At 35.1% G+C, this 144,179-nt stretch overlaps 9 protein-coding genes across 11 annotated transcripts; 4 read left to right on the top strand and 5 right to left on the bottom strand.

The window, feature by feature from the left end:
• The first annotated feature begins 4,498 nt into the window (after nt 1-4,498).
• On the top strand, nt 4,499-10,960 carry axed (BTB/POZ domain-containing protein axundead). The gene is made up of 6 exons (XM_018541690.1): nt 4,499-4,541; nt 5,809-6,017; nt 8,057-8,229; nt 9,672-9,937; nt 10,075-10,469; nt 10,719-10,960. Exons 1-6 carry the CDS (start codon nt 4,499-4,501, stop codon nt 10,938-10,940), a joined length of 1,308 nt encoding a protein of 435 aa, XP_018397192.1. The 3' UTR covers nt 10,941-10,960.
• A 2,012-nt stretch (nt 10,961-12,972) lies between these two features.
• On the bottom strand, nt 12,973-15,281 carry LOC108775471 (poly(ADP-ribose) glycohydrolase ARH3). The gene is made up of 6 exons (XM_018541852.1): nt 15,098-15,281; nt 14,630-14,787; nt 13,860-14,081; nt 13,649-13,758; nt 13,352-13,580; nt 12,973-13,199 (listed from the first exon to the last, which is right to left on the bottom strand). The coding sequence occupies exons 1-6, from the start codon at nt 15,258-15,260 to the stop codon at nt 13,020-13,022; spliced, it is 1,062 nt and encodes a 353-aa protein (XP_018397354.1). The 5' UTR covers nt 15,261-15,281; the 3' UTR covers nt 12,973-13,019.
• Nucleotides 15,282-23,505: 8,224 nt separating this feature from the next.
• Nucleotides 23,506-69,877, top strand: LOC108775407 (Kv channel-interacting protein 1). Its single transcript, XM_018541764.1, has 5 exons — nt 23,506-23,670; nt 64,887-64,956; nt 65,029-65,099; nt 68,433-68,705; nt 69,804-69,877. The coding sequence occupies exons 1-5, from the start codon at nt 23,506-23,508 to the stop codon at nt 69,849-69,851; spliced, it is 627 nt and encodes a 208-aa protein (XP_018397266.1). The 3' UTR covers nt 69,852-69,877.
• On the bottom strand, nt 48,395-64,614 carry LOC108775406 (T-complex-associated testis-expressed protein 1). Its single transcript, XM_018541763.1, has 11 exons — nt 64,558-64,614; nt 64,391-64,458; nt 63,812-64,084; nt 61,968-62,159; nt 56,007-56,174; nt 55,787-55,925; nt 54,913-55,150; nt 52,658-52,813; nt 52,226-52,340; nt 49,333-49,508; nt 48,395-48,458 (listed from the first exon to the last, which is right to left on the bottom strand). The coding sequence occupies exons 2-11, from the start codon at nt 64,435-64,437 to the stop codon at nt 48,397-48,399; spliced, it is 1,566 nt and encodes a 521-aa protein (XP_018397265.1). The 5' UTR covers nt 64,438-64,458; nt 64,558-64,614; the 3' UTR covers nt 48,395-48,396.
• A 9,289-nt stretch (nt 69,878-79,166) lies between the features above and the next one.
• On the bottom strand, nt 79,167-86,490 carry LKRSDH (lysine ketoglutarate reductase/saccharopine dehydrogenase). Its single transcript, XM_018541769.1, has 10 exons — nt 86,395-86,490; nt 85,543-86,025; nt 84,152-84,377; nt 83,119-83,446; nt 82,210-82,573; nt 81,566-81,888; nt 80,926-81,175; nt 80,552-80,815; nt 80,082-80,463; nt 79,167-79,291 (listed from the first exon to the last, which is right to left on the bottom strand). The coding sequence occupies exons 1-10, from the start codon at nt 86,488-86,490 to the stop codon at nt 79,176-79,178; spliced, it is 2,832 nt and encodes a 943-aa protein (XP_018397271.1). The 3' UTR covers nt 79,167-79,175.
• Nucleotides 86,491-87,251: 761 nt separating this feature from the next.
• Nucleotides 87,252-89,793, bottom strand: TfIIFalpha (transcription factor IIFalpha). The gene is made up of 7 exons (XM_018541801.1): nt 89,658-89,793; nt 89,467-89,513; nt 89,007-89,378; nt 88,623-88,942; nt 88,166-88,452; nt 87,646-87,989; nt 87,252-87,549 (listed from the first exon to the last, which is right to left on the bottom strand). Exons 1-7 carry the CDS (start codon nt 89,679-89,681, stop codon nt 87,336-87,338), a joined length of 1,608 nt encoding a protein of 535 aa, XP_018397303.1. The 5' UTR covers nt 89,682-89,793; the 3' UTR covers nt 87,252-87,335.
• Nucleotides 89,794-90,323: 530 nt separating this feature from the next.
• Afg3l2 (AFG3 like matrix AAA peptidase subunit 2) lies at nt 90,324-95,839 on the top strand. 2 transcript variants are annotated; one of them, XM_018541735.1, is made up of 14 exons: nt 90,324-90,341; nt 90,429-90,876; nt 91,367-91,490; nt 91,576-91,894; nt 91,998-92,091; nt 92,185-92,350; nt 92,463-92,598; nt 92,685-92,803; nt 92,983-93,258; nt 93,333-93,560; nt 93,662-93,888; nt 93,957-94,133; nt 94,291-94,509; nt 95,487-95,839. In XM_018541735.1, the coding sequence occupies exons 2-14, from the start codon at nt 90,790-90,792 to the stop codon at nt 95,757-95,759; spliced, it is 2,445 nt and encodes an 814-aa protein (XP_018397237.1). In that variant the 5' UTR covers nt 90,324-90,341; nt 90,429-90,789; the 3' UTR covers nt 95,760-95,839. The 2 variants fall into 2 exon arrangements, with proteins under 2 accessions (XP_018397237.1, XP_018397236.1); XM_018541734.1 differs by lacking the exon at nt 90,324-90,341 and having other exon boundaries at nt 90,353-90,876.
• Nucleotides 95,840-107,391: 11,552 nt separating this feature from the next.
• Nucleotides 107,392-112,378, bottom strand: LOC108775486 (zinc finger protein 768). The gene is made up of 5 exons (XM_018541868.1): nt 112,222-112,378; nt 108,776-109,814; nt 108,363-108,664; nt 107,709-108,186; nt 107,392-107,422 (listed from the first exon to the last, which is right to left on the bottom strand). The coding sequence occupies exons 1-4, from the start codon at nt 112,376-112,378 to the stop codon at nt 107,759-107,761; spliced, it is 1,926 nt and encodes a 641-aa protein (XP_018397370.1). The 3' UTR covers nt 107,392-107,422; nt 107,709-107,758.
• Nucleotides 112,379-132,119: 19,741 nt separating this feature from the next.
• scrt (scratch) lies at nt 132,120-142,227 on the top strand. Of its 2 annotated transcripts, XM_018541939.1 has the most exons (4): nt 132,120-132,580; nt 135,782-135,838; nt 139,879-140,674; nt 141,349-142,227. In XM_018541939.1, the coding sequence occupies exons 1-4, from the start codon at nt 132,247-132,249 to the stop codon at nt 141,992-141,994; spliced, it is 1,833 nt and encodes a 610-aa protein (XP_018397441.1). In that variant the 5' UTR covers nt 132,120-132,246; the 3' UTR covers nt 141,995-142,227. The 2 variants fall into 2 exon arrangements, with proteins under 2 accessions (XP_018397441.1, XP_018397442.1); XM_018541940.1 differs by lacking the exon at nt 135,782-135,838.
• Nucleotides 142,228-144,179: the final 1,952 nt, after the last annotated feature.

The following is a 144,179-nucleotide window of genomic DNA, read 5'->3' as shown; positions in this document are numbered from 1 at the left end:
TTAATGAAATTTAACGTTAGTGAAATCCAAATTCCCGTATTTTCAATACAATTGAAAAGCTATACATCAGAACACGATTTCTGATAGGTTGAAATCTTATTAAGTATTGTTACTTCCTGTTCTGTTCAATCATGCGTTAGATTTAACATCATAAATTTAAGTTTATTACATTCTTACATTTAGAATAAATCTTTACCTCTGATTATGTAACACATGATGTGCCATAACATCTATTTAGCGCCAAACTGATGTGCTTGATTACACATTTTATCCTAGATTAAAAAATTTTTCATTTAGGTAAAACATTCCTTTTCCAATAAATAAACATTATTATTCCTATATCGGTCCTGTTTTATGATAGATCAAAGAATAATAGCATCGGAAATCTTTTCTATGGGTGTATACCTATTTCTCATATTTTTGCATGACTGCAACGCGACCTTGCGATTTCGATTCTTCAAATGGATTCATTCACGCGGCCGTTCTGAATATCATTAGTGTCTTCCTGTATCGTTGAGAGATCACTCGATCACGAAACGTTTAACACACAGCAATTATTCATTCGTACCACGGCGATGTCTCGACTATTAACACCTTTCAATTCCCTGAATGATCGAGAATGCGCATATCCGCGTTCCTTGTGACAACGGAATCGTCCTAACCGGAAATTTACGAGTGCGAAATAGAGTATAAAAGAGCGTGCTTGTTCTCGTAATTAAGTCGTCATATATATATCATACACATATATATATATATATATAAATGACATTGGCATTGATCCTGTCGATGTTAATTTCAAAAAAGAAGGAAGAATTGTTCTGGTGGTGTTCGATCGAGTTGAAAATTCACGTGCTATTGTTTGGAAGTTTTTAATAACAATTTTAATAATAAAGCTCAGCGACAGCGAGCATTGTTATTAAATTCTGAAATAAACAATTTGCAAGAAGCTAGATATTATACAAAAAAGCTGGTCGATTTGTTCGTTAACCTTATTACCAAGAAGGCACGATCTCGACAAATGTCTACATTAATACTGTATTCTTCAATACTATAGATTCGAGTTTCGGAACGAATAAACAACTCCGGTACCGTCCTCCAATTCCTGCGACCCATACAGCTTCGAAGTATTGATAAGACCCCTCTTTATTTCGTGGAGCTCAGCATTCCTTTCGTTTTTAAAGTGGTCCCTCTCGCTCGATCAATGTTTATAAACAATCGTAGGTGTAGCCGATGAAACGCTAGCACACGCTTTACATTAACCATTTCCTCTGCAAAGATCTGACAATGAGTCATTTATGATGGAAGCAAGAGACCGATTGATTTTGTCAGTGTAGTAAGATTTCTCGCTCCGAAAGGGTTGTTCTCCGAACTTTTCGCCAAGTATTTGCGACCTATTTCACTCGTGATAAATAGTAGTGAATCAATATAGTGATATTGATAATTGCAGCTTAATCAAAACAAAAAAAATTCAAAAGGATTTTTATTTATCATCATAAATGTGTGTGTTATATACGTATAGTCTGAACTGGAATAAATGAAAAATACTATAAATTGTTAAAATAACTTTTAAAAGATATAAGTATCGATTCTTTAACTTTTTCAATTTATGCTGATTCTTTAATAAATCGTGTTATAATGTTCAATTTTTTTATATAATATAGTTGAAGTACTAAACTCTTGACGTGTACTAAATTCTAGGGTAGATTAACGATGAAATGAGAAAGTAAAAAATGTTGAAAAGTGTAACTTTTAAAGTATAAAAAACACTTATTGAGAGATATAAGAATCGAAGACGCTTCTTTAACTAACTGCGTATAAATATTATCATAGACTTCTCCAAAAAATAAGATTATAATGGTTTAAAACGATTGTAACAGTAACAAAAAAGTACTAACAATAAGTCAACAATTATATTCTGGAAAGATATTTACATGTATAAATTTATATACAAATTTAAAAGTAAACACAACATTATCTTGTTTGGTGAAAATGCAATTTTTGATTTACTATCGTATGTTTCATACTATTTCATTAAGAAGATATTCACATAGTTTTAATATTGTATTCAAATTATATTTGTAGATATTTGTGATTTTGGATGATTCCTGGTGAAGCACCCCAAATTTTTGGTAATTTACGATACCTTAGCCGATTGTTCTATCTTTTGGTAAAGTTTACCTGTTAGATAAATCTGGCAATTCTCGCACGTGATTGGGTAATCTTGCTATTTACTTAACAGTAGTTTTACAAAACTATGTCAACCCAACTTAAAAAATATAATTTCGAAAAAGAAATGCGTTAAAAGTTTCAAATACATTACAATTGCAATATAAAAGTTTCTCAATCGATGATTTTATAAACATCTATATCTTCGTTATTTGGACAAATATCGGTAAAATCATTTAGATATTTATTTTGAAATTCTATAAATATTTAAAATATATTTCTAAAAAAATCAATTTTTTTGAAATTGTTAGACTAGAACACTCTTAATTGCTAAAAGATAATGATTAGTTACTTATTTAAAGTATCGTGGTTTTAATTAACTTAAAATAAATAATTCATAATTCTTGTGTTTGAAATGTCGTTCTATTGTTGCAGAAGTGTATAGTGTCATATATGATTTTACATATAAATTTTGACGACTTTCTCATTGACGAGTCCTTGTTTTCAACTTTATGATTTGTCCATTGATTAGTAAGTAACTGATGGTCAATAAAATCTTCGTTAACAAGCGAAAAAGAGTCTATAGTGATCCAATAGTCAAAATATAAATTATGATGTCATGTTAGAAAATAAGGGATTTTAACACTGAGCATCTTATCGTCATTAACGTACAAATTCAAAATTGTTACTACCCGTAATTATGTTACGTTGATAATTAATTGTTAGTATATTTAAAAGCTAAAGAAGGACCCCTGTAAGTTCGAAAAAACGTATTTTGTTTAGTGCAACTTGATAATACATCTTTTAATTGACATCTGAAATATAGTAGCTCGATTATGTATTGACCGTTAATTTAATTTAATTTATTTATTACTTTGCATAATACAAGCGATATCATACAAATAATTATTATCTTTCAATATTACATTAGCTAATATTAAATTTCAGTAAGGGTATATTTATATTATAAGCATTAAAGCGCGGTTTAATATTTGAAATTTAAATATACATATTTTACTATTTTGATATTTAATGATTGCTCATCTATCAGCGTTTTTATTTTCTTTTATTTTCATTCAAATTCAATGTTATATTAAATTTTCTGATTGAGAATAGTCGATAATGTTATTATTAGAATACAATCAAATTCGAAAAATTTTTGTGTCACTTTTCTTGCGGAAGTGCAATATGTTTTAGATACAAAAAATTATCTGTATTATATATTTATAATCTAAAAAAATATAATACGTTCCTATCAATGCAAATGATGAGATTTATAAAATTAAAATTTACGAATTAAGCAATAAATTTTGTTACTTATGCATACTTCATACATTCATATAATGTATAATATATCTCTTAATTTAAATAACACCAAACAGAGACGCGTCTCTCATACAGCCTTTGTCAAGTTTAGAGTTACAGCTAGTTGCGTATACGAGTTGTTATCAAACGTTCTTCACTGTTTTGTCAATATAGAGTGTGGCATCTCGTTCGTGTTAATAATGATCGTCACTCATATTGGTGTCGATGTCATTTATACACCGTGCATCTTCCATGTTATAGAAGGACATTAGTATACGATCCTTCGTAAACTTTGTGCTTGTATTTCTGATCCGATAATTTTATTCGTTAGTTTTTCATTGGTACAATATAAACGTGCCGATATGTAAGTATATCAGAAAAATTAATCGTCGTTAAAAAAATCATGTTTACAAAATTATCATTCGAAATTTAATTTAAAACTATTTAAAGATGGGTATACGTAGATATTTTCGAGAGTTTCGTTAATTCTCAAAAATGACTTATCGTTACGCATGACATATACAAGCTTTAACAAACTGAATAGCTTTATTTGAGTACTTAAAAACAAGCTCTCAGTGATGTCCCATCCAAATGTAGTATATTAGAATTGATTGCAAGGATTGTGATGTATTCTATGTGGGCCTAACAGACCGAATACTTAAAACAAGAATTAACAAGCATAAGAATCACATATATAAATTAGAATACAGCACAATATTCGGTAATCACAGAACACAGAATTACTACACAGAACTAGAATTATCGCATGATTTTGACTGGGATAATATAAACATTTTTGATAAGGAAAGTTTTTTTAAAGAAACAACGATATCAGAAATGATTTTTATACTCAAACAAAAAAATGGTTTGAATGTAAAAAAAAAAATAACATGGAACTTTTAGATCTTTTATATACTTCTTTTATTTTTAAGACTTGATGCTTTCCCCTCTTCATTAGCATCTATTCATTAGTGTTCTCTCGTATTATTGTTCAACATATATTTCTCATTTTATCTGTGACAAGTGTATGAGTAACGTCACAATAACGAATGTCCACCCACGATTTACATGTAAGTACTTCAATTGTATGTAAAGTTTTCTATTTTAGTTTTACAAACTTTAATTTATTGTGTTATCGCTTTAGTAAATCTGGTAATTTAATGGACATTATTTGGATTACCTCGTTGATTCAATACTTAATGTTTTATATCATTTCGAATTGTTATGACCAATCTTTACGCGACGAGTAAACGATTTTAATTTGTACACTACTATCAACTTATTTGACACATTCCAATTAATGTAGAAATTGTTAACTTAATTATTGAGGAGAAACTCACCTTAACCGTGAATCGAAATGTTTAATTCAATTTTTATAACTTAACGATTACACAACAATATCCAGTGTCTTAAAGATTTTTTATTTCATTTGAAATTTATTAATTTCTTATTAATATTGGCTTAATAAATATATTTTCTCATTTTCTTATCAACATTCCATGAAACATTAATCTTAGCGCAATCTCAGCGTTTAATTAATTCTCATTATAAAAAACTGCAACGTCCATTATTCTTTTGTTATTACAAAAAATAATAACATAGAGTAACTCTTTCTTTCCCCGCATAAAACTAGAACACGTTTTATATGCGCTATCTACACTAAAAAAATCAATAGCTAATTGAAGTAAAGTCCTATCTCCCGCAAATACTGCCAAACCCTTGTGTAAATTAGATACTGTGTGTCTCGTAACATTGGCACGGCAGTCGATGTAAAGTAAACAGTAATGATTGGTAAAACGTACAAAAAATCGAATCCAACGAAACTGGCTTAAGATAATGCTTCTATGAATCACGGACAGTGTTATTGGAAAAAAAGCATTCCCATAAAAAATGCAACGTGATTCACTGTTCGCGGTATTGATAAAGAGTAGATTTCTGAAAAATGCGGGACGGCAGTATAGGTGAAGTCCCTATGCTTCAAAATAATAACTTTATTAAGAGTTCTAGATTATTTGAAACAAAAGGAAAGATTCTTTATATAGTTTTTAAAAACATTTCCGTTTATATATATATAATGACACTAAAAGTAAATTTTAAAGAATAGGGATGCTAACTTTGTACCCAAAATTAACATCGAATAGCTCTGAATAATAATTACTCGATGTCTTTGGACAAGTACTAGAGCACTTAATATTCATAATTTTTTATATTCTTTTTTAAGAAAATAAAAAACTTTTAAATATGATATTATAAGTACTCTATAGTACTCGTCAAGAAATTGCAATAACTAAATTTTCTTTACGCGTTTTCTATGTCTAAATATAGTTTTATTTATAGGCGGCAACTCACAATTTTTTCGCATCCAAACTAAGAATTGGCGAGGAAAATCTCAAGGACTGCAGAGCAAAATTTATTCCAGAATCTTGATTTCACCGTTGACAACGAAGACTTCACACAAGAACCTCGCAGATATGTCTCGAGTCCCCCTTATGGCACCTGAAAGTGGTTTACAAGTCACAGAGGGTCAAAATTTCGTGATGCTTGAGGTACGTTCTAAACGTAAATACCAATTTTTTTTAGAGTTGTGTAAATATAATTTTTAATATAAATTGTATACAAGATGTTTTTATTTAATAACGATTAATTAGGCATTTAAGTGTTTGGAAATAAAATGAACTCTGTAATACAAACAAAAAAGTACGTTTATATTATACTTTTGTTATTATACATTTGAAACTTGGTTAGATAACGTGAGTAGGAAAGTGCGTTTGGAAAGAGCTTCGTGTATTTTTAATGTTTTTAGGACAATAAGTTAAATATTGTAGATAAGAGTAACGAAATTATATAATTGTAGTAAAAATTAAAAGACAAAGGTAAGAAACAAAATCTAAAAAGAAATTAATTAAAGAGAATATAAAATAAAAAAAAAGTCAATAAGATAAAAATTTAAAATTTACAATTAATTAAATAATAAATAAGATAAAATTAAAAAATATTAAAAGATAAGATATGAGAGAGAGAGAGAGAGAGAGAGTAGAGAGAGAGAGAGAGAGAGAGAGAGAGAGAGAATGTGTGTGTGTGTGTGTGTATGTGTGTGACATTTAAGAGAAAAGAAATAATGGGGGAGCAGAGAGGAAATTTAATATACACTTAATTTATAAATAATTGTAAAAGGTACGTGAAGTGAAGATAGACTTGAAAGCTTAAATGTATTTTCACTTTACTTGCTTTTTACGACTATTATCTGGAAGGAGAGGGGATAAGGATAATTTCGGCCTATTTTTACAATTATTTTATAACGATCTTATTATTTTGTTTTATCTACGTTCTTTTTATTTACAAATGGCATGTAAGAAAAACTTTCAACTTTTCCTTCTCCTGATCTAATATAACCGCGACTAATCGCGAAAGAAGAGTAAAAATCAAGATAAGAAGAGAAGCACTGATTAACATGTGAAATAAAGAAGATAGAGGAAAGGAAAGATATCGAAAAATGGAAGGACGGAGAGAAGAAATACAATAAAGAAAATTGGGGAAGGTTTAAACAGTACCATGTACGGAGAAATGGTTAAATGAAAGAAAACAATGGGCAAAGGAGCATAAGGTAAAGCAGAATAAAATATGAGAAAAGGAAGCAGAAAAATTACAGAAGATGAAAAATTCAGTAATCTAAGTTTTTACGGTCACAAATGAAGAAACAGCATTCTTTATACACTAAATCTGATTGTTTTAATTTCCGTTGGAGTTTTCCCTTTCAAATAAAGGAATTTTGTTGTAGCATGATACTGCAATTTCTCCACTTTAGAAGACTGGCAAAAACAAACTAATCGCTAAAATGATATCAAACTGAACTTTTTGTGTTTCGTTCATCTATTGGACAAGTATTGAAATTTAACGGAAATCTGACTCTTTCTTGGTCAGGTCAGAAACTTTTCAGTCTACCGTATATCGAGGAGAGCAATAAAGAAAAAAGGCTGAATGAAAATTGAAGATTGTGCATAGATAACAAATAGGACTTTAGCCGCGAGATATAAGTATAATTAAAGTTAGAAAATTCATAGAAATAGAAGAAAGAGGATCAAAATTGTAAGGAAAGGATATCTAGAATAAAAAAAAGTATATATAGAGGAGAGATAAGTAGAGTATATTGAAAGTAGATAAGATAGGAATAAACGAGAAAGTGTTGTATGTACGCCGAGATTGGTATATATTGGGGATTAGATTTAAAAATAGACAGTATAGAGAGAGAATGTGTGAATGTGTGGGAATAAAGAAAGAATTGTGTGTATCCCTGTCTTGATTTGTAGATGCTGATGGAAATAAGAGTTCTTTTTCTATTATATTTTTGAATTGCGATATATAATAAGTCTTATTTTATTAATATAAACTGTATTATGTTCTATATTTTAATTATCCTTTTTAAAATTAAAGTCATAAAAATATAGAATTATCTTTCTTCATACAAAATTTTAGTACTACATAATCAAGCTTTAGTACGTGCTAAGATAAAATTGATTTGAAATTACATACTGTTATATTCGCACATACAAATGTACTATAGTAATAATTGTAACAAATTATGTAGGCTGGATTACCTGGTGATTCGTGGACGTACTGTGTCGAAAGGGGACGATTGGCCAAAAGGTCAGAATGGTTTCGGGCAATGCTTACTGGTCCGTTCGCTCCTCCATTGACGGATTCACCGCCGTTATTGCGATTGGAACACGTTGATAAACGAGCATTCGATCACCTTCTCACGTAAGTATTAAAACTCTACAAATTTTCTTCTCATTTCAAGAAAATAATCTTTCGAGAAAGTACGGAAACCGAGAAATATACCCGATACAATTTTTTACATAAGAATTTATATACTATAAATATATAAGATAAATATTACACCAGTTAGTAGATATGACTCAATTCATTGGCTAAAGCGGTATAAAATTTTAAATATTAAGTTTTTAATGTGTGTGTGTGATATGTATGACTCAGTAAATTTTTGTAAATTGATAGATTATTTTGGATAGACAATTAAAGAAAAAACATATTTTTGGTAGTTTTCATTATTGTTTATGTGTATAATTTTAATGCTATCTCTTACTTTGGTTCAATAGCTTTTAATCTATTTCCTAATGTACCAAAACAGAATGTCTTATTTATCCTTATTATCATTTTCTTATTTCTTACTTTTTTAACTATTATCATATTTTCTTAGTTTCTTTCCATTTGCCTTATATCTTTCTCATGTTTACCTTATAAAATAAAATAGTCATCCGAAACCAAGGTCGGTATTTACAGTCGATTCTTATATTTGAAATATATAAGAGTAGTTAATTTTTTAATATTTGATTTGGATATTTGTCTTAAGTACAGTTTTAAAATGTCACAAGCTCCACAAATATTGCCTGCCATATCTCATTGTTCTATTGAATGAGGTATTCCTCATTGTCATTCGACGCACAACAAAAAAAACAACGTATGATATGAGCAGCTTTAAAACAAGAAAGATTTTGAACCCACAATTTTAAGAATAATTAAAATAAATTAAATTAATAGAGTATATTTCTGAAACACAACTGAACTATCATAGTAACATCACAAATTAAATTACTTAGCAATTTAATAATTTAATACTCTAATTGGCATTGTTTTAAGAAATCTTAATATATTGAAAATCTGTAAATAAATTTATTCATTAAATCTTATACATTTCGACAGAACTCGCCAAGAACTGTCTAGAATTCCTATCAGAACTACTCGGTACTCCCAAAAAATTTTTGATTAAAAATTTTTTTCCAAGTCCCACGTTGGAAAATTTTTTGAGAGTACCGAGTAGTTCTGAGTAGCGTTTCTTATAGTTCTCGACGAGTTCTATCGAAAACTGTAAGGTGAAAAAGCGATTGGACCAACGGTTTGCAAGATACAGCGACATTTGTCGGAAGATCAACAATTCTTAGAGTGAGTGTATCTCGGAAACCGTTGGTCCAATCGCTTTGAGCCCTGATACTTGCCGAGGTAATATTTTTCGTAATAACGTTTTAAAATATTTATACGAATATGAATTGTAAAATATTTTTTATCGAATATGGTTGTTCAAAAGTAAAATTCCGAAAATGTTCTAAATATTAGAATCACAGAGATAGAGAATTATCTTTTTTGAACTTCATATTTTGTTTCTATTAGTTCATTTTGTTGCATAGATATCTTCATGACAAGCCCGTCAATTTTATATCGGTATCAACGTCCAGAGCCACGCTCGATGCAGCTCATCAGTACCTTTGTCCTGGACTCGCGCGACTCGCCGTAACATATCTTGAGAGGCATCTCACACCTTCGACCGTGCTCGAGATTTATCAGGGTCTTGGACTCTACGCGAACGATCTGCGAGAAGATGATTCCAGTTTTGACAGATCGTCAAATTCACCGTCGACACCATTATCGCCCGGAGACGATGCCAGTGTAATAGGTGCGTCATTGATCTCTTTGGCAACAGTTTCGCGGCTGTAGATGAATAAAAATAGCATGATTATAGTATTAGAATATTTGGTAATAACGGTACGGAGAAATTAATAATGATTTATAATAGATTCGTCCACATTGCAGCTGCTGTGTGCACCGATCTTCTGCTCAAGTGCTTGTACGTAATCGATTCGAATCCAGTCAAGGTGCTACGTCAGGAACAATTTGAGGAGCTTAGTGCTCGGGAAGTCGCCCAGTTAGCACGTCGCGACACTTTGAATATCACTAGCGAGTCCATCCTCTTTAACGCGTTAGATAGATGGGCCGCAGCCGAATGTAGAAGACAAGGCGTCGAGCCCCTGCCAGTCAACAAGAGAGCCGCGCTCTCGGATGACATCTGCTTCAGCGTGCGGTATCTTCTTATGAACGATCGAGAATTCGTCAGTGGCCCCATGGCGAGCGGTATCCTGACTAACGAGGAATGCGTCCACATCGTTTCTAAAATACTCAGACATCCCGAGGATCCGAAAAATGAGAACGTAAGCATGCGCGTTCTAAAATCGAGAATTTCTTCGCTATTCTATCTGTCTAAAGCTATTATGTAAAGATATCAATCAATTACGTGTAAAGAGTAAATTTCATTATTTAATTTAATTTATTTTATATGCCTGTTGTTGTATTTCGTGTTTTATTTCACGTCCAATTAATTTTGCATTTAATAATAATAATATTGATCGTAGAAGATATAATGAAGCTTATAATAGAAACTTTCCTTTAAACATTTACAGATTCGGAGCAGCGCTCTAGACATCCATCCGTTTAGGTTGTCCAATGCGCCTAGGGTCGCATATAAACATGAGAATCAGGACTGCAACTTGTTAAGGCCGGGTAAAAAGGAACGACAGGACAATCGGAAAAATAGAAGAAGAGAGTGTGCTAGTCAAGGACATAGGGCGTGCGCTAGAATAGGAAATTGCCTCGTACGAATTCTAGCTTGCGTGTTTGATTAAACAGTGCACTATAGAATCATAATCGCAAAACTTCCAAATTTTCATTGAAAAAGATTCGGTTGTCTTTCTATCGTTTTGTTTTTCGGTTACAAATTCCGTTCAAGAAATCGAAATATAAAATAATACGTATTTAAATGCGATATAAAAGCATGAAGGACATTTAATGATCGACTTAGAAATAACGATACACACGCGTTCGATTACGATCAAGTCAAAAGATATTCAGTATAACTGCATAATTTAAATATTATAGAATTTATAAATTGTAGATATTTACTACTCCTTAATATTTTTTATGAATGCGAAAAGACACAAGTAATTTCTATCATTGCCGGAATATTAAGCGTATCATGCAGTCGCGTCAGCTAGTTGAAATCTATACACATAGATAATATTTTTGAAGATAACAGAGACTGAAGTACTGAAAGGGGGAAGTTTTTTAATATTTTTAGAGGGTATATTTACATCTCCGGCGGACTTTTTATCGGCAAGACGTTATTTTAAAATAATGAAGAAATCGCGCATGAAAATTGAGAACATGTTTTATGCCACTTCCATTAATATTATGAAAATTTTGACGTTTTGTTATATATACATATACTTGGGAAGATATTTTATCTTCTTGTTTGCAATTTTGCGCAAGATCTGTTGCTACTACAACAGTAGGCTTTCGCTACAGTCGATAGACGAAGTCACGACTTTCGCTGTTTTGAGATTATGCATTTTTCAATATATTTTACACATTTTAAACAGAAACAAAACTTTAAAATATTTATCTGATTGACGGAAAAAAAAACTTTATTTATACGCATATAAATTGTTAATGGTCCAACTAAAACGTACCTTCTTCATAAGCGCCTTTCCCAAACATTTTTTACAATTTAAATGTTCGAGAGTATTATCTATGTTATTCTCTAAATGTGAGACTATTGAGTGTTATTATGACGTCTTCGTTGTGTTCATATTTGCTGTTCAGAGTATATTATATCTTTAAATTAATTATTTGTATTCTGCATAGTACGTAGAGCTGCAGCTGAGAATCTGAGAGTTGTTTAAGGATATATAATTATTTTATAAGTATATTATTATTTTATAAGTCGGATCAAGAGAATTATCAAGTATTTATATATCTCCAATTGATTTTTGAGAATTTTATCTTTCTTATTTGTCTAGAATCTCTTTTTGAGAATATCTAAATGTCTATCTGTTTCGCAATGAATAGAAATATGATTGTAAGTTAGATACTTTAGGGAAAAAGTTTCTGAAATTATTATATGTGCGGTAAAAAGGTGACGTTATTGAAAAAATAGGAATTGTTTTAATTGATGAACTATTGATAAATTTTTATTTTAGCTTCGTATAAGAGACATCGTTTATAATATCGTTGCCATATACAATCATTGTTTTTAATCGGATTATTGACGTATGTATAACAACCTTCGATAGAGTTACAGACTGATCATGCGGCCATACTTATATTTAAAATCTCTGTGATTGATGAGAGAATGAAACCAATTGAAATGAAACAATTCAAGCGGTTTCCGATACGTCTCTCCCCTCCCCATTATTTACTTACGATATAATATTATTTTCTATTTTTATTGTAAGTCTAATTCAAGTGCGATTATATAAATAATGTAAGTTCAACTTTGCAGCGAACGGTAGTATTACGGAAAATTATGAGTACTAGTCATACAGATTTATTTTCCAAATAACTCAGTTATCAGATGTATTCTTTATTTCTTATATATATTATAAAAAATAAAATGAAATAACGTAGATGAAAGATAATGTGAAATACATAAAGTAACAAAATATAAAATAGTAAAATGTGTTGTAATTATAAATTGATATTTAGTATAAAATATATCATCTATGTAGTAAATTGTTGGATGAAACTCATAAAGAAGCAATGTTAATAAAATAAAAAGAATATTGAGTACACAACTTCTGCATTAATAAAATTGTTAATAATTAATTATAGTTGTTAATAATTTGTATATCAAAAAGCCATTTTAATCAAAATTTCCCCACGATTTTTCATATAATATTTATACATACTTTTTAAATATGTATTATTTATTTATTTATCTCACTGGATGTTGCTATATCCAGCAGTTTATCGGCCATTTCTTGAAATCGTTCCCATTCTTCACAATGCGATAAGAGCAATGGGCTGAAATTTTCACAGCCATAAAAAGCACCTGCTATTGCACCGGCCATACTAGCAATCGTATCTGTATCGCCCCCCAAAGAGATCTATAAAATAGCGATAAAGAGACATGATTATATGTAAACGCCATTATTTAAATATTTTACCTATATCTATAAAATCGATAATAATTATTTGATCTTTTATACAAGTTCCGCTTTGAAACTTATCATATAATAACTCAAAAATTAACACTTACGGCATACTGAATTACTCTTCTGAGAGGATTATCAGTTCGTATCTTTTTTATGCGTCTCTGTGCTCTCAAAAAGCAGAAAATTGCGGTGGGAACCGATTCTAATGCTGCGACATTAACACCCAATTCTTCAGCTACCCGTTGTTCATTATTAGACACAATAGTGTCAAGATCATCCCCATCCTCAGAAAGTAGATTCTTTACTATGTTTAGTCGCTCTTTATACAGTTTGCTATGATTTATACGCTATAATTGATATTTGTTTAAATGTAATAATATGTTTCATAATATTAAATGTACCTTGCATCGTCTTCGATCTTATCCATTTTATTCACAAGATCGTCAACAAAATTTAAAACGTTTAATTCTTCGCTGGGATTTAAACGTAAACTTTGTTGAATTGCTATAGCCTGTGATAATAATAGATTTTTATAACAGATATCTATCAATAAAAATATATGTATACATATAGATATGTATTATATATATTCTTATTGATAAAATTAATTACTTGTAAAATAGCACCATTTATCCCTAATTTGTGTGTATGTGTAATTTCCGTTGCTTCTTTTACATAATGTAAAAGTTTATCATAATTGTTGTAGGAAAATAATGCAACAGGTGCAATTCGCATTGCACCGCCGTTACCATAAGAACCTGAACCGTCAAATAAATTCTTTGCTGGAATTTTTACATTTGTTTCCTCGACACATTTCTTCCATTCTTTAAGTACCTATATATACATTATATATGTATAGTTGATTATTATAAATTATTATTTATCACAAATTATAATTATATAAACCATTTATAATTATAAAAACAAGAAAATTATAAAAATATCTTGTAATATATGCAAGCTTTGTGCTACGTTATTTATAAGAAATCTAACTTTTTTTTTTAATATCGGGAAAAAACTTAAGTTATTGCTATGCCTGAAAAAATAGTTCTGACGATAAATGTGCATTTGTGTCTTCGAAAGCATCACTTTTCAGAACTGTGTATACAATTTACACAAAATTTTAATAACTTTAACATTTTGGTTTGCAAGACACTTGATCAACGCATGATTCTGAGCAATGTTTCATACAATATAACTATCTATAATAGACATCCTTAGGACGTCTTTTAGGACGTTCTTTGGAGAACTGTGCAAGACTTATGTAAGACGTTGCGCAATAGCATTTGATACTATTTGTTCATAATTAAACCATCCTTGAATATTAGATAATTATTAATTAATATATTAGTACATATAATTGTATTAGTAAAAAAACTAACAGTTACAGTACCAGCTCCATAACGACGATCAGGCTGTTCATGATAACTTTTTGCAAATCGCTTGGCTAAATCAACAATATCCAGCTCTTGTTTCTCAATCAATGATTCAGCTAAAGAACGTGTCATTGCCGAATCATCTGTATACTCCATAACAGGCTCTACACAATTAAGTTCTCTGTATGAAAAATTGTAGCTTACTTTATATAAAAAATAAAAAATGTGAGACATGTAGGAAGTTCAAGAAATATTTCCCGATTTTTATATTTAAAAATAAAAAAAACAAGTTTTAGTACATATTATATGTATGTACCATATATATATATACTGATCAAATTAACATACTGGACCTTACAAACAAATGTGTTATTAAAGGCAGGGGTCAAATTAGTTAACATGAAATTCAAATTGAAATTATTACGTCACATGCAAGTTGGCTTTATTACAAATTATAGATTTTTGTGATCTAACCTCTGAACTCTATATCCCACAATTGATTCAACCGTCGCTGCAAATAGCTTTTTTTTTGAGCTGATACAGTCTTTAAGCCTTCGTACGGACTCCCAAGACAATCGCCGACCAAAACTCCTAACATCGTACCGCGAAATTTACTTTTCAATAATACCGGATCCATCCTTAATTTTACGTGATTTTATTTATGTTTACGTGAAAAGTGAAAATCTAATCAGTGTTACCAACCTATTGCTATATAAAATATTTTACCCTAGATTAAATTTAAAATTCCCCCAGGTTTTTCTAGATTTTAATTTTCATAGAAAATAAAGGTAAACATCAATATGGGCACATATATATATATTTCAAAGCGTCTCCGAAGAAAATTTTATATAATTCACATAACATATTATATTATGTAAAATAAAATCTTCCTCGGAGATGATGTTTCGAAATACAGTCTATATATATTTATTTTATCTAAAAATTTTAATAAAATTAAAAATATACAATAAGTAAATAAATTATATTTTGTAATTTTTATTGTTAAAATAATTGTGTAGTTTCATGTATTTCTATATTTTATATAAATTTTATTCAAGAAAATTTTCTTTATTAAATAGTTTGATAATTCATAGACTATGCAGTAATTATAATGATGAAAATTTATTCCTTCTCCTCCACAAAAAAACATCAGCACTTTTATATATTCCCCAGATTTCTCTGCGCAAATTAAAAACCTCCTAAAGTTGGAAGAAAAAGTCTTCACGTTGGCAACACTGCCTTTGAAGCGCATGCTCGGAATCCGGGAAATATGGTATGTATGTACACACATACACATATATATACATTTATCTCTATCATATATTCCCCCCCATGTATATCCTATATATATTAGAAACTCGCCGATTTTATAATACAAAAATTGTATAAATAAATAATTATTTATACTATTAAATGGTTAATTAAGCATGATTGATTTTATATATGTGTTATGAATAATTTAATAATATATAAAATCTGTAAATTTCTGTATTAAAGATTATTATAAAGCTTAGACAATGAAAAAGTTAGATGTTGGAAGACATTGGGCGTTTTCTAGTAAAATCATAACAGCCTTGTTATTTGTTAACATTAAACAAGGATAAAATAATTACTGCTGTCTTTACCGAAAAACGCCCATTAATGCAACTGTATAAGTGTATATATGTATGTCAATATAAATTCAATTAAACAAACATAATTACTTTGCCTCTGCTGGAGATTCTGAAAGGTTTCATCGACAGACTTTAATTATTTGATACAGAATTAACCGCGTGGAACATTTGTATAATCATGATTTTTTGCTAATAAGATGTTGTGCACGTTCACTCGGCCGGAAACAAGCTGTATTAATCGATCCAACATTAAAGTCACGCTTGAGTTTAATAGAGAAACGATGGTCGGTCGAGCCACCGATGTAATCTCCTGTTAATTAATTACGTGAACTAATTCCTAGGATCTACTGCAATGAAGATAAGGCAAGTGGTACTCTTAATTTGTTCTTTCGTGATTTATGAATTACTTAAAGGTCATCTGTTGCACGGAACTTTCTTTTAAGTTTACTACATTTATGTTGGAAAAATATGACTTCAATTTATCTCACGCTCTAGTTTAGCAAAACACAATAACACCGTAAATTGCTGTGACGAAGAATTAAAAACAATATGGTCGTTAAATTCATATACATTTTCATTCGTAATTTCCTTGAATACGAGAAATTCTTGATGAGTTTTACAAAATGTTATAAACGTAAACAATTAATGTGGATATCATATTAAAAAGTACACAATTTACGTGCAATTATAACGTAATTTCTACGTGAATTAAGGCCATGCACGTGGTACACGGAAAAACTAGACTACATTCCAAAACTCCTCTCGGAGGAACATTTTATTTGATGTAATTTAGTTACGTGTGTAATATCTTTTCAGTAAAATTTTCTCAGAGAGGACGTTTTGAAATATAGCTATAAGCAATAAAACGTAATAGCAATAAGCCCGGATCTGTAACAGGTTTTTAAGCTTTATACCATAAGAAATAAACGAATCATAATATGTGTTTTCCAATTGATGACACAAATCGACACAAGTGTCGTTCTATCTTTGTCAATCTCCAAATGTCAAGAAAGATAGAACGATACTTGTGTCGACTTGTGTCATCAATTAGAAAGCACCCAAAGATTCTCCTCGCATTCGACTGTAATTAGTCAATTTCTTGCTTTCGACTTAAGGCTTAAAATAACACCTATTATAGATTCTGGCAAAAGCAATTAAGGGCGTTTTTTCGACAGCGAATCAGAAGATGAAGATAGCCTCTCTGGTTGTATAACGAAAAAAACGCCTTAAATTCAACATGTTAAAATTTGTATTGTTTATACGTTTTATGGCTTTTATGACCTTATGGTCTCTACTGTGATTGGCCAATTAGCTTTCCGCTCGCGTTTTATTGCTCAAGTTATTTTTTGTTAATGTAATTATTGTATTTGTAAAATTCACTTTTACAAATGCATAATTATTTGGATAATATATGCGTCACAGCTGCTAATAATGTTAATAGCGTGGATTTTGTATTCCTGTTCACCATCATGCAGTTATATCTTATCGACGTACATTTACATGTGTACGAATTTCTCAAATCTTGATTAACGAATCTTTTCGCGCGCTCGCAGTACGTACTGTTTATCGAAATTAATGCTTTCCGTCACGCTATACGTTCACGTGATTACGTCATATTTGCGTGACGGAATTAAGTCCACTAATTTCCGCGGAAGGTTTATATACCCCGTCCTAAGCAGTTTTCGCGTTATCCGTCCATTACCTTGTATCTTCATCGTTAATCTCAGCGAGGATACTCCAGCAATTAACACGTCCTGTATGTAACACGCGTGAAGAATACTTGCACGCGTCGTAAGTATCGAGTGTGTCCTTCGAGTAACTATAAGGGTGGTTTTGCCGGCACGGGCACGTCAAAGGGATCGTCGGCGGCGGCACTTGGCGGCACTCAGCCGCGGTGATTCGGCGTGCCGCCGCTTTACGATTGGTCGGGGCGGCTGGCCAATCAGCGGTCGCGTCGTTTACTAGGCGCGCTCTACCCGGGCAGCCAGTGTACCGCCGGTCGCGTACCTGTTCGGATTGCTTCCGTTTCGTTGTTGCGCTCGTGGAAGCTCCTCAACCCTTCGTGGGTGGATCGGCAGTGCCTCGCGAGATATCGAGATATTCGTTCTTTTCATTCGATTTTTCTCCGTCCTTTTCTTCCTTTCTCTCTCTCTCTTTTTTTTTGTATCGGATAATGATTGGTCCATGTCGATGTTGAGGACCGGCGCGACGATACGAAGCGCGACGAGATCATGTTATGGAGATCGGCGAGTTGACGTCCTCGTGTCTCGTCGCCGCGCTGCCTCCCCGCTCGACGGTGGGAGGGTCGTCAACCGTCGCCGCCGCCGTCGTCGCCGCCGCCGCCGCCACCACTGTCGCCGTCGACGCGATCTTCTCGCGCGAAGCAAACGAGGAGATCCATGATAGGATAGGCGCGCGTGTATTTCCACCTTTTTTCCCCCCTTTTCCTGCGCCCCGTAATAAGTCGCGATTGAAAGTCGCCGGCGAATCTCACTGTAGTTCATTAACGCCGATTGCAGTTCTGTACCGCTACATCCTGCGTTAACAGGTGACAATTCTCAAATACGTAATCTCTATTTTTGACTTGACTTAGGCGACGCGAGGGATGCTCTGTACTTTCAGATTGCGTTTAATTTCCGAGACATATATAATGGGTGTAATAATGGCCTTAAGAAATTAATCAATCACAGTCGAATGTGGGACGTACAATCCACTATGATTAGTCAGTTTCTTAGGGCTTACTAACACCTATTGTGTTTCGGGACGTAAGAGCTGTCGGTTCAGATCATGTCTTAAATCTGATTTTATTTAATTGTGCGATGATAGTCTCTCTAAAAGTTTTGGAGTAAATAATGTGATTCTCTAAAGAGTGAAATTTCACTCTTAAAAGTTAACAATTGAACCACTCTTTTTTTTTCAATACTGGTTCAATTGTCACTCATTAGAATTATATTCCACTCCAAAGATTTTAGAATGATAGTACATGGAAAACGAATTTGGTAATAAATTTTAAATCGTGTTTCATGTATATAAGTACTCCATGTCAAATGAGAAATTTCTCAGGTAACATGTCATTATGTTTCATAGCGAACACTTGCACCTTCCACGTTCATTAGTGGGATACCTAATTGTTTGATTCTGAGCGTGACAAAGAATATATCGGGTCGACAGGTTTTCTAAAGCAAATCTCTTTTGTCTGCAGGCAGCTCGCTGTTGCATTATAATAATAATGTGGTGCGCACTTGATGTCGAAATAAAAAATCTGAAGAGACTTGGGGAAATCTCGGAAAAATTCTTTATGTAATTGAAAACTTCATGACTTACAATCGATTAATCAATCAATATATAATTATACGAAATAATAATTTAAAAACCGATCTCAACAGATTGCATTTCGTAAAAAAATTAATAAAAAGAAAAGATTTGTATCAAAATTTTACAAGATTGAAATTTTTGCATTCAAATTGAAATAGTCAATTACAAGAAAATTTTACCTAAAGCTCTATAATCGCAAATCGTGGACCTGTTATTGCTTGGCGAATTGTCAATCCTAATTATTTACATTTTTCTCGTACGTTTTAGTCTCTTAATAAGGGATGTTTAGCGTTGAATTTTAATCGAAACATCAATTCGCATTTCTTTTTATGTAAGCAATTATTGTTTAAACAAATATGAAAATATGGAATTATCAACGTGTTGATACACATTTGATTAATTATTAATGAAATATAAAACTGCAACAATAGCTTAATTATTAAAAAAAAAAGAAAAACGAAATAATTTGAGTAATACAATGTATTCATCGAAATAATTGAGATCGTATTGCGGTGCAAAAAGCAAAAAACGTAACGTACAATAATTGTAACGCTCCTAAAGTCGTAATCACTACAAGTTGCTTTAGGTTGGTTTAGGCTGTTCTACAATAAAGTTGTAAACCGTAAGCTGTAAGAAACTGGCCACTGACAGTTGAATATGAACAAAAAATCGACTGTGATTGGTTAATTTCTTAGGATTTGCGGCTTGCGACCCTATTGTATTATAGAACAAGCCTTATCCGTCACTGGTCACTAGGTCACCGATTGATGCTTCTATTTTAGCTTCTATTTTAGCCAATTGCAGCTAGTCCGTACTTGCTACATTTGATTGACTTATTGACTTAAAATAGAACTTACAACTGGTAACCGTAATGCTTGATCTATATCCTTTAATTTTAATGTGCACTCTTTGATTTTATTTCTTTGAAATGCTAATTTACATAAATGACCATTGTAATACTTGCTGCATCATTAAGCATGGGTCGACGGAGAGCGTATTTATATACCTACCTTATGATATGCCTGTTGACCCCGTATCGTTTCATTATTTTTATATTTATATATACTTATATACATGACAATCACGATATAAATATTTTGACATTAATCTTTAACATTTTCCATAAATCCGCGTCCGTTAATGCTGGCAAAAGCGGTATGTTATAGAAAAGTTATTGTATCTTAAACTTCAGAGCGGTTTTGTCAGAGGCCATTATACGTGACGACGATCCGTCTTATCGTTGGTTCTTTTTAATATATTGACCGTATTATTTGCTATTGCACAATCGTATTACTTTATATATTTTAAATAACGTAAAAAAATATAGCATTAAAATAAAATAATGATATACAATAAGATTGAATAAAAATAAGCCGGAAAGATAACTATTTTCTATAATGATCTAATGATTTATAATTGAGAAAAAGTTATGAAAATAAAAAATTGCTAAGCTCTGATCTAATTTAATAATTAAATGGAATAAAAGTAAGCCAAAAAGATAACAATTTTCTATAACAAGCCAATGATTTATAATAGAAAAATTGTTTTTATATTAAAATAAAAAATTACTCAGCTCTAATCTAATCTAATAATTAAGTATCAAAAATTAAATAATTTAATAATTAAATATGAACAATATTTGAATTTCAAAGTTCAAAAATAAAAGTTTCTCTTTCCATCGTATCTTGATCTTCTTTCATATCTAGAAAAAACAGAGAAGTCTAATAGATTTCTTGTATCATATTTCTGTGCTCTTTCACATCTGTCATGATGTTTCTTTTAGTTTTTATTAATAAATTTCGAGCAACCCCACCCAGAATCGATCTCGAAGTTTTGGCACAGTAACCTTTCGCGAATTCCAAGTCATCGATTTTTATGCGAGCAATATTCACTCGTCTTATACTGGGCTATTTTTACGACCCTCGCAGAATGACCCCGAAATCTAGATCTAAGACGCAGCTTCAGTTTTATGTCCGTGTCTTACTGATAATGATTAATAGCGTATATGCATGCTACTATCAAACGGGAACGGCTTTATCCTGAAAAATTTCGAACTCTAAGATGGGCGAGAGCACATAGTCTTGCATAACGCATAACTAACTTAATGCATAAGAAAATGAATTACTCAGTCTCTTTTATTTCCTTTTTTTCCATGAAATAAAAGACTCTGAGTTGATTTTCTTATGTTTTATACATTATACGTTATGCAAAGGTTTGTATTCCGACCTTAAACCTCGAATCGCATAGGTATATGTAACTCGTATCAGACTTGCTTTGTTCCCACGCGAGTCCGTTTTTGTTTATTTATTAGCACTATTCTTTTACGTAGAATCTGCCAAATCCCGAAAAATCTGTATATAATGCCGCATCAATACAAATATAAATACAAATTCCACACGACGCCGAAATTATTGAAAGTGACAATTAATTACAAACTCGCTTAATTGCCAAACATTAAGATAAAAGTTATAGTAATGGTAACAAAAAATGAATATTATTCCACAAGTGATTAATTTTCTTGCAGTTTTGTTAAAATAGCAAAATAAAATATTTTTTTGTTATAGACTTATAGAGGAACAAAATTCGGTAAACTTTTTTATTTAATAATAACACAATTTTATTTGGTTATTTAAATTTGATAAAAATTAATATAAAATTGGAGGTTGCAATTACAAAAGAAATTTTTATTTTATAATTTCAACAAAATAATCTATTATCGTGTATATAGAACGAGGAGTGTTTCGCTAAGCTGTCAGAAATGTTGGTCTTCTCGTAAAAGAGATTCGATGTTTACCTGCGTAAAGCGGGGATAATTCGAATGAATGATCAGTTTTTTTTGTGTATTTTTCGCCACACCATAGCCAATCATGGTGACAGCCATTTTTTCAAAGCGATTCATAGGTAATCAATCGACCTAATATTCTTGTTAAATTAGGGAAGTTCAAAAACTCTATTTTAATTAATATTTTTATTTGTTGTTAAAAAATTGCAAAAGGATAAAGTTGTTGCTCTGTAAGTTTTTTTTAAAAACAATACTCATTAAAAGAAGATCAGTGCAACAATATGTATGATAAAGCAATAAAATTGTACTTTGTTACTGTTGACGTATCCAAGTTTCGAATTTGTTACTTGAGAAATGAGTAAATAACAACGAAAAACTTTTCAGTATCCAGGCTGCTGCAAGAGTAAAATACCACAAATTTATTGCTCAAATTTGATACAGAGACATTATCTATAAATAATTCTGAAAGTAAAGACAATACTATAGTATCAAATTTAAGCATACAAAATACATTTTTTACTGATACTTTATCGCCTGTACACTGAATGTTTGGTATGAATAACCAAAGTTTGGACGCAAAAACTACAATATTTATTGATACAAAACTATTTTGTATGATGTTTACATGTTCAGAGATCTTTTATAGTTAAAAATCGAACATTTTATTATCGGAACGAAACAATTGTCGGATATTCGCACATCGTAATGTCCGTTCAGTTGTAAAGACGGAACTAATTATCCGATCGGAGGGAACATTGATATAATCGATAAGCGCGCCGTATGTAATTATATAGAATGTTAAAAATATCACGCTTTATTTTGCATTACACCCTGCTCGTTACCAACTGAACGCATTTGTAAGCATTCGCGCGCGGTTTTCGTTCACACGAAGCCGTGAAAGTGTGATCATGTGGGAAATATTTTGCAGTTCTCCGCTCGAAAAAGAAAGTTCCGCGCTTCCACCGATAGACGCGAGATCTCGAGGGGAAGAAGTCGAGCGAGACGCGGCGGGGGCATATCGATAGAGGAAACGCATACGATGAGACGTATGATGAGGGGGAACGTGCCGGCGGTGGTGTAACCTCGCGGGTCACTGGACATAAAAAGAGCAGAGGGAAGAGACAAGTTGTCGTGGGCTTTCGACAATTTAAGCGGCGGCAGAATCAAAGGTCATGGCAACGCCGCCGGACTCCCCGGGACCGGAAGAGGCGTTCTTCGACTTCGAGAGCACGAGGGCGAGGCAACAGACCACCAGACCGGTACCTATAGAGGAACTTCTGCGACAGACGAAGTTTTCCCGCCAGGAGATTCGAGTCATGTACCGAGGCTTCAAGCAGGTACGTCCCTCTTGACCTATCAGGCACCATCGATCCCTCTTGGGGATCTCTTGAATTGGCAAACGCGAAATTATGCAGGGGGCAAAAGCATTTTTATACCGTCCGTATTCATCGCAATTTTTATCGCACGTTCGTTGTAATATGCAAATAAGTTTTATCGCACTTCTCTTCTGCATAGCGCTATTAATTTATTTTCATCACTGAGCTTGCAACGATTTCCCTCTTGGTATATACGAGATTTTCTTCAATTTATTCGAAATTGTTTCATTGGCACTTGCACAGTAGTTTTGCATTTTTTATTTACGATTGAAAATTTTAGTTGTAACACCTGACTCGCAAATCCCAAAGGCAAAAATGTCAAAGAGAGAAAGATTTCCTGATGATAATTTATTTAGAATGTTTCAAAAGTTATTAATTTCACACTTTGTACCTTTTATTAAATATATCTTTGAATATTTAACGTAATGGAATTTGTCGAATGTCATGTTTTATCGCGAAAAACGAAAGTATAATAATCAAGGATGATCAATCATATCTATTACCTCAACGTTGAATTATGCCAAAGGCAAGATTTCCGAACATCGTTTTGTTCGTTATTGCAAGATTGCAGCAACGGTCGGTAGCTGATATAGCATAGTTCGTATTAGTATTTTTAACTCCTTCTTTATTAAAGATAGTCTCGCAAAGTATTGATTATTCATGGGCATCCCACAGAAATTGTGTTAACGCGGTTACGTAAATGAATTGATTAAAGCGCTGTTGGACTCAATCATTAATAAAAAGCATTTTTTTTCCAATCGATTTGCTGCGTTATCATCAAGCATTTGGTTAACCTTAACTATTTGTGATAAACGAATTTTACATCAAAATTGTTACGTGTATTATACAGTAATATGTATACCCAGACAGTACAGAATATTTATAATAAATATTCATTATATTCACATTTTTTGAAATAAAATATATTTTATACATATTTTATAAAACTTAATTTGAAATATTAAAATATATATTAAATATTTCATGTAATATATTTATGACAAAATATAAAGAAATATTTTTAATAAGTATTTTTTATTTAGATTATAATGTCTTATTAAATATTTTCATAGCATTTACTATTACATTTACAATAATTCATATTTATATTAATATTTCATATTTATAATCTATGCAATCTAAGACCACCAAAATATTTAAAATACATCTTATAAATATTTACAAATATTTTGTAAACATTTTATAAATATGATATTGTTTGGGTATTATATAAACATTTTATTATAATATTTAAAATAAATCTGATATTTGTGAGACAAAAGAGCCCGAAAGTCAATTAACATAGGATTATAGGAATAATCAAACACAATTTGTGTGGATAAAATATGAATAAATACGCCGATTTATATTGAGTTTTCACGTAATTTCTATAGTAATGCGTAAAGGTAAGACAATGCAGCAACGAAGTATAAATTGCGTTAGTAACGTGGTAAATGATTGTAGGGTATAATACGTTTATAAGACGTTTATATCGACCTAGAAAACTTTCGGATGCGTGTCCTATTGTAAGAAAGAGTATAGTAGTAGGAACTACTTGCATAAGGTGTATCAGAAAAATGATAAAAACTTGGCACCAGACAAATACGTTTGTTACAGCCAAAAATGAGTTTGGCTCGTTTTCCAATCACAGTTTTGTGACTAAATTTTATACTGCTCGCGTCTATTTTCATCACAATAAATATACGCGATAGAGGTTTCCAATGAATTTTAACAGAAGCTATGCGATGGTATCCTTTGTAATATTGGATTACGAGCTGTTAAATGAACGTAATATTCATATTAAGTTCCTGATAACAATTTATTTGTGCGTAGATAACTGTCTTTTTTAAAATCAAATCTTTAAAACTTATATTCTTTTTCTCTTTTTTCATTATATTTTTCTCTTATTGTATTTTTGTTTTTCAGTGTTTCAAAGGAATTTATTTCCAGAGTACTAAATAAATGATTTCTCTCTCCCTCTTTTAGTTTAAGAAATAAATTGGATATTATTTACAATGAAAATATTAACATGTCGATTACGTGTATATTTCTTAATATTTTCAAATGAGTGCACTAAAAGGTAAAATATTCAAATGTGTGTTATCGGAAAAACGGCAAATACCTGCGATAATCATCCCGGAACATAATTACATACGCGATGCTACTTACTCTGCTGTTCATTCATACCAAAGTAGTACCATGTCGATATTGGATCTATGGGCTCGTTATACGTTCGCGCTTTGCGATGCATAATTTTTCGCTGGCGCACGGTTCGATGAAACTCAAAGCCGTACACGCTTCGGAATTCTGTGCGGCCCGTTACTTTCACGATTTTCGTAAAATATTCACCAGTGAGCGATCGCCAGCGAGTTGCGGCGATGTGACGGTCAGTGCGGTAGTCAGCCCGACGTTGAGCCGCCCGCGCCGATGTGCGGTCTCTCCAAGAGAGATAACGTAAATATCTGCAAGTTCTTGCGGTTGTTTTGTACAATATGTTCTTGAAAAGACGTATATTGTCAGCAAAATTATGTTTAACTATGTCATAGTGACAACTTGTCTATGACATAGTTAAACAGCCGTTTACAGCTGATGTCTTAATGAGAATTTAAGAAATAAAAGTTGAAAAAGGATCCTCTTACATACAGTAACAGTGAATTTGTAACAAGGCTCTAAGAGTCAAAACGTAGTTCGCAGTGCGTATAAATATGTAATAACAACATAAAACGTTCGTTTATTAAACATATAATAACGTTCAAATGAGGGTACCGTACAGAACGAACGTGTCGACTCCACTTTAGATCCAATATTTAACATATAAAAAGTTAATAATTTACTATAAATTTCCATCCTTATATTCTACGGTCATATATAGTTTTAAGGGTAAAAATTATTGCGTTTATCGGTAAACGAATTTAGAATCGCCTTAAGTATGATTCTCCCCAGTCATTTAGCTTTATAGGCCTTCTACAATAAACCATAAGTCATAAATCAGAAGTCAGAAACTAAAAATTGACGACTGTGATTAGTCTAGCTCATGACTTATAATTTATGGCCTATGGCTTATTGTAGAAGGCCTATTAGGGTCACACTAAAAGCTTTAAGCAGTGAAACGTAAGCAGTAAGCGAATTGACCAATCACAATAGAGTCCGTAAGGCCATAACATAAACAGTAGCGAATCCAACATGTTGATTTCCTAACTGCTTAAGTTTTAAGTCTGAAGTTTTATGTGCCATTACGGCATAGAACAAGGTTGATCGCAAACCGTAAGTTGTACGAATAAATCAACCAATCATAGTCAATCATTTTTTTCATATTCAACTGCGATTGGTGAATTTCTTACTGCTTACAATCCTAATGTAGAACAAGCACAAAAGATCTCGGCGTACGTAACGTGCTGCATACATAGCATTGCACGATGTTATATATGCTGCATTGGGCGCTAATGTATGCACCTACGTTCAATCATAGCACCTTTTGCCCTTAATATTAAAAGCGGAGATTAAGCGAACACGCAAGCACGTATTAGAGAAAGTAGCCCGCTGCAGAATTTAAGGTTATTCACTCCGGGCAGGGTGGTTCAATTTACCTAGTGGGACGTGGACGAGCTGTCCGGACACTAACTAATTCAGTAGCCGCTTACACAATGACTCGCGTATCGTCGTAACACGAAGGGTGCTATAGAATAGCATAAGCGCGAACTAAGCCGTCCCTCGGCGCTTTTTCACGGCCGCCCCCGTATTTCTTCTTCGCGATCGCGCTTTTAACGGTATCGCACGCGGGACCGCCCCGAATAAAATTGAGAAATGCGTTCCGTGCATTTCTCGCTCTCACGGGTACAAGGACGAAGGGCAACCACACGGTGTTCGCTATATCTGATGCATTTCATCGTTCGATTCTTCCCGAGAATAGGAGGGTTGGAAAAAGAGTGCAAGGACAATCGCGTTCTCGAAACAATGTGCCTCTTGTAATTATTGTCAGCTCACAATAGACGGCGATAGGGCGAACTTTTGAATAACGAGAGGAAGATCGGCATCGGAACAGCATCTCTCCATAGCCCGATATCGCATGCTATTGTGTAACAGATGTATGCATTGTCAGATCAACGAGTGTGAGAGATGCACTCCTGCTTTTTTTGTTGGTTGTGTGTCTTGGGATAATGTAGAGATCCTTTAACAGGAATCTGAATACGAATCGTAGTTTTGTGTATATCTATGCAGAGTAGTTCTAACAAATCACACGAGAGAGAAGGGCATATATTTACTATTTCTTTCTTTTTCTCATTCTGTTCTTTATTATCTTTTATCTATTTTCCTCTCTTTCTCTCTCTCTCTCTCTCATATTGCCATCAAATGTCTAATCAACTCTCCAAATATCATATTTTTTTCGCGCATATCATATAGTTTTGTCTACATCATCTCAATGCTACTGCTTAGGGAAAGGTGAATAATCCAATCGCTCAGTTTATTGTTTTAACTATTATTAGATTATAAAAACATTGAAAGATGAAAAAAAAAAAGAGAAATTACATCACTTATATCAGGTTTTTCTTCTGTTGCTGAACTAGTGTACACTTTTGGAACTTAAAGTGAGATAGGTATATGTTTGATAGAGGGTTATTTGTCAAGAGCGAGAAAAACAGTTCTAGTAAAGTTTAGTGCAGGAATAGACCATTTAATATAAATCAAAAGATATGTTGTCACTGTCAGTTTTTGTAAATGTATCATAACGATTACTTCAAGGTGGAAATTTTATCTAGAAGGTTTTCTTTAGAATCTTTAGATCATAGAAATATGTTATTAGACTATTGAGTCACTTATATGTACCTTTAATGTGATCAAGTGTCGGTTGTCTCGTACGTATTTTCTGTCATAGAAAAGAAAATGTACTTTCCGCGATGTACGTGATCGACATATTCTTTTCTACTCGGATATACACGAATTCAGATTGTCGATATCAAGAGGGATATCGAAGAAAAGAAAGTTGGATTTAACAAGATTAATTACTTGATTTGTCTATCAAATAAAAAGATCTGCATGAGAAAATGAAGGATAAAGAACTTGGATATACACTATAATAATAAGAGCACATATAATTACGATGTAATTTGTCTTGATTCTCGAGGGACTGTGTAGACCTAAGCTAGTCGCACAGGTGGTATCGAACGAACAATACGATCCAATGGAGCCCATTTCATACGCAACCGCAATTATCATGCGGCACTTGCGTATAAGGATGGATCGTTAAGGTATGCACGAGACGTGTTGAATTATCACGTGCTTACAAAGGCGCAAACACGTATTACATATAGCTTTGGGGATTGAAACTAATCCCTCGTCAGCTCACGGGTTACCTAAATTCTCGATCTAACCGATGGGAGCGGGCTGCATTATCAAATCGAACTGCACCTGACCTTCGAGATATCTGTGTCAATTCCCTGTCGCATGATTACTCTGATAATGGAACAAATGAGAAACAATACTATATAATTTCGAACCATATCCACAAACAGATGTGTGTTGAAATTAATGAATTAATAATTTATATACAACGCTTTTATACCTCATTCCACTCTTTTGTGGAATCACAATAAAAAAAACGGTCGATAAACTTGGAAGTCATTTTTCTTGTCCGAATAAACATTATCATTTTCTTTTTGTGATTTTTAAACGTTCGATATTGTTATTTGACAATAAAATAGTTACGATATTATTATGTAATTGGTTGTTTAAAATTAATATTCAACCAGAGATGTTTGTGCATCTACAATTTGTTAGTAAAAAAATTAAGATAAACTTGGATGATTTACGTTTCCAGCGACGATTTGTGCTGCGCATCTATCATGGTTGTTAATCGCGCGAATTAGTATCTATCGCATGGAGATAACTCGTAAATTATGGACTACAGCGTATTTGCGGATAATGGATTTTGCGGATAATGGATCGAAGCCGCGCGTGTATACGTGGAAATTCGTGCTCCCGCCAACGAGAACGAGAATGTCAGAAATGTGCGTGTCGCGGCATGACGTTCACAATCGCTTTATGCTAATGCGACTTGTAGTCGCCGCGTATCTTGAAAATTGTTCGCCTCGTATTAACGTCTAGCGGAAATTACGCGGCTTAACCAAGTTATGTGCGATCCTATCTTCTCATTTCGCGCCATTAAAATGATCGCATGTGACAATTTCTGCATTGCCGCGCCTGGTTTTAAAATGATACGCCTTCCGCATATTTTACTCGAGTCGATAGTCATATTTGTTCTCGAAAACGTCCTTGCGCGTTGTTTACATTGATCGATCGCGTACGCGAATTCATGGGACATTTTGTTTAAGAGCGTAAAAAATTTATAGTCATTATAAAATTGGATTAATGCATTCTTTGAAAAATGTGATCAAGTGCTTGTGTAGAGATAATTTTGCGAGATTTTTTAATTACACGAAGATACTTAAGTAATGGGATTTTTGTAAGTTAAATTTGAAGAGGTAAGCAAATTGAGATTTTTTAATCTTTCGATTATTGTGTGCAGATTTAACAAAAATGCAATTCGATGCATAAAATGCTTGATCGTGGAAATACTTAATCTAAAATTAAAAGTATGCAACAAGAATTGTTGTCATCAAGTCTTAGTTAAAAGAAATCAAAAGTTTGTGATACGAACGTTCTTTTCCAATCAAGCTTTACCCGAACAGAAATCGATAGTAGATTCTTCGAATTGCATTGTCGGTTGATATAAATTAATTTCCGGCGGATGTCTTTTCCACATGTGGATGTTCGCCGCATTTCCGAGATGTAACGAGAAATTAGGGCCTTTATTCATTCGGCTAGCAGTAATTTTCCCGGTAAATCGCCGTAGCTCACACTCAATTATCTGCATCCGTGCAAATCCTATTTCTCCGCTAATCTGTTTTCCCTCCCAGCCTGGATAGTCAAACAGGCGTGTAATAGTTGACGGCACGGCTTGGCGTCCTTTCTCAAGCTAAGAAGCGAGAAACGTTCGTCATTATACTGATGACATACGACGTTAAACACTTATTCGTTTATACGTGAACCTCGTGTAACGAGGCAGTTGTCTCTTCGTGGCGATCCAAACGTTTAACTTGTTGATAAACGTCGGATCTTAATTGATTAGCAATATTGATTTGTGTGACAATATACAATATATACAATATATACATAGATGTATGTACGTGCGTGTGTGGGGCAACATAGAGTAGTTTTGATGTAAACGCCTATAATATTATATATACTTCAAACACTCTATTTAAATGAGACCATTTAATAATTAAATGGCAAATACGTTGCTTGAATAAGATAGTAGAATAAATTACTATTTTATCACCTTGAAAATCTCTATATGGATTTCTTTCTAATAAAACTTATTTTTCCAAATTTAGTCTAATTAAAGGGAAAAAAAATTTCAAAGTTAAATTAGAGCTATACTTAGATGCCTATGTGGGCGCAGAGCTGGGCGTATATTTGAAATATTTTTATTAGAAAAAACGGTATTTGTATTAAGACAATTCTAACTTGTATTTTGTATTTCGTATTTTAAATGTACTAAGATTATAATTGCGATCTTATTATTTAAATTACGAAATAAATAAAACTTTTAATCTTTCGATTTTAAATTCATTACAAAATATGTGATACTTTCGTGTACAAATCGCTGTATTTTATCTTATTTTCACAATACTGTAATTATCTAACTTCTGATTGTGAGAGGAAAACACTACGAAATAATCTGCTAGATTTAGCATTGTAGAGTGCCGAAAAAAATGGGGTTACATGTACGCGGCTTCAGACAATATTCCCTTGTTACTATCGGAGGCGATTAAGTTACAATAGGATGGAAATTAGCGTGCAACACGCAGGCCAAGTGTTAGGCACGAAATGCGTGATGCTGGAACGTTTAGCGGCACATTATTCTCCCGTGAACGTGCATCACATTTCGGGTATACCACAATCTAAACAGGTGGTCGGTCTTTTCCGAGCCAGGCCGCTTTATTACTCTCGAGATTTCTCTCTCGAGCCTGGATTTATTAAACTCGAGTAAGAAGAGAGGGAGAACGATAATCCTGTACGAGAGTGGAATTTTACGTCATGAACTGTTATATTACGGTATCGACCAACCGATTCTTTTTAGAACAATTTAGAGTATACAAGGTCCGCGTTATTGCGGTAGTATATACATATAATATACCAAAGGCCGGAAAACGTAAAATTTGTCGAATTATCAGAAATCCTGAAATATAAGAAAAGTCGATTCGGCTTACGCAAAGTTATTACGTTTGTGTTTCATTTATTACTTGGCAAATTTTGTTGTAAAAAATGTTTTCGGGTATGTTAAGTTAGCATCCCAACTCAGGAGTTCTGATTAGAGTTCCCACTTCCTTTTGACGAGACGAAGAGTTCCCTATAGTTAATAACAAGAGTTCCGCTCAATAAACATTTTTTTACATTTTTTAAAAATCTCGAAATTCGATAAAAAGTTAGCACCCCATTTTTAAAAAATGTAAAAAAAATGTTTATTGAGCGGAACTCTTGTTATTAACTATAGGGAACTCTTCGTCTCGTCAAAAGGAAGTGGGAACTCTAATCAGAACTGCTGAGTGCTATAGTTGGGGTGCTAACTTAACATACCCAATATTTTCAACAAAGCGAATAACAATATATTTTTCTGTTATTTTTTAATGTTTTGATTTATTGAAATATTTTCTAATTTTCTTCTTGTGCATTGTCGTATTTAATGAAAAATTTAACTTAAATCAAAACTATGTTATTTATAATATACAATGTTTATTTATTCAGAAAAAGTGAATAACGCGTATCCAAAATAAATAAATATTATGGGAAATAAATAAAAATAAGCTTCATGTATGAATATAAATCTATAAATATAATATTAAACGAAGTGTTAATAATATTTGTGTGTGCGAAATCGACTGGAATTTCTGATAACAAATTCAAAGAACATGGAAGAAGCGTAAAACGCGCCCCTGTATCCATTAGGTACTGTGTCATTTCAGAAGAACTGATGAAAAGAGGCTCTAACAAGGACTGCAGCATGAAAATGGCGCTCCAGATAAGAATCTGTCTGTAGAATTCACTAGTCTTTCTCTCTCTCTTTCTAGTTCTTTTAGTTTCTCTCATGCGCTCTACAAAGCGCTCTCCATTCCGTATAAACTTTTCATCCTTCCTTTTCCCCTTTTAGGATCCTTTTATTCTTGAAAGCAAAGAATTTTACATTCTATGTAATGTAACGTGCACAAAGTTCAGATATTATTTTCATTCAACATACGATTAGCAAATTTCTCCAATTGCTGATATTTTTTTGCACAATTATTATATATGAATAAATTATACCATATTAATATTATTAACACTAATTACTATATTAATAATAGAATTACTCTGCGTAATCAAATTTTTGAAATGTACATAACCCAAGATAATTTTAACAAGTAAAATTATTACATTTAACGTTCGCGTATAATAACATCAATTAAACTTTTGCAATTAACCTTAAGTTTCTGCGGTATATCTTTTCGCAAATTAAAGCTATAGTAAAAGTGACTACGAACATTGTGTTGCTATTCTCTATCTTCAGCAGGGTGTTAATCAAACTATTCTTGATGACAATGCATAATATCCGCGGATATTCATGAGAATATGTATAGAATATAAAGCTATATACATATATTTATGTATGAATTTCACGCGGAAGTTTATCCTTTAAATATTCCGATTGGTATAAACTTATGTTAGCTCGTCGATTTATCTTCGTTTAAGGGGTTAATAAGTGGCTTTACAGTAAACCGAGGTCGACACTTTATTCCCTTATGTAATAGTCCCGCTACTTTCATTCTCAAGGATAAAATTTCGTCTTTTTGCACGCTGTCACGGCCACTACCGTCTCTTTCGCTATCCTTTGTCGTTTTTAGTTCGTAACTCGCGCCGACCTGACGCTTTCATGTTCTGACAACCTGTATTTGGCAAATACAAATCTTCGTGCTGACAATTGTTACGTGCACGCCAACCGAAAACAAACACCGCGTTCCATTCACACCTCCCGCAATTTTCCCTTTCGCAAGCTCTAACATTGTACGTAGCAAAAATAACAGTTTTTCAAACATTTTTTATTAATAATTTTTTTATGAATAACGAGCGATGGTTAAATTCTGTCGGAGGTCGCTTAGCATTATGACTTTGATATGTCAAGATCAAGGTCATCGAAGTGGGAAACTTGGAACTATTATCGTCTGCACAATGGTTTTGTTTTCAAGACCCTTAGAAAGTTCATTCGCTCGGCTAAGCAAATTTCTCGAATGCCTTCGTTATCGCAAGAATACCGATTCATACGTCAAGTGATTCGTGTGAACTGAGCGTCCCTTCATGGTCCATTTTTTAAAAACAATGAATAGCGATGTAAGCTGTATTAGATCGACCAAGAGATTCGTTTTTATTAACGCGGGAGTGAAAAATGACTCATTAAGCAGAGACTTTCGCGAATCCGCATCGGATTCCACAAATAGCAGAGAAATTTACGAGCATAATATTTCTTTTCCCGACTCGCATAGTTATTTCCCGCAAATCAGTAGTAGCAGACATTCGTGAATTATGTCAAGTATAAGAACTCTTAATGGATATCACATGAATACTGAAATTACAATGTGCGTGAAGTTAGCACCGCCATTTTGAAAAAAATAAATAAATAAAATTTGTGCTGAATTGTGCTAGATTTGTGCTACATTATGCCGCAAGAATTAATGACATAACTCAAAAAACAAAGCGTTAAATTGAAAAAAACGTTTCTTTCACCAGCACCGCCATTTTGTTTAATCGGCAAAATAAACATTGTGCTGAGTTGTTCTCGATTTGTGCTACGGTAGCACAACTCAGATATACAGTATCGATCACATGGAAATACAAACCCGATTTATGGGCAAAAAACCGAACACGGAGGGAAAAACTGTTTTTAGTCATAACTTTTGGTGTTATGAAAGAACGGCTGAAATCTTTGCGGCACAATGTAGCACAAATCGAGCACAACTCAGTACAATGTTTATTTTGCCGATTAAACAAAATGGCGGTGCTGGCGAAAAAAACGTTTTTTTCAATTTAACGCTTTGTTTTTAAATTATGTCATTAATTCTTGCGGCACAATGTAGCACAAATCTAGCACAATTCAGCACAAATTTTATTATTTTTTTTTTAAATGGCGGTGCTAACTTCACGCACATGAAGTTACAAGAATAGTTCAGAAGTACATAACGAAATGTCGCTTCTATTTATTGTACGCAAAAAGAACATGAAATCTTATAGATTCATATAAGAACAATCGAAACTAAAACAACTTTATCTTTTTCTTTTAAGTTTAAAATCGATAAAAATAATTGCCACTTGGTCGGTATTTATAACATAGAGAAAATTAATCAGCTTAAAAAAATGTCTTTTTTATTTTTATGTATATAGATAATAATTCTATTTTTATATATATATATATATATTTATATATTTCGCTGAATCATATTACAATGATTTATCTATCTATCGATATTCTATCTTGCACAAATACAAGGATAAAGAGATATGCTGTAAATAACGGGGAACAGTTGCAGAAGGCAAATATTCAGTTTCATGAGCGCAATTAATAAAATACATACACAAGCCACAATAACAAGCCATACGTCATCGCTCGTACAACATTTTCGTAAAGTACGGAAAGTCCGATAACCGGAAATTCTCCAGGCATGAATATTAATAGATAATTATATAACATCGCACCACACACATACGTACCACTTATACACATGCTGTATGTATGTAAATGAGAAAGATATAGTAACGACTGGAGCGTATAGTTATTCATATTTATTGTCGGTTAATGAACAGTAGGATAAACGTTACAAATCAATCTGAACACGATAATGAAAATATTTTATACATATACTAATAGACAATAGAGTATTTGACGGATAATGCAGTAATATCTAGAATATGTGCTACTTTGGTATCGTAAAATTTTGAGAGAACAATTGAGAAATCAGACACGTGTAGAAAAAATGTATTTTCTACATATATAACGGGGTGGTAGATATTAGGCACTTTAAACAATTTTAAGGAGTTGTTATTTCTTACACGAAAGCCGAAAAATTACTTTACACATGAAGAAGAATAATTTCATCCTTTAAAACCGCTTTTGAGCCCTGACATTTTTTAAATTTGTCTCTACATAATTTATGTGTATATAAAGTTTCGTCAAAATAAGCCGAGTGGTTTTTGAAATTTTTGGAAGAAACAAAATTTTTCCTTTTATTTCAACCCTGTATCTTTAAAACTAATAGTGAATTCAATTGGACGTATAAAACTGTTGTACATAAATTGATATAAAGATATATGTTTATTATAACATATATAAACCGATTAAATCAGAAAGTACTCAATACACTTTGTTATACTGTTAGGTAAAAAGTATCGTATAATTCAGAATATCTGCTGCATTTCACTTTTACATTGAGATTATAATGAATCAGTATATAAATGTGTCCAATCAAATTGGCTATAATCCGTTTCGGACATAAAAAGTTTTTGTTTTGAATTTATGAGAAATTGCCTCTTAAAATCTTTTAGAGTGTCTACTTATTGTTATTATCCACCCTGTATAACAGCTCTTCCGCATGGATTCGTTGCGATGTTATTTTAAGCTCCATGTGTGTACAATGCGCGCATTAAACAACATTTCGCAGCGATGTTACAACACAATATACGATCACCGTACATATTTCATTCGTCAGTGCTTGTCTCGTTGATTCAACTTTTATCGTGGATTATCTTTCAAGTAGATGTCGTTGAGAATTGCATTTTAATGCGCAGTTCATAAAGAACTTTATTAATCATCGCGTATTATTTATTTCTTGTATCAAGATGAAATTTATACAATTTTCAACATGATTAACAGAATGAAAAAGAGTCAAGGAAGACGTTAAATAATAGCATATTAGTTACTACCGCCATTAATCGCGAGTTTTGCGAGTAAATCCTTTTTTTTTTCCACATATAAATGTGCTTTTAGTCTCGTTCGTTATTTCTACGGATTAAGGCGGAATGTATAATTTAGAGGCATTTCGGATTAGCATCCATTTTTCTTATCCGGACTAATGGAGTGATTTTATCGGGGACCGAGATAGCATATTGCATGACCCGGAAAGAGAGCCAGATAAAAAGTAGAAAAATGAATTCATGTATAAAATTATTACTAAAAGCTTTAGATCTGATATCTGTTGAAATTAAGTTAGATATAATAATTTGATTTTAGATGCGTGCGGAATATAACAGTTCGTATAATATTGTCAAACTGACTCAATATACATAACGATGCGAGCGAAACGTTCCTATAAAAACGAATGAAAAGAATGTTTGCAATAATATCTGCGTTTGGCTTGCTTTTTTATTTCGTTTATTTTTGACGTAGTTCAAAGAGCCAGTTTAGTATTTTATTTGAAAAACTTTAATTTAAACGCTTCGCGTGAGGGGAAGAGGAAAGGAGAGAGGGGAGGCGAGAAAGAGAATTTATATTCCATTATAACAAGCGACAATTGCTTGATAATTCGATCTCTTAACAACTCACACTTATAAAATAGCTATAAAGTTATTCACGCTCTTTTACAAGTGCAAATCTTAATTTTCTTTGACGGGCTCTTCAATGAATTCAGTATCGATTTCACTTTAGCGAAAAAACAAAAAAAAAACGAGATAGATTATTTATCATTTCCACTTTTATTTTAAATGCATTGTGCCTAAATTAAATAGATAAATATTAAATAAGAATTTTGTTGAGTTCCTATGTGTAGAGATTAATTAAAAAAATGTAATCCGCCATTCACATGAAATCTTGATATCTGCGGAGAAATGTTCTTCGATTACTTATATGATTATCTGATTTATCGGTTACTTTGAAGCCACGACGGAATCGTCCACCGTCACGAATACTTGTATATTTCTAAAGCGATCCGACTGTTTTCCACGCACCACGACGGGAAAAAAAGTACGTTGCGAAATTTCCTTTTGTGCTGCCAGTCGCATTATTTCCTTTGCATACCTCGTGTCTGACCACGGCGCAATTTCCGCGATTTATCAGAGCGGGAAGAAGAACGACGCATCTATCGAGATAGGTTTCCAGTTACGCCCATATACCCACCCTCTTTCTCCCCGCTTCTCTCGTCTATCCCTTTTACTACTGATAACGTTCCGATCAGACGTTATCGCGCCTCGTCACGAGGACCGATCGACTTTAATGACTCGAACAGTCAGTGCAAGGAAGCCTCGGATTTACGAGATTGCCTGGCGCTTTGGCAATCATGTTGTAATGCTTTTATGAAGGATTAGAGTCGGTGGCGGCATGCTGGCGGGACTATCCCTATTTCGCACCTAACCCAGATACCGAAATGCCACGCGGCATCCCTCGGTGTATAGCCTCGATTCACGCCGGGATTTACGACGTGTTCCGTTTGTAAAACAGTCACCCGCATGAAACTCGTGTTTTATCGGTTCTTCGTACACGCATCTGCATATACATGTGTATGTATACATATCGTATATATGCGCGATACTAGCAGACAAAGTCAATCGCGATTCTCGATAAGACGCCCCCCCCCCCCCCCCCCCCCCGAGATAGGAAGAAGAATTTTCGCGTTTGGAATAATTTCCGCAGGAATGTCGAACGCGTACAATTTCGGTATGCAATCCTTTACAGAATCAAGGAACGTTACGCGGAATATTTTACATTTCAACATCTCATAGTTTGTGTAACGGGAAATCAATGCCGCGGTAGAGAGTGCTCGGAATCACGCAAGAATCTCGTTTTATTTAATACCATCAGTTCCGTTGTTTCACGTGCTTTAATCTACGTAACGCGAAAGGAATCTCCACGTGATTACTTACTTCCGGCAAAATGGATAAGCATAGCTTTGGTGAAAACCTGACGCGCGGTGCATAAAGTTTCGCACATGGCTTGGCACAGTTTACGCATTTTGCCTCATCTTACCTCGCAACCTCATAAATGTAGTTTTAATGGTTGATGTTATTCATCCAACGTTCGTGATATTTTTCGTTCTTCCTCTCGCTCGTATAGGAGGAAGAAGGACACAAAAAGTATGCTTTAGGGGATGCACATCAGGGCGGCAGTTATTTGCATTCATCAGCTATTCGCGTCGTTTCCCTAGAACAGTAAAAGTCGCGCGGTCGTTACACATCGCGTTACAACGAGCGCGCTGACAGGATGAAAAAGAACGATCAAAAAATCGCGGTTATGTTTGCCTCTGCTATAAATGTAATCGGCTTGCGTGCGCCAAGGTTGTCGTGATGGATGGCTTTTTGATGAACGTCCAAGCTGACAGGGGGAAAAACAATTCTCGTCGCGACTGCGTATATTCATCGGGGCGATCCACACCGTTGCGTTGGCGCGAATAATTTTCGCCCAAGGGTGATTTTAATTACGCGGCAGATTCGGCTCGACCGGAATAATGAGGTACGATCGAAGGGCGGGATATAAAAGTCACTTGCGGATACAATGGAAACGAAGATTTATCGGGATTTTTTTTTTATACATATGAACTTGCGACTGCGGTCGATTCGCTGTTTAGATTCAAATCTCATTGAGTGACATGCGCAATATCGTGCCTTTTTCTGCTTTATCGCACAAAAATGTGAAACTTCAATTTATATTCGTTGCTGATAACTTTTTTCTAGTAAATCGTGAGTCACTCCGTATAGTTACATATCTCTACAGAAATACAGAGCTCTATATGTAGTACTTAAAAATAACACTATTTAAATTTTAAATGTATTATTTTTATTTAATTAATAATTATTATTTTTAACGCTACATACTTTTAATAACTTTTTTGTTATATTTTGTTCGCGCGCGCTTTTTATCCTTAATTCTCATTATTCTTTTTTACGTATGCATGCTAATGTTTTTTTTTTTTTTTTTTTTTTTTTTTTAATTTCTGTTGTGTTTGAGTACTCGAGAAATATTATAAGCAAACTGTTGCCTCCTCTTTAGCAAAGCATTGTTCGCAGTTGTTTTAGGTATATACACCGCGAACTGACATTTTCTTTACGGTCTGCCGCTTTATTCAGATTGCAAACGGTTTCTGTACGACCTACTGCTATTTCTACGTATTTACATTTTACGTTTAATGGAAAAAATAGAGTAGCATTTATAACCTGTACCTTGATATTATTGAGGTTGCGTTTTTTTTTACAATAAAAATTCATACTACAGAGAAATACTTTCAATTTGATTGCAATTGTTTATAGAAATTTGTTGCTTATAGGAATTATTCGACAAGCTTGCAGTTACATTCATTATCACTGCATTTAAACGCAATTGGATTTATTATTGGTTTCAATATAATTAGATCGAATCATTTCATTAATTGCTTTATGCACGTGTGTCGTTGACCGTCGTTAAATTAAATTTCCACATTTTGTCGTGTAGTATCGATAGTTACAGAGTAAACATTCGGCGTAGCTAACAACTAAAAGTGACCTAAAGTACTAAGCTAATGTACACAAGCCGTGCGCATGCTTTGTACAAAAGTTAAACTCGATTCTATTATAGATAGAAATTTAACGAATATTTTGGATGATGAATAAATGGAAAAAAAATACAAAAAAGTAATTAAACCTCATAGGACCGTACATGTGAGAATATAACCTATAGGAAATAAATGCCTTAAACAATTAAGTTACAATAGTCAATAATACGGTAATCTAAAATAATTAGCAAAAATTATTATAAATATATCGTATTTTATATTAAATATTGTATATATTAAACACAAATGATGATTAGTAATTAGTAACGTATTGTTGATTAAATATGTTGCTTTGTGTGATTGGCACGCGTATTATTATTATTTATTTCTTTATTTGCAATCGCTGTTTGAGAGTTTCTGTTTGTATTTCACTCAATACGTCTCATTATAGTAATGATAATTCGTAAAGGATATTGATAGAATTAATAATTAGAGTGAATCATTTTTAATAATTAACAAGTAAAATATAAGGACGATTTCCATTTATTAGCCTAATTAACCATGTAAGTAATGAATGTCGTCCATGTTTACGGTAACTCTGGCTTGTAGCACGGAATGCCGGAATAAACGTTGAGTGCCCAAGGGTGTTCTTGTCAACGTCTGTTTTCGATCCGATGAGTCGAGCGAGGCGAAAGGGGACAAGGGAGAAAGCGGCAGGATACACTCGATATACCGCCCTTCACTAGGGGGGGGGGGGGGGGGGGGGGTCCGTCGAAAACAAAGACCGAGAATAACAAAGTCAAGGAGGGAAGAAATGAAGAAGAAAGGGGAGAAATGTAGAAGAAAAATTAATGTTAAACAAGAAGACAAAGGAGACTGTAGAGATTGTAGCAGCAAAGGGTCATCGGAAGGTAGTCAGGGGTGAGAGAGAGAGAAAGAGAGAACGGTAGAAGGTATTCCTGACGCGAGAGTGATGAATAGAAAGAGCGAGAGAAGAGAAAGATGGCCGTAGAGATAGGGGGCAAGATCAGTACAGGAGAGGAAGAAGCAAAGAAAGAGACAGAGTGAGAAAGAGAGAGAGAGAGAGAGAAAAAGGAGGAAGGGAGGAAGAGAAAGAGAGAGAGAGAGAGGAAGGGTAGATGCTGAGCTGTATCGATCCCTCCTCTCCTCCGTTCGTGACGTCACTGACGTACCCCACTAGCGACGCGGCGGTGTGATGATACGCTTGTCCTTCGATCACAGACGATAGACAACTTCAACCGTTCATTCAGCTGAAGCTTCGCCTGTGATATTTATTTAGGCGAGTGGCGGTATCCGCCGCATGTCAGCCGCGTTCAGGAGTCAGATATGTTTCACTTTCCTCCACTTTCTCTTCGACGTGACTGGTGATGAGTATGGGTTTTATTATTCATGCGACTATAGCATAAATCTTCTGATCATCGTTAACAGCATCGTGTAACTGATACTTGGCGACGCTGATAACGAATTCGATTGGGTGCACTAGTGTGCACTGATGCATATTAAAGCTGTACACTGATTTAACCCGAGTGTAAAAGCAAATATATTTCGAATTATAAAGTACATATTTTATTTAATACCAATAAAGTGAATAAGATATATTGAGGATTTTGCGATTTAACCTGTGTTTCTATATTTATACTAAACACACATCGTTTACGTCATTTTGTATAAGATAGCTTTAATGTGCACACCAGTGCATACTGATGAGTGTATTCAATCGAATTCGCTATCGGCTATAACATTTTTCTTACACCGAGATTTGTTTGTAGCTTCAATAACTGTTTGCGTTTAAATAAATATGATAATTTTAGAGTCTAATTTTTATATACGGTCATTGTCTCCTTGAAGACAAAGAACTTAATTTTGCTCGTGTTTTTGTTTCTCTCGCGATTCTGACTTCGCTATTTATTCGATTTTGTATGCATGCATTAAATATTTAAATGCTACATTAGTTGATATTATCACGCAATTGTTCTGCAATCGATAATAGTTGAAATATTAATAACATAATGCTTGCGGCAACTAAATTATATCATAGAACTGCTAATCATGAAAACGTTGCATTATGACGTGTTATTCTCCGCTTATTTTTATGTTAAGTACGCGGCCATTGGGGGGAACACAGAGGTATAGCAACACGGTTATTCGGCTCTTTCATATTGGAGTCGATGAACCCATTTCTCCAACCAGGAACGTAGCTTGTTGAGGCAGCCGGATACGGCGATATGCAGTACTAAGAATAATTTTAAAAACTCATACATTTTTTAGAGAATTCAATCGATTCGCCCGAAATTGAATTCATTCGATGAAAACTTACGACCGTAAGAGGCAGAGTAGAGGGCGTTCGATATCTGGAAATATAAAAGAGTGACTAGTAAATTTCGAATATAATTATCTTTCCGTTGAAAAATATTCGAATCAGGAATGGAGAATTTTATCTTTTCTGGATGTGGGTCATTCAAACAGGAAGGGAGGAAGAATGATTTCAGAATAACACAAATATTATATTTTTTATCTTCTGTTGTATATGTGCGAAAATAATATTTCTACATATGCACTCTAATCAAATATTATTTTTCGTCAAATCACTCAAAATTGTTTAAATTTTGTCAAAAATTAACATACCTTTTTTAAATACTCCAAATTCTGAGTGTGGAATTCAACACTCACAGGAGCTCTGGGTGTGGAAAACTCCATAAGGCCAGTCTCTATGTTCCGAATCGTAATAGTTCTGTGAGAAACCCTTTCATCAAGGTCACTTGAGTATTGCTTACAGCAGTTTAGCCGAAAATTGACATGTCAGAACATACGTCGGTTTCAATCCCTGCTTTGTATTAATTACGAGGCAGACTGTATCGATCACAAGTCGAGCGTTTAGCTATTACGCGAAATTGCATTGTATTTTACACAGTAAGGAAATTGGACAGCGCGTCGCGGGATTAACATTTACCGTGAAATACCGATATCATCGGCACGCGATGGCGAAGAAGTCACACGTGGTTTTAAAATGTATCGATTCGACGTGAGACGGCCGTCCGATATACAGGAACGTGCAAATTCTGTTAAATTTGTGGTTCTAGCGGCTGTTAAATTCGTATATTCATGTCGCGAGTGTATATATACACACGTCGTTTCCTGTTACACGTACTTGATAAAGTCCCAACAGAGACTTCTGGTACCACTCTGCGCCGCGAAACTCGTCTAATAATTCTTGCGGATGACGTTTCTGCGCATGAATATCATCCGTCGTATTGCAGCGATAAGAAATTGTATCGCTTTCGTTGCCTCTAACGCTTAGCAGCTCGTTTGCCAAATGTTTGTCGGATTTGACGTTGGCACCACGCGTTTAATTTTAGTCGGTGTTTGTATGGCTTTCATATGCGAATACTCGCAAGTCGACACCGCTACATTTCATTATGCATTATAAATGTAAACATAATTGAGTCGTCGCGATTTTGCGAATGTTATATTTTTTTAAGCACAAGTCATATTATTTCATCAATTTTAATATTCTCTTCTAAATTTAAAATCTGTTCAGCGAACATTGTATATTCTATTTGACGTACATCAACTTTATTTTTTGATTTTCCTTAGATCTTTTATAAATTACATAAATTTGCATAGTAGATAAATTTTTAACAGAATAAATTTTCTTATAAGCAAATATTTTTAAAATAATTTTAGTAATTTTGACAATTAAAAGAAATATTTTTAATAGAGTAAATTTGCGATTAAAGTTTTCAAATAGGACAAACGTTGAAAGTCCAAAATAGTATATAGAAAATCTTTGAATCTTTGAAAATCAGTCAATTGCCGAACGCTCGTGTGCATCCTTCATTCAATTTACTAAATGCGCGGAGACCAAGATCGACGGGGATGAAAGCCAAGTCCGGCATCTCCCATGGGATGGACAGAAAGATCTCCAGCTTTCCTTCTCTCTCTCTCTCTCTCTCTCTCTCTCACACCCACACACGTCCTCGGTTTCTTGCAGTTGTTTAAACAACGGATTTCCCCAGACACTTCTGTATCTCGGCCAGATTGCCTGGAATTGCGAGGAGCGAGAAGCAAGGTCGCGAAAACACAAACCGAACGATTTCTAGTGTACTAGCGGAGATAGGCCCTCACGTTCCCGGGAGAGCACATCCACGGGCGGAAACTTTATTTATTTTCAGGCTTGTGAAATATACACGATATACGACTGAAGCTAGGCGCGCGAGGCCGTGCTTTAAATACTTACATACGGACACCGGCGCCGATATCGGCCGTGTGAGAGTACAGGGCCGTTTATTACATCGTAGTTACAGCACATGGAAACGTGATTTCTGAATCACCCGATGTAGCGTATACATATATGGTCATCTCGATAGATTTTCTCTCACTTGCGGGGTGTTTTACAATTAAACGGCGATATTTTGACTTCGATGACGATCTCCTCGATTTTGCACTGATAGAAAATATGACAACTTAATTATAATTATAATTATTTATGCTATAACTATACATTTAGTTATTTTAATCATGCAAACTTGTAATTATTTAGTTATTTTAATCATGCAATTATAACTGCTTTAACTGCATTATGTATAAAGTAAATGTACCAGTTAATGGACATGAATCATCAAATGCTGGACAAAGTAAAAACGTTTTAAAGCTTCTAGTAGTATGTACGATTCTAAATTAATTTATTATTAGACTTTTATAATAAATTTATTTAAAGTCGTACATATCACTAAAAGTTTAATATTTAAAATTTTGTATCACTTTGTCCAGCAAATTGGATCATGTGCACTAACTGGTACAATTATCAATTAGAACAAAAGTACGCGCTATTTTACTTGTATCATGTTTACGAAAATATTTAGCAATGTACCATTTAATAAAGTCAAGTTTCATCTTCAAGAATCTGCTTTTTTAATTGCGGCACGATGATTTTTAACAGAATTATGAACAATAAAAAATAACATGCTTCTTTTTTTTTAATCTACGTTAATTTAGTAACAAAAAGTCTTAGAAATATTTTTAAAAAATGTTTTTTATAGAAAACTAAACTTTCATGTTAGAAAGTAAAAATGTTTACAAGTTTTTTGCATGACGGATCCACAAAGTGAGAAGAAAATTTCTCATTTTGTCTAGTTCGTAGTTTCTCTATGTAAAAATGACCAAACTCATAGAAACTCAAAAGGTATAGTGACGTCTCGAAAATAGAGGTTTCAAAAGCTTTTATTTTTTAATTTAAATTTCGTTTCTCTTTAACGAAATTACAGCTACTTGAATTTTGAAGTCCATAGCATTATTTTTACTTTTGTTCCAACCTAATATTTTTCTTCAATATCTTTCTTTCGTTTGGATTTCATTTACGTCGTTGAAACGATAAGAAAGACATCACGGATTTTTGCCATAAAGCGGACCGGCTGAGTGAAGCGGCGCGTTATGTGCATGCTTGGATGTTCAATTACGACTCGGCGCGCGAAACAAAAACTACATATATTGAAAAAAACAAAAACTGCAATCGCGAATGGATCAGATGTTCAACATCCGTGATACAAAAATCAATAACACATCTTCGGAAGATTCAATTAATATGCCACATGGCTTATGGCAACAACTAGGCCGTACCAAGTTAAATGAGTCACTCATTCATGAACGAATACGTTATATACATATAAATATGTGCTTGTATGTCTGTACGTATAAATGGAAAAAAGTTTGATGGAAACGGCGTAAAGGGATACAGATAGAGAGCTCTTTATTTTTTCGTTGGATATGCAACTGTCGAGAAGAACGGCCGGCGGAGATCGAAAATAAAAGCCGCAAGTCGTGGTGAACGTGGTTAATATTGATTGGAGCTAGATTCACACGCGAACCTTCACTTGAACCGGAACACCGCTACTGTTTTAACTATCTAGTGCTCGCGCTTTGTTTTCGGAATTGGTTTAAAAGTCACCGCAGAGAGTTCCCGTTTTATCTGAAAATAAGTAAAAAAAAATATAACTGTAGGTATAGAATTGTGGATGCATATGTATCTTCAGTCTATCTGATAAATTGAAGCAAATAATGTTATTAATGCGAATATATTAGGTGCCCTTCTGTTTAGTTCGACATCACAAGTAGGTTTTGTTCTGCTTTTGTTATTCACGAAATGTGATGAACGACATTTGTGTCGACTTGTATTATCGACACCTATTAAAAGCAATTTTCAAAATAGGCTTGATGAGCTTCGGAAGAATATTTTTGAATGGAACATGTAATTGCAGGAATAAAATATGTGCTAGTTTCATGAACAGGTAAAAGATACAAGTAAATTGCAGACAACAATGGGCAGAGAATTACGTCTTATAAGTTAACAAAGTGATCAGAATCGATTTTAAATAACATTTTTATTTGTTGCTCATTTGTTGCGTCTCTGTGAAGTTAGCACCTCAACTTTAAAAATCGAAAATTTTAATAACAGTACTGCTTGCACCCGCAATAGTTCTAGAGTTCCTGATAGGTTTCATCAATAGTACTGTTGATTTAGGCCAACAATTTTTAAAAATAAAAATATGCGATGCTAACTTCGCGTGGCACCGCAAGATTTGAAAAAGCCGATTTTTATGACGGAATCTCACAGTACTCGAAGAGTATTACAGTTCCTGATTGATTATAACAATAGTACCGGCCATTAAATATTTTTAAATAAATTTAAAAAAAAAAGAAAGTTAGCACCGCATATTTTTATTTTTTAAAATTTTTGGCCTAAATCAACAGTACTATTGATGAAACCTATCAGGAACTCTAGAACTATTGCGGGTGCAAGCAGTACTGTTATTAAAATTTCCGATTTTTAAAGTTGAGGTGCTAATTTCACAGAGACATTTGTTGCTAACAAGTTGCCAAAGAAACAAATTTGTTGCTCTAATAGATTTTTTTTAAAATAGTATTCCGCTAAAAGAAGATTAGGTTAGCGGAACAATATACACAGAATAAAACCGATTGACGTAAAAATAACGTAGGAATTTGTTGCTTGCAAAATAGGAACAAATAACAACAAAAAAACCTCAACGTACTAGCGGAACAAGAGCAAAGTATTAGTAATTTCTCAGTATTTTTATGATAAAGAGAGTTTTTGATCTCGCAGGTTGCGATCACAGGTGCGGCGCCATTATTTGCATTCTGCAACTTCATTCAGCATGAATTTTTTCGGTTAGTCATTCACATTATGTGTGTATACACAACTAGATGTGATTGTTCACGCGACGCTCGCTTGTTGAAAGACACGTATAGTTCAGAAATTGTTATTGCAACTCCCTACAATGACAACATAGATATTATTCAGGATAGTCCGCCGCAACTGCTGATTTTGTTGACAATGCAATCTTCATCATATGCGTAATAAAGGACGCATTATTATCGCGTTACATGAGTTCACGTCATATTCGTCGTTGCATTATGTATCTAGCAGATTCGTATAATGTTTGCATTATCGCCATGTATTTTTCAATTCTTGATTGACTTGTTATCTTGTTACGTTATTTTGTTACGTTTTGAAGTAGGAACCCGATTGTAATATTTGCTTAAATTGTTAAAATACTTCGAGAAATGATTGAAAAAAAAGAATGTGTTACTTTTTCTTCAATAAAAACTTTGCTAAATAAAAAAAGTTACCATCGGAACATTTTTTTATTATATTTTTTGTTATACTTTTAATATTGCTATAATTAAATTAATTTACGATGAAAGTAAAGGATAATTAATTTGTTCTGCGATTCTTGCTGATAGTATTTTAATATTTTATTAGGTATAAAAATTATAAGGGAAAGATAGGATGAAAAATAAATGAGTACAGTATAATAAATAAAAACAAGAGAGAGGATACAATGATTTATTATTATAATAAATATTGCAAAATTTTGCCATTTTTATTATTTAAAGAGTTCATTTCATTGAAGTAATGTAAGTTATATTAATCTTCAAAAAATAGGTAGATCGATTGAAATCAGAATTGGCAATGTTCCTCGGTGTCTGTATATGGACCATCGTCTTCGTTTTATTATCTGAAAACTCGGCTGGTAAGCACTCTTCTGGATACATCGTGGCGTCGCTATCTAAACAGCGTCTTAAATTTTCCATGACCATGATAGCTCGTCTTCTAATATACGGGGCTACTTGAATGTTGGACCTTGAGAATTGATTTCATCTTCTCCTGTTCATCTGTAATTTTGTTATGTGATTAAGTAAATTTAATATTACTTTTAAATCTCGCTTTGAATATTATGATGTATTATTATTTTTAAGCTCCAAACATTCGTGACAAAATTTGTCAAATTGAAACGTTTCTAACATGATGTTGAAATATAAACAATAGGTATTCTAAATAAAAAATACTCGATGTACACACAAAAAAGTATTAGAGAGACTGAAGTATTCATGGTCTGATCTTATTTCAAGAGTGTTAATTACACATTATAATTAATTATATTATAAAGTTGTTCAAATTGAATAGAATAAATTGATGTAATTATTATTTCACTAATATCTATAATAATTATATTGTTATAGTCTACTCAGAAGATAAATGAAATTATTTATTAGTTGAATATTTGTCGATAAAAAATGAGAATCATTTTTTAATCTCCACTTTCAACCTTTCTTTTTTTTCTCACGTCATCGACGATTAGATTTACAGAAAGAGTAACTCTTTTTATCACTATAAATATCAATTGCTGTCTAAAAACTTTTATTAGCACCTGTGTTACAAGAATTTAAAACAGAAAAGAGTGCACAAGTATCTTGTAAGATAGAAGACTTGAAGAATTAAGATGCTAATACGGCTTCAGTTTACGATATCTTAATGCTGTACGTAAAATTGTCTTAAATACGAGAACGGACAATGGATACTGATCCTGTAGTGTATAATCCACACTGACAAAAATATGTGCATAGTGCTCTAAAATCAACTAAAAAACGCGATAAAAAACTGATACTCTCATATGTTGGATTGAAGATACGTTTATGTGTCGTATAACGGTGCGTATTTCATGCATGGGTTAAAATGAAGCAATAACGTATAAAGTAATGCAGTAACTCTTTTCGGCATCGATTTGTCTGCCAGAAAAACGTTGCACAATATCCTTTGGTTCTGCGAATGACGACCTAACTTCCGGCTGTTGTTGCAGATTCTTGGCACTGAATGAATTATAGACATAGCTGCTTTGGGAAAACGCCGTCTTATGCTTCTCCTTTTTCATGTTTTGTTTATTCCTGCATAAACGTAGAGCACATACATTTATAACTGCAACCATGAAGCAATAACTCATCGCGATAAAATAAATTGGAAAATATGCCCAGCGGAAAATAAACGCGCCGCACAATACGTTGTCGAAGTGAAGTTTTACGTTTCACGATTATAAAGAAGCGGAAATGTAATATGTCGAAATATAATTTTGATAACAATGACCGTCTCGGTTCTTTTAAAATATCAGTACGACGATTTTATCAGATTTACTATATAAATCGTACTCACTATTTTTGTCATACGCATATCTACAGGGTGTTGAAAAAAAACATTTATATAGTAGATAGTACAATGAGAAGCAAAAATAAGTTTTCTTTCTGGTATAGCTAGGTGTGTAGATCGAAGTATTATATATCGTTTAAAAATAAGACAGATGTGTTTATGCCGGACGAGATTAATGGGTCAGTTCTAGCAGAATTTTCTAGCAGTCTTACGATTCTGCTTAGAATCGTAAGACTTCATTTGTTCTCGTAAAACTTCTGAGAACTTATGACTAGTATTCAATTTTATGCGTAAGATGTACGATTGTTAGTAAATATCTATGATTTTTTGCTAATCTTATGGTTAATAAGAAGCTGTATAAGCACTTAAAAGTTCTTATAAATCTTACGAGAATATGTTATATACGCCTTACAATTCTGCTTAGAATTTAGGCATAATTTCGACTATTCTTATGTTAAATTCTTGATATATAGAGTTCATGTATAATTCTTGTCCACGTTGGGTGATTGTCTTAAGTGCATATAGAATTGCGCATCTCATATGTGCAATCAGTCCTCGGAGCCGCCGCGTATTCATAAGTGAGGATCCTTGATACGCTTATATTACGCAGCACGTGAACAACGGAGTCAATAGGTCAAAGGTGCATGGGAGACGCGATCAACGGGAGATTGGTTGTAATGAGAGAGACGGAGAAAAAGAAAGAGAGAGAGAAAGAGAGAAGAAGGGATACCGCGTGTGCGTTCCTAAAAAAAAAAAGAGGGAAAAACGGATAAATCGATTGACTAAATTAGTGCTGGACTGGAAGCGAGGCGCGTTAAATAGACGTGTAACACTCGAGTTTAACAGCAAGAAGAGATTTACTCACTCACTCGCTCGCTCATACACACACCCACGCACACACTTGCGCTCGCGCGTGCCAAATTTGCGAATCTCGCACGGTTCTCTGCTACCGACAATCAATCGCTCTCTCGATTTAACGATTTAGATTAACGACTCCCGATACGACGAGACATCGTTGTTCTATTAAGAAAGAAAGTTGTCTTGTTCATTCAACGGCTTGGCGCGCAGCCAAGCATGACAAGATTCGTCGCCTTTGTCGAACTGCTTGCACCCGGAATCGACAATGCATCTACCCTCTGTTCTGACGGCGATCGTGTTGCCCTTTCGAGCATAATGAGGTTTGCAAACGTAGCCTGCGAGCAATCCAGAAACTCCGAGTGGTTATCTCGCGCGACGGTATTGACTGGAAGAGGTAATCGAAATGTTGGAGGAATTGTCACCACCCGGCTCTCTCGCAATTCTCGTAAAATGAAAACGGATAAAATACTGGATGTTTTTGCTAGGAGTGAAAATCCTATTGAGTGCCATTTGACTGTGACATATTAATTATTAGGATTTTAATTCCCATTTTCAAGATTTTCAAGAGAAATCATACAATCTGAGATACGCTGCACGAAGATCTGCGACATAAACACGAAAAAGCAGTTGGAAATTAATATAAATTTGGAGCGCTTGAAAATTATGTCAGGAGCACAGTGGAAATCGCGAGTTTTCTCTCGGGAACATAACAATCCTTTTGCCTGTCTTAATAAATCGCGACGTACGTACGAGCGAACACACAAGGCCGAACGTGAAAGTTTGCGTAAAATCACCAATAAAGTCAAGTATTATATACGAAAATATATACGATGAAAATTTATAGGTCTCCGACAGATTGTGCACCTACGACGTTTCGGTCGCTTCGTTCCCTGCAGATTTATTAAAATTATTGTCTTGACAGGGTTGCCATAGACTGGGAAAACTGAAAAAATCAGAGAAATTAAAGTTGGTTATGAAAAACCGAGAAAAAAATCAGGGAAAAACATAAAAAAGTCAGAAATTCTGAAATTTGTTCACAATTCCCTTAATTGCTCCTATTCCAAATAATTATTGTTATATAATTTTTTAAATATCACATCTGACATTTATAGTCAAGTACGTTCAAAATTTGAGCACTTTGAATTAGTTTTAATAAAATAATTAAAACTTATGTATTTTTATTTGATCGCCTTTTCTTGTCATAACTGCTTTCTTTTTTCAATACTATTTAATTTTTTATTCACTTGAATTTGCACTCAAAATTTTATTATGCTACTAACTCTTTTGCGTTGTTCTTATTAATATTGACTTGCTTTCCTATCCTTGATTCTAAATGTCAGAGTTTACGTATTATATTTTGTATGGATCATGGAAAATTTCTCATTTTCATCTGAAAAATCTAGAGAAGTCGGGGAATTTAAAAATTCGTTTTCTGTGGCAACCCTGCTTGAGCACGTCACACTTATCTGCGTAGAAATAGGAAAAGTAACAAAACGAAATGTTAAGCGGTGCTGCATGAAGGAGCAGATTGCTCGAAATTTTAATAAATGTAAAAAAAAGAAACGGAACATTTTATCTTTCGTACGATAATCGCAAGTCTCACCTGTGTGCGCTTTCCATGATCGAGCACTCCGATTCTTTCGAGAAATTGCACATTCGACCATCCAAGTGGATAATGTACGGGTGTGAGCTTACGGCCGCCTCGAATGACTCTCCAGCTGGAACAAATTTTATAGCCGTTTTTTTTCACAAGAATACAAATCTTTCAAGGATTGTAAGCATTAAGATAATTGCGCAACGATTCTCCAACGATAAAAATAATCGATGTTCCTTAACAATTTTTGAACTCTTTGCATACACTGTTATTATTATTGTATATTAACTTTTTTTACGCAATTATCTTGATCCTTCCACGTGTAACTTTACAAATTTTTCAAAAATCTTTCTCTTAAATGTTTCTATTTTTTTTTAATTAAGAAAGAAAACTAACATATTTTATAGATTTTATAGAAAGATAATTCTATGTTATTAATACCGGTAAATCCAAAATTATTGTTTGATACATCGAGAGATAAGGCTTCGAGTTCCACGCAACCGGAAGCGAGTACATCGGCCAATGCTATACCGTCTTCCGGACCTAATTCACAGCCACTGATATTCAATGTTTCCAATGTTTTATTTCTTATCAGGACTGAAAATGGTAAATTAATATAAGGCATAATAGAGATTTCTTATAAATGAGCGATATTTTTGCAAAAAATTTATTATAAGTAATATAAAAATATACATATATGTGTATAAATAGATTATGAAAATAAAACTATCGTCGAAGTAATTACTATTTATAAATATTAAATTCTATCTTGCGTAATATATATAAGCATTAAAGTAACACAACAATACATTCTGTATTCTGTCATTTCTGATTTTTTTATTAACACATTTTTTCAGATAATCTGAGCATTAAGCAAAATTTTACATCTAAAGAAACGATTAGGGTTGAAAATTAGCAATATATTTTCTGGAAATTTTTATTCAAATGTAAAAAATGTAAATGTAAAAAAAAATAATTGGGTTATTACTTTATAATGAGTATGTACGTAGATATATCCGAGGACATATCCTCGAGAAATTGCGGCAGTGATTTTGTATCTGTAATAAGTGTTATTGTCTTATCATGCATTTTTATATGGGAATTTTAGTCACGTTTTACGTGTTGTAACATCCGATTTGTATGCACGCGCATGCTACGATCTACTATTCAGCTTGCATTTATTTAAATAATTTAGCCTGCTGCTTATGCCACACTTTCGACCTGCGGAGTCGATTATACTCTCCTTCTCTTACTATGCTAATATTTGAGATTATATGGAATTTTGTACATTCAGTTTTTGAAAGTTGGTAATAAGCAGTGCGATTTCGTACAGCGAGGTCAAGCATGATAGTTTTTATTCAATCCATTAAGACAATTAAACATGATGTTTTAAAATAAAATTCAAGATAAGACATTTTTTAATCTGAGTATTTTTACTTTAGATTCATATTTTCATATCTTTGAGTGTTTTCGGACAATAAAACATCATTAATATTTCAAATGAATTTGGCAGAAATATTTAGAGAAGTTAATTTTATTATTTTCTTTGAAAAAGAGAGGGAGGATTTTCTTTCACTGGCACTCATTACCGTTATAAAAATTATATTCGGAAATACAGAAAATGTAAGTATCACAAGATCTTATTCCAATTTTGTTATTGATGTATATATATATATATATATGTATGTATATATATGTATATATATTGATAAATTTATTAGCTTTTTGAAAGAGACAATGTGATGCTAGAAATACGAAATCCGTGATATTCCATTATTCGACGAAAATGCAACGCATCCGTATTACTAGCACCAGGAATAAAATAGCACCGTACGCAACATTAAATTTCAATTTATCTCGACGAGTTTTATATTACTCGGGCACTGAATTCTGTAGAAAACACCATTGGGTAATCTCCAGAGTACCGCTGCATTTTTCCAAACAAATAAAGAATTATTTATCTTGATGGCTCATTCCAGGTTAAAGAAAGAGACAAAGAAAAAGAAAGAGGAGAGAGAGAGAGAATTGTTCGTGAAATCGTTTCTTCTATAATCGCATCTATTTACATTCATTGCTATTATACTTGGAAAATTATTTAAAAATTAATGGAAATTGTTCATTACCGATTATATGATATATATATAACTGTAAATGTATTGAAAGTTTATTAATAATTTATTGTTGAAATCCGCTATAAAAGCATGAATATTAGTTTATTCTTATGTGGCTTTGAAAGCTTTTAAACTACTGACTTTATTATTACACGTAGAAATATTTATCGATTTTATTAGAAAAAGATTTGAAAAAATTATGAAACTTACTGATTGTGAGATAAAAGATATCTGACAATGTATTTTAATGTATATTTGAATTTACTACTAAATTTTAATATTAAAGTCTCGAAGCTATATACACAATTTTAAAAGTTCTAACTGAAACTTAAAAAAAAAACAATTTTTTATTTCCTGTCTTATTTTTAAACTTTTCTATCAAAAATAAATAAATAGGTCTTAGTGTGTGGAAAAAAATGGTTTACATATAAATCTTATTAGTTTATCAGAAAATCATATTAAATAAATAAAATATGAAATAAAAATGCAACTTAAATTAATATCTGGATAGAATTGGGGAATGCGAGTTTTCTTTGCTATTTGATGTTGTGAACGAGAAGTGATGTTATAATATATTAAACTCACGAGCGCATATATGATTAGCTCCTTCATTTTGTAAAGGATTCAGTCGGAGGTCCAAATGTTTTAAAGCTGTCGAGCTAGCTTTTATTAATCCATGAACGATACCGGCAACTCCATTCGGTCCTATATTGTTATTTGTCAAATATAGACTACTCAGTTTCCGGTGCATCGACAGAAATTCACCCACTGCGTGTGCACCGTTATCCATCAACTTGCAATGCGACAGATCCAATTCCTCGATCTGCATTCGAGATAATTGAGATAATATTGTGTGCAGCGATGAAATTCTTTGTCAACACTTTGTCTGTCTGTCGAGTGAATTTTGTATGTTTTATCACGTGTACGTCATATTAAAATTTTTATTACTGTGAAATGAAAAAATATTACGTAAAACATGATTATTACATACTTCATTTGCATAAGTACTGTGATTGAATAACGTACTTTTTTTACTTTATATTATTATTTAGTTAATTATATCATGTATAAATGTATATTATATTGCAGATTGTGTTCATTTTTTACAAGCGTTAAAAAAAACTTTTGATGCTCTTGATCACGGATGACCACCATTGTAACGTATTAAAAAGTCACCACGAGATGCACCACAAATACACTATTTGCAATTTGCATATAGTATAACGCTCTAGACACGCCAAGCTGTTTTTATATATAGAACGTAGAAATAATATTCAACAGATACTACTATATTTACTCGTTTTACTGTTAGAAAGCATTAAAGCGCATAGTGCTTGCGGTCACGACGTTAGCGTAGCTTTTAGCAAAGCTGTACTTTTAGTTGCACTTTTTTTGAGTTCTTAACTGAAAATAATATGATCTGTGCTTTTAGTCCTATAATGAGAATAAACTGACTAACGTTATCGTTCGACACCATCCCTTGGAGAATAGCAGCGACTCGGGGCTGGTCCAAGTTGCTCCGGGTTAAACTAAATTTCTTCAGTTTCGGGCTGGCTTTAATTCCTTCCCCCAGACTTAAGCAATCCTCCAACGAAAACCTGTACGAATGATGAATGTTTTATCAATCATTTAACGCTGAAATTCTCTTCACATTTATGCTCACTGAACTTCCGACTCACTCAAAGTCTCGCCACTCGAAACCGTCATTCATGTAGATCATACCGAAATTAAGATAAATCTCTGTGAGATGCGGGAACTGTGGAAGTATAACAGCCATGGGAATATGATGCACGACGTCTTCCTCTAGGATTAATTCATCATTCTCTGTATCAGCTCGTTTCTGCTTTCTGGAAGCCGCATTCAAATATATATGAAAAACACAATTTTGTCAGTAATTGATTTTTCATTCAATATCATTAATTAATTAAAAGTTGAAAGCGTCAGTATCTTTCAGAAATTAATTACGCGTTTATGTGTGCAGATAAAACTATGCTTTAATAAGTAGAGCTTGTTAATAACATATTTAATTATAAACTTATTTAATAAAGTATAAAAAATGTAGAGATTTATAAAATTGGAATTTTTTATTTTTATTTTAATTGCATTCACTTCGAACGAATATTACGAAATGCTACGAATATAACGATAAAGAGTTTCATTTTGTGAATTTTCCATTTAAAAAATTCCATCTTTATACATACATTTTTTTATCTTTTTCATATATATTGCAATTTTTCATGTTATATCCGTATTATCAATTAATTTGCGACGAGATACGAACGAAAAATTAATTTTTTAATGTGAAAAAAATATTTTATCCTCGGTAACGTATTGTAGAAATCCACGTGTAGTAAAAAATTAGGTGGGATTGTTACTTAACGGCTTATCCGCGGAACAGTTAATGTATTTGAGTGAGTTGCGGCTCTGATCAATATTAGACGATGGATTACGTTGCATAAACTACATCGCGTATGTAGAGGCCTAGTTGCATGCTGGTCGCTGTGAATAATTGAAGAACGCGTATACGCGCCGGATCACATTAACGGCCAGATATATGTTAGATATGTTGGATGTGCTAGATTGATACACGAAATGGAATTTCGAATAATAAATTTGCACGTGCGTTGAATGACGATGCTGACAGTTTACGTGTATTAATTAGCCGTATAATTTCATTTGCCACAGATAATTTGCGTTTAATATAGAAAGTACCCAGATAACATGCATGTTGCATATGATAACTAAAAGACGTCTTTTAGATATCTTATATGTAACATAAATGTTATCTGGATATAATTTCATTCCCAAGTTATTTAGCAGCTAAAAAATATTTTTCAAAAATATTATGTTTATTCCATAATGAACAAGCAATCTATAAAAACGTTTCGGTATTTTAAAAATTTGAATAAATATTTATTTCTAAAAAATATATTATATATGTAAAAAATTTATATTTAAATCTTACTATTACTGATTATATATTTTAAAAAATATTAACATTTATATATTTTTGTTATAAATTATTAAGATACTCAGATTGAAAAAAGAAAATGTTTACATGTCAAACATTTTTTATAATAAAGATTATTATAATTTAACAAATTAAATATTATTAATATTAATTATTTAATAAATAATGTGATATTAAAAGAAAAAGATAAGTCTGAGACAGATCGCGATAAAAGAGATCTATCATTCGTATAATCCGAATAAAAGTGAAAATAAATCTTGCAGCGGATTTACGGATTGCTCGAAAAGGGAACAGCCCGAGTGTGATCCGAGAGAATTACCCTTTCCAAGCTTTCTCTTTCTCGTGGCTTCTAATTAAATGAGACTGTGATTTCTAAACTAGAACCCGTAGCGGTTACCATCGCAGAATGATAACGCTTCCTCGATTCAACTCAGCGCTTTTGAAATTATCAATGATCAGCAAGAGTAACATTCACAAAGCGAACTCTAAGGACGCTTTTATGCAAATGCCTGGCATCTTATCGTGCATTATTTTTTCAGACGTCTGTCTCGTCTCCGTCCTTTATATAGATACTAGTTTCCTTGCTGTGAGATACTAGCATGCGGATGAATTCATCTCACAATCGGGCGTTCATCTTTAAAACGTGTGAATTAAAGTACCATTATTAATTATTAAATACTTTTCGTTGTACCCGGTTTTTCCAATGCTTCTTCTATTCATACTTATATAACTTTTTTATTTATAAAGATACATACATTTGTTTGGCTCCATTGGATTTCTTAATGTCTGGCATTTTAATTCAAAACAATATTATTTATATTTATTTTTATGAAAGCAATTGAATTGGATTGTATATGCTATACACAGTGTATTGTTTCCATGTGAGAGGCGTTTAAAGGAGCCTATATAGTCGTCTGTTTTATCGACTCAATAGAACTTACATCACACATGACTTACGTGTTATTAATACATCACTATATACTACATCAATATCGTACATACATATAAATTTTCGTAATGCATTTCAATATTAAATTAGATGGTTATATGACATGCCACACACGTTCAAGCAAATTTGGCAAATATGCTTACGTAAACTGCTTGTGCAAATGCAAATTTATTTAAATGTGTGTATCAGAAAACTGCACAGTTACTTTGGCTTGCACAAATGACTGTCCATGTTTCCGTTTATAATAAGTTTAGTCAGAAAATAAAAATTTTATGTTTTGTGAACTTTTTATAAAGTTCATAGAATCGTGCCATACAATAACGCTTTTTCCGCATTAATGATATTGCAAAATTCACGTGTGGAAGTTAATTAATTCCTTTTTTCTTTTCACGAGAACAATACAGGCGAGACCATTCTGCTCATTCTGCCTGGGATTAGTTTTGCAAACGTGATCACACAACTCTTTTTACCGCTCTCACGTTTACTTGTTCCAATTTCATTACAACAGCAGTAAGGGACCATCTCCTGCCGACTGTACGGCCATAACTATGTAAATTTGCTTCTTTACTTTTTAAACAGTACCTCCATTCTCAACAACATTTTATAATGCGGCCTTAAAAGAGTTGAAAATGGAATGAAACTGGAACGACATTATGAACAATTTTTCTCACAACGTATGTCTATAAAAAATATATCGGTATTTTCTGAAATTGCTCCGAAAATTGTGCCTACGTATTCACACGCGAAATTAAATAACTCAGAGAAAGCTTTAGAGCTTTTGAAAATTTATTGTTATTACGTACGGTATCATTTAGAAATATTTATGCATATAGGTATATTCTCATATTAATTTTTAATTCAAAAGATTTTTTTTTAAATAATTATAAAAATATTAATATTTTTAACAATAATAAATGAAAAACTGATTGATATAATAATATAAATGAGCAAAGAAATAAATTGAAGGATTTATTCGATCAAAAAAAGATCGGTGTCTAATAACATTTATTTATATAAATTGTTTGTACAATTCAATAAGATTCTTATTGTTGAGTTACTTTTTACTTCATGAAGTTACATTTCGAAAGTAGTGGACATAACCATAGTCTAGAATTGTCACACATAGCTTGTGTGGCCGCGACTGGTTATACACACACAATTTTACCAAAATTTATATCGTTCTAAAATTCATCGCTCAATTACTTCGGTAATTCGATAGCGTGCATGTCTTCTAACTCATGTATAATTAGATTCCTTAATGCATTAACAAGTTTATATTCGCTCGACGAGTATTTGCTATGTGCCCGCCTCTGCTGTCGTGATTTCAACTTGGCGCAGCTGAATTTGCACAAGTGTTCTCTTCAATGATCGATTATATGAAGAACGTACATATATAAATTTGATGTAAAGGTGTGAATGAAAGTAATATCAACTATTGGGCGAAGCCCAAACCATTGGCAAAGTCATCAGAAGAGGAACGAGGTTATTTTTCCACACAATTTGATGTGTGTAAAGACATGCTGTTAAATATGTAAGGTTAAATGTGAAATTTAAACCAATTTCATAAGTTAAATAACATTTTGTTATTTTTAACTTCCAAGTGTATCGAAATGTATTATTTTAATAGAAAGCACTTAGTATAAATAATGAAATAAATTTTTGAATTGAATTTAGCACATTTCTTGAATTAAATTATTTAACTCTGTTTTAGTTAAATTATTAATACTTATCGAGTAGGATTAATGGCGACCTCTGAGAATAATAAGAATGAAAGAGACAGAAAAAAATGACTCAAATTAAGTATAATTTGACATTATGAATTTAATAGTGTATAGACTCATATTTCGGTGTATGAATAGAATCAAATGAAGACTACAGAAGGCATAAAATAATTGCACGCATATATTATAATATTGCGATAAAGAAAATTTTGAAGAAATATACTGAAGCTCGGTATTCACGATCTTCCGACGACCAATTATAATTGGCCTCCTAGATACTCTGGCCAATTATAGAACCCGCCGCCACGCTTTCGTGCGATATTTACGCCTCGAGTCCATCGCTCCTTGGATCTTCAAGTGCAAGCACTTACGGTTTTAGCCGACAAACTGACCGGCTCTAATAATAATTTTCCAATGTGTTCTCGGCCGGGCGTAAATACTGTGGATTTCTGTACGAAGTGCGCGAAGCGGTGCAAGGTCTGTTCAAATGCTAGCGCTACGCAACACATCTCCTATATTTGTATACCTGCTATACATGAACCCCCATGAATAAATCCATTTTTTATATTTTCCGTAAGATTTTGTAAATTTTCATACGGTATCTTATCAACGAAATCTGATTCTGTCTAATTTTAACGTAAAGTTATGTTCATTGAACAGTTAAAATTATAAGGTACTTTTATCCAATATAGCCTATATCTCTAAAGCGTTGCGATTTTTGCTGAGTCCAACATTAAAAACTGGTGGTCAGATTCAAAATGGAAAATTTAAAGGATTTCCGAAAATTAATTGAGAACATAAGACATTTTCAGTATTCACATGGGTGTAGTGAAGATTTAACTACGTAATGTGTGTAACTACCATATACCTACAGATTGTAAGTAGGTCATATTACGTGGGTCGGCCGAAAAGTAATGCACACAGTCGCGCGTAACTCGTAAAACGAGGTCTATAATAGAAGTCGTAACGGTCATAGAATCCTAAGTCGTAGAAAATTGACCAAATCGTGGTTGATTATTCTTCTCATAATCGACTGTGATTGATTAATTTTTTGCAAGACTGTACGATCGCCACGACTTTTATTGTAGATCCCGCATAACACAAAAAAGTGCATTTTATTGATTACAAGAACATACCATTACTTTTCAACGTAGTCATCATTCACAGCTATATATTTCTCCCAACTGTGAACCAATATTCTCATCCGGTCAATGAAGAATTCCGACGGTCTTTCCCTGATTTACAACTTCACTGTGTCCTTTACTTCATCATCCGTGGTAAAATAAATGCCTGTAAAGTCTCTCTTTAAATTTGGAAAGAAGTAAAAATCGCAGGATGCCAATCGTCAGCCTCATGCATGAAATTTTATTGCATACTTATTCACAATACTTCGATCAACAGTTTTATCACTATACGGTTTATAAATGATGAATATCACAGGATTCATTTTTTGGATGATATAGTGAAAGATACAATGAAGTTGTGGATCAAGGAAAAACCGCAGGAAAAATATATAACTGTAAACGATGACTACGTTGAAAAGTAATGATACAATTCTTGTAATCAATAAAATGCACTTTCATGCCTTTTTTGTTTTATTCGAATATCTCTGTTCGTTTACGAGTTACGCGCTACTGTGTATTACTTTTCGGCCGATCCACATAGATGTAATCCTGTTTCGAAACGTTATATTAAAAACTCAGAATAAATTCGTAATTCTCTAATTCTTTAAAGCCATTTTTTTTTTTTAATTTTGTATGAGAACATTTTATTCTACTTTTATTTATCTTTGTTATTTTAGGAGCCATTCTTTTACTGTTTAAACACAATTTGATTCACTTTATATGATAACACCCGTTTATCGCGCACGTAATAAATCTATATTAAGTTTGTAAAAAAAAAAAAACAAAAAGACTTCCCCCCGGCTACAAGTTCTATTTATCTTAATTAATTTATGTTATTCACAAAAAACTAATTGAGGATTCAGTATACGCCTTACTTTGTTGACACAAGAGAACGAAGCCTTATGACATGTATATAGTTCCTTACGAGAGCCATCAATTTCTCACATTCTTCTCTTTGAGGCTCGAAGTAGCTCGCCTGCAAAGTTTCGAGATACTCGGCTAAGTGGCGTTCACAATATAATCGCCGCCATGAGTTACCATGCTCACTTGGATCGTTGTATTCCCACCTGCGACAATAAGAGGAAGTTGAATTGTGCTTGCGTATGTGCTTACACAAATGTGTTTAATATCAATTGATCATATGTTTCAAAAGCATTCGTAGTCTGTTTACATGAAATCGTCGATATTTCAACGGATAAATATATCCTTTAGACAGAGAGTAATATTTTTGCAAGATAAATTGGAAGTTAAAGTAAAATTTAAAAATTAATTAAACATAATTAAAATTTAAAGTATATCAAAATCAATTAATTAAGATAAGAGATTAGACTAACAAAGGAAGGGGCCCAAGAATGTCTTTTCGATTTTATGTTGTTTTGTAGATGAAAAGAAAGGACATATATTTTTTTATACATACGCTATCATACTTTTAATTCTTCATTACCGTCGTATGAGACGAACGCTCAGTTTAAATTAGATTATCTAATTACATAGATGTGACAGAAAAATTGATTCTGAAACTTTCTGACTTTTTACTTACAATCTTCTAGATTATATTTGCATAGTTATTTTTTCAAATCTTTTCGATAGAAATAATTTTTATTAAAAATTTTGAAAGTGTTAACGCGCGTTACATCTCAGCATTACATGGCATTCATGAGAAGTGTAATCGAGAGTATAAATACGTATAGTTGAAAGATAGGATTCGTGCAGCATTTGCTAAAATGCTAAAACCTAAGGTTTTCTGTAACACAGATCGATAAATTAATATCTCATAATTTTCTTCTTATTAAACTGTCTTGATGCTAGACTAAGTAATTTTTTATATCAATTTGACTGTAAATAATTATTTATTATATGAAGTAACGGTAGAAGTCAAATGTAGGTAATATAACTTACATTTCGATATAATTTATATTACAATTTTGAATATGTTACGCTTTGAAACAGTGACTATAAATAGAATGAAATTATAGAAAGTTTTTAACAATTTTATTTTGATATAATAAAGTCAATTTTTAAACAAATAATAGGTATAAAACAGCAATATAAAACACTAAAAAGTATCGTAGTAATATTAAATTTGTTATGTAATAAAGATTTATTTGAGATAAATTTCTGAAAATGTTGAACGCTCGATTGTCATGAATTTTTCGGCAGAAATACTCTAAATGGATAAAACTCCCTATCAGGAGAGGCTTCTTCGATGACCTTGACCTATATCGTTGAGGTCATGATACTGACAATGAGTGACTTCCTGATTTTAGCCTTTACTCGTTACTCGTTAAGAAGTTATTAAGAAAACAAATTTTTTTAATGAAATGTAATTTCTGTAATTTTTTTCGTAATGATTCTTTATGTAAAACGACGTTTAGCACATCTTCTTCTGCTTAGAAGCACATGACTTTCCCCACGCGAAGTGAAGATTTTCTTTCTAAAGGGTGTTTCGCCTCTTAAAAGTGCAACAAGGCGTATAAAAAATACATGTCTTTTATTTTCATCTACAAAACAACATATTAAAAGCTTATCAAAATTGGAAGGAAAAACTTGAAAGATTTCTTCTCTTGTAAAATCAGAAATTACAGTCAATTAATGTCAAATAGAATTATTTAGCAACGATTAAAGCGTAATTGTTTCAATGTAAATGATAGTATTCGATAGTACGCTGTAACGTAATAATATTTCATGTAATCGAGAATCGATAACTGGCTCGTCTTGCCTGTCCTTGGCCGCGCGTTCCCAATAAAACTCATCCTCGATTCTCGGTATCGTCAACTCGAGGGGTAGATCAGTCGGCAGTGTTTCCACCAGTACGTCCCTATCGGCGCACGTCGGCAGATCCTCTAGAACGGGGTTATCCTTCCAGGTCGAAACTATGGAACGAAGTGCGAGGATCTTTAAATCGGGGATTACACCGTCATCCCACGAGGCGTCTTCCGCTCGAAGCGTCCTTCCTTGCTCCTGCGGTAGCAGCGAGGTTTCTGGCGAGCATCTGCGAGTCAATTCGTCGAGATAAATACAATGTATATTGAATGAATGAAGCTAATATTATTTGTATCTCTATAGTACGAAAATGTTTATTTCGGGGATTGCCGCATTTGTGACGCGATTCTTCGCGAATACTTCGCGTTGCTATAATTAAACTGCTTTAAAAGAATACTTTCAAAGAGAACATCTTTCAATGGATGCCTGTATTCAAGGAAAATTCGATTTGCGCGTATATATAAAAATCAGGATATATGAGGTGGGATAAGGGAAGACGTCGTGAGAGGAACTTATTCTATTCTCTATTTTATACCTGTACGTAGCTACAACGTTTCTCGATATCGTGTGCGGGATTCTCATTGTTCTCGTCTGCACCTCGTTCTGCACAAAGATGAAAAACATGAGGATTACTTCACCATAGGTCGTTGAAACGTTATCGTAAATGATTTACGTTCGCAGTTTCGATTTGCTATTTCTTACACAGGGGATATGAAACAGTATATGGATCGATCAACCTGTTATCTATGCAATTGGTTTGATTAATTGTTTCGCGCCTATACTACTACTGCTACGATATCAAAGCAACTAAAAATGTCATCCTGTACTCTATTGATGGACTAACGAGTCATCGGTGTCTCACCAGTCCATATTTTCAAGCTATAAAAAAATATGGTATTGCTCGTCCGAACAAATGACCACCGGCAAATATATACATATATAGAGTGTCGCTTAATCTCGCTCTGATAAAACTCTCGCGGAACTGAGTATGATCGTTTTTCACGGCCTTCTTTCTTTTTCTTTTTTTCCAGGAGTGTCCCGAGGGAGTAGTGCACGAGGACTCGTTCAAGGACATTTACGCGAAATTCTTCCCGCACGGCAGTGAGTTCCAATTAAATAACAGTCCACGTTTTTGCGTAATTAGTTAATGGCCACCCCTCATGCGAATTGCAGACTCCAGTCTCTACGCCCACTACGTGTTCAAGGCCTTCGACGTTAATTGCAACGGGGCCATCAGCTTCAGGGTAATTAAGTCTATCTCTCTCTCATGTAATGTATAGTTTTTTCATTAATTTTAAATTGACTGATATGTCACTAGTGTATATCTTTGCTTTCGAATGACGGCGCGCGACGTGTGGCCTCGTCTTGAAATATGTCGCGTATCATTTATATGCGAGAAAATTTTCCTGTGATAACCTACTGAACGCTTGTATTGACGAAACAAAGCAATTATTTAGAAGTTCTTAAATTTTATTTATTTTTATTTGAGTACTTAATTAATTGTTAAGTATATACAAAATATTATTCAATTGCTTGTTAATTTAATAAAGTTATATATATGTATATTACTATTCTGATTCTGCTCATGTTGATATTTTAAGACCAAAAAATGTGTATTTTGGCGCATGATCGGCCATTAATGTATACAAAATCAAATTGTATATATAAATTCACACAAGAAATATTTAAGCACTAAAATTCTACTTTGACGTTCGCATTTAATTAGATTTAATTCAAACTTTCAATAATTTGAATAAATGGACGACTTATAATTTGTGACATTTCCTTAATTTTTTTGCTAAACTATATAGTACGTTGATATTATGTAAATAAAAGATTTAAGTAAAAATTGTGTTTTAAAAATGCTAGGAAGATTTGCGAATTATCGCCATGTCGTTATCCATTGCTAATGCCAACGTTTCGTGAACCTTGCCATTCACTTTACCAGCGAGAAGCGTATATTGATGAATTATTTGCCTTTGAATCTATCCAATAATAGATTTAAAAACAAACAACTTTGATTTAAACCTTTTTTAAATATCACTTATGGGAAAAATAAGAAAATGTCACAGATTATGAATCATTCATTCATTTGTCTAGATATCAAAAGTTATTGGGGGCTTAAATTAAAATTTTTAACATCAAATCCTGTGATAAATCGGATTTACCCCATTCGACCTATATCTTGCTACTTAAAGTTTTAGACTTTAACTCAGGTTTACCTTGGGTAATTTCCGGAAAACCGAAATGATGCCGTTAGATAGTTCAGACAGGCTTTGATGATAAAATTTCTTCATTTACCAAGTATATTAATCAGTGGTTGAAAGATCTCGATTTTTTGATATTATAAAATTCGGTATAATAAAAGTAGATATGGATTAGAAACATATATTTTATTTAAACATTTAAAGAAGCATTTATTCAGATTAACGATTAGTTATATAATAATAATAAATTTCCGAGTCGAAGTAATGCTACTTGATTACGCTATGCAACAACTTGTACATTAATTTTAAATTTATCGCATTATTATCATCTACTCTATTCGGGATTTTAATTCAATTTCGCTCATATCTAATTCAGGTCACGTTTAATTCATTGTGTATTTTACGCCGCGATTTCTGTTCAGTGTGTACATAGTTCTCCAGTCGACGCTGACGCGCGGATGAAACGCGACGGATCTCGCCGGGAAATTTCGGCGTTATACGACAAACGGAACGCAAATGCTGATGCATTTATGCGGGCGGGGCAATGCACATCCGCGTTTCGCGATAATAGCGCGGCACGCGATCGAACGGCCTGGTCGCCGATCGACGAGCCAGGACTACCGCCAATTGAGCCGATCGTCTATCGGATGAATAATTAATCGTTTTTACGATAAATGCGGGATACGCTGGTATGTATCGGATACAGAGGCAAATGCGCCTATACAAAGCTCTCTCACGGGGCTCACTGATCATCCGTCATTCCATGCGAATGCTGCATGGTCACTAGCGCATACAGAAATTATTACTACCGTGAAGGCAGCTTGATGCTGAGCATCAGCACACGGAGGTATTAAAGCTTTCAATGCCAACGCGGTACTCATGTGGGACATGAACTCGGATATACCCGGGCACAATTTTGACTAATTCCCTTGCCTATGTTTCGTATTATACAGATTGTTCTTTTTTTGTATTTGCAGGGTTTTTTTTAATGTGCACTTATGACTGTAGTAATATAATAATATAATGCTAGATATATCTAGATTATAAGCATATTGATGATTAAGGTGTTCTCGATCGGCACTTCGTGAACTATATAGTCGTGTCATGTTGAGCCCGTCATATTAAATTTTCGAAAAGGCTAATAAAAATATATAAATAATTTACAATTTGAACCTAGAAAGAAATTTTTTTGGTCGAGTTAAATTTTGGATAAAAGGTGACCTTTTTTTAATATAAAACGCTACATACACATACATACGTACATACATACATACATGTATATACATTATATACATATAGAGAGAGTGCTTTCGAGTTAAATTGCCAAACGTAAAATATGAATTTAAGACTTCAAAACAAACACAATTTTCCTCTGGAAGTTTTCTCGCGAACGTTTCGTTTGAGATATTGGCTTCTTAAATTACAGAATACTGTAGGAATAAGTAATGTCGAAATAATTTAGATTTATTCCCTTTAATGCTTTAAATAATCAAAATGTAATTATTAAATATTTTGTTCGAAAGGATGACCTCAACTCTGAGACAATCATTGCACTTATCGATGAGAGAACGAATGGTCTGACATTGTGCATCTATAATTTTTTCGCACGCTTGCAATATTTTTCGTTTTTATGATTGAAGATCGTTAAGGAGCACTTAATACATTTTTTGCTTCAGAGCATCCTTTACAAAAAAATTTATCTAAAAAATTATTTATTCCAACAGTGTTTTCTAACTTAGAAATCAATATCTCTTAAACGAATCTCTCTCCTAAGTTCGTGTTCGTAAGTTTGGCGGTTTAACTCGGAAACACCTGTATATAATGCTATATAAAAATTATCAATATAATATATATCTAATATACAATTTATGAAATAATTATATTGCTGTTAAAATTAGGGATGCAACGGATATCCGACCGATTCGGTGCATCCCTGGTTAAAAGTCTAGAAATTGTGATTTTATTTAATTTTATTTAAAAAAGCATCGGAATTTAACCTAAATTATGTTTACCAATTATATCATTTTATTCTCAAAAGTGCAATTGTGTCATTATTGAATCATAATTTAAATATGCAATGTTATATAATAATTTTTCATTTCCTGAGAGAAAATGTCAACGAGCGTTTATTTTAAAGAAACGATTAACTTTCTTTCTGCTTTTCTGCTTCGCTGGCGTCTCTCGTTCTTTTTACATTTATTTACGTCCGAACTATTTTTCATTATCCTTTGAATTGTGAAATTTCATTTAAATTTTTATGAAATTCACAAAGTGTGGACAAGCTCGACGTTCGGACACTCGAGAAGCACTCATTCCACCGCGCGTTTCGTATTAAAGTCGCGCGTGATTTGACAATCCCGGGGATTGCAGGACCTTCTCGTGACGCTGTCGACTCTACTGCGAGGTAGCATTTATGAGAAACTGAGGTGGACCTTCAAGCTGTACGACATAAATGGCGATGGCTGTATCACCAGGGGTGAATTGGGCGAAGTCGTGACAGCAGTCCATGAGCTCATGGGCAGGCGGCATCACGCCGAAGAGGAAAGGAAGGCGAGAGAACAACTGGACAGGGTCTTCAAGAAACTCGATCTCAACCAGGACGGTGTTATCACGATCGAGGAGTTTATCGAAAGTTGTTTGAAGGTACGTCTGGCCATGAAACTACGAGCAATCAAGTAGTAGATCGAAAGTATACAGGGCGTCCATATCGTCACTCCCTTTTGTCTCTGCAGACTCTTTAACTTTTCTTTAACGCCTTTGCTATCAGTATGTCACATACGCTCTCCTATTGATGAATCAGACTGCAATAATAATGTCAGTTTAGTTAAAATCTGAATAGAAGAAGGTATAGTAAACTTGGGACACTCTGTATGCACTCCCTTTCGTAAATGAATATAAAGTCCGAGACGTATACGTATGTATATACAAAATGTCCTAGATATGCCGGGTGTTCTTTCAACTAGTTGAAACTAGTTTCAACTCGCAGTTCAACCAGAGTTGGAACGATTCCCTCTTTTTGAATAAGTTCGTAATTTTTCATGTTACATTTATTGCGATAATTAACTGTCGAATTGTGCATTTCTGTAGAAAGAATAGATATCTTTTTATATTTCACTTGAGAAATATGATTCCATTATCTACTTATAATCTTGGAAATTTGGCAAAATCATTCGATAGATTAAATACATATTTCCATAGCGATATTTTTATCAAAGTGTCTATATCATCAAAAAACTTTCTTGTAAAATATTTGCAATTTCTAACTCCTCGTATACTTGATTCTGCGATACATCGGCCGCTATTATCATAGTCGATTCTTATATTCGAGATTGTCTTAAGTATAGTTTTAAGGTACCTACTATAAACAGTATAAGCCAATCACAGTGCCATATTAGGATAAGACATTTAAGACAATCTTAAAATAAGAACCGACTATGAATGTCGGCCTTTTACACAAGTATAGGAACGTACGAATTATGCTCTAACAATAAATGCACGTGAACTTGCGGTGCACGTGAGGCACGAATGCAAGAAACAAAAATAAGGACACCGAAGATTTAATCGATGTTTACGGAGCTTGCGCGAGCTTGTTTGTAGTTTGTTCAGCGCTTTTGTCGATAGCGGAATGATATTCCAGGCAAGGCGCGCGTGTCTCGACCGTCCCGTTAAGAGTTTAGAACTTATAGGAGGAAAAAAAAAACAGACAACGTGGTTCTCAGTTGATATAAAACTTGACTGCAGGACGATGTGATCACACGATCGCTGGCGATGTTCGACTGCGCGCTTTGATCTCCGGCTAAAGACGAGCCTCCAGCAGCGGTCACCGCGACGCCGCCGACGCCGCTCTCGACGACAACGTTCTCACAATCCCTATCCCCGTCGCCGCCGCCGCCGTCCTATTCCCTGCTGCCGCCTATCCCGCCACCTCTGCCCTCTCAGCCGCCACCTGGTTACACCGTCCAGGATCAGGAGCTCTATCTACTCCTGGCTGCCCACTGGTGGAATCAACCAGAGGCGCCGCTCTTTTGTTGAAGGTAAATCTATACAAAGCTATAAATTTTCCAATAGTTTTCAAATCAGTTGAGAGTCTTTTCTCCTTCTCGAACGAGATAAGAATTTCTCGGACGTAATTCTTATGAAAAATCGAAGATATCGGAATAGTTAGAAAATATGAAATACGTTAATTCAATGATAGATGATCTCTCATAGAATTTGAAGACAATTTCTTTCCGACGAAAATTTATTTAGAGGATGATATCTTTATTGAATCTTTTTTTATATCATCCCACCATCTCAAGAATTGAATTATCTAAATGTTAAAGTGTACTTAACTGATCGCTTTATCTCCTTCTATTTTGCTTCTGTTTTTATTCCACAACTTTTGCCTTTTTTTAAAAATATTTTCTTTAAAATCTTTTTCCTCGGTCAAACCTCTTATGATTCAATACCTTGATCTTCTTTTAGGGCAACGCGATAATACGGCTCCTAGCAACGTAGAGTAGCAATCGAGGTCTAAATCTCTGGAATCGAAGAGCGGATTTCCCAGCATCATGTTGCCTCTTCGTTCTGCTAACGTTGCGCAAGCAGTACGAAGACACGATGCAAGATGTTGTTCTTATTCTCGCCGTCGAACGGAGCTTAGCGAATACTCCATTGCCATTTCGAAAACAACACGAAGAGTGGAACACGAAGAGACCGTTTCACCAACACGGACGATCCCGTGATGATGATCGCCGGATATTTTGGCAATCGTGGAAATGACAATTGGCGTTGATCTCTGGCAAGAATCTAGCGGAGTTGCAAGAACTTGATCTAAGGTCATACTGTATATTAATACGCGAGATAGGTATCTGGCGCAGCTCCTACATTACGATCTCTCGCGCTTTGTGAAGAATGGTGTCTAAGAAAAGGACGTCCTGAAAAGTGAAAAAGATGCTGATCGAGGCTCGAACGAGATCGACCTCCCTTTCTACGACTCGCCACGAGAAGATTCAGTGATCGAAGAACCCTGGTATCACGGATTTGTGCCAAATTTATTGGATTTTCAGACGACGACGACAAAAGAACGGGGAAAACGGCAGGGAAAGGTGCTATGCGTGGCTGTGAGTTGAAAATTACAGCATGAAAACAAGGATTCTAAATTATAAAACAAAGAAAATAATTATAGATCACTCAGGAGATGTCACATCCAATTGCAGACGTTCACGTTATTTGCACGATTCTGTTTCTACGGTAGGTGCAAAAAACAAAAAATTATAACGAATCGCGTGACTTCGCGTTACCAGGAGCGTTACTCATGACTTACGGGAGATTCATTTGGAAACACATTTTCTCCTATACTTGAGTACATCTTCTCTCTGATGATAGATTTCTTTTTTCTAATGCTTCGTGCATTAAAAAGGAATTCTCCGCGTTGAAAGAGATTGACTAAATTTCCCTCGTTGTAGATAATTATTTTACATTAAAAAAATGTGTTATTTGTTTAGAAGAAAATACATCTCATGGTATTATACGTAACAGGGTACATCTCGCCGTTATCACACGTTGTCTCTTGATGGCGACCGCTTCTTATAGATGATTTAGGGACCCTGTATAAAGTAATACATGCGAGAGACTTTTCTATCGTCTATCATTTGGCAGTTCAAGCACTCCGCGTAATTGTTACAATTGTTAATTTTTTTTTATATTCTCCGCAATTACGACCGTTTATTATGATCGCGTGGTCGCGACAAATGTGCATCGCGAAGATAAGGCAAGATTGATTTAAGTCGTTTTACATAGAATGCAGAATCGCAGGACTCGCAGGTCGCAAATAGACGCAGCGTGACGTATTTCCGATGGCAGGCTACAGAACGCTAGACGCAGGATGCGAAAGTTGGAGTTCGTCCAACTTTAGTGCGTCCTACGTCCTGCAACTTATAAAGCTGGATCTATATAGCACGCGGAACGAGGGTCGCAGGTCACAAGCCTAGAAACTAAGTTAACGTATTTAATTATAATTGCAGGACCTAGGACGCAGGAAGTTGGGTGAACTTCAACTTTCGCGTCCTGGGTCCTACGTATTGCGGCTTGCGATCTATAATCTGAAATATGTTTTACTTGCGACATGCGACCTGCATTCTGTGTGCTATGTAGAGCCGGCTTTATAGCCGTTTCGACGTAGCCGTGCATCTCTCCCAATTAAATTGTTAGTCACACGATCGTTGATGATCGTAGATATCATACATATGTATTTTCGTTGGTAGGTTCGTAGGTTGACACTTCGTTGTACGTCCTTTTCTAGATCCAATCGATTCTAACGGGCCGCGCAGGCATTCAATATTTCTGCTAACAAGGGTACGGTCAATTTTTCTATACAAAAAATGCATACCCTTCGGCCAATACTTGCTTATTGACAAAATCAATACCAGCCATCCCGCAATTTGCGGTCAATTTTTCCCCTCTTTTGCATCGATATTGTATCAGAAGGTACACGCCGATGTTTATCGGACAAGTACTTTTGGTCTTATCAATCCGTGTTTTCCTACCACTTTTTCCCTAATGGTATAGTTTTGCGATATCTGCCATTCAATCGTATCACCGATATTGAAGCACTGACAAGAGATATTGATCGCCTGCGGACTCCTCGCGAGCGTTCATAGCGTGTAGGTGTACGTGCGTGAAGCATCGATTTTCTAATGTATCCGTTATTGCGAGTCGTAGGCGTGCGAGTGTGCGGACATACGTCAGACTAGGTAAAGTAGCGGAAGCCTGAGCGGCGATTTATGGATTATCAAAATCGATTACAATGAAACACCAAAGCTACCGTAGTTAGCTATTACTTAAGTATAAACGAGAATAATAATATGGTACGGTTTATATATACATACACGTAATTTTTAGGATAAATTCGCGATTAAGCGCGCGGTCATCGGGCGATTGGGAAAAATTCAATCGTTCTCGGAAAATGCACACCGTCTCTCTTGTCGATACGCTCTATATAGAAAAATACACGCAACGCGATAACGATCCACACGTACCCCTTTGGAAATATTGTCTGTCACCGTGGTTCGTATCAAGCTGGGCACAGGATCGTCGTTGATTGGTCGCGTCGTTGATCGCGATTAATAGTCGCGAAGCGACTATCAATCGCGCGGTTTTCCTCCTCGGGAGGAAGTATCGTCGCAGAGCGATGGGACGAGCACTTTCGCCGCGGTGGCTTTCACGAGAATTAGGAACACGCGTGTTGCTAGGCTACGCCCCGAGTTACACGTGCGTTTCTATAACGACTAATCAACGACTTCATAACGGCGAAATTGCAGATTTTATCATGATGTAAAATTGTAAAATGTAAAAAGACCAGATGTAATATTACGCATAATAACTAAATATAATTTTACACAGACAAATTTCTAAAGCAGCTTTATATTAACTTAAAATTTGAGGCCAATTTCTCATTGGTCATAAATGTCGACATCGCTTTGAACGACTGCGCATCCTTGAAATTCAACCTGGTCTTCTTACGTTATGGGTTCTACATTTTATTACGGTCAAAAGCGGAGTAGCTAAGCTCTCGAGTTATGTTGGATCTGTTATAAGACACAGGGTCTCGCGTACACTTATATATATAGATAAGTCATCGGGAACTGAGCACACTTAAATATTAAACCTTATGAAGACTCAGGCAGGACATTCAAACAAATTACGCTTGAATAAGTCAAAATAAAGCTTAGCTAATTCAGACAGTTGAAATTAATGATTGATTCTAAAATTCACGGTTCGAATATTCGAGTAGTTCGGACATCACTAAAGCCAAAATAATAATTCTTACAAACAAAAAATTAATTTTTGTTTGTTTTAATTTAGACCTGTGAGAACAAGTCTAATAGATTGAACAAGTCGAAATGTTCGATTGTACAAAAATTCTGAGCGTTAATATTACATTTTTTAAATCAAGGAACTTACTTAGGTATCTCCCTTGAATTTGAAAATGTAAAAAGATTATAAAATATAATTCAAATGACTCTACGAAGAATGACGATAGTTTCCCTCTTCTTTCTTTTTCTTCTTATTTTTTCTTTGATAATCTCTTATAATTTCCTTTGTAATCCTTTTGTTCTCCTACTGTCTTATATAGAGATGCTGCATCTCGAATCTGTGTCATCTGTGATTGTATTTAGCAGAAGCTATCATCATCAATTAAGTGTCAAGACCGAACCTGGAATGAAAGCATGCATACAATGCCAGCCATTAATCTGCGAACGCTTATAGAAAGTTGTAAAAAGTGAGAAAAGCGACCTATCCATAACAACTTTTTTTAAGTTTTTAATCAACGATGCGTTAATTTATATTAGAAGAGAATGATTTAATGTACAAAATTATATATATTGTTTTTATGCTGGACATTCCGCAAGCGTTGTCACATTAATGGCACCTTCGTAAGAAATTCGAGAATGTAATTAAAATAAAAGATGAAATCCAGCAACATTAACGCGCGCGATCAACAGTGCAAAATCGCTGCGATTATCTCGCCAAGATAACTGTTGACGGAGGATTTATATTCTTTAGAATATATGTATTTACATAATATATATACAATATATGTATACATATAGCGCGCGCACACAAAATACACACACAACAAACGTGTCGTATGTTTTTAAATTGGAGCGATTAATACCGTCCTGCTACTTTGAAATATAAGCACCGATTTGTCTGAGCGGAATCGCGTTGATTACTTCAATTTGAAGATGGCGATACATATTTATTATATGTATATATCTTCTTGTGGTCTCGTTGATATATGTATATTTAATATTTATACATATTGTAGCGCCAGCCACAGAGATATGTATAATATAATTTTTTTTTGTAAAATATCCATACGTTATATCTCTGCCAGCATATTGATTGATATTCAATATGCGCTATAAAATGTTATAACATAAATCGAGAATCGCGGGCATACGTTTTGAGATATTGAGCTGAAATTTTTCTAACAGACTTTTACCATACATTTCTCACAGTCCACACTATTTCGAAATTAATTTAATTGCAAACGAGCAAACATTGGACACAAATTGGCACCTCCCTTTGTTTTTATACGTATTCTAATGGAAAATTATATCTACATGCGCATAATTTGTACAAACACGGGATGCCGTATATTTTTTATAAATTTTGTTACTTTTTGCGAGGCACGAAGTATTTTTGCAAAAATGTTTCTCTACACAGTCTTCGTGTAGTAATCAGTAATTTTTGCTGATTGCAATTCTTCATTGAAAGAAAGAAAAGCACAAAAATTCCTAAGAAAATACTTAAAAGTACATAAAAATGAAAATAATTACCCTAATACCTAGAAATATTCATAAATATAGATTACGCGATTTTGATTTGAATATAATTGATCGCGCGTTGTTTGATGTTTAATAATTAAACATGCCTATGAATTATAAATTGGAACAACAGAATCCTATATAAAACAGAGTTAATTAAAATCTACTTGCTTTTAATTATGTATACTAATTGTAAGTAATAAATTCTCGAAATAAATTGTGAAATGTTCCTAGGTAAAACAATATTAAGCACTGGATATTGGTAAATCATTTGAAAGTAACGGAATAGAAACGAATACACAAATTATTTAGAAATTATGTTGATTCTAATAAAACTTTACATTTTTTTTTCACATAAACCGCCGAATTTGCAAAATATCTTTTGACAAAATATAACTTTTAAGTGGCTAAAACACGATTAAGTTCCGTCAAAGCTAATTACAAAGAATATAAGAAATTAAGATAGTTAAATGCAAAATAAATTAAAATTAATACTTAATTTACACAATAATGTTTTCGGACAACAGCCCTGTGTCCAAATTTTCAAAACGTGCATTAAAGTAATGTCATATCACTGGCTCGATTGCGTGCATCTTAACAAATACGTTTAATAAGCATATCTTTAATTAATATGCGGTTGATTTTGACTTTGGAGAATAAGTATGTACGTTTGAGATGGACCTTGACTGTCAAAACAATCGGGCGATTGAATAAAGAATGCGTTATAAATCGAATCAATTACGATAAAAGATATGAGAGAAGAGAAAAAAATCGAAGGGGACGGGGATTATGGATTTAATTGAGCAACAACCTAGTCAATTTATTAAGATTTAGAAGTTAAATCTATCGTAAGAATGTAAAAAATTGCGTGGCTTTAATACTGTTGAAGTATTATTATTACTAGTCATTATCTCTCTCCTCCTTTCCTCAATCACTAAGCGAGGGACAGTTTTAGCGAGCGCGGAGATGATCTCCATCTCATTATATATGTACGTTTAACGGTGTTTTAAACGTGATAGTCATATAAATACACATAAAATAGTCGACAGGATCTATCAGACGGAGGCCATTAATATTCGAGCGAATTATTTCAACGTTTGAATCTATTTGCATTAATTATATCACACCTATTATAATTAAACATTTATATAATTAATTACATAATTAATTATATAACCTGTTTCATTACGACGAAGTTAAATAATTGTAGTTACATGAGTTTACAATTCAATTGTATATTATTTATCTCGTCTAAAAAATTAATTGAAATGGTTTACGAAAGATCAAAGAAAATTAATATTATAAATAAATAAAGTTTTAACTTACTCGGCTGCATTGTTTTCTAAAATTTGTGATAATTTTTATTGGGATATGAAAACAGAGTAGAGAAAAGTTTTCACGTATTATTTAAGTGTAGCGAAATACGTTGAAGCTCGAAATATCGGTATGGTCTCCAAATAATACATTCGTAATATTGCTCGTGAAAAGGATATCGCAGTTTATTAAAATAGTTAATCGTTACGTAATATCACTGGTTATATTAGAAACGATACAATTGTTGAGCTTGGAAGCACTTTTTTATAGTGAAGTCACAGTTAGACTTACGATCGATTAGCGAGATCCTTCCTCGGGCTCGGATCTGTTACTCTCTTTATAGTGATAATATAGAATACATTACTACAGTGATTATGCAGAATAATGCATTAATTATATCTCATACTGCCAATCTGTAAATCATCATACATAGTTTCTAATTAACGACATCAATAAGTAATATCTCTAGTTAAAGATTATGATAGGATAGGGGTTTCTTTTGAAACACACTTTAACGAATCGTCGAATTTCTTTTCTCGCGCGTATGTTTTATTTCCGTTTAAAGTAAATTCAACTTTTTAAACAGCACATGCATTTGCACATATTTTTTAATTATTCTTATCCATGATTTTCTTTCTTTTACGAGGGTATTCGAAAAATGTTTATTGGATTGGGTCTCTTTCTTTTTATAAATTCTTCTTGTAACTTATTAAACGTATTTTGTAAAATGTATCTCTTACATCTCGAAAGCCCTCGTAAAACTTTACTTTGGTTATTGCCAGTACTTTATAAAATTGACGTAAAAGCGATTAGAGATTATTAGAAATCATTTATAAAAGTTATGATCACGATCACGTTTACAGTAATATGCGAAGCAGAGACCGATTAGAAATTAGTCTAACTACCATTGTGATAGTAATAGGTTTTATAGACGACGCAAAAAAAATTATTCAAGAATTACAGTGCTTTAGTTTTAACTTTAGTTTTTTAGAAACGAGGAGCAAACATCAAATTACGTCACGCACAAGATTCAGAGTTAAAATATTGATGTAGCTTAAACACTATGTACTGCTTTTAAATGATAAAATAAGTTATACTAAAAACGGGGAAAAATTTTTATCATAGTTCCAGCAAACACGAAGTTACATGTAACGTACATGTTAGTTGTAATTTCTTATTCAACAATGTAACTATAATATAATAACACGTGTTACACTATAGTTATATTGTTAAGCGGGAAATTACAACTAACATATATGTAACTTGATGTTTGCTAGAATATAACATCATTATTTGCACATTTTATGAATTCAATTAAAAGTCAATGATGTTTATTTAATTTTATTCATTTTATTGGATTTTATCTGATGATTGTCATTACGGAAAAATTTAAATTGTATTATATGTGTATGTATGTGAAGTAATCGAAAATGTATCTCTCATTTTATTATATGTATTCTTATTTAGCTAGTACACAAACTATCGCTTAAAATAGTAGTGAAAATCATTGTTACTAGGTTTACCTAATTCTTACAACACGTTATTGAATCTGTTACACAAATCAATTAGTCGTGCGACATAGACGCACGATGTGCAGATCACAACTGCAAGTTAATTGCTTTACTGGCGCAATAAATTCGATAGTCTTTCCAATTGTTCCAATGCGTAAAATCGATTCGTTTTCAATCAAATCGTAATGAGTAGAGGCGACAGTGGTGTTCCTGTGTTATCATTCTAATTATATCTTAAGGCGATTAGACTTATCGAGACAAAAACAGATTGCAATAAGCGAAATATCATTGTATTGTTAGCGATTTTCCACTGGGGTGGTATATCAATAAATGTTAAATATGTCGAATTAAAAATCCGAATTTTCCTGACTTTTCCATCGGACATTTAAACTCGGTTTTTCATTATCTAGTTGACTTGATTAGGCTTAACTTATTCTATGATGTTATGGATGAAGCCCATTAAATAAAATGTCAGTTAAGTTTAACCACAAGTTAATCAGATAATGAAAAATCGGACCTTAGTGTAAGAAATAATTTAGACGTAAAAATTGATTAATAAAAGGGAAAATATAAGATGAAAAAAATATAAAAAATGAAAGAGATCATCATAGGTAAGATAGTGCAATTTCAAACATGATACAATTCTGAACGAGATCAAATTTGAATCCGATTTTCGAAGTTCAAATTTAGTAAAAATCCTCAAATCATTATGTGAAAGATACTGAAGGATATCAAATAATAGGGAAAAAATATTAAACTTCAAATCTATTTTATTCAGAATTGTATTCGAAATCGTACCATCTTACGCTACGTGTCTTTTTTGTATTTTTTTTATTAGACTAATTTGTAATAGTAAGTTTACAATCGCTTATATTTATTACGATATAGGTATAAAATTATTACAAAATTTACAAATTTTTTATTCATTTTATGCAAAACATATATATACAAGGGATATGTTTGTGGTGAATCAGTTAGAGCCATTTAGAAGTTTCGAAAGAGTGTACGCCTTCAGCTCTCAATCGATTAAGAATAGGTCGATATATATCGGGCGTGAAAGGTAGTACCATTCCACGCTGCTGAATTTCACCTAAATAAAATTAGGATTTTAAGAACATCAGAATAAAAATTCTGTTGAATATATATTCAATTATAATATATTAATACATATTACATGATTAATAATTTAGTAATAAAGTCGAGTAATGAGATGATATAGGATAATGGTATTTCATGCACAAAAGTTCATATATATATAATATTTTATATATTTGAGATAAAAAATAAAATCGGACTATATATATATTACAAGTCATTCTCGATGAATGTTTTATAAATCTTAGACTCTTGAACCCAAAGACATAGTGTGTCATAGAGTATGAATTGCATCTCATCCGTGTGTTAAACTGATCGACAAAAATGAATGAGGTAGGACGCGAAAACGGCTACATCTATTAAGTATAAAATATATATAAAAACTTTTACATATGAAGTACTATACTCTCATTAATCAATTTTATCGTAAATTATATTTTTAATTCAAGTCAAGTATATTTTTATACGTATAAGTCATTCAGATAAATATCTTTTTCTCAAATGCAGTATTGTAATAAATATCGATATTTCTATAAAATTGAGAATTAATCTACCTTTTTTATAAATTTATCTTATATGTATATCATCACTGGAAATATTTATACATTTTCTATATATAATAATTTAGTCATCTAGATATTTGTATTTTTTTTACTATTATTGCGGTATGAAAATTATCTTGTACGATAAGAAAATATAATTGATAAGTGACAATTTTAAGAACAAAAACAATTTTAATCTAATTGTACAAGTAATACAAAAAATATCAAAAGAAATATACGAACCATCTAGAATCATCTTGACGGCAATAGCTACGGGATAACCGACGGTACGCGCCATCGCAGAATGTCCAGAAGCATCTCCATAAAGCACCAAGTTGATTCCTCTGGATTCCCTCCTGTTATCCGGCCAAAGGATACCTACATCATGTCTCAGTATCACTAAATCGCGTTCGTTTTTCTCGAAAGAGAGTTTTTTCGACAAATAATGCGTAAGCGTGTCGAGAGGAGTGTTTAATTTCAAGACCAGGTCCTCTTCTAGGAGACCCAATTCCTCGATGGCTTTCACGCGCTCCCACGAATTCATCCTCTCCGCTAATTTTTGCTTCAGATTTCCGTAGAAGATGTTGTCGTTCGCCAGACCAAGCAAGTTACATGCCAACACTCGCTGGAATTTAAGCGATCAGTAATCGAGATAGATTATTTTTTTCTTGTTGAAATATTCCGCGAATATGTGGAAAGCTGAAAGCACGCACCCAGGTGATGTCTGGCCCGTTCGGATGTAAAATAGGATGCGGATTCGGATCAATTAAACCAAGCAATTGTAGGCCCAGTATGGTATCTGAAAATCCCTTGAACCTGAGCGTACCGCGCAGTACAGTATTCGCGTTTTGCAAACCATAGTAATCCCTGTATATCGTACTGTCGCGATTGGGATAGCCTTCCAAGGCGAAACCCGGGAGGAAGTCCAAATCTTGCACGGTAGACATCAAATCGCCGCCTCCCGCAATCTCCACTTCCTGCAAAGAAAAAATTCTTTTCAAAATTCTTTTTTAAATAAATCTTATTTGTATTCATAAAGGATCATTCTCTTTTTAGAGATAAATACAAAAATACTTTAACGGCTCACCTGACCCTCATGAAGATATTTCGCTGGCGACAAAGTGTTTAACAGGACACCTCGTGGAGACCAACTGAATTTATACCTCAACGGGTTGGAGGAACACTCCGGTGCAGGCAAACCGCCACACCACGAGACAAAGGATTCTATCTTTCCACCCGCTTGTCTTATATCATCGAAACACTCGATTGCCAAAAGGTGGTCGATACCTGGATCCAATCCAACTTCATTCAATACGGTGATGCCAGCTTCTTGGGCTCTGTCCCCCAAAAAACAGCGAGCTTTTACCGTTTCTACTAATGTAGATTAACTTTAATCAATTCAGCTTATTTTTTTTATTTACTAATTCTTATAACTAAAAAAAAATGAAGAGTTAGTTGAACCATATAATTTAAAATGCATTGAACCGGGTATTAATCTTTCAAGTAAGCACATCTGACTTACTATGATGATAAATGATACTTCTTCATTTAAAATACATTTTTCGCATTTATTTTCACCGCGATTCTAATCACAAAAAGCAATAAAAGCATCATTATATAGGCGATTATATATTTACTAATTCTAAAAGTTATTAAGATTTTGCGTTGAACATATTGCAATTGTATGTCGAATGCATTTTAGGATAAATAAACTCGTTGATGCTTACTCTTCGTGCAATGCCTTAACTTCATTATTCATATAGCTTGCTGTTACTAGGTGATTTTTGGTTTCTATACAAGCTTTGGCGATGACGTGATGCAGCGAATATGGCAGAAGGGAGACGACTACGTTCGCCGATTTTATCACGTCGTGCAACGTATCAGAACGATCCAGAACGTTCAGAAAGACTGGCTCCACACCTGGGAATCGATTGGCCAACGCGTCAGCCTCGTCCTTCAATTGTGACGCCACTATCAGCCTTACGTTCTCATCCCTGTGCAAATACTCGACCAAGGGTGCGGAGACGTATCCTGCGCCGAGAACGACCACCTGTTGGCATAGACAAATATAATTTTGATTCCGTAATATTGTTCATTTTATGTAGCTTTAAATCTACTACTAGAATCTGACTATTAGATTCGTTCTAAATTGTCGATATTTTTGCTATATTTTACAATCGCAATGCGCTCATACACATCACATTTGTAGAGTTTAAAATTCTCGTCTACAATTTTCTTTCTTTGACAAGAATTTTACAATAATACTCTAGCAAATATAATTGCGGAATTTTTCCACCGAGTCGGGTGGTTATCTAATTTGAAATATATAAGATATAATAAGGACGCGAACACAGGAAAAGGAATATTTTACCGTTTTGCTCTGTTGTTCTCTGTTATCGGCTTTGTGCCTACTGCGTTGATTCACTTGTCTGAGTTCTTGGATGTATTCGAAATTAGGCGTCAATTTCCCGTTAGACGCGATAATGGCACCATGCACGGCAGAATTGAAGTTATGCTCGTCCAGCGGTTTTTTCGCGTCCGACTGTATGATGTCCAAAGCATACGGATATAAAAGATTACCGAAGAAGTCCGTTGCTTCTTTCGGCAGTTGCGTGGGCATATTGTCAATTGAACAAACCAGCACACCGGGACCTTTGAAGGACTTCGTGTCCTTGTTCCGGTCGGCATCGTATAGACAAAATGGTGTGTCGATCGTCGTACACTCGTTCATGAATCTTGTATAAAAAATTAATAATTGTATAATAGTGTGTAATAATCTGGTTGTATTACAAAAAACAAAATAAATTAAAAAATACAATCCATGTAATAATTACTTAACTAATATGAACGTTTAGAAAAAATGTTTCAACTTGTCCATACTTTGATATTGTCGTAAATTATTATTACATAATTATAAATGATTATCATATTACTTATAAATTATACGATGAATCTATAACTATAAATTAATAATGATATAAACTATATTATACATATAATCGTAAGATTATGTGTGATTGCGTAACTATTACAATATACTCTGTTACAGAATTGTACAGCCTTCGGAAGTTTTCCTTAATATTCCAAAGTGCATATATATATAGAATACAGAAGTTATAATAATATCACAGGATATCATCATGACCTTATTTGTCATTTAGAAGTTTATTTTTAATTGACAAATGACGTCACGATAAGTTCTTATAATATCATTATAACTTAATTATGTCTCTATATCTATCTGGGTTCGCTCTCTGGCGAATCTCTAATAAACACGTACTCGATGCTGCCGCCCGGATCCGCGGATATGTCGCAAATACCGAGCATCCTGTGCGGCAAGGCGGGCGCGCCGACGCTTATCGGTAGCCATGGTGTATTAGCGGGCCTGAGGAGATATTTCGCGTCCGGTATCGTCAACAACTTCGGCGAATCTATCGCCCAGTATATACCGTTGATGATCACCGAGGCGTACGGCGCTATCTTTTTGCTGAACGTGGAGATGTACAACTCTGGATGCTGGTCGTACTCCTCAGGATCGAAACCGCCGCCCTCCTTCCTCTCCAGGTGATGCCTGCGCCGTACCTCGCAACCGTATATCTTCGTCGTATCTGGAACGATTTGAAGAAAATACAAATACGAAGCACTGATAAGAAATATCGTTGCGATAAATATTTTGTTTACTTTATACGACGATGGTTCCATGAGCCTTGTATAAACAGTTTTATCACTAAAAAAATTAAAAAAGGTATAATACAGTGAGATGGAAAAGTGGCGCAGGGATTAAGACACGCCTCTCTATCACAAAGCTATTAATAAAGATAATAATCGTATGGGGATACAAAGTTTACTTTTTGTATCGTTGCATTGGACCGCATTAGAACATTCTTTCTCTCGTTTGTCAAATATCAAAATATATCCAAATAGCACAATAACTTATCTATTTGAACTCGAAAAGTATTCACCTTCTTAAATTGTTTATACATTAACAATTTGTAGTTTAAAGATTACTCACAAATCACGAAACAGCAGGACAAAAAGAAATAAATTTCGAATCAGAATCAGCGCAAATGAGAGATAATTACGATGTTTGTGAAAAAACTCAATGATTAAAAATGATATTCAAGTATCCAAGCAGAACACAAGTCATTACAATATCAAAATGGTTTCAACATTATTACTGAGATATTTTTCGTTCAGTAAAATGCTTTATTTTAACATCATTTTAACGTTATTATAAAGCCTGTTGTTTTGCTTAGGTAAAACGTTTCGCGAATTACGAAACGCGAACGACGACGTCGTGAATTGCAACATACCGCCGTGTTCCGCGACTTTTCGTAACATTTCGGGTGGCACGTATTCGTGGGGCAGCTCTTGGAAGACCTCCTGACCACCCTGGCTAACATTACCGCTGCCCGTGAAGACAAAGGTTAACGGACCAATCGATTTCGGCATGGAACCCAGAGCGATTTCATATCCCGCACCACGGATTGCTTGACGTGCCATGGCTGAATCTCGATAATTATGCGCCGGTCCGATGTGCTAATTAAATGATTATTGCGATCAATTAATTTATTCATTCATATTCATATTTCCTAAAAATCTTATTGATCGCTTATACGTGTATCTTGATAATTATCATAATACATATTTATATTAGTTTATTTTTTCTGCTACGGTTAATTAATATGGTGTTTCTACTGCGGTTAATTAACTTATTGATTCATATTCATACAATGTTTTCTAAAGATTCTTATCGATCGCTTATACGTATGTGTTCTTGGTAATTGCTTATCATAATACACACCTATATTAGTTTATTTTTTTCTACTACTGAAGGAGAACGGAGGTATAAAATTAAATAAAATTTTATCGATTAGATATAGTATACCATTCAATATTCTCTTAATGATATTCTCTTTAATATTAGGAGATAACATTTAATAAAACTATACAAAGATAACAGAAATAGGTCATTCTAAATTTGCATACATAGCCTACTGTTCTCCAGCATAAAAAAGCAGAGGGATATCTCGTGACTTTTCTTATCTTAACACGAGAGCACAAAGGATGTATTGTCATTTTCTAAAATGTACAAATAATAAATGAAATTTAAAACTGTAATTTGTTATTAAATAATATTTATATTATAATAAAATTGGATATTTATGTTGAAATTGTTTATAATAATTATTTAAATTTAATTTAAATGTTACTATGTTTTCACTAATGTTATATTAAAAAAAAATTGAATAATTCATGAACACATTTCGCACTCTTACACGAAAATGATACGATAAAATTCCAATTTTCTAATTTCAAAGTATTTTTTAAATTCTATTGTTTTATATCTATGTAACTCTTTAAAATTCTTATATATACATATATTTTGTTCACGATTAATAAATTATTTAAAACTTTTCTTTATACATAAGAATTTAAGTTATTTTAATAAATTATATTTAACGAAAACTATATGGTTAAAAAATCTGAACAAATTTAGAAATATCTATATATTAATTATGAAGTTTTTCCAAGTTTGATCAAATCCTTATAAAATATAAGCCGAAAGGTCTAGAAACAAAACTTTTAAATTTATTACTTAAAAACGTGTTTTACCGCTAAAGTAAAAACGTTTAGTTCATTAGAGAAAACTCTTTCCAACGTAAATTCGATATTTATAATTATTTCTAAAGTATAAACGTACCATAAACGGAGTATGATGGCCCAATGCTAGTAGTCTGAGACCCAAACCGTGGAGTATGTTCACCATACCAGCAACTCCGGCGTATTTGCCGAAAGCCACCAGCCTTTGACCATTTGCGTCCGCGAGCTTTTCGTAGTCCAAGAAACGTATGTTCTTCTCTAGGATCGCATCCAAGAGAGGCATATTACTCTCCTGGGCCTTGATAGTATGCGAAAAAAAGCAGTATGTCTTATTGGGTATCAGTTGATCCACGGGTACCTGCTTGACGCCGAATATAACGGAAGCTGAGCTGATATCCTCTTGTAGCAGGGCGCCTGCCGCTTGATAGACTTGGGCGGGATATGCCCTTCGGTTGCTGGGCTGTACAATCACCTTTACACCTAATCTTACAAGGCGACGAACGTTCGCCGGGGCTAACGGTGCCCTCCTCTCCCATACTGACTGGTCTTCTCGTCTTATAGCTATTACCTTGCCCTTAAGATTCTAAAAAGATTTGATGCAAAGGAACGCTCAGCTAATCAACATATTTTATGCAACAGTTCGATAGTTCGTTTAAAAAAAATCTGTCTTTTGTCTTTCTTATTGAGTTTTCCAGATAAATCATTTTATTCAAATCACTGGGCACTTAATACGAGCTAAGAGTGAAAAAAAAGTAGACATTCTTTTTATTCAAAGCTCGAAAATTAAAAGATTCAGTTTTTGATTCAAACAAATTTTTTAATTTTTTTTTCACTATTGTATATTTGTTTATTCCGAGAATTAGTAATGTCCGACGTCGGCACAATTGATTAAATGGATTGTCATTGAAATGCCAAGTGGAAGGCATTATTTTAAACATAACTAAATGCTTACACTTATACATCTGACGTTATGGGTGAAAGCACGAGATGCAGTAGTCAACAAATGACGTGAATTACGTCCAGCCTTTATCAATCTTAACATCCGCATCACACCTTGATTAATGTTGAGTTAGCGCTAGTGTAAAGGTCACCGTTGCCGGGAGGAAGTCCAATTCACCAGTTGAAACTAATTTGCAACGATCACGTCGACTGGAGTAATGCGAATCTTGCTTGTATTTTCAAACCGTTTAAATTGTGTTTTAAACGAGTCAATAATATACTGCTAAGTCTATGTATTATATATACACTTAACCGTACGTATGTACGTGTACTGTTTGGGTCAATGAAGATGTCAAAAAGTATTACAAAATCGTTGATAAGCTTGGAGCTGTGTTCTTATCAACATCGCACGCGCGTATGACCCTCTAATCACCGTACTGGTTGTATCATTGAAAGAAGTTTACGGAAAAATCCTCGGAAAAATCCGTTTTTCTTTTCGTTTGTGTTTATCACTGACAGCCTGATAATGAGACACGCGCACCAAGAAGTGCATAATCGTAAACAATAAACTTGTCAAGTATATGGCGCTATTCACTGCTCGATATTCGCTTTAAGCTCATTTCCACCAATGCAGAGATTAACTTTAATCTCGGTTTAATTTACTCTTTGTCTTTTTCTAGTTATAAAAATTAGAAAAAGATAAACAGTAAGTTTATTTTTATATTAGAGATTAAAGTTAATCTTTATTGGTGGAAATTAAAGTTAATCAACTTATTTGAAGAGATCATGGAGAATTGAAATGAAAAGATATTTTCCAACACAGTAAAATTGCAATGTATGTATATATATATATATTTCTATCTGTGAAGTTATATTACAGAGAATGGTATTATGTAATAACTGAACAAACACTATACGTGTAATCTCTAACAACTCGGCATACGCGCACTGAAATCAGTTGGATTGCGCTTTGATTGATAAATACATTTTGTTCTTGATAATTTGCTTGGTGGGATTTATCTTTTTCAGTATTTGAGTCATAATGTTGACAAGTTGCTCGGATGTGAGACCAGTCTTCTTGGATTTGAATTTTTGCAGCAACTCGGTCGTTGTCATAGGCTTGCGCATTAAATATCGCCTCACCGCATCCTCCGTGATTCCCGATTCGCTGAAAAATATAAAATATAAAAATTATTATAATAATCGTAATACAAACAAATACTTGTACTAAGTAATACTAAATTAAAGATAAAGGAAGATATACCTTGATCCCGGTATATATGATGTTACTGGAACTAGATTGAAATTATCGAGTTTTAATTTTTTTGCTTGTGATAAGTCTGGAGAACCAGATTGCTTTCTCTTAAAAGAATCCGAAACACCGGACGTTGAAGGTGTCGGCGTTGCGGATCTCGAACTGTGTGCACTATTGGGTTTCTTGTTATCCTTCTCTTTTAATGTTTGGTCAGAATCCGATTCTGAATCACTGGAGAAATCACTAGAGGAATCCTTTCCTGACGCCGATTTCTTCTGATCCTTTCTCTTGGCCTTTTTCTTCTTCTTTTTATCTTTCTTTCTATCTATTTCTTTACTAAGTTTATCTTTATCCTAAAACGTAAAGTACATTAGAAATATAGAACAAAATAGTAAAACGTACATAATAACACTGATAAATTGCTATTGTGCATATATTCATTAATAAAATAATTTATAATCTTTAAAGAATGGAAAATGCAACATGTATACTGTTTATCAATAGATGTCATAACAATATGCTACATTACTTTATCATCTTTTTCTTTTCCTTCCTCATCTTCATCTTTATCTACTTCTCCATCTTTTTTATCTGCCTGTTCCTCCTCATCTTCGTCTTCATCAGATACAAGCAACTTTCTCAATGCATCTTCTTCTGCTACAGACTTAACTTCCTTCTGTGGTTCTGATTCTGATTCAGAAACAGAAGAATCAGAAATATAATCACATTCTCTTCCTTCTTCGTCGCCATCATCACTTTCCTCAAATGCTTCATCGTCTGAGACATTTTTCTTCTTTTTCTTCTTTTCCACTTGATCTAGAACATTTAATTAAATTATATATTGTATTTTATCTGCATATAATACATAAGTAATATTCTCTCTCTCTCTCTCTCTCTCTCTCTCTCTCTCTCTCTCTCTCTCTCTCTCTCTCTTATTATATAAAACTGAATATTTATAACTAAAAAGATATGATTTCTTTTATTACTTTTGTCTTTCTTTTTCTTTTTTCCATTGTCCTCATCGTCAGAGCCTTTCTTATTCTCATCTTCATCGCTGTCTGAATCATCATTGTCAGTCATCCATTCATCCAATTCTGATATTTGCAATTCCTTCTCCTTTTTACCAGGTCTTTTGCCTTTACCACTTTCTACCAGTTCCTCCTCATCTCCACCATCCTCATCATTCCTCAATCTTTTTCGTAACATTAGTGAGAAATAGTTAATTACTTTGTTTCTACGACTAAATTCCTGCTCTGCCTCTTCAGCACTGAGAGATTTGTACCTCTGAATTGGTTGAAAGTTATACCTATGAAATTTTGACTTTTGAGTATTTATTAATAATTACACACAATCAACGATATAAAATCTACCATTCATGTAAAGGAAAGGCTTCTATAGCACCATCAGCAGCATGTGTAAAAACATAATATGCAGCATTTTCACTGATTCCTCCTTCCCGGATGCCTTTAAACTTTTTTCCAGTTTTTCCTCCCGATTTTAAAATCCATGGTTGATCCTCTGGTTTATATTTCCTACTAGAAATACCATATTTCTTTCTTCTGGCTTCTTCTCTAGCATCACGTCCAAATTCAGATCCAGCACCAAACTTTGGTATTTCTTCTTCAATACCTTTGTACTCTTTCATATTATTCTCCCGTTCCATTTTTACTTGGGTCCATTTTGAAAAATCTACATTCAGTGTTGCATTGAACCTCATGACATTGTGCTTCTTTTTGCTATTTCTATAAAAGAGAATTCGTAAATAAAATCAAATATTATTTTATTATAGTGATATAAATAAAGAAACAAGTAGGTATTAGCAATACTAACTTTGGCACTCTAATACTAAATTCCTGCACAGATGGTGTAACTGAGGACTGCAAAGAAGCATAATAATATATATCATCGTAAAAGTGACATAATTCTTATTCCAAAATTACAATGTGCGTTTTTTTCCAAACAGTAGCTATTACAGTAACATAATTTACTTCACTGCTGCAGTTATAATCTGTTAAACTTACCTTTGAAGCTGCACTTGAATTCATTATCGTAATTAAAAAACTTTATGATCTAACGCTAAATTTACGATTTAAACGATTAATTAACCCCAATATCATCTCCAACAAAACCTATGAACGTCTATCTGCACATCTGTTGCATGATGAATTCCAAATTCGCTGTATTTGCTGCCAGTCAGTGTTACCAATTCGCTGAGACCACTACGACACTACGTTTGTAATTCTAACAAGTACCAAAAATTACTAGATTTCGATTAAAAAAAAAGAAATCATAAGCCATAACACGTGATGATACAAAACAGAATTCTTATTGGACGCATTTGGCGTAAAAACTTTGCAGTCCGAGCACTGTTGTAAAATTTTTTAATATGATTGGTCTTGTTTTTAATTTCTGACTGGATCTAAATGTATAAACCAATCATATTCAAGAATTTTGCAATAGTTGCAAAGCTGCTTTTTCTGCTAAACGCAGCCAGTTGCGGTCAGCAGAATGTTTGTTTTACAACTGTTGCAAGTTTTCTTCGCTCTGATTGGATTATATTTTTAGATCTGAAAATATATAATCCAATCAGGATGAAGAAAACTTACAATTGTTGCAAAATAAACATTCTGCCGAACGCGATTATTGTGATTGGTCCATTATGGATCGATACCCTGTTTGTCTGCCCAGTTATCGGTGTCACCGATGTAATTTTGATATGAATGAATTTTATTAATTCTTTCATGTGAGCCCCGTGATAAGTTATATGGTGATTTTTCGATATTGATTTCTAGATTATTTTACGTATCATATTAAAAATTAGGGACATAAAAGGAGGTGATGGAGCAATGACTGAAACAAGCAGACAGTGCTAATTCTACAATTTCCAAATTTACCGAGAAAGATTTATGAAAAAATTAAAACGAAGGCGTGGAATTTTGCCAAAGTCCAGAGCCGATGACGACACTGACGACAGCATCAGCAATAAACTCGAAGCCAATGCCGGCCGGAGTACTGTGCTTCATCATCGGCGATAACTGAGATGGTCGTCCGCGGCTGATAGTATACATTGTGCGCCCCGAGATTCAGCGAGGGAAAAATAAATAAACAGGGATCCTGAATCTCAGGGCAGCGTGTGTGACGATTGCACCAGGTATGGCGCACCAATTGCTCTTCTCAGCCAGCAAGCTGGAGAGGCTAGTCTTGCAGTCTGCTCAGAAAGGTTATTTCGACACGTTTCAGGTACCATAACCTATTCGCCGCCTCGGTGTAGTCCGTGTACTCGTCACATAACGCGTCGCACGCTCGCACTAGGTCGGTAATGTTCTCATGCAAGAAATGACGCGACGAGCATCATTGTGATGTTAATAATCGTCAACGGTTATCGCGCGAACGTTGTCCGCGGGTCGCTTACCTCAGACGTTTTATTGTGCAACCTTCTGCAATCGACGCATCTGCTTATCCTGTCGCAGTTATGATTCGTTTTCTAAGTGTATGTCACATGACGTATTTTTTTTAAAAAGGATTCAATCATGTACCTGTCTTTTTCACTTGTTTGCGTTACAATTTGCCGACTGTCGCAATGAAACACGTGATTTACATCAGCTTTGCGACCGTTATAATTTTGTAGAAGAAATCATGTAATTGAAATATCAAGAATAATGACATAATTCTTATTATTCTATTCACAAATAATTAGAATAATGAGATTAAGCTAACATTTTTTTTTCAGCTGAGACGTCAGTTATCACAACTTAAAAATAGTACAACACTATCTGCCATCGAGCATGTACAGCAGAAGTGGAGATTATTTTGTAAAGAGCCACCTAAAGGATTCGAAAAATTTTTTAAACCAGGTCTCCCTCTATGATTTTTACTCATCTTTTTTTTTTAAATTTATGGCAAATTATATATAATATTTCTAAAGAAATTTTGTTACAGGTGAAGGTAAATCTGGCAAAAATGGTAAAAATGCTACCAAAAAAGTAGAAGAAACAAGTAAAAAAGCTGATACAAAAACACCTCCTCCATCTTCATCTACTTCTACCTCTACATCGTCATCTAGTTCCAAAGAATCAAGTTTCCAGTGGATATCTAAGATCTTTGGAAACAGCTCACGAGGAGGTAAATCTTTCGAAGGTGGTGATAAGGAAAAAACATATATGATTTTGGTTGCACTTGGAATAAGTGGTCTGATTGGATTGCTACTTTCCCAAGACTTAAATCTAAAAGAGATTACATGGAGAGAATTTATATATAAGTGAGTAAATTTTATTACCAATGATTATTCAAGAGTGACTTAAATATTGAATAAAAATAATTTAATGTTTATCACATAATTATAATATATTTTTGTTTTTCAGTTATTTAAATAAAGGTCTTGTCGAAAAGTTAGAAGTAATAAATAAGAAATGGGTGCGTGTGAAGCTTTTACCTGGATATACTGTCGATGGTTCTGTAAGTTCTCAATTACAAGATTAGGTAGAATTTACTTACTTTTGAATTTTCATATCTCAATGCTTCTGTTATCTTGTTAATATTTTTTTATAGAATACACTATGGTTTAATATTGGAAGTACAGATACTTTTGAAAGAAATTTAGAAAATGCACAATTAGAATTGAACATGGGACCTGAGAATTATATTCCTGTGATCTACAAAAATGAAGTAGAAACTGCAAACCTTCTATCATATCTTCCGCAGATTATTATGTGGGGTGAGTAGTTAATTTTGAATTTTAGGAACTATTATATAATTGCGAAGTATCTCTATTATAGGTATGCATGTGTATGTATATATTTTGTGGCTATCACTAAAATATATTTTAGGATTCCTCATTTTCTTAATACGAAGATCTGCGGAAGCAATGTCTGGTAAAGGAGGTAAAAGGGGTGGACTTTTTGGTCAAGTAATGGAATCAACTGCGAAACTAATAAATTCGAAAGATATTGGCGTACGATTTAAGTGAGTAATACATGTATAAGCACATATTTTTATATATAGCACATGTGCAATTCTTGATTAGTAAATTGTGTATTACTTGACACTAGAGATGTAGCCGGATGTGAAGAAGCTAAAATCGAAATCATGGAATTTGTAAATTTCCTAAAGAACCCACAACAATACATAGATCTTGGAGCTAAGATTCCAAAGGGTGCTATGTTAACAGGTAACTAAGGTTTATGTTAAGTATATAAAGTTGTATAAAATGTATATTATTCATTAGATGGGGGGTGAAATGTATTTTTTGATTTAACTCTAACATATCGATCGAAAATTTCAGAATGTTATATTCAGAATGATATACATATATTGTATATACATATAAAAAAAATTTAATTTTTATAGGGCCTCCTGGCACTGGCAAAACTTTGTTAGCTAAAGCTACAGCTGGTGAAGCAAATGTACCGTTTATTACAGTATCAGGTTCAGAATTTTTGGAGATGTTTGTAGGTGTCGGTCCTTCTAGGGTCCGCGATATGTTTTCCATGGCACGAAAACATGCACCATGTATATTATTTATTGATGAAATCGATGCAGTTGGGCGAAAAAGAGGAGGTCGAAATTTTGGCGGACATTCTGAGCAAGAAAATACGTTGAATCAGCTTTTAGTAGAAATGGATGGTACATCGACTTTTAAACACGAAAAAATTGAAAATGACCGAATATTCTAACATTTTTATTAAATTTTCTTTAAGGATTTAACACGACGACCAATGTGGTTGTATTAGCGGCGACTAATAGGATAGACATTCTAGATAAAGCATTATTAAGACCTGGTAGATTTGATAGACAAATATTTGTTCCTGCTCCGGATATCAAAGGACGAGCGTCCATTTTCAAAGTGCATTTAGCTCCTTTGAAAACAAAATTAGATAAAGATGAATTAGCACGAAAAATGGCATCTTTGACTCCTGGATTTACAGGTACATTCTTGAAAATGTTTGGAGAAATATAAGAGTAAAGAAAATATTTTACATTTAATGAAAATCAGAAGAAATCTATCATAACATTGCAACAATTTTAGGAGCAGATATTGCAAACGTTTGCAATGAAGCAGCTCTAATTGCGGCAAGAGATTTGAATGATAACATTCATCTTAAAAACTTCGAGCAAGCTATTGAGAGAGTAGTTGCTGGCCTGGAAAAGAAGACCAAAGTGTTACAACCAGAGGAAAAGAAGACAGTTGCATACCATGAGGCTGGTCATGCGATAACTGGTTGGTTCTTAGAGCATGCAGATCCACTTTTAAAGGTTACTATATCTTATCTATATTTTACAATAAACGGTAATTTTTTGGTAACTTGTATTGATTCTTTTAGGTATCCATTATTCCACGAGGTAAAGGACTAGGATACGCTCAATATTTGCCACGTGAACTATATCTTTACACAAAGGAACAGTTATTCGATAGGATGTGCATGATGCTCGGTGGACGAGCATCGGAAGAAATCTTTTTCGGCCGCATTACTACAGGCGCTCAGGATGATTTACAGAAGGTATTATGATTAACTGTGAAAAGACATGGTATCATTCCTGTATCTTTTGCTTGATAAGCGACTTCAGCACAGTCTCATTTTAGCACTCTTCACAATATTTTTACTTTTCTATATTTCGATATTTCTGTTTATTAAATTACTTTCTGTAATTTTTAAGATTACAAAAGTTGCATATGCACAAATTACACAATACGGTATGAACGAGAAGATTGGAAATGTTAGTTTTGAAATGCCGAATACAGGAGATATGGTCTTTGACAAACCGTATTCGGAACATACGGCTCAACTTATTGATAACGAGGTACGAGATTTGATTGAAAAAGCACATAAACGGACGCTAGCTCTCTTGAACGAACATAAAGAAGATGTGATCAAGGTAGTTATGATTTTATCATCTACTTAACTATTATTAGAACCTCGTAAAAATGGAACACCTTCCTAGAACTGCCGAAGGCGCCAATTTAGCGCCTATTCTTGTTTTTCTTTAATGAAATATTTTTATACTTGCATTAATTAAGATTATATTAATGTTTAGGATTGTATTAATTTTGATATTCTATAATTGGATAACCAAATTTTATTACATTTAATTTTACTGCACAATTCAACAATTTGTTCGCACATAGTTTTATCTTTTACATATATCATTCTTTTTTGCTGCTATGCAAATAAATAATTGGTGGCTTCCGAAGTGAATATCATCGAAATTGTAAGAGATGAAAAAAAAATGTTTTTAATAGAAGTTATAAATAATTTTAGGAAAGAATATTTTATAATAATGTTAAAACATTTTTTTTATTTAATAAACAATTTTTAATCGCACGCGCGCACACACATTATTACTGTACAATATTCCAAAAACTATTCAATATTTTCTGAAAAAACAATTTTTTTATTTTTTATAGTTTTGATGATATTCGTTGCGAAAGAAATTGATTTTAAAAAATTGATTTTTGTCAAAGGAATGTTTTATTCCTAAAAAGTGTATGAACATATATAAAAAAATATTCCTTATTTTGGTCTTTATTTGATAACAACATACTAAAAATTAATGAAAAGCTAAGAAAACTTCTGTTTGTTTTGTTGAAAGTACTACACTAGAGACTTCGGTGATTTAAAATAAAAATAGAAATAAACTGTTTGAACATGAATAAAATTGATTAATTAATTTTTGTATATCAAACTTCTAAAATGATAAAAATTTAGAAAAAATTATTAATCAGCACAAAAATTTGCAGAAGTTATAATAATTTGTAACATCAGCGGAGTGAAAATGGTGTTATCAATGGTTCTAATATTAAATCATGTTATCAACATGAAGATTGAAATATATATAATTTTACTTAATTTCAGATCGCGGAGCGATTGTTAAAACAGGAGGTTTTAAGTAGGGACGACATGATTGAATTACTTGGACCTCGGCCTTTCCGTGAAAAATCCACCTATGAAGAATTTGTCGAAGGCACGGGCTCTTTCGAAGAGGATACTACGTTACCGGAAGGTTTGAAGGAATGGAACGTGCAAAAGGGAGAATCTTCCGAGGACAGTAGTAAAAAGAACAAAGCAGCAGAAGCGCAGCCTTCTAAAGCAGCTTCCGGTGATAAACAACCGGAGCAACGACTGTAATTGTAATATTTTAGTCTCACAAATGCTTTATTATAGTTTGAAATACACAATTATAATAAGTTTACGATTGTTCATCAGTATATTTTCAGCTGCATCAGCTGTTGTAATCAGTATACGCGTTAAAGTTGTCATGTTTAACGTGTATCACTTGTAACGTTTTCATGTAATTAAATTTAAATAGTACTCTAATTTTTCTCATCTCATCTCAAATTCGCTTTCACCTTCGTCAACTGTAAGTAATTGTATGGAGTAAGTGTACGAAATAATACTCGCGAAACTTAGAAACCTTAAAATTTTTATTGTTTTTTAAACATGCCAATATAATTTTTTAAATGCCAATATTTCGTTAAAATTTAGGTGATTATTAGATGTTTTTATTTGACATTATGTTATACAATTTTTTCTTCTTTGGAACTAAAAGTGGGCAAGCATAAGATATTTGAAACAATAACATTTGCAAATTTAATATTTATCTTAGTCTTTGGATTTGCGTATTTACTGGTTTTTTACGTTTCTCTGAACAAAAGGACGGTATATGTTTTCAAAGGATAAATTCGGGAATTACAAAATCGAGATGGGGAGTAAATGGTTCAACGTACATAATCTATATTTAAGGTTTAGTTTATTGATAAGAAACATGTCAGTAACACGGTTTTTGCATTACATTACTGGATACGAATTAATTTATGTGTGACGTGTGCTGTTTATTGCACACCGCTGTAAATATTATGTAAAATTGCTTTCGTCGACGTCGCGGCGACGGAATGCCGGCTTGCACTACGAAAAATTTGTAAAGGTATCCGTCGCTATTCGCGTGGTTCACACGTGTGTTGGTCATGAACGTGTTTGTTGCCGTAAAACGCTTTATCCTCACCCTTACAGTCCGAGTCATTTTCTCACGTTCTTTTACGTTACGCTCGAATCAGCATCTGATGTACAAAATACTGAATGTGTGATGAATTTGAGAGTTTTAACAAAATTTAATCATCACTAACATGTGTGTATATATATACACACAATATTTATATGTGTGTATATATACACGCATGTGTCTATGCAACAATATCTCAAACAACAAGCGAAATTTCACGGATGTCTCTTGAGAAAGATCAGAGCATCTGTTTAAACACTTTTGTTGTTTGGGATACATATGTGATTTTCTTTCAGATATATCAAATCCATGTCAATATATGACGCTGAAATCGATCTTGCTCGTATAATAGGTATTGAATTTGCGAAAAAACTGCTCGGAAATGTTGAGTACAATGTCTTCCATTGAAGGATAATCGTTCTGTGTTATTCCTATTTATAGGTATCGGCGATGTACAGATGCAAGACACGACGTTATTAAATGACTAACAAAGTTTGATTTGACATTAAAAAAGTACGCGCGACGTGTACAATAGTTCTAGTTGAAGTTTGGTGTTACATTGTTCCAAAATTGGCAAATTCATCTTTATCACCTTTACTCTTCATTGTGAGTGAATTCTTAGTGGTAGTCCGCCGAGTTTTACACACGCGTTGTAGTTGGTTTGAAAAAAAAAACGTATATACATATATCCCCCGAATTACAATATCAATTTTGATTTATAAAACAAAATATTATCTCGCTGATTTTGCATAAAATTATTGAATTTATCAGCTTTTAATAACTATAACAATTGCCATCAATAATATATTGACTGATTCTATATTAGTGCATTGAACGGTGTCTATCGAGGATGTAAAGATTAATAGAACGATTTGAAAAATTGATATGACTCTGGTGAAAAAAATTCTCATAAATCTTATAATATTTTTAAAAGAGAACTGTTATATTTTAAATTAATGAACATTTCTGAAAAAAATACCTTGAATTTTTTTTATATTTTGTGTTTTAATTAGAAATTGTCAAATGAGAAATCTTAAGAGTCTTAAAATATATAGATTTTCTCGTTATTTCTAATTTGTATTAAAAAATCTGATAATTTATTATATAAAAATTCTGATAAATTGTATGAAGAATTTACAGAAAAATTTTCATCAAAGTCAGTATTTCATCACTACACTATTTCTTTTACTCGAAAACGATTCTTTCTTTTTCCACTAAATAATTTGTAGCGTGTTTTATTGGAAGAATATTTCGTCTATGCATGTTTACTTTAATGCAGTCGACGTTTCTTGCAATGTGTTTGCAAACGTGTCTTATACATTCTTCTCTCTCTCTTATTGTTTCTTTTATTAATTCTTTTTTTTTAAATAACATTTAAGAGAGCGGTAATACAACTGTCGAAGTAAGCCTTACTTAGAGGATTTCATCGAATCGCACGCCAACAGATCATCGCATATACATTTAAAAAATTTCATAAACTAGTTCCTCGTGAATTTAAAAGAAGCAAATTTTTTAAATTCAATTTTATTTACGGTACAAATTTATACGGTTATACATTTTTGCAATTAATTTTTGTATTTTTCCATTTAAAATCTTGGCATAAATTGAAGTAAACGATTTTTAATCATTGCAACTTGTTTGTGTTTCCATGATAATATTGATACAAATAAGTCATTGTACACGCAGTGGCCAATAGTTAAAAAAAATTTCTTAGGAAACGAAAAGATGTACATACATTAGAAAACATGTTTTTATGTTAGAATCGGTCCACTCAAATCTTTGTTAAAATTTTGTGTTGAATTTTTAACGTATTCAAGTGTTAATTTAACATAATATGATTAGATTATTCAAATATTTTATGTAGTTAAATTGATATTCAACATTTCTCAATTTAACATTATAAATGCTAATTTTACTGAAAAAATATGCTCAACAATTTTCTTATAAATTGTGTCTGTTTTTTGCGTTAAATTTTTTTACATATACGTTTGTATTATTTTTTGACACATTTATCTTATGTTAAATTAAAAAATTTGAACGAATCGTTTGGGACATGTGAAATATGTTAAATTGAACACAAACTTTCCATAACTGTGCGGTATTTTTATATTCATTTTACTTTTTCATCCTGTGATGATTCCTATATGATACATATGACGTAATTAGAAATATATGGGGATAAGATAATCATAAAATGACCGTTAATCATAAGCGTTACAAGCTGCATTGCGATATGGATTATCATTATTCGAATGTGAATTGATGAATGTTTCATCTCTGTTTCTCTTTTCCTCGAATATTTTTCTTTCGGCGTGCATGAATTTGGCACCTGTACAAGATGACTTTTTAAGTTACAAAGCATCACGTTGCGAAATTTAAAGACGATATTTCTATCCTGTTTCTTCCAGTAAGATACGCATATTCACAAACGAGTATAATTATCTCGAAATTCGTCCTGTTAGAAAAAGTTGCGAACACCGCGCTCGAAATCTCGTTTGTTTTTCATTCATTTTTAATTGCTCACTAAATTGCTCGTTTTGTTCGTCTCCTGTTTGTACGAAAAAAAAAATCTCGGATCAGGATTAGGTATATCGCGGTTTTTTGTCCATTCATTTCCAACTACATTACCAATTCTCTCTTTTTTTTTAAAAATTTTTTTTTTCCACTATATTTTTCCCCTAAATCTTTGATCCCAAGACAGTGTTAATCTGAAATGGCAATCTTTCCAGCGTTTCTACAAAACTATACGATTTATCGAGTAAATATTTATAGATTTCGAAAGTATCATTAACTTAGCACTAATTCGCTAATCAAGTATATCGTACAATCACTAAATTATTGCTTTGTCGTACCTTGTATCACACTAATCTAAACCCTATTATTTCCTCTTACGTGTTTTTTTCTTCTATCACTCTCTCTCTCTTTCTCTCTCTCTCTCTCTCTTTCTCTCTCTCTCTCTCTCACACACACACACACACACACATTTTTTTCAAAAAGTCAGGTTTAGCGGTGATTATGCCTGCTGCTGCTTCTCCGTGAAGTTCGTGTACACAAGTACGCGTATAGATGCACACACAAAACGTTTTCACGTATTTTCTCTTCTTAATACACTAACATACCGCAACAATTCTTCGCTTCCCTTCTCTCTCTTTCTTTTTCTCTTTCCATAATTAATATAATAAATCCGATAAAAGTAATAATCGACGGAATCAACATGAAATTCTCTTGTTTCATTACGACTGCATTATTTTTACAAACACGAAACGAAAGAAAAGGACGTTCGGCATAAAAGTTAACGTAAAAGGAATTTTATCAAATTTAACCTTAAAGTCAAGGAAACTCCACATGTGAGTCCATCGTTATCAAATGGGAATAATTGCATCGCGCGAAAATGTATCTTATCTTTCCAAAATACGCAGCATCGTATTAATTTTGTAAGATATATTTAAACAGTAGCGAATACGAAATGTCGTTACAGTTAAATTATTCCTTCGAGAAGGAATAAAAATTCTCGAATTTCAATGTGATTCGATCGATTAGTACATGTACATACGTCTATATATATATATATATAGTTTATATATATATAATGGATGCGCCTTGTCTCTATAAGTATTATATTTATATTTACGTGTACAATGCTTGTCACATTTTCGTTGTTCTCTTTTTATCTTCGATATATTAACATTCAGTTGGTTGAGTAAGTTATTCTCTCTATCGCTTATATATTGACGAATCTTATCACCTCGAAAACGATATATACTACGACTGTTAAATTCGCCGCGTGCGCGGCATAGAAACGGTTTAGCAACTTGGTCCTCTTTAATTGGGAGTCTTTATATTAATGCGCGTCCACATTCAGTTCCTTCCTTCATTCACATATTATTGTTGCTTGCTATTTTTCTATTGAGTACTCCTTTCTTTTCTATTCGACTTAATCGCCCATCATGAAGAAGTTTCAAAGAACAAAGAGACATTAGATTAATATAATTGATTTTATTTAATTTTAATGGCAATATTGAGAAAAAGAAATGAACGAATGTATCCTTTCGCGCAATTAAGATAATTTTTATCTGGGTAACATCGATCTATAACATCTGTCATGAAATTCACGAAACAAACTTGTTTTCTAAGATAAATATTCAGTTTTACAAAGCTTTGCACGATCTTTAGCTGTATAAAAAAAAATTTATAGAAATGCGAAATTATATACACTTATTACACATAATTAATATAATTAATTAATAATTTAATTAATAATATATTTTATTTTAATTATATGTATATATAAAATAGTAATTTTTAATTTGTTGTGCAATATCATATTTCTAAATGATTCTTTGTTCTTGACAATTATTTTGTGACGAATAAAAATTAATTCAAATAATTACTAAAAATTGATTCATGGAAAAGATGCTATACTCTTTTGCTTCATATGACGGAAATATGTCAAGACGAATGCGCTCGGTTGCGAAGTCATTTTTCATTCAGTTCCAAATCAGACATGGGCGAGTCAGACAAGGAACTTCTCCTAGATTGAGAAATGTATGAGGCATAATCGTCCTAGGGCTTGACTTGAATCATTTGCATATTTAAAGAACATTAAAGCGGTCTTAAAGTAGTCTATTTCACCGATTAAATTCAATAATTTTTACATAATAATTATCTACTTGTTTTTTTTCAGATTTTAAAATTTTTTTCAAAAATTAAAGTATATGCATCAATAAACACTGTGGAGTTTGTACTGAATTTATACAAAGAACAAAAAAAATGTTTTAAAACCATCTTTACTATTTTTTAGTCTTCTATGGTATCTAGAGACAATATTTGCAATCTGTACTTACGAAATTGTAATCCACAGTAATTTTCACGAACAAATAACGTCGAACTTTTTAAATTAGATTTAGACACTTGGTCGCTACAAAATTGTCGCGTTATATATTAGAATTTATGTGTGTGTACGGTATTTTTTTATGTAGTAGTATATGTAATGATATGTCAATAACACGTAAATCACATGTGTATAAGTTCTGATGAATCGATAAAACAGACAACTTTAGGATCCCTTTAATGACTGCCCGCTTATTATTTCGAGTATCTGCTTACGAGTATCTATATCAATTCTGTGGCTTGTAATATCACTCTCTTTTGATGATTTATCCCCGTTAGGACAGGGTGTCTTCTCGCCTCTATTGAATAATTCTCGTTAAGTACATATATTGCACGATCAATGTGTCAAATTTGTGGCAAGATTTCGCTAATGCTTTCTAGTCATGCCTTCTAGTCATTGTCACAGCGAAAATCGTAGCGCTTATAATTTCAAACAAAAATAAAATCGAATCATTTGAGATATCATTGCTTAGTTTAATTAATTAATTTGTATACTAATCATTTTTACGGGAATAATGTAAAACGAGTAACGAATATTATTCATCGACGTAAATAGATAGTAAGTCAATATATAATTTTGAAAATATACGAGAGTTCATTGTATAAAACAAGAAATTGCACGTTCCGACAACAAAAGTAGAGATACGTGCTATCACACTTTGTTGCATCAGCAGTTTCAAGTTGAAAAACTATTTTATTATACGCGAGGTGCGCGAAATCGTACCACGAAGCATCGTTTCGCTTCTTGTCGCCCTTCTTGTTCGCAATACTAAAACTACTGTAAACTGTTCCGCGAGACGTTCATGTATCCCCTAACGGGACTCAAGTAGGGCAACCATGTACATATCCTCCTTCATTCCTCCTTTCCTATTATTGACTACCGTTACGAGTTACATTATTAGATTCGATTGACTGTCGAGTATTTTAATACAGTATAAGAGAGACGAATGTGTCTATAGGTAATCTCAAATATTACGAAAAACGTGGCCGAGCTGCAGAACTACGTGCATTTTGTGATTTTTCCGTATGGATAGAGAATCTATAACTTTCTTTTGCAAGACACGAGACTTGCAAAACATACTTCGTATAGTCGAGGCACGAAATATAAGAACAAAATACAAGTATTAAATGAGTCCAGCAAAAATAGGTTGAATTCATTTACGAGGTATTCTTAACTTAACTTCTATGAAATCATTTCATCTCACGTAGATATATATACAATTAGCACGATAAACGATAAACGCGCATCGTTGCATTCTGCTTTTAATATACGTGCAATGTATATTAAAACCAGAAAAAAATTGATTTACGTTTTTCAACTCGGTTACTTTATGCTTTCACATCCGCGTCCTAATTTCGTTGCTGCTTGCAGTTATTATTTTATTGCATTGATAATGTTGCATTTTATTCCGCGCGCTTCTCATATCTTATTTTTACATTTCAATGCATCTCGACGTTATCCGCCCGTCGCGTGTTCCCGAGAGGAAGAGAAAATGAGTCGTAAGTAGGAAACTTCCGGAAAAAGCGCCGATCTCTCCTCCCGTTCATTTTATCACCGCGATTTTACGGTGCGGCGTCTCGAAAAAAGCGATCGAGGCGTCTATATGCATTACTCCCCTTAGGGTGTTAATACACGTTTGTACTAACTAAAAGCTCTCTTTCTCTCTCACGTTTAATCGGGCGTTTAATCTCGTTATAACACTACAAGTGTACGTCGAACCGCGCGTTCCAATTAATTTAAATACAATCAATCCGTTCCGCTATATCTTACACAATCGCGTAAAATTTCTTGTATTAAAATATCTCTAAAAGTTATAGTAAAAACGTTTCAGACAGTACAGGGGGGGGGGGGAGAAAGTAACGTAAAATATACGATGAGAAAGAATAAGCATCACTTCCTCTTCACTTATACATGCGACCGCCTTAGGCAACTAAGATAAAAAGGATGTAATTCAAGCGCAACTTGTTGACTAGATCGTAAGTACTTTTTCTTCTCCCCTTAATTCCACCCTCCTGCCCCCCTCTCTCTCTCTCTCTCTCTCTCTCTCTCTTTCTCTCTCCTGCTCCTTTTTTTTAATCATATTCTTTGGTAAGATGCTGTGGATTGCATCGTTCTATAAACTACACTCGCGTGCGATCCACTTTTTTCATTCTTCTTGCTCGAAGCTTTCACGCAAAAATACCTTTCCAACAATAGTATTATTTTTCCCTCAATATATATCCAGTTATAGCGCATGTCCATATATACAAACAAGATATTTAATTATATTCCTTTAAAAGAGATAAAGGATTCGCGTCTTTTCATAGCCGATGTTCACAATATATGACTAGATATGATGAATCGATCTGAATTACGAAATAAATTGAACAACAATTTCCGATTTAGATCGATTCGATTTTTGTACACGTATAAATAATACATACATATACACAATACATATAAAACATAATAAAAAGTCGATTTATATAAAGCTATGTTTGTAGGAACTTGAATAACAATGCAACGTGCGATAAGAGAAAATTCAATTTAGAAAATAATCTCGCAACTTCGTTACATTTTAAGTACTAAGAACTCAAGATAAAACAATTAATAAACATCTTAGAAATATGATAGAATAAAATAAATATCTTAGAAATAATAAAATCTCTAGGAACGTTTGTAAACAGTGCCATTTCTGCCGGTTAAAGAGATCGTGACTCTTTGCCGATTCTGTTCTCGGAAATTGATCAATGCTTCTTTTCCAACCTGCGGAAAATCGCAGGTTGGGAAAGAAGCATTGATAAATTTCGATGAAACGTTGCAATTGACCGCGATCTTGTTCGCGCTTTTAACAACCGAGGAAATGATGTGTTCCATAATTCAGGGGAGCAGTACGACCGACCCTTTTGCCACCGAATGGTCATTTCTGCATTCAACAGGTGGCCCAGTTTACGTGAAATGTTGATGAAAACTTTCCGCGAGCATCCGCGTGCGTTACGTTAAGAATTCCGACGAAAATCACATAAGAGCACATTTAAATGCACAGTAGATCTTGCTCTGCGATGCGAGAGTTACATTCGAAATACCCTTAAACTAATGTAAAGTATAAACCGATAAAATCAGCCATATAAGCTCTACATGTATCACAAATTTCTAATTTCAGTTATGCTTCGAGTGATTGTTCCTCTGGTAAATGAAATTAGTAGAAATATTTTTTTACAAACTGTCTTTCTTCCTCTCGGAAGAGGACAACGAGCGAATTTTTATCGTCGAGTCAAGATGGATGAAAAAAGTGAGCTCTTATATAAGCTGCGTAAGAGAAAGGTATTGCACTACTTCGTCTACGATCGACTTTATCGCTGCTCATTCTGAGAGCATCTCAATTCGTCGTTTTTACGAATTCACGAAGTAAGATGCATCTGCCGATGTTATCGTATCGATCTTCAGCAAGAAGACGCCCAAAAACATATTGAAATATTGATATCACTTTATGTCGGAGTATCTTCACGGTAGACTTACCTAAAATGACTAGCAAATCAAAATATAGATCTTCCCGCCGGCGTGAAAAAGAAGTTTCTCTGTGTATTAAAAAGATCTCAACGGGAGATCGTACGAACAAATTTTGAAGCACATGTGTTCACATACTGTTTACGGCTCTTTGGAGAAATCAAGCACGGCTTTACTAAAAAATTGAAGAATGGCGTTCCATATAAAATTTCATCGAGAAACTTTATTATTTTCTCGGCAACGATTGAAAAGCTAACGGCCAGTTTCATCACGTTTAACTTTAGGTTAATTCGGTTTTTAAGTAAACCCGCTACAGTTTTACAATGATAAAGAAAAAGAATCGCGCTCAAATTAGCATCTAGTTGAAATAAGCTATGACGTTGACGAAACTGTCCAATAGTGGATAAAAGTGGTACGATAAAAAAAATATACTTATAAAAAGAGTGCTAAATACATCCTTAAATTATATTCGGAGATCTCGCCATAAACCTTATCGAGTCATTCTATTTTCGTTTTATGTCTAATGAATGGTATAAAAGGTAAAATGACACAATAGTTTTAATAGCACACTACTCGAACACAACAATAGAATTTCCAATAAAATTTAAAATTTTTATGAACATACATTTCATGATCTGTTGCTAAATCGATAATGCAATATACAGCACAAAAGTAACTGAGTTTGACATATACATGCGATTATTTTTTTTTTAAATTTTGTCGAAAAATAGTCAAATTCCCCAAGTCTCCTTTTATCTTATATTTACATAATTATTTTCACATACATTGTGTGTAAAAAGAAACATTTTGTATTTATATTAAAATTTGTGTTTCTTCAAATTTTTAAATACGTGAATTTTTAATATATTCGAGTTAATTTAATGTAATGTGATTGTGTTATTTGAACATTGTGCATTAAAATGATACATTTCTTACACTACACTAGTATTAAAACAACATAACATATAAATAAGTAACATAATTAACAAAAATAACAAAAATAGATCTTAAAACGTTTTAAGATAAATAAAATGTGTCAATTTAATAAATTATAAATGTTAATTTTACTGAGAGAGAAAAAGTATGCTTTCACAATTTGTTAGTGGTACATTTTTGTATTAATTTTTTATATATAATAATATTTGTATTACTCTCTCTAACATATTCATCATGTTAAATTAATACCAAAATTTGAGTGCTAATTTAAAGAAACACGTAAAATATCTCAAATTTAACATAAATTTTCCAACTATGTATTATCGTTTTTTCACGTACCACCTTTATTTAGCTTTTCCATTCTCGTTACGTATCGGATATTCGTGTCGGCAATGATATTCATCAGACATCCGCGTGACAATTCGCGAGTTCGCTTCTCCTCTTAACACCGAGGAGAGAAAAATCGGAGAAACGATTTTAAGAATAGCATGAATATGTGCTCGGAACCAAAAGAAGCAGCGCGATGAAACATTCAGAGAAACTTCTCTTCCCGCGAGAGAGGAAGAGACGAGCGTGAGATCTAGAGACGCCGATATGTCAATTACCTTCTCATCGTTCCCGCGCAGTCGAGATTTTCGCCCATCCGCCTATCCGCCTATCCGCGACGTTTAAGCGGGCGAGTAAATCGAATCACTTTGCGCTTATCGAGAGATACCCGTTGAAATTGGATATTACCGGTGATTCGATGTCTGATCGTCGTCTATGATGCACAAAAGAGCCGAGACTTCACTCGACAACGGTAGCAAGTCATTAACTCATTCTGCGATTTCAAGCAAAATCATATACCATATATACGTATATTGATCAATTAGAAACAATTCGATCGCATAATCAATATGAATTTCTTCTTCATTCAAGATTTAGGATCGCTTTCTAGCATCGTGGATACAAAGCTTTAGAAAGCCGTCCTCAAAGGAAAAGTTAAATGACTTTCTGTAAATTGACGGATAAAAACAAGAGAGATTCGAAATATCAATTTCGAAGATTTGAGAAACTGATATAATTAAACAGTTCAAATGAAACTTAATGTTAACAAGAAATGCTTGTGTAGCTTTGTGACACTTTCAAATCACAAACCAAAAAAATTTCGAAAATTGAAATTAAATCTTTTTTTGAGCTTCACAGGCATTGTGGCGGAAACAAAAAAAACGTGAGGACTTGCTGCCGCAATCGAGCCGCAACGATGAATCCGATCGATTTGAATTTCGTACAAAATAATCGAAATTAATCGCATCCGCATGGCGATGAGAGACCAGCAGCGGCTTCCCGTGCGTTCGTTCGTCTTCCGTCCTTTTTTCCCTCTTGGTCCATGACAAAAAGTACTGTCTATACAGCAAATTATTTTTGTTTTTTTTTTTTTACCAGTCTACGTGATGACGCCACTGCAATCTTCTGTTTACGTCGACTGTGCACGACCGGCTGCAAATTGCGGATTGATCGGTTAGCACAGCGTGCTTTATTCGGGCGCGCTGTTAGGTCTAAATGTGAGAATGGTCATGATCGATCGCGGGTGATATGTCAGCAGGTTTAACCCCCTCGCGCTATTGTACAATATCGGACTGTGTCGCAAGTGTGATTAAGCGAAGCGATCGTCCGACAGGGAAGCGTTTCTCCCAGAAAACGATAAATGGATATCGATTCTCGTCAATTTTCAAAGAAAAAAGAGAACTCGAATTGCAGGTCGTACCGTAAACGAGAGACCTACCTGATCGCTGCCGCGGCGCCACTACATCGGCATCCTGTGGTGCTGGCTGCTTAAGGTGGCGCATCGGGGTCGTCGCTCTCGCGCTGGCACGCCGACTCCAGGTGTTTGTTCAAGTATGACTTGAGGGCAAACGACTTGTGGCACTTGGGACATTCGTAATTCTTATCCGCCGAATGCGTCTGCATATGCGCCCTCAGATTCGAGCGATCGGCGAACGCCTTGCCGCAGTGAGCGCATCCGTACGGCTTCTCGCCGGTGTGACTGCGCAAGTGACCCTGCAATAGCCAAGGCCGCGAGAACATCTTGCCGCATACCCCGCAACTGTGTGTCAGCTTATGCGTGAGCACGTGCATCGCCAGAGCGGGCATACTGACGTAAGCCTTGCCACAGTGGATGCACTTCTTGGCCGATTGGGAATCGATGCTGCGATGCGTCTGCTTGTGCCGGGACAGATTCGACGAGGTCGCATACTGTTTGCCTGGAAAGAAAAGGAAAATGCGTCAGTTGAGGATTGAAGGTAGTATTCGTGTAATACCGCAAAAGCGTTTATCATCTCGTTGGTGCAAGTATTCATCAATCCAAATCTAAATTAATAAATTGATAAATTTCAGATAAGTGTAATATTAGACTTAAATGAATTAACGCTATACTCACCGCATTCGCAACACACGTAACGACCGGTCTTGGAGGTCTCGGGTGCATCGATCAGTTCGTTGTCCTGATTCTTCTGTGCGGCTAGTTTCTTATTCTTCGATCTGCCGTCCGAAACAAGCAACGTGTCATACGTGTAAGTGGCCGGTTTCACTCCGTCCGTCGGCTCCGTGTTAGTCTGCACCTCCTTGTCCTTCTGTGTCGGTTGTGAGTTCGGATTACTATTCTCAATATCGCTGCTGCATTCGGAGGTTGGCGGCGTTAATGGCGGCGTCGTTTCGATCTGTTGCTGCTGTGGTAATGACCGTTGCTCCTGCACTTGCTGTTGCACCTGCTGTACTTGCTGCTGTATTGCCTGTAGTTGAATCGTTTTCGTATCGACGGTAGACGTTTGCTGCTGTTGCTGCTGCCGTTGCTGCTGCTGTTGCTGCTGCTGTTGCTGCTGCTGTTGTTGCTGTTGCGACGGCGGTTGAAGCTGCTGTTGCGGCGGCGGAGGCTGAAGCTGCTGTTGCGGCGGCGGTGGTTCAAGCTGCTGTTGCAGCGGCTGATGCTGCGATTGTTGAGCGATAATTGATGTACATGGTATGGTAGATGTACTGTACGTCAGCAGGATCTCTTGTACTGGTGCCAGAGGTATGAAAACACTGCCCGAGGGTGGCACGATAGCAGACTCATAAATGATACCGGCGGCCGTGGGCTGTGGCTGTTGTTGCTGCTGCTGCTGATGATGGTTGTAGACGTTTGAGCTGGTCAACTCGATCGTGTTCACCTGATAAATCGATTGCTCGGCCGGTTGGTAGACGGTCATCTCTTGGACGTCGCTCGCTGGCGCCTCGACCACGCTTTGAGGACCGATCGCTACACTCGGCGGTGGCAAGGGAGGTAGAGATCGGGAGAGTTCTAGGAGATCGTGTGCCGCCTCCGTTTCCGCCGCGGAGCGATCTTTGAACATGGATGACACTTGGCCGGACATGGACATGTCACAGGATGTGATAACCGATTGTATCCTATCGTGTGTTCTCGAGTGCTCCGAAGTATCCTGTAGATGATAGGACGTTGACGTGCTGGACGGCGGAGACGGTTTTTCGGTGGATGGTGGATGGTGTAGCGTCACGATAGACGTCATAGTCTCGTCGCGTCTCTCGGGAGTCGTTCGCACACTCGACGAAGGTAAAGTCGTCACCGTCGTCGTTGTAGTTTCCTTGACGGAAGAGACGATTGTTTCTGTTGGAGATAGAGTCGTCAGAGGCGCCGTTGTGGTGCACGCGATCACGACGGTTTCCATTCGCGTCGTCATCGAGTGGTCCATCGCCGGATTCATCATGATGACGGATGACGGTACCGCTGTCACGACAGTTGTGTCCGTGTTGTTCGGTTGTTCCTTCGAGGGGTCTGCATCGGCCACGGCGGAAGACGTGATGGCCGTTGTGTCTTTTGATTGCGTGTTGGAACATTCTAGGATCATAAATATTAAGCTTTATGCGTGTACATGATAAATCCAATCAGACTACGCCTCATGATACAATGAATATATACATGTATCTAAAGCTATATATAATTCATATGTTATTGCAAAATATCCTTACTACCTTATATGTCATAGAAGCAACGTGTAAACTGATTTTTTTGCTCTCATTTGACGTTTTTAAATCGAGATTTAACGGTGTCGTAAGCTTTTAAATAGGACATCAAAAAATATTCGATTCTCGTTTCTAGGATTTTTAGCAAAGAGTATTAAAATCTTGATGGTGGTAAGAGAAAACGCTAAACAATTGATAGAAGGGTAGGAGAAAGAGGTAGATTGCACAGTATGGATTGCGAAAATAGGGGTAGTGGGATTATGATTGAAAATATGTTAGGAACGGGGTCAAAAGAAGATACGAGTAAAAAATCAAGAAGATTAAGCGCGGATATAAAATTTCACAACAACTCGGTTGTGAAAGTGCACGTTTCGTTTAAAAGCGACCGACTTCTCTTACGCCGCCAGGTCGATCTGTTTTAATATTTCTACGTCGTTGTTTTTGTATGTTTCGCGAGCAGAATGAATTTTTACTGTAATCACAAAGAGTTTTGCTGCACGCCCTTCTTTTTGTGCTGCATTACTTTTATTTACATAGTATAAAAAAATTACATATCAACTTTAGTTAAAATTTTTATTGCTCATTGCACGACTGCGAAAATACATTCTTATTATGTTCACATGTTACGAGATATACTTATTTAAAAATATAGATTATTATAAATTTTATACAGTATGTACATTTTGTATATATAAAATAGAAAATTATAGAATTAAGACTTCGCTCATTTTTCATTTTTCTTTCTACAAATAATTAAAAACGAGAAAAAAATGAGTGGAAATAGAGAGGAGAAACTGTATTTTTAGAATAATATAGTGATGTGAAGAACTCGTGATATTAAAAAATCAGAAGAAAAATGAACAAATAAGAATCTAAGGCAGTTAATGAAGTGCCAAATTAAGTCTATTAAAAATACATAAAATTTCAAACAAGAAACAATGAAACAATAAAATACAGTATCATAAAATACGGTATTGTCATTAAAGATGGCTCGAAAATGTTTAAAATTTTATATACATATTTTTAATAGGCTTAATTTTTTTTGAAGTACAAGTAGACTTAATTTTATGTCCCACTGACTATGCTTGACTTTCATTTGCCCATTTTTCTTCATTTTTCTTCTTTTCTTCTGATTTGCTTTTATAATTTTTAATTTCATAATTATGCATCTCAAAAAAGTTTAGAATATTCAGTTTGGATAATATCTAATTTTTAAAATATATTCATATATTATTTTTAATAATACGAAAAATATCAATTTTGATTAATTTTAATAATTACTATACAAATACTATCAAATTGTCCGATAAATTTCAATTAAAGACTTGTTATTTTTTAGACGTTTCAGCAAACGATTTCGGTCAATTGTAAATTATTCATTGCACGAACGTTTGTAACTCTCGCTTCTTCGTGCTGACGAAACGCTATAAACGTGCATCGCCATTACGATGATTCCGAATGCCGCCGCGCCGTCTTTGTAACTGCATTTACTATCTCGACAAGTTTCGCATACCGTTTTCGCCATTCACACGAGAAGCGGATATGCCGTACAAGTAGTAACGCCACGGAGAATTCCGACAATTAAGGTCGTTTTGTTGCGACCAGGTAACGCATTTGGGAATTACGCGGTGCGCAGCAGCGTGTGCCATTATCATTTGATAATTCGATATAAACGCGTATCGGACTTGCGTCGAAGTGAATATCGATAAAGTGACGCTAAAAAGCTGAAACCGTTACGAAAGAATAAAAAAGTACTTAATGCGTTTTTTTTTTTTTTTTTTAATTACTTCAGAAGATATCACATAATATTTCGTTGTCTATTTTATATACTATTTTATTTATATAATTTGTAATACATGTATGTATCATATTTCCCTATATGGTTTATCATAATATGATGTTGAACTAATTTCGGTTTTACCAATTGCAAGTTTAATCCTTCAGTTGCCATTCCCAGGATAACATACCCGAGATTATCTTGCTACGCTATACCATTTTTATTTATAAAAATACATACATTTGCTTGTTGCTCTCGTTTGCATTGTCTTGATATCTGACGTTTCAATTGAAAAAAAGAATACGGTATGAATTCATTTTTCACAATATCCGCAGTGTACCTATAAGGACGTAATGCATAAGTACGTAAAAACGCTGTAGAGGCACCGAAGGGTTAAAGCTATACTTTGGCGCTCCGTGGTATTGATCGATCGTCCGATTAAATCGTAAAAATAATTACGATGATCGCGGATTCTCGGGAAAATATGTAAAAGTGTGTGGCATACCTTGTGCCGGGGATGCGAAGCACCTCTGTACAGTCGAGATGGGTACGGTGGTCGGCGATGGCGTGCTCCTTCCTCGGCCCCAGCTCTCGAATCCTCTGGCAACGCTGCTTATGTACTTGTTGCACAAGGCCTTCTTTACCATATAGCACCGCGGCATCTTGGCTGATCGTTGCTCTCTTCCCACCCCCCGGGATTAATATCAAAATATCGCTCTAAGATCGCCAAACAACCGTGTAGGGGTAAACAACCCTTGTTGAGCCTTCCTCGGTCCTTCGGCGTGGCGGCGGCGTACTTTATTGCGAGTGATGCGTACCCGCGGCACGATCGAGAAGTACCGCGTATATTGATCGCGAATATATCGCGCAAATCCCCTTTGGAAAAGTCGCGGCTACTCGCCGGCAAACGATACACCACGATATATATCGTTCAATATCCCGTTAATCGCGTTCTGCCGCTCGTTCCCGTTTTCACGAAAAAACTTGCCAAGTTCATATCATCTTCCTTAATTCCATAACGCGGGAAATTTTACCAGGCACACGCGATCTCTCGATCGATGCTTCAGCCTATTTCGTCCCACTCGTACGCTTTCTCTAAGATATCCTGAGACACGACATCGTTTCGTATCGATCTATCGCCGGCAGACTGTCCCAATTAGAATTCCTTCTACTCAAAATTTCCTTTCAGTAACAAGAACGAGCGAAAACGACTCTCTTTTCATATATATAGGAAAGACGAAACGCTCAGCTCAAAATGGCTCTATCTTGGCGATTACGCTTGATTTAATTCTAGACGTCGTTGCATGATTACTCAATAGGACTCTGCGTATAAACGTATATATATATATTTTTTTTTGTATAACTCTATATACAGGGATGAGAGTGAGCGCGTACGATCGCGGTGTCTATACATATGCGCGTGTATACATTCATATTAAAATATCTCTTAAGTGAAGCGAGGAGCTGGGAGGAGTTCTCGATAAGTGGCGATCGGGTCCGAGCGGGAGAATAATACGCGGTTTATCAGTTCTTTACGATTCCAATCGCGCGATCAGAGGGCGTGATTAAGTACGAGATTATGGGAGGGTGGCGGAAAGCGTGTGTGCGGCTTGCCTTTGCTTTGTTCCTCGAGATTACCTTGTTTGTAGTATTGCTTTCGTTGTATATTTACGGGTGGAAGATTTACATGCTCTCTACGGCGCCAGTCTCATGTTCGCCGCGTACCTCGTCGTTCGTAAAACGTACGCATATACGTACGTCTACGTGCGCGTTTTATCCATCTAGCTTGACTCTCCTCTTCTTCTCTCTCTCTCTTTTCTTCTTCCTCCGCTTCACCGCCGTACGTTCGTTATCCTGCACTGCCTCCGGCAATACATGCGTCGCCGAGAATGCGCGAATCCACGTCGGGGCTTCCGTCGCTCTGCTTCCGCGAGATTCACCCGCGAACTCTTCATTCGCCCGGTTGTTCCAGATGGTATCTCGTCACGCCGATTCCCGATGACGTTGTTGCCCCGGGACGTGCGTGTCTCGATAATAACATCCTCATCGCAACGCGATCTGGAACTTCCGACGGATGTTCTGACTTCTCTGTAAATTGACTGTGAACGAAGTACACGAGTTTTCCTAAACGAGGGAAAACCTCGTTCGATTATCGAAATCGAGAGATGCGATTGCAAAGCGACCGTTCGCTACTTTGTTGGCAACCTGCTCGTTTATCGTCAAAAGCGAATCGATGCCGACGCTCTGTGCTGTTCACAGTAAATGACTTATTGAGAGCTTCGATACGAATAGTGGAATTTCTATAAGGAGTTGGTCCTCTGAATCAGCCGGCACGCGTCATTAATTCTCCTTTGAATCGTAGGAAACGGATTGTGTACTCTGAAGATGAGAGTGGAGCTTTCTGGTCTTCCTCGATGTTCTCTTCTTGATTCATACAAACAATCAACAGCGGAAGATGAATCCTCATTTTTTTTCACGATCCAACGCTGTCTTAAGCTCGTTCAAAATTACATATTGGGCGGTAGAAATTCTTATCGCAATGCAATCGGTCGTTTCCTCTTGCCTGCCTCGCTCGAAAGCCAATTTGGATCTTCGTGTCGAAACGTTCTCTTGCGAGAGCACCGAGTTTCAGTCCGACCGTATTTCCATCCTCACCTTCTTCGTCCGCGTTTCTGGGATCAGTCGGAGTAGCTCGGTCGTTGGAGCGCGCCGTTCCGATATGCGATTCCTGGATTCCTCGCAACTGGCGCCTGTTCCTTTTTCGAAAACAAGATCTCCTTCGACTCCGGAGATGGGCGGGTGTGCCTTCGCAGGGACGAGCAACAAGTTGGACAACAGGTCCGCGATGTTGTGTATCCGTGTGCGCCGGTGTGTGCGAGCACTACCGCCGCCGCCTTACGTGTGTGGTCGATAGCTCCCTCTAGCCCTCTCCGCGACCCCGGAAATCCCGCGCGCACCCCCTTGCAACCCTCGTTCTTGCGCTCTCGCTACCTATACACGGTACACACAGTCGCAGTCGAAAGCGAGTTGGCTGACGAGTGCACCCGAAGCTACGGTACTTGCCCCTGGTTGCACCGCGGACACCGTTTGCGTCACCAATGTATTCTCTCGTTTTTGACGTTCCCCTGGACCGAAAGCCTTGGCCAGGATCCCGACGCAGGCACCGACGTAATATGTCTACGATGGTTCGTTCGGCGGACACGCGGACTATATACTGCGGTAGTCTCGCACGGCGGACGGATATACACGAGGCGTAACCACGACAACGAACACCTCGATGGCCACGACGACGATGACAACGACGACGACGACGACGACGACGACAACGGCGGCGGCGGCGGCGGCGGCGGCGACGGCGGCGGCGGCGATGACGTGGAACAGAAACGAACGATGAGGACGACGACGACGACGACAACGACGACGACAAAGATGAGAACAACAGTGAAAACGACGATGAAGATGACGATGATGAGGACAACGACGGAATCCCCGGGCACCCGGCGACGGCGGACGCGAGTACCGACGAGCTCCGCGAAGATCGAAGACGAAGATGTACCACCTGTAGGCGCAGAAGCAACAATTGTCCGCCGTGTATCGCGGTGGAGGGTAGCCCGACTACATGGCTCGTACCGGGTGTGGCTGGGGTGCAACTGCCAATGCAGCGTCGCCGACGAGTGTCGCCCCGCGTCCCGGGCGCCTGCGTCCTCGCCGCCGCGTTTGTGTGCAGCTTTCTCCCCTTCTCCCTTCCTGCCGCGTAACTCGCGTTTCCAACCCCCTTCCCGTCGCTCCTCTTCGTCGGCTGCGGCGCGTTCTCCCGCTCCTCTCGGTCTCGTTCCCCTGTTCTTACGCGCCACCCTCTCCTCTTCCTTAATCGAGGGGATGGCGAAGGTTGCCGAGGGGGAAGGCCGGCAGAGGGACGGCGGCCGGGGGAGGGGTGAGGGGTGAGCAGGAGGAGGAGGAGGAGGGGAGGGGGGGTTGTGGATCGGCGGGGAAACCCCTCCCGACGCCGATCTGGCTCTCGCCATCGATTTTGTACGAGTTCGGGGCCAGACCAACACCTGTTACCGCGGTGGGTGGCTAAAGAGGAAGGGTGGAAGAGCGAGTGGCGGAGTGAGATGGAAAGAAGAGACAAGAGGGGTGGTGCAGGCAAAACCAACCCTCCCGCGACTAAAAGAGGGAGAGAGAGAGAGAGAGAGAGAGAGAGAGAGAGAGAGAGAGAGAGAGAGAGAGAGAGAGAAGAAAGAGAAAGAAAGAGGGAGATAGAGAGCGCACCAGCCGCTAGATACCGACGAGGAAACGCCGACGCCAATCGATAGCGTCGACCTCGGCATCCTGCCGCGTTCGTCGGCGGGGTTCGCGATAGCGCGCGCCATCCCCTTCCATACCATCGTTGCGTCTCGCTCTCGTCATCCTCCACCTCGTTTCCACGTCTCTCTTTTCACCCTCGCACTATTCCGCGCTTCGAGTTCTGTCTCTGCCTCCGTTTGTCGGTGTCTCCTCTTCGTCTCCGGTTAGCTTGGCCGGTTTGCGTTTTCTTCTATTTCATTCCGCCTCGCGTGTCTTTTATTGGATTTATTTATTGCGTATGGCTGTATCCATTCTCTTTCCGTGAGACTCCTGGAATTAACGCTACAAGTTGGCTCGAGATGTGTAGCTCCGATGGAATTAACTCGGATTATTTTCTCAGATGTTGTCTGCGGTACACCGTTCTAACTTTCTCGAAGAAGCTAGCAACAATATCGAGTTGTAACATAAACGAAATTAACTACGCGTACGTTCCTAAGTCGACAGACATTAATTGTATGTTTTCTCGTTGGCTATATGGTCCCATTAATTATATTTCTTTTACTTACAATAAATACCTACCTATACTTATCATTTATTCTGATTAAAACGGTGATAAAATATAATCTATAAGTATTGCGGGGATGATAACAAGATAATGTTTTTTTTTTCCGCAATGTCCTGTTTCATTTTAATAATAATATTTTTCTTTCTCATATTTTTGATAAAATTTTGTTGTCTTTTTTATCTCAATCTTAATTCTTATTTTCTATTCTGTCATTTATTACGTTCACATTCATACCGTTGCGAGATAGGCAATAATGTCTAGATAGATTCGGATTCTCTGATGTCGCGAAATTTATGGGGACTTTACTAATCATCTCGGAATGCGAGATCGTGTGAGAGATTATGATAGCACCGTAGTAATTAATGGGTTCAGATATATGATCCTTGACAAGTTCTATCTTAATCTATAATACGATCTCCGTACCATCTTATGTAAACTTTAAGAACATACATAGGACGATAATAACCAGACGGTCACTTAGAATGAAGCCATACGGTAAATTTCTCGCGTCATTAACCCAGTTGGAAAATTCATTATCGTAATGAGAAAAGCTATCTCTCAACAATATTATGTAATGTTGTTAATATTCTTACTTGAACCAAAATTTGTAAATAAGAAAATTAGTATATTTGAATGCTGTTCGAACGATCAGTATATGCAATTATATCCTCACATTATTATTAATCTTGTTATCAATCTATTTATAAAATCAATCTGCGCGAGCCAATTTCAATTCAAGTTATTGGAATGAATTGTTACACAATACATCAATCTTATTTTTCTTATATATTGTCTAGTTATCGATTATACGTGTATTCTCAACCAAAAGTTATGTCAAACGCGTACGAGCATAATCCTGCAGCTGCAGCTTACATGGATAGGTGCCAACAGCGCCATATATTCGTTGAAGGATGGTTATGGTGGTTCACTCCACATACACCCCCTCCGATTCTGTTAGTTTGCAGAGTATCTGATGGTGTCGTCAAGATATAACTAACATTTGTCGTAATGACCGTTTGGTCAACGAGTGCCACTCAACAGCCTCGGCGAATGGTGTAGATAAAAAGAGAGAGACAGAAAGGGAGAGAAAGAGAGAGAAAATAAAAAAGAGAAAGGAAAAGAGCGAGAGAGAGAGAGACTGAACAGCCGCACCGGTTATCCACCCCCGCCGCCATCATATAACGACACGTCGCGAGTCAGAGGTTGCCGAGCAACGGGTGATGGTTGGCGAAGCGATGTGCTCGAGTCGAATGGAGAGCGAGCGAAACGAATAATAACGAAACGGCTAGCCAGTCCCGAGTCCAGCCGCACGTCCATCCGTTTCGGATGAGCCGGCACTGCACAATTGAAAATTATTGGAAACGGTTCTCGTCCGAAAATTTACCGACTCTTTAAAATTTTCGTAAATTTCCAATAAAAAAGAGTATAATTAGTAATTTATGACGCTTTTTCGCAATTAAAAAATGTGGGTAACATAAAATTGCGTCGAGATATTTATAACTGTACGTATCTGAGTCGCGTACTTATTGAATTCTATACGTGAATTTTTGTATAATAGTTTTATATTTGTTATTAATATACGATGCGTACGGAGAGATGCTATTATCGTTATTCACCATTCTATTTTCATCGTTTGTTAAACGTAAAATAAGGATATAGCGTTAATAGCGTCTCGCCCTTTACAAATTAGTTATTCTCCTACATTTTTTTAATTGTTTTCAATCTGCGCCAGTTCTCGTAAATTAAAAATTCTAGAAATTCCTATTTTAGTTGATGCATCATCTTTTCGTTGGTTTTGTTCTCTCTCTGTGTCTTATAAGTTTTTAAGAGTTTCTAGTTCTCCCCCTCCCCCTTCCCTCTCTCTCTCTCTCTCTCTCTCTCTCTCTCTCTCTCTCTCTCTCTCTCTCTTTTTCTCTCGTCATTTTATGTCAGACATAAAATTTCCTAGAATCATAATTTATAGAACTTTCTGCAATGTGTATTTATACATTATTATTATTATTAACTGCTTGAATTAATTCTCGCTGTTTTTTGCTAAAAAAAACTCGTACTTATTTTATCAAAAAGGTTCCTGATATTTTATTGACAATATTGTCCGTCGAAAGCTATAACCTTTTCCCACTTTTCGGGTAACAAATGGATTCCGCGGTAGAAACATTCGGGTTCTTTCGAGGCGATTCAGTTATCCAGCCATTTTTTGATATCTTCGAAATAACTGAAGTGCTGCTCAGAAAGACCATGCTGCATCGACCGAAACAAATGGTAATCTGATGGAGCAACGTCTGGTGAATAGGGCGGGTGAGGACATTCCATCCAAGTGCCTCCAAGATTTTCTTCACTAGTTGTGCAACATGTGGTCTGGCGTTGTCATGGAGAAGAATAATTTTATCATGTCTTTTGACGTATTGTGAGCGTTTTTCTTCGACTGCTCGATTCAAATTGAGTAATTGGCGTCGGTAGCATTCACCATTGATGGTTTGACTCGGTTGCAGCAGCTCATAGTACACAACACCTACTTGATCCAAATGCACAGCATGACCTTCTTTCCATGAACATCCTGTTTTGGCGTTGATCTTGACGGTTCGCCGGGACGCACCCATGATTTCTTGCGTTTAGGATTGTCGTAACGAATCCATTTTTCATCGCCAGTTACAATTCGATGCAAAAACGACTTCCGTTTTTGTCTTTGGAGCAGCAATTCACAAATGGCTGAACGTTTCGCAATGTCTCTCTCAATTCATGTGGGACCCAATTTCCTATAAATTTCTGAATCATTTCCATTGCTTTTAAATGCTTGCTAACGGTTGACACATCGACATTTAATGTTTTCGACAACTCTTTAAGCGTCTGACATGAATCTTTTTGAAGTAATGCCTCCAATTCTCCATTTTTAAAATTGTGTAATGCGATAAAAAATTGTGTTCTTTGCATCCGATCAAATGTTACATACTGATTATTAAATCCTATTGATAGTACTTTCATATAGTAGTTATTTTCGGCCATGTTGAAACAGCACAGATACTAAAATATACGATATACGTAATTATAAATAATAAATGAAACTAAAAATTTCTACGTTTATAAAGTTATCTTTAAATTCATACAAACATTAAATTCAAGACAAATTATCTAAAACTTTTTTATCAATTACACAAGACCTATTGTATTATTTGGCTTTTATTTTATCGATGCATCAAACTAGCAAAGCTTACAGCCACTTTGTGATGTTTCCCTAGATCAATATTGAGTTTTCCTGTGACAAATATCTCGACATGAGTAGACGAAAGATCATTACGACTTTGTGTATCAAAGGTATTTGCGGCATTTAGTGTACATATTATACGTTCCAATTTCGCTCGAGTGGTCGCCATTTTGTTAAGGGTAGTTCCATTAAGCAAGGGACGATTTCGGACCGTCGTTTCGTATAGTAAAATGACGCGTACATAAATATATATTACGTCGCCTCGCATGCGCGCGAGTTGGTTCGTGCTGAATGTTTCTCGCATCTGTGTGAGTGTTATCTCTGGAAACACCGAGAAGCGCAAAGGGTAAAAGTCGAACACGTCATAGCACGTGGGTGGTATGGATTTCATCCTCGCGAAGGGACCATGTTGCTTTCCTTTCCAAGATCCCTTTCAGTCACTTAATTTATACCCGCTGAAACGAAGTGGAAAGAAAAAAAACAGCGATGCTTTAGTTAATTTGATGCAGAATTTGCATCTATTTAACATAGACATTACTTTGAAAATTTCAGAAGTCTTAGATAAAAAATGTCTCTTCCTCTTTTTTCTTTAAACGCCACTGTAACATTTCAGAAGAGAAACGCTTTTTTTTTTTTTAAACAGTCACGTAACGCTTCAACATGCATCAAAACATCTCCTAAATATGTTGTGTTTATAATTTACAATAAAGTACAATAACCACAAATAATGTACAATACAAAAGAACTGCTGGAGAAATTTTATTAATACAAGTGTATGTATAGTTAGGATATGAAACATTTATAGAAACGCACAGATTTTTTTATCTCACATCGATACATTTTAAACGGCTATAGCTATCTATTTTTGAACATGGAAATTTGCAACATCTTCATTTCTAATTATAAATTTATCACATATATTAAGCTGTTGCACAATCAGTTTGACACCAAATGGAACTTCTAAAATTAATCTAATTACAAACTTTCCCCCAGAGCTAATTAATATGTATAAATCGTTATTAAGTTTGTAAGTAAAAATTTTTTTAATGAATTTATCTCATATTTTGTGTTGTATTCATTTATAATACAAAATATGAGATGAATTCGTTTCTTTTTAATGATTGATCTATTGTATCAGATCATTTTTATAATAATTATTGGTATAATTATTATAAACATTTAATAAATGTTCTAAAGCTCAAATAAAACATCTACTCACACAACATTTAAGCAAACTTCTTATAAACTTTTAATAAACATATTATTTTTGCTAGGGCTAGTAGTAACGATCAACTTGTTCTGTGTAATATAATTATTAACTTTGCCCATTATATATATATACTTTGAGGTATCCAAACGAGTTTTAACTGAACTGAATATACCATCTAAATTACATTCGATGTTATTAAATTATATTCAACGCACACTTTCAATCGAAGCTAGTAACACATATGAATGATATATACCTGTTATAGGAATAACGATTAACGAATGAGTAATAGATGACATTAATAGCACATGACGTCCAATTCGTGGGATTTACAATTCCATTCCTTTCCCGCGTTCTCGTTCCTTTTGTACTCATCGCTTTTTCTCCAAGGCGCTGTCCTAAGTAGCGCCGTATCATGGAGATGATTTACTCTGAAACTGTAAATTACGTTAGATAATGGGCTCGCCGTGAAACTTGAGACTTTAAAGTTGAGCCGTAAAATTTAAAACTTCGTTTAAAACACGATAATACGGGTACAATGACTACGACCGGAAGATCAGGAACCGGCTGCCTCGAATTAATCTTTTACTTTAATGCATCTTCATATATTTAAAAACAAAAAGTACTTATTCTAACATAAATGTATGGAAAGAGAAAGAAAATTGTCTTGTGCATTTTCTGGAAAATTTGAAAAAAAAAATTGAATACTCGTTGATATGTCCTATTAATAACTTTATTATAAATATGAAATGCTATGAAAAATAAGAAAATTACTCATGTCATTTCAAACAGTATGAATAAAAAATTTTATAAGAAGAAAAATTCAGATTTTCACTTTAAGAGGTAATCGCCGAGCTTAAAATGAAATCCTTCAGAATGAAAATTCTCAATGTAATTATTCGTGTTCGCGCTCGCATCCGCCATTTACCCTAAATGAAAAAAGATATCGAAGTATCCTTCCGCCCTATAAAATTCGGCCACGATTACGTAGTTTGTTCGCGAATTACAACTGTAAGCTGTTCGAGACATTATAGCGAATTAATGGCATTAAGAATTAAATTCGTTTAGAGTTAATATAATAACTCTGCTGCTCCTAAAATATTCGTTAAGGTGGCGCGGAAGCAAAATTTAGCGTCTCATGGTGGAAAATTGCTCGGAAGAAAACAATAAGAAAATGTACGGAATACATTCTTCGACAAATTAACGGAATGAATTAAATTGGACTTGTTTGAAAGATGTACAAAATCAATACTCGCAAATCTATGCAAGACAAACGAGCCTTTAAAAGTCCTTGATGTCTACGTCAGCTATCTTGAATTATATGACGCCAGACGCTTGGAAATACACGCGAACGATTTTCCAATTTATATCCACATATAGGTGTGCTCGTACATCTATATTCTTTTATATTTTCTACATCCTCGAGTATGCATGAGCCGTACTTCGAGTGGGGCATAAACAACAAATTTTGGGTGGTAGTGGTGATAAATTCAAATAACATATAAATTCAAATATATATATAATTCAGATGGAAATTGGAAGATTTCTAATATGAAAAAAGGCTCATAATTTATATAAGATCTTTAGATATGTGTAGTATACATATATTTAAATACTATATATTATAGAATGTTTAAAACGAACCTTATATACTGCGTACAAACTGCTTATATATATCCCCCAATATCCCGCATTTAAAAAATGTGATTTGCGCCACTTGCGACATAAACAATTTTTATCCTAAAAAAAGAAACGGTCGCAATAATATGCAATGCCTACATATGTATATATAATATCTCCATGCCATAAACTCCAGCCTTTCCCTACTTGTTCTTCTAAATCCGTCCGATCGCTTATCTTTCTACCATGACATTTTCCTCCGTTACCGCTATATCTCACGGTCCGGCCCTCTTCTCCTTACGCATAAATTTATATCATCCGACACAAAGACCTGACCTCCTTCGACGGTACAAAGTGCGCGGGGACTCGCATTATCGTCGGAGCTCGAGGACAGGGGATGATTCACCCTAGAACTGCGGAAGGGTGCTTGAAAGAGGGAAGAGTCGAAGCGGCGTTGGTAGAAATGCAAAACATAAAAACTCGTCAGCTCTAAATTTCAGCAGATCAAGAACTAAAAATCTTTCATTATGAAAAATCTCTTTCATTTTTTCATAATTATAAAATCGCTAATGCGATAATTATATTTTTTTACATTAAAATCAAATATAATACAGAATTATAATCAAAGTTGTATCATTTTGTATACACACGTTATTTTTAGTATTTTTAGTAAGTATCGTAATATATTCTTAATTTGAAATATTTCATTCTTGTAACTTATGTAACATTTTTTTTAGTCACAATGTATCTTTATTGCTAACGCCTTAATAAAATTAGATAAATGAATGTATTATTAACTAAGAATTTAATTTAGCGAGATTATGTATGCAATATTTGTCAGTACGATAATTAATGCGTGTATAACATTCACGGAACAGAGTGAAAGAATAGCGTTTTAAAGCCATATCAAGTCGATTTTATTACGAGCGTGATCTGTGTCATTCTCAGTCGTACAAATTAGAGTACGTACGAGAGGTTGACTTTAAAAACATCACGGCGAAACACACGCACGTGTAACACACGAGGCCAAATCTCAATCCCTGTTCTCGTTCGTTGGAGGTTCGTAAATTGTAAATCTGTCGAGTATACATCGCGATAAAGTGCTGCAGATACGTCAGCGTCCCGTGCTCGTATTGTTTTAGAACCCCTATAACAGTTGGCATGCGCTTACGCGAAAGGGTGGGTCACGTATATAGGATGGCGATGAGAGACGTGAACACATCGCGACAGAAACGCTCTTTCGAACCTACCATTAAGACTCCTCAACACGTCCGACAAACAACGTGAATTATCTCATTAGAACTTGTCGGAGACAATAATGCGAATAATTCTTGTGTATATTGAATTCTCACGAACGAATTTTTCTCAACGAGAATCCGAAGATAAAATAGATGGCCAAAGTGTTAAATTGAACTACAATTTATAGTAACAAGATAAAAAATTTTCATTAAAAATTTATTAGACACAATATTAATAGTAACTCCATGATGTATTTATTCTTTATGAATTATGTATTTCTCTTTCTAGTACAATACTTTTTTTTTTTTCATCGTTCTTTCAACAGAGAGAGTTTTTACTATGCCTCATAAAAGTCTCGGGTATCCTGAATTCCCCTCCTTGTCATCCTTGATTTTCACGATGCGAGGAGAAGCCCATTAATGCAAGCCGATCGATAATTCCAGACATTATCGCGGTATCGACCCTAGCAATGGACGTTACTTACTGCTCGAGGATACAAATGTTATACTCGTATATACTTCCAAGTGTTTTTCCTCAAAGTAACAAGTTAATACTTCAAACGGCCGCACTTTTCACAATGCGGAAGGACCCGCGTTCCATTTTTATAGATAAGTAGATTACGAAATGACGCAATGCAGTGGCGAACTCAGTAAGATAAATAATGCATAATGAAGCAAAAAGGAAAAGCGAAAGGTTTGTTCTCTCAAGATTTTCCAGAAGGGAGACGTCATATTTAATGTAATACTCCCGAGAGGAAATATTGTCCTTCGAAAGCTTCGCTTCCAAGCATTTTCATTCGTTTGTTACTCAAGAACTATTGCCATCTCTCGACGTTTTCTCCGTTTAGAAAAAATTAATTTGTCGGCAAATTAAGCTTTAACTTGACTTAATTTCGTTGCGTCGAATTATTTTTCTGATAAACGCAATCAACATTGTTTCAACAAACTCGTTTATGAAAAGGTTAATTACACACATTATAGCATATTCAAATTATAGGTACATATCATACGCTTATGAAAATTGAATGCAGAAGTTAACAGACTTTTTGTATCATGCGATATGTAAAAGATATTAAAATTATTTGAATATAATCTTTGCAACCACAAGTAACAGGTTTCTCAATAATTTTGCCATCACGGTACGACGTTATAATCCGCAAGAAACATTTAAGACGCTTAAGTATCGTCCCTTATCGCTACTTCTTGCCACCCGTATTCGGTAGTTGGAAATGCGGCGCGGAATTACCAAGCAAAGGTGTGCCTCGAGTTTTCGACTGTTTATTGTTCTTTGTTCATCGAGCGAAGAACGGCATGTCAGTATGAAAAGCGGGAAAGCACAGAATGGAGTCAATCGCCGAACTATGCATGCAGCCGCATAAAGCATCGGTCTTTTTTATCCTTGTCTCGATACATCGGGACGTCAAAGTGTTTCGCGATTGAAATCACGCGAACCATGCAGGATAGTCCATCCGTACGTACAACATGCATAGAACGACGAGCACGACGATCGATCTTTCGCATAGTTGTATGAAATCTGGTTCATCCAGCAGCCGAAACCTTGAACGTCATACTATCTCCTAAATGTCGACAGCATACCCGTAGATGATTAAATTAAACAATTGAGAGTCGTTTACTTAATACATTTTCTCGACGTTCTATTATTATTTCCATAAATTTTGAAGAATAAAATATTTTGTTCCCTTCTAGAGTTAGGGAGGATATTATTTTTTGATTGGTCTGCGCAATTTATTTAATCTCCCTTTTTACAATATCGTGAATTTTCTATTTATAAAAGTTGCTGTCACGTGTAAAAATGTGACCGTGCAACAGTGCGAAAGTTTGTGGAGCACTCTTCGAGATAAAGTACGCCGGACGCAAGTTGTGCGAGCCAAAACTCGAGGTCCCCTATTCTTGCAGGCAAGCATAGTGCTCGACTGAATGTAGCTGTAAAGCCAGTCAAATCCAGACAACGAAATCAACTACCTGTGGATGCGAGTTAAACGACAGCAACATGACAACAATCGGGTTTGAAAACATGGATTTCAATTCATTTCTGATTCGATTTTGCGTAGAATTGTGTCTTGTGTGTTTCGGTACATCCAGGGAATTCGAAGAAACGTACAGTACATAACATTAACACAACTAAGGAGGCAAATACCCCTTTTTGTTCTAATTATAAGGTAGAACTTATAGCGATTGTTAGTATTTCACTGTTCAATTTATATACATATCCACTTCTACAAATTGCACATTGATTTAATCTTTGATGTTGAAATGCAATTTTAAACTTAAACTGAAATTGAAATAGGAATATCACAAATTGAATTGACAAACAATTAATAAGCATTTTAAAACACTACAGAAATTATTGTCAAAAAGTAGCAATTATCTTTTTCTCTTTAGAATCAACATGTATTAATTTTTTTTAAATTGCATATTATATACTTATATATTATATCAAATTAAAAGATAGTTAAGAGATTTCATAACTACAGCGATATTACATCATCCGACGATACGAGATCGATTTATAACGGATAATAGGTAATCGTGAAGGGCGAGAATGAAAATTAATGGCGTACACAAGACGACGATATGAAATTTCGATACATAATACGTAAGCCCCTTATTATACGTCTATTCAATAACCTCGAAAGGGGTAAGCATAATTGGAAAAGGGCGCGTTTCAACCGCTCCTCGCCCGACGGCAACGATGAAGAACGAAAACGCTCGTCCCAGCGCACATACAGAAATTTCCGCCGATGAACACCGGCACCAGCCTGAAATCACAATATTTGCATAGCCCCGATTGAGGCATACATAGACCGGGTGCACCGATGGAAAGCAAAATATCAAAGTTTATATCTCGTTACCGGAGGATCTCTTTATAACATCCCGAACGTGCGATTCGGGGCTCCCACATTGACAACCTTTCAAGTATGTTTCAAAAGAGATTATCAGAGACAAGAGCGAATAGCGTGTCGTCGGCGCGATTCGTATCGCTTACGTCGTGAGTGGGCTGATTTCATTCCCGAGGTTGCACAATATCACCCCGATTCGTGTACCCCCGTGGAGCCGAGTGGCCGAATCAGAATCTAAATCAGAGCCTCGTAAATTATTCGTCGCACGCATACGTCTTGCTCGACGTTAACTTACCAGTGGGCATGATGGAGAGAGAAAGAGAGAGAGAGAGAGAGAGAGAGAGATGTAGTGAGAAGGGAGTTTCGCTTCGTTTGAAACTGTATCTTCGAGCGTTATATCCTGTAAAACATTGATGGCGTCGGAAATGTCTGGATTCAGATCGAGCCAGGGCGCGCAAATAACCGAGAAACACGAGGAAAAAATTTTTTAATCGTATTTGTTCGCACCGCGAGCTTGGTTTGAGTTTCTCGAAATTGGCATAGTACGTCAATGTCCTGGCTGTCCACCGCATGTTTCCGCCGTTCTTTTGACTCGCGAATAACACGGGAGAAGTGCAGGCGATCATTATTAATGTGTTGTAGCATAGAGAAGGGTTTAGTTTAAGGTAAATACCCTACGTGACTGAGCTCGCTCGCGTTCGTGGAAATAATTCAAGCACCTCGACGTGGCCCCGATACTTTAAGATAAGCTGGACTAATTAATAACGATTTCGCGTAATCGGTGTCGCAAGGTGAAAAGCAAGGCTATGTAAACGCTAAAGGCTTATCTGCTCTCTGTGGGCGCATCGTTTGGTAATAGATTATCACTGATGGCTTTTCCGTTTGAAGCTCGTCGCAAAGCAAAATTTTAACGGAATAATATTATGCAATGACGAGAGACAGAGATGCTATCACGCCAACATTATGTAAAAGATAATCACACGATAATTCCATAACATGGAAATAATTCTTTGTCTTAATAAAGAGATTCAAGTTGTAAAACTTTTTAGTATAATCGTACATTGAAGGTAAAGAATAACATGTTCTAGGCTAGATTATATCTACGCTTTACGCCCAAACGTAAACAATATTGTACATTCATATTATTGATGATGTATGCAACAAAAATATGCACACAATAATTTTAACATAATATAAACTTTAAAATAAAAATATGTGGAAACAATCTTGTTTCACAAACTAATTTACAATTTTTATAAATCTTTCCAATATTCTGTTTAACCTCTTTCAATAATTCACGAAAAATATTTGAGACTGTATATAAATATAAATCATATATGTATATATCACCGTAACGTTAACATTTATAATAATTAAATTAAAACTGATTTGCCGCTTTTGTTTCAGCCAATCGTAATTTTTTATTGGGTAACAAAATAATTGGATATTCTCCTAATCCAGATCTTTTCATCGGTAAATTTGAGGTGAGAAAAAAAACTGGCTCGAAATAGTCGAAAGGCCTCATCATGTGAAGCACGAACGAGGATTCTAGGTCATCCTATGTAATATCCTTCTATTTCTCCACGAGAAAGTTCCAATTAGCAAATATTATTCGCAGGAGAAATTCCCAATTCTCTTTATCGAGTCCAAATATCGGGGTTCCCTTGCGTTTAACGGTATCGATAGAGCAGTGTCGAGAAGTAGGGATGTAGAGAAACTAATTTCTACATGGAGGATGGTAGGCAAGGAGAATGGATCGTGGTACGAATCGTATACGGCGGGAGCTGTATTTTTATCCTCCAGAAAATAAGAACGTATTCCTCATCTCATTTATCTCTATTCTCTTGCCTGAACCTAGCTTCCTCCCGCATCATCCGCCGAATCTCCTTCGGGGGGTGGCTCTAATCCGAATTTAGCATTACATTTTATTATACACATTACCCGTTGCGTGAAAAGCTAGGGATAAAACCTTTTTTACGACGCTGAAAGAACTCTTCGTGTCCTACCGTCCGTTTTCGGCGGAATCGCGTTTCACAACGCGTGTAATATGAGCATTACGCGGCATATTGAAGTTTCTGCCCCTTCCTACTACGAATCGTTTGCGCAGCTATGGACCCACCCGCGCGAGCTCGAGTATCGAAATTCCAGCCGCGCGCCCCACCCCGAAAAAGGAATTCCCTCGTCGCGGCGCCGGGCATCCGCGGAGCGTGCATCGGGCGCAGAATTCAGGAGGGTCGAAAGACGTCTATCTCGTCTCTCCTCCGTTGGCGTGGGTCAGTAGACGAGATACACACCCCCCTCCCCCCGGACACGAGGAGGGAGCGGAGAAAGGGGAGAAAGGCCAGTGGGATATTCGATACCGAGGGCATGGATCGCGCGCGCGGCCTGTGCGGAGTGTGACGCTGGTGCCACCCTAACGTGGCACGTGGGGCGCTACCAGGTGTTGCCTAGACATCGGGTCGATTCCCCCCCCCCCCCCCCCTCTCCCTCACAACCCCTTTCGTCTTTCCTCGCGTCTTCCTCTCGTGCTCCGCGTGCTGCTATCGTCCTATCGCTTTCCACCCTATACCCTCGTGTGCCGCGCCACCCTCGTTTTTGCACACGAGGGGAGATACATCCCTATACAGTATCACCCCGACGTGCGCCACCCTTGCACCACTACCACCGTCATCGTCTCTGTACTACTACCACTGTTGTCAGCGACAACAAGTAGACGACGTATATCGTCTTGCTATCGCTACTATGCAGCCAATCTTCCGTAGGAATTACCATCTATTCCCCTCCCCCCCGCCTTCTCTCTCTCCCTCTCTCTCTCTCTCGTTCTCAAGAGAGAGAAAGAGGGGAAAAGAGAAGAAAAGAGTTTACACATTCATCGTGGACGCCAGGAACGAGACTCAGAAACGTGGAACCCTGACCAGCTGTTCTCCCCTCCGATTTTTGCAGGCGTCCCGGGACTTGTGTTTATGCGCGTGTATGCGTACGTATATTACGCCGGATGCGGCACGGTGCGATAAACAGCAGCGGCGTTTGCGAGGAAAAGATTTACAGATAGCTTAGTACGTTGCGTAGCGTAAGAGGTCGATGACCGGATGGAGAATCTTTGCCGGTTCACCGGAAATCTCATCCTGACCAAACCATTCCTGAAAAGTTCGTCGTGCGCGCGCCGCGTTTCTATATTTATTGGGACATACTCTTGTTTGCAATTATACGTAGAGGTAAAAATTGTACAGAGATTATTATCGATTTTCCGAGGAAAGAAGTTAGCAAATTTCTTAAATTAACAATTTAAAATTTTTGCAAATTTGTTAAAATAATTATTGAAAAATACTAAATAACTCTGTCAAATAAAATATAAAATATGTAGAATTGAACACATAAATAAAAAGCGTTAATTCGTTTACATTGTTACTTATAATTAATTTGAGAAGTGTGACGAATATATATCGAATCGTAGGAATAACTTCAACCTTCTACTCTTATTCTAAATAAATGCAAGCGCAGTGAAGACTACAACGTATTGTAACTGCGGTTCTTCTCCTATTTTACATTTTTCCAATCTCCTTTTTAAATCAGGCTGGGCGACGTAGGACCCAGTCTACACAGCAAGCTCCAAATACGTAGTGCAACATAAATTCAACTTTACGCAAAGTATGGTGCCGCGTGTGTACGTACTAAGAATACGAAATCACCGTTTACATAGACAAAACGAAATATTGCGGTTACGATACATACAATTTACGCTGCTGCATACATCGCCATTTTTCTTTCTTTAATTTAAATGATTTCATTTTTAATAATGTGTAATTTAGATTCACACCTGAAATATACAGGTCTCGTTTTCCGCACATTATTTTATAATGAAAAATTTTTGTCAATCTAAAGTCACAGGTCTCGCTTTATTTTTTGTAAGAATATCAAACGAGATTATTTCGTAACCTTTTAATTTTAAGCATCATTTATATTTCTAATTTAAACCTCAATATTTAAATTAACGGAAAAAAGAGAGAAAGAAAATATATAAAGTATATAAAAATTTAATCATCTTTAAATTTAATTTAGTACAGTTATTATTCATTTCTGTAAAATAAGGGTAATTAATTCGCGGAAGTTATTTTTTCGATCGTTTAATAATTTGAAAATTATAGATAAATCCATTTTTGCTTTATTCAAGAAATTGATGTGAACTTTCCATCTGTGAAAAATGTTCCTAACTATTTATAAGAATGCATCGATCAACAACTGCGATACTGTGCAAAGAATTCGCGTCCTACGCCATTGATAACGGTAACACACACTCATTCCCGTGCCACGCTTTCGTATCACGTACGCACAACCACAAAGAACGACCTGCAGGAATCGAGAACCGACATCAGCACTCTCGAGGGGTAGCTGTGCAACCCCTCATACGAAACCATCAGCAGCAGCAGCAGCATCGGCGACGGCAGCAGCGCCATCCCTTGATTCCGTCTATAGGGGAGCCGCAACGGTGGGACGCCGGGGGTGTTGCTGACTAGCCGAGCCTGCAGTGAGTGACAAGGACAACCCCTGTGAACGTAACAGAGACAGTGGCTGCCGCGGAGAAGGGATAAAGGGTCGAGGGGACGGTAACGCGGAGCGGCAGCGCCACCGACTAAACAGTCGCACCCCGTCGTCGCCGTCGTATTCGAGGCCACCCCCTGTCACTGGCGAGAGCCGCGACAGGGAGCGACCGGAAGAGTAACGGACGGACGGACGGGCGGACGGGCAGACGGACAGACGGACGGACGGTCCTCAGTCAGTCAGTCAGTCAGTCAGTCGGTCCACTCGGCAAGTCTCGGGGCGCAAGAGAAGAGCCACCCCCGAATACACACGCATATACACAGTCACACGAATATACATACACACACACGCGCGCGTGCACACATTACGTAGGTATCTTATACGAGCGCAAATCGCGGGAAGTACGATCCAGAGAGTAAGGGTCTCAGCTCCTTGACCACCCACTCGAGCAGACGCAAGGAACTGTAAGCGCGAAGGACTCGCAAGGATCGTAAGCCGCGCTGGCGAGCTGGCATGGTGGCGGTGGTGCATCCGTTTAAGGAGCCGCCCTCGCCGCGCCGATGACGAGGCTGCAGGTGCCACACCAACGCGTACCACGTAGGACGAAGGCGAAGCCGGCCAGCGAGCGGCCACCCAAACGAGACGGTCTCCTCATCCACCGGTCCGACGGGCCGCAGTCACAGACGGCCGGGCCGGGTGACGGACGGGCGCGACGTAGGCGTCGACGTCGTGAAGACGACGACGACGACGACGTCGTTCGCGGAGCAGCAGGTAAAGCAGCCGACGGTGACAGACGCGTTGTAATCGCGGCTGTCGATCGTCACGACGTCGGTGGTGCGGTTGGTGCTGCGGTTGTTGGTGTTGAGCGTGTCGGTGTTGGTGTACCGCGTGGGTGTCCCGCTCCGAGGTCGAGGCCGCCGTTTCTGATAACCGGACCACAACGACGGCCATCACCATCGCCAGCTCCTGGTGTCGGCGGCCTTGAAACAACGGATCCGTGTTATCACTATGCCACGCTGTCTCATGGCGAAAAAGTGGAAGTGGAATCAGTGGCAGGCACGCGTGGACGATCAGCAGGACGAGCAGAAGGACGCGACGCCACTCGGTGCCGCCCTGCAGGAACAACAGGCGCAACATCACCCTCTACATCACACCGCGGATGCGATGGAGAAACGGCCGCACAGGCATGAACCCGAGGATGAGGAAATCGACGTGGTCGGAGACGTCGATAATCATCAAGTCGATCATCAGCAGACCTGCTGGGGACCGCACAGTCCCACAGCGGGGGCCACGGCCCCCAGTCCACCACCCCTCAACGCCTCCGGCGCTCTTTACTATCACGGTAAGTGGAACTCACGAAGGCTTTCTTCCTTCCCACTTCATACTGCGGCAACGCGGTGATGCGGTTGTGCGAATCGCTCCCTTTTACACGACATATCGCTTGCGGGATGTAAGTTAGACGCGCCACGCCCAAAACCAAAAGGTTTTCTCTTCAGAAATATTCGCATGAGATCTGATGGAGGAATAGGGGGTTCGAGGATTGTAATTTTTTTTTCTCTCATTTTTTCCAAAAAGGCCACTGCTTCGAGATGACATAGCAGATTATACATCGAGCATGCAGGGTGACACGCCCGTTTATCACAAGTCCGCGTGCGCTACAGTCGGATTGCGGTAGCTGTTTAAATGCGCCATAATTATGATAGCACGATGATTCGTCGGAAATGCGGAAATATAGCCCGTTTGAAGGTCATAGAATCGTGCGCGATTACGCGAGCGTTTTCGCGACCTGTGGGAAACCGCCGCCCGCAAAGTCGGCCATGTGTCTGCATACAATACATGCGTACATGGCGACACACCCGTTCGTAGATTGTTGATCGCGTCGACAAGCATTCGGCATTCCTTAACATTGAGTCACGAACTTAATATATTATTAGATCAGCTATTTCGCATATTACATTTATTGAGCTCTCAATCAGATAGGGTGGAAACTGATGATTGCGTTGACGTCGGTGGTTGTTGTGTAACCGACCATATCCAGAACGGTCGAATTGCTTTTGTGACGTAGATGCCAATGAGAATACGCCTACGATTTCAGATTATTGTCAAATGGACTACTTGTCGAATACTCTTCGTAGAGCTTGTTTTGCACTTATATTATACTTATAAGTTTTACACTTATATATACGGATACGTAAATTACGTAATCATACTAAATCTGCAAAAACTATTCTTAACCATCATTAATTGCTTTCGTATTACATAATTTTAAATCATTCGATAATTGCAAGATTAAAAAAATTAAATTCTTTATTCTATGAAATTTTTCATTTAATTCAGTCTTGCTCAATTTTAAATCATTCAATAACTTCATAATTAAAAAAAATAAATTTAAGAAAGATATACTTCTTAAGTTTTCATTAAATTTTTTATTTTAATACATTTTTCATTTAATAATATAAAAAATATAATAAAAATTTCAGAAATGTCTTTCAAGTTTTTTATCTTTAAAAATTTTAAATAATCTAAAATTATGTAATACAAAAATATTAATTAATAATGTTATATAATTAATAGTGTTTGAAAACCATTTTTCACATATTTAGTACAATTACATAAACATACAGAATTTAATATATTATATATTTTCGTATTACCTTTTAATGTATTATCACCATACACACGTATAAAATACATTGAAGAAACTTTACTTCCAAATTTAAAGATAAAAGTAGCAAACACTTTTTTCCTTCACTTAGTAATATTATTTAATAACATAAATGTTATAAAATATTATAATAAAATTGTTTTAAATTTATATATGTACTTGTTATAAATTCATATGTGCGCTACCTGAATGAATTTATTCTATAAAAATAGGGCATATAAAAATTTTTCGTGAATAAGTCAATCGCTGGTGCTTTGAAGCTAATGCCTATAAGTATTCTTGAAAGCCAAGACTACAGAGTAACGACCTCCTTTTATCTCATTTATGCAGCTTATAGACAGTGCAGTGCGCACGTGCTCGTACAATGGCGCAAATGACGCTGTTATGTAACAAGTGTTCTCTGCGTGTCGTTATGTGTGCCACGATGTGTGTCTACGATTGAATTTTGCCAATCAATTTCGTCAACGTTGAATTTAAGATTATACAAGATTTGCTACAATGTTCGTCAAAAAGAGATGTATAAAATCTGTATCTTTAATTTTTTCAATGAATCCTGAAAGTAATTAGTATTAACCATAAACAATTAATGGAAATTTTTTAATCTGAAACATATTTTACAACGACGCTTTTGATTCGTCTAGGTACAATAAAGAATTTTGTATCCACCCTTGTACAAACTTCATTATAATTGTCAGTGCAAAGGATGTATTTATATGCTTGCACATATTCACGAATATTAAATAAAAGAATAAGGAAAATCAGAAAATTTATCTATTATCACAGAAATTAAATTTCTACCAGCTAGGATAATAAAATTACGGTCACGCAAGAAAAATGTAAGGACTCGTGACTATTAACAGGTTTCATAGTCCTTGACTTTCGCTTTGTGTAATTAACATCTTGTTTTTACTTACTGGGTCATATAATGTGTTACGTGATATGATTTCATCATATTTTTGACTATTACTGTGAAGTAAAGTAGAGGGTAATGATATTTTTTATAGCAAGGGATATCTTAGATAGAAATTATACTATTGTAATCTTTGTGTAATTTATCGTGAATTTATAATTTAATTAGAAAAACAGTCTAAACAGTTCGTGCGCGTTAAAGTTTATATCCATAAGCTCGAAACTTATTACTTAGATTTTGTTGTAGATAATTGCTATTTTTTGAATTCATACATTACAAATGAGTTCATTTATCACAAATATGTGGAAAACGCTATATTCGGTCAAGGTAGATCTTCGTCCTTAATATTTTTTGTGAATTTGTACAATTTCTAATTCAAGTGAACTGTGTGCCGATTATTTGTCCAACACAATGAAACACAATTTTCTTGAAACACAATCCTAAACTAAAACTGGAGTAGTAATATCATAAATTAAATTGACCAGCAACGTAATATTATTGATGCTATAAACATCTTTGAAACACTATGAATAATTTCTGCGTTTTCCACTTGTGTTGAACATTTCATCGGTTTTTATTTAATGTTCATACACTTATATTTTCTGTGTTTATTAAACATGGTACATCAAATGTTATAATATATTATAATACATTTAATATATTATACATCTATACGATAAATACTTCAGTACAAAAGTTATTTTTTGTTATCTACGGTACTTGAAGCGTATAAATTTTTTGTCAAAAGTTTCAATTCTTATTTTTATTAAATTTTTTTATATAATTAGCCGTCATATAAATATCATTAGACGCTTATTTTTCCTCTAGATACAAGAATAAACACCAAAAGTTATCACAAATAATTCAACCATACAGAAATATTATATTACTTTGTTTAATTATATGTATAGATAGTTGAATAGATCAAGTATAATTATTTATACTTGCTGTTTGTTTTGCGCACACAGGATCGATAAAGATCAGAGGCGATAAACCGACAGGAATGTGCGGAATGTTCATTCAAGGTATATAAATATGCTTTATGGGCTATATCTGTGATCTGTGATAGATAACGTAGATATAGAATATCCACCTAGAAGTCATAGATAATCCATGCCACTTTATACATCGTTCTTTCTACATGATTTCATTGTTTTCTAAATGTAAGATGTTAAATTAGATAGAGCCAGAATTTATACCTCAATATAGACACAAATGTAATTTATTCAAATACTGAATAAGAGGCTATATTCTTTGTAAATATTAAATAAGAAGCTATATTCTTCGATTTATTAAAAGCACTTTTTTTTTCATTTTTATTTCAAGAATAATATCACCACGAAAATAGTAAAGTTGTATCTATCAATAAATTATAAATTTAAAAAAAAATTTTATTAATTAAAGAATTAACCAAGTATCTATATACTGTAGCCAAAAATATCTTAGCCAAATTATACGCCAATAAATAAATATTGTATTGTAATAACGAACTCTAACGGAAGATGGTATTCTTTTCTTTTTTTTATGTCTCTTATAAAGACTTTCTTTTCTAAAACCACTTATGCGTCTGTAAATAAACAGCGCGATCAATGACTGCCAATGACTGATAAAACATGCAAGTTACAGTAACACCATTGATAAACAACAGTAAAAAGCCATTAATTTTTACTGACGCTATCGCGTCGCTTTTATCATCCATCGATCTTTGGTTTGAGAAAAGAAAAAGAAAATCTAATCGAAAGGAAAAGCTCGGCGTTAATGTTAAACGCAACGAGATTTTTATCGGTCTTTAAAAGGGCCTAGAATCAACGGACTTGTGGGAGCGCGTGCGGAGCGTTCATTCGCCGTTATTGATTCCCCCGCGCGCCGTCCCCATACAACCCTCCTGCACACCCCGTTCGCCCTTCTCTCCTTCTCTACCCATCGCACAACTGCGCTCCTTCTGTCGTTGATGAAATGCACTTGCAGACACGGCCGTTCTCCTTTACTTCTATGTTGACTTCCCTTTATTTCAGCCAATAATAGGTACGCGCCAACTGATCGATCGCGCGTGCAGCACACTTTTCTGATTTATCGCAAGTGCCGCCTTCTCCTAGGACCCTCGCGAGGGTTCGTTGAAGGGAAAAATAGCACATTGCTGAAACAGTTCAGCAGAGGCGCATGTGATCTTACTCCATGTTGAAAATTAAAGTAATTTTCTCTTAAAAAATGTTAAAATATAAGATTAATCAGATATGGAGAAAAGAAATATTTGGACAAATTATGCTCGAAGTGATGCAATAATTTTATTTTTTAATTTATAAACTTTAAGTATTAGACGCGCTGAGTTGGAAGAGAAAGAGGGAACGCATAATTGTTAAAATTTTAACATTAAAGTCTTCTTTAAAAAATATAAAAAAGTATCACAGATTTTCATTAAAGGAAATTTTTCAACAAAGCATATTTCGCGCGATAAAAAAAAATATTTTAATTTTTGACAAGACAAAATATTATTCTATTCGTTATTAAATATGTCTATTATCGAATTCTATGATAACAAAAAAACAATTATATTCTCTCTAGTCTAAAAATAATAATTTAATTAAACATTACTAAAAGAGCAGTAGATGTCCAAAAAAGAAATTTTGTCAGGAGAAAATTGTTGCACACAAATTCTTCGTAATTAAATTTTCTATTTAATAAAAATTGTTAGTAGTGTTATTGCCAGTTTTAACTTTAAAATATACTTTATAAACTTTTTGTATTTTATAACATAGATATATTTTCTTTTTTTACTTGTATAATATACAGTATTTATATATAACATTTTTCCGCATAACTATTCAGCTTCAAAGAAAAACTGAATCAATTTCCTTTCTATAACAATGACCAATTTAACCGAGATTGTTGAAACATTTATATCGAAGACACATATAGAAACGGTCATTAGTTGTTCCCTGCGTAATAGTGTCTTCACTGCTCACGGCATGGACTTTCGTATTACGTAACCCACTGGACGGCACGCGTATCGATTTCATGGCGCAAAACGTCGAAAGTCGCTCATTGCGTGCTCCATTGCATTGTCATGAGCAATAAAAGAAACGCGAACAAAATTTAAACGGCATCAATAACTAATAACAAAGTATCATTTTGATAAAAAGAATCATAACAGTGATTTAGAACGAACACGAATTAATCAAAAACATCGATTAATCCTAAAGATATATTATTGTTATTCCACTATCACATTCAGATATAATAATAACATCACATTATATATACACTAATTTCTTTCTTTTGATTGCTTTAATAAATAGTAAATAAGAAGATAATGCAAAAAAAACTCGGATTGAACTACGATTTTAGACGGATTAATGTAACTAAACTCTCTTCTCTCTCTTTTAAGTATTACGTAAAATTCTTTATATGAAATATTAACTGATATTAAACAAGCATAGTTATACATTAAATGAAAGAAAAATAGTTCCTCTTAATACAAAATTTGAGTCCCTCCTCTCCACTCTAATAATATATTTTTGAAATATCATTAGCGGAAGTTTAAAAAATGTATAAAATTAAATGTAAATAAAGGGCTTTATTTGCATTTAATTTTATTTATTAATAAGAGTCCTTATACATATATTTTTATTAAAAAATGTAAGTTCGAGAAAAAGTCGCTTTATATAGTTACACGCATACGGATTTCAATGTTTTAATAAATATCTTCAATAAATCTACTTAATTAAATAAATAAAAGGAAAGGGTCATTTACAATAAAAAAAAAAAAAAAAAAAAACCTTTAGATACCTATAGGAAGAAAATTCTTGAAGATTAACGCACGAGCTGGTCTCTTAATTGTGAACTTAATGATACTTCCGTATAAAGGCGCTACAAAATAAAGTGAAAGAAGACGCTGTTAGACGCGACGTTTGCATTTCGCCTGAATTCTTCCCGATTGCCTCTCTATGAATAACGACATAAGTCTCGCTCTTCGTCCCCGGGCAACCCTGCGCAACAGCGAGCGACGCGCAACAGATACACACCGCGTTATTATACCCCCGTAGTTCACGTGACGCGCTGCCACTACATAGCGCACCCGACTCTCCTGCACTCCCGACTTTTTTCCGTCCCCTTTATACCCGTTAATGACCGTATATGGTAGAAACAGCTGGCGCGCAGGAAATGAAACGCCACGCAACTCGTGAGTGATTCACGAACTCGAATATTCATGCCGCCGAGAACGAGTGAGATGTTATGTACCATGCATGCACCGCACTTTCGTTACCCTTTCGTCGTTGTATCACTTGGATGTGTTTCATTCGAAAATATTCTCAAGGGGTTATTATAAATTGGGCAGCAGCTGCTACTCATTTCCATTATAAACATTTGGAGCATTTATTGCGTTAAATATGAATACGAGTATATGTATTAATATATATTACTTTTCTTTGTACGAATTACATGAGTAAATTAAACTTACAATTAGATTCACAGATGTCTTAGCGATAAATTCTGTGAGAAAATACAAAAATATATGGTAAATAAACGGTAATATTCTAGACTTGGATCGCTGATGATGTATCTCGACTTCTCATCAACTAGTTTTAGTAGTTTAGCATACACACAAATCAGACGCAGAACGCACTAACGAAATGCTTACTCCTGTCTTCGCCAAAGATATAGAATAAACCACCGCTGTAATTAAGTGCAAATAGTATCCCTAATGACTTTGACGGTATTTATGACGACGGTAATTATTTCAGCTTGACCAAAAAAGTGCCTTATTAGTCCATAGCATAATCGAATATAGGATAGGGCGGGGCTATTCCGTTAGTCTCAATCTTAAAGTGTAATATAAAATTTACGGTAGCCAATAATATCTCTTTGCAATGATATGCTTATACTAATAATACCTCATACAATCATAATTATTTGTTGAGAACACAAGCGTGCGATCTTCAATATGTGCTGTTCAGAAAGATAAACATTATCGCGAAAAATGAACGAAAGAGGCCCGCTCTATTCTACTATATATATGCTATATCTGTATGTCTATAGAGATTGATCCATTTTCTCCCTCTTGCAGGTTATACACACGAGGCGTGGATTAATCACGAGGAGCCGCCTAAATACGCGACGTTACGTTCCGCGGCGGAGCTAGCGCGTCCGGTAGTACCATCACCACCGCCTGCAGTCGCACAGCAAGAGCTACCGATCTCGGTGCTGACTGGACCGGGCTTGCATCAAACACCATCGCATCAGGCGACGGTCATCGCTACAAATCCGTCATCGTCATCGTCCTCGTCCTCGTCTTCAACGTCATCGTCTGCCGCAGCGTCGCTATGCCTGCCGCCGCGAAAGAGTCTCTCGATGTCCTTCACCAGCACTGGCACCGCGCTCTCCTTACCGCCGAAAAAGAAGGACATCTACCGTCCTTACAGCCTGCAATCGATCTCGGAGATACGTACGTCTGCCGAGGAGGATCTATCGGCCGCACAGGCTATTCTAGATCTCAGCGCGTCGCCCGCCGCACCCACGCATTCTGTTTTTATTCACACCCTGTCGCCACCGCCGCCGCCGCCACCGCCACCACCACCTCCGGCTGCCGCCGCCACCGCCGCTGCCGCTGTTGCTGCAGCGCCGAACGTCCCCGCGTCGCCACACCAGCAACAACAAGAACAACAGGAACATGAAGAACAAGAACAACAGCAACAACCACAGCTACAACCAGCGCCAACGACGGGTATACCGGTCTCTGTGCTTGTGCCGGTGCCTAGCTCGCAGACCAATCAGCTACGCCAACAGGAGCAAACGCCACCGCAGCCGCAGTCGCCTGCGACCGCGGAAGCCACTAGCGGAAACTGCAACGTCGGCAGGGACAGGTAAGTCTCACGCTTCAGCAATTTAACTTCCTTCTGTCCCCGGAGCAGAAAAGAGATCCTTCATAAATTATTAAATTCTCAGGCTCGTTTTTACAATATGTGGTTATACCTTTATAGATATTCATCAATAAAATTCATTCATGAATTTCTTGATAATTTTTAATCTTTAGGTAAACATGTATATTGTTAAAACAGGGTTTAGAGAATATTCTCTTGTGTATATTTTCATTACAAAAACAATTGTGTATTAAGTAAAATAACATTTAACATCGGCACTTCAAAAAAGAAGTACTGTTGTTTGAAGAAAATACAATACTCATATAAAACATAGAGATTATTTTATGTTTAAGGTGAATAATTGTATACTCAATGTTTGAAAACATAATATGTTTAAGAAGAAAAATAAAGAGACAAATAAGATTCGTTTTTCAATTTTAACATTCTTATATCTAGCAAAACGTTCGAATCTGCCAACTTGAACAATGTGTTCAAAAAGCTTTAGGGCTCAAATAAAATGAAAGGAATAAAGAACATGAAATAATAGATTTCAACTTACTAGAAACTGGATACATCGGAATACCTCATAGGTTGAAATTTCTTATTCCTTGTTTCGTTCATTGTGTCTGAGCCCTTATCATCCGAGAATCATCATAACTATATCCACCTTTCAACAGCACCACCAGCAGCAGCAAGACTGTCGCTTACACCTACGAGGCCTTCTTCGTGTCCGATGGTCGATCGAAACGACGCGGCGGTAACGGCAACAACGGTGCCGCCGTGCCCGACAAAGAGGCAGCCCAACCGGACAGGCCCAAGTTCACGTGCACCGAGTGCGGCAAACAATACGCCACGTCGTCGAACCTGTCGCGGCACAAGCAGACGCACCGCAGCCTCGACTCCCAATCAGCCAAAAAGTGCATTCACTGCGGCAAGGCGTACGTCAGCATGCCCGCCCTAGCGATGCACGTGCTCACGCACAAGCTCGCCCACAGTTGCGGCGTCTGCGGCAAGATGTTCTCGCGACCTTGGCTACTGCAGGGTCACTTACGTAGCCACACCGGCGAGAAGCCGTACGGATGCGCTCATTGCGGCAAGGCGTTCGCCGATCGCTCGAATCTAAGGGCGCACATGCAGACACACTCGGCTGACAAGAACTACGAGTGCTCAAGGTGCCACAAGACCTTTGCCCTCAAGTCCTATTTGAACAAACACCTGGAATCGGCGTGCCTGCGCGACGAGGAGATGCAGCAGCAGCAACAGCAGCCGCAACATGCCGGTAACAACGCCACGCAGCAACAGAACACCAATCGAGGCTTGTAGCAGCGCTTCGAGAAGAAGAACAACGACGCCACGATGATTGAAGACACGAGAGAAAGCTAGCGGTGCCCTATGATCGCCGCTTGATCGCGAAGAGGCGCGAGGGTACGAAGAGCAGAAGAGAGGATATAAGGTTTGCCCGTAGATTTTAAGTAGAAAAGTGCCAGTAGAGACAGAAACGAGAGCTAGAGAGAGAGAGAGAGAGAGAGAAAGAGAATGAGCGAAAGAGAGAGAAAGAAAGAAAGAAAGAAAGAAAACAAGAATGAAAAGGAGAGACGAATAAAGAGTTAGAAGAAAAGAACGGGAGCAAGAGAGAGAGAGAGGGAGAGCGTGAGTTTATTAATAATGTCTAACATTAATAAAAACGTCCAGTAATGTTAAGTCGTAAAAAAAAAAAAAACACGTCGAACGATGACGTCCACACTGCAGAGTCTAGTCACTCTAGTCGATTATATACCTATTATATTATATTATATAATATTATATTATTATATTATATTATTATATAAATAGTATATATATTTACTAGCGCGTACGATTCTAGTCCGCGAAGCTCGTTACGAAGACATTATTTATTAATATTTAGCTGCCTAAATTAACACGGGAAGTAAAGTAAGAGATCCCAGGATTCGCTAAACCGACGATGGATCCATAATCGCGGTTCACGAGCCGCGCTCGTCGAATCTCGATCACGGCGCGATCTCGGTCCTTCTCATTGCGATCGAGGCCGATCGCCGTGCAACATCGGAACGCGCAGGTGTGATCGATGATAATTCCATAATTCGCAATCGATTACTGATTGAAATTAATTTTCAATTAGGAAATTGCGCAAGCAGAGAACTAATCCTTGAAATAACCATTATATTAATCAGACATATACGATATTTTGAAAGAATAGCAGAACTAAACGGAATCGATTATCCCATCTGTTGCAGTTTATCAATAATTTGATTAACGGTCACTTCAAACAACATCGCTTGGGACGAGTAAAATATTTCCAAATATTGACTACATAACTTCAACAATTGTACTACATTCGATGTGACAATGCTAATGCGACTGTTTGAAGATACTTGCGCTTAAAATTGTGGAGAGTAAAAGGGGGTTAACAGTCATTCGCAGTAGACGTTCTTTTTAATATTTCATTGAGTTCGAGCCATTGGGATGGAGAACGATGAAAGCTATAGCTAATCGATAAGTGCGGTAACCAACGAGTACACATGGTCGAAGTTATGTCTTCGACAAATGAACGAGTATTCTTACGGAAGATATATGGACTGAATCTCAATGGAAATCTTTATCCCTCCTCATTTTTCACGAGCTAAATCGTCGACGCACACCTGCGTATTTCGCACGAATATGCGATTTACGCGCCACGTGTAACTGGTAACACGCGCACATTTTCAATCATGAAACGAGCGGCTATGTCGTGATATCGAATCGATGGTGAAAAATGATGCGCGAGGTATCGCGCGGGAGTAGTCACTCGCACGAATCGACTAGTTGCGTCGTGGGCGCGCAAGCACGCGTATGGGGTATCGTATAAACCGAGACTCACACGTACATCCACGTATTTAGAGCAAAATTCGAGTAATAGATGCGTAACATTGTTATACACATATTTTATAGAAGCAATATAAGAAAAAAAAAAATATGACGACACGTACGGTCAAAGCAATGTTTCGAAACAACGAATTATATAATTATACATTATTAGAGGCGAACACATCGAAGTTTAACGAAGTCTCGAGCAAGAACCGACGATATATGCTTAGGCATGATGGAAAATGATCGCCCAATCCACACCCCCTGCTTTCTTTTCTGGTAAAGACAGAGAATCTTAAATGTTCAATCGGTGATTCTTTTAAAATAGTAATAATTTGCTTTTACGATTTTTAAATTGTTCCTTTTAATTCACCTGACAATGTAACAAATCTCTATACTATTTGCGGTAATAATCTAGATTGTTTCTATCAATATTGATACCAATTGATAATTTCAACAGGCAAAACTAATAAATTCAACGCAGCGTATTCTACTAATTGCATAGATCGTGCCGCGTTGAGTATTTAATCATATTCATAAAAAAGTCATTAATGACGTTTGCGTGATGAATATACATCAAATATATTGGTCTACATATTGAATTATGTTATCAGAATAAATTTGTTATATTCATTCATAATTC

Source organism: Cyphomyrmex costatus, unplaced genomic scaffold, assembly GCF_001594065.2.
Source record: "Cyphomyrmex costatus isolate MS0001 unplaced genomic scaffold, Ccosl1.0 scaffold30, whole genome shotgun sequence".
In the NCBI taxonomy this organism is placed as follows: Eukaryota; Metazoa; Arthropoda; class Insecta; order Hymenoptera; family Formicidae; genus Cyphomyrmex; species Cyphomyrmex costatus.
Note: the sequence above shows the minus strand (reverse complement) of the source record. Positions and strands in the feature narration are given on the sequence as shown.

What these genes read in the sequence shown, in the direction of transcription:
- axed (XM_018541690.1), top strand. Translation starts at nt 4,499, where the DNA reads ATGAGTAACGTCACAATAACGAATGTCCACCCACGATTTACAT. An exon ending in AAAATTTCGTGATGCTTGAG is followed by an intron (nt 6,018 to 8,056) that starts GTACGTTCTAAA and finishes CAAATTATGTAG; the next exon opens with GCTGGATTACCTGGTGATTC. An exon ending in AGGATCCGAAAAATGAGAAC is followed by an intron (nt 10,470 to 10,718) that starts GTAAGCATGCGC and finishes AAACATTTACAG; the next exon opens with ATTCGGAGCAGCGCTCTAGA.
- LOC108775471 (XM_018541852.1), bottom strand. Translation starts at nt 15,260, where the DNA reads ATGGATCCGGTATTATTGAAAAGTAAATTTCGCGGTACGATGTTAGGA. An exon ending in GTGGGATATAGAGTTCAGAG is followed by an intron (nt 14,788 to 15,097) that starts GTTAGATCACAA and finishes TTAATTGTGTAG; the next exon opens with AGCCTGTTATGGAGTATACA. An exon ending in ATGGAGCTGGTACTGTAACT is followed by an intron (nt 14,082 to 14,629) that starts GTTAGTTTTTTT and finishes ATGTATATATAG; the next exon opens with GTACTTAAAGAATGGAAGAA.
- LOC108775407 (XM_018541764.1), top strand. Translation starts at nt 23,506, where the DNA reads ATGGCAACGCCGCCGGACTCCCCGGGACCGGAAGAGGCGTTCTTCGAC. An exon ending in ACGGGGCCATCAGCTTCAGG is followed by an intron (nt 65,100 to 68,432) that starts GTAATTAAGTCT and finishes CGGGGATTGCAG; the next exon opens with GACCTTCTCGTGACGCTGTC. An exon ending in TTATCGAAAGTTGTTTGAAG is followed by an intron (nt 68,706 to 69,803) that starts GTACGTCTGGCC and finishes ACTTGACTGCAG; the next exon opens with GACGATGTGATCACACGATC.
- LOC108775406 (XM_018541763.1), bottom strand. Translation starts at nt 64,437, where the DNA reads ATGAGAATCCCGCACACGATATCGAGAAACGTTGTAGCTACGTACAG. An exon ending in CGTTCTCTTGTGTCAACAAA is followed by an intron (nt 56,175 to 61,967) that starts GTAAGGCGTATA and finishes TGCGGCTTCCAG; the next exon opens with AAAGCAGAAACGAGCTGATA. An exon ending in CAATAATTTTGGATTTACCG is followed by an intron (nt 52,341 to 52,657) that starts GTATTAATAACA and finishes AATTTGTTCCAG; the next exon opens with CTGGAGAGTCATTCGAGGCG.
- LKRSDH (XM_018541769.1), bottom strand. Translation starts at nt 86,490, where the DNA reads ATGCGGATGTTAAGATTGATAAAGGCTGGACGTAATTCACGTCATTTG. An exon ending in ATAACGTCAGATGTATAAGT is followed by an intron (nt 86,026 to 86,394) that starts GTAAGCATTTAG and finishes AAATCTTTTTAG; the next exon opens with AATCTTAAGGGCAAGGTAAT. An exon ending in GTTAAGGCATTGCACGAAGA is followed by an intron (nt 81,176 to 81,565) that starts GTAAGCATCAAC and finishes TTTGGGGGACAG; the next exon opens with AGCCCAAGAAGCTGGCATCA.
- TfIIFalpha (XM_018541801.1), bottom strand. Translation starts at nt 89,681, where the DNA reads ATGAATTCAAGTGCAGCTTCAAAG. An exon ending in ATTCAAGTGCAGCTTCAAAG is followed by an intron (nt 89,514 to 89,657) that starts GTAAGTTTAACA and finishes GCTTCTTTGCAG; the next exon opens with TCCTCAGTTACACCATCTGT. An exon ending in AAAGAAAAAGAAAGACAAAA is followed by an intron (nt 88,453 to 88,622) that starts GTAATAAAAGAA and finishes TAAATGTTCTAG; the next exon opens with ATCAAGTGGAAAAGAAGAAA.
- Afg3l2 (XM_018541735.1), top strand. Translation starts at nt 90,790, where the DNA reads ATGGCGCACCAATTGCTCTTCTCAGCCAGCAAGCTGGAGAGGCTAGTC. An exon ending in AAAGGGTGCTATGTTAACAG is followed by an intron (nt 92,804 to 92,982) that starts GTAACTAAGGTT and finishes TAATTTTTATAG; the next exon opens with GGCCTCCTGGCACTGGCAAA. An exon ending in GCTTTTAGTAGAAATGGATG is followed by an intron (nt 93,259 to 93,332) that starts GTACATCGACTT and finishes ATTTTCTTTAAG; the next exon opens with GATTTAACACGACGACCAAT.
- LOC108775486 (XM_018541868.1), bottom strand. Translation starts at nt 112,378, where the DNA reads ATGCCGCGGTGCTATATGGTAAAGAAGGCCTTGTGCAACAAGTACATA. An exon ending in CTTCGCATCCCCGGCACAAG is followed by an intron (nt 109,815 to 112,221) that starts GTATGCCACACA and finishes TTATGATCCTAG; the next exon opens with AATGTTCCAACACGCAATCA. An exon ending in CAGCAGCAGCAACAGCAGCA is followed by an intron (nt 108,665 to 108,775) that starts GCAACGGCAGCA and finishes GCAGGAGCAACG; the next exon opens with GTCATTACCACAGCAGCAAC.
- scrt (XM_018541939.1), top strand. Translation starts at nt 132,247, where the DNA reads ATGCCACGCTGTCTCATGGCGAAAAAGTGGAAGTGGAATCAGTGGCAG. An exon ending in CGGCGCTCTTTACTATCACG is followed by an intron (nt 132,581 to 135,781) that starts GTAAGTGGAACT and finishes TTGCGCACACAG; the next exon opens with GATCGATAAAGATCAGAGGC. An exon ending in GTGCGGAATGTTCATTCAAG is followed by an intron (nt 135,839 to 139,878) that starts GTATATAAATAT and finishes TCCCTCTTGCAG; the next exon opens with GTTATACACACGAGGCGTGG.